This window comes from Acanthopagrus latus, chromosome 9 (genome assembly GCF_904848185.1).
Source record: "Acanthopagrus latus isolate v.2019 chromosome 9, fAcaLat1.1, whole genome shotgun sequence".
Classification (NCBI taxonomy): domain Eukaryota; kingdom Metazoa; phylum Chordata; class Actinopteri; order Spariformes; family Sparidae; genus Acanthopagrus; species Acanthopagrus latus.
Genome location: NC_051047.1, coordinates 20,899,506 through 21,043,684, shown reverse-complemented (window position 1 = coordinate 21,043,684; position 144,179 = coordinate 20,899,506). Strand labels below are relative to the sequence as shown.

Sequence of the window (144,179 nt, the reverse complement as noted above, 5' to 3'; positions counted from 1 at the left end):
ATCTATCTATTTATCTGTAGGAAATGTAGTGCTCTAGTCTCCAATCAGCTGTCCCCAAAAACTCCTCTGCTGTCCACCTCTCAGCGTGGACGACGGTTACAAAGTGCAGGACATTACAGAGTTCAGCTTACTAGTTCGGTGGAGGCGGCGTCCGTCCAGGGATCATCACTCATTAAAACCAAATTGTTTTCTTATGCCGTTTTGTTTGGGATCACTTCACCCGTACTGAGATAAAATAATTAAAAAATAAAATAAAATAAAAAAAAACATACCATGACTTCCCAGATATCTACCATCATTTGATGTGGTGGCTGTGAATGAAATTTCACGTGCGATGAAAAACTACATTTAAAGATTCACCAGCGAATCCTCTTTCCAGAAACGGTGTCCCACTTCCTGTGGATCACTCGCAGCACTCACAGTCAACAATTGTCACAGGAATTACTCCTTCAGCACAAACTGTTCTGTGAATAATCCAGAGCAAAAATGTTAGAAAGTGTGTTAATTTATTAATGACAAATGGGTTTCTTTTTGTTGTCGTTGCTTCTTTGTTTTTCTCTCCATTCTTGTGCCTTGGTGTTGAAGACACAACGCGAACCGGCAGGGAGCAATTTGCCTTTTTTGTCTGTAAAGAAGTGTTACGGGAGCTCCACCTCGAAAAATCACGGCGCTGCGGATGAATCATCTGCTGAGGTAGCTCCAAAAATAAACTTGTCTGCATAATTTAGAGCAGAGTTCATTTTAGTTTAAAATTCTTGTACCCGCAGGCGAATTGATTCAAACAATGAGCACCTTTGTATTATTTAGAGGCCCGGTCCTCCACCTTCTATGATGCACTGGACACAACAGACTTGCACGCAGCACATGAATAATTCTGAGGCTCTTCGTGTCGGCTGCTCTCACTTTGACACGTTCCAACATTTCTCAGATGGAACAGAATAACTGTCATTACGTCAAACTGGTGTTTTGTACATAACAAAGTGCATTTACTCAAGTACTTTCCAGGTACTTTTTACATGAGTATTTCCATTTTCCACATCATGAAGGCAAATATTGTACTTTCTAACAGTGGTCGACCGATATGGCTTTTTCAGGGCCGATACTGATACTGATGATCGGAAATCACAGAGACTGAAAACAGATATTTGGGAACAATATTCGCTGGCAGTACAACACTGATCTTTTTTTGCTTGGCTCAAATCCAATTTTAAGGGACTTTACTTGAGTATTACCATTTTCTGCTACTTTACACTTCCTCTCCACTACATTCATTTGATGACTTTGGTTACAAGTTACTTTGCAGATTGCACACACCTAAGAATAAGCATTTATTTTATCTGCGATCGAATAAAAAAAACAATGACCCCGATAATCTGGGAAAATGCAGAATATCAGGTCCAATCATTGGTCGAAACCATAGCACACAGTATATACCTACATATAAATATATATCAAATTGTCTTATTGTTTACTTAGTACGTATAATATCAGATACTTTAAGATTTCCCCTCAAGTTCTTTTTGTGTGGGTGACAGACTTTAACACAATAACCTCTAATTTTACTCCCGTGTGACTTTTCTGTACTTTTACAAAACACTGCAAACTGATTCACCCGAGGACACAGCCTCCGCTCACTTAAACAACCTCTTTCAAAATGATGTGGTAGTCATTTTGAGCAGCCTCTCTGTTTATCAGGTGGGTTTACCTAACGGGGGGGCCCAGTTTCTTGAAAAAATTCACAGCTTCTCTTTTGTTTCCTCTCAATTTGGCATCGCGGCCGGGAGGAGAGCGCCCAATCAAACTCTCCTTTATTTTTCCGGCAAATCATTTAAAAGCATTATTCCGTTTGAATGGGTGCGCAAATTAACAATGATTGAGGGTAATCTTAAAAAAAAAACAACAACAAACGACTGCGGCCCGTCCACGTGGAACCGTGTTTTAAAAGTTAAATGAGTGAATGTGTGATCCGTGGCAGAATCCATCTGTGTAATGGCGCGCATGTTTCCACTAGATGGCCCTTGCACCCAGCTGTGCCGCCTCTTCAGGAGTCATGTTTCATTAGCACTTGATCTGATTGCTGCTTAATTCTGGCCTCACAAAAAGGGAAAACAAAAAAAAACCAATTGACAGTAACATGCAACATTTACATTCAGTGACCCAGAGAGAGATATTGTAACTTTGGGAGCAGAGTCTCATTAACAAACACAGTAATTACAGGCTCCAGCCTTTAATGACGAAAGCATGAACAGCTTCATTCTGTTGTGTCATTTCTCCTCATTATGATGCATTATGTGCATTTTTTTTTTGTCCCGCTTCACGCTCGAAAGAACAACAACCTACGTAGTAAGTCAGAAATAGCCTCCTTCATTGAAAAACAAACAACAGTGTGATGCACTGTACAATATGTTCTCCCCGTTTGAGGAAGTGGTTTGCTCACCAGACCGTGTCACATGCAATCCCCATTTGACGCCTCGCACTGAAATCATTTCACTTAGCAACTTGTAATCATCCGCTCGCCAGGCAAAATAACCAACTGCGATTTGTCCGCCCGCACGCACGAACAATGGCCCGCGCCGCGGCTGATAAATCCAGTGAACTAAAGCCAAGAAAGTCTCTTTGTGGGACGGGAGATGTCAGTCACTATCTCGTGTCGGACATAAATTGCTCTCACCACAATGATGGATTTCCCTCCCAAGGCCTCTCATAAACATCTCAGAGCTCAACGGCTTTTTTTTTTTTTTTTCCCCCCCGCTTCTCACCCCACAAGTCAGCAGCCTGTGGGCTCTGACTTGCAATATTACAAGGTTTCTTTTGTTTCTTCTGGCAGCGTGGCACCCTGGGATCCATCCACACAGGCCCACACGGGGATACTAGGTGTCAGAGGACCTGCTCAACCTTGACATGGCTGGGAGGCACGCTCAGCTGAGCTGTACTGGTAGAGCTGGTACCATTCCTCTTGATGATTTATGGGCCGGAGACGGTGATAAAATAACGTGGAGATCCTTCTAAAAGAAACAGTAGACAGCTCGGTGAGTGAGAGAGGGAGGATAGCTAGGCAGGGGTGGGGGGGGTTGTCCAAAGAAGAGAAGTCATCAGCCAGAGGGCAGGGTGTGAATGGGAGTGTGTGCAGGTGGTGCATGTGGGCTGTCCGGCCTTCAGCCCGGCCGGGTCAGCTTACCTCTCGGTCCCTCACACACTGACCCTCTAAGGCGGGATATACCTCCTCTCCTTTCACCCCTGGCTTTTATGGCCCCATGTAAATCTCTCTCCGGTAACACAAGCTTGTCAGCCCTCCTCGAGCTCCTTTCTTTTCAACACATTTATCCTCGTGGAGGGATTCAAAGGAGGCGCTGCGGCAGGGAGGTGGTACGAGGGGGGCGGGGGGGGGGGACCCTACTCGACTTGAAATAGATTGAAAAAGGCTGAGGGATGATCAAAAAGGAGAAAGTCCAGAGCGAAACCTTAGACATGGGAACGGCTGGACACTCGAGCGGGCAAGAGAAAGCCCCCTCGCAGATGAAAGGCAGTCGTCCATCAATAAGTCATTAAAGCACACAGAAATGTAGAGCAAGAAACAAGACCGCTGACAATCTCCGCTCCGAGTGCGAGCCGGCGCGGAGTCGCGGACGAAGGGTTTTGCAAGGTGAGACCCGGCGCACGCAACGAAATTAATAAAACACTCTAATGAAAAACTGAGAAATGAGGAAGTGATGAGCACCACCTGGTGGATTTTGGTTTATATGGCCTTAGCCGACTTTTATTCACTCTGCGCGTGATGATGAGGAGGGAAGAAAAAACAAAAAAAAACGAAGCCCCTGCGAGCTCCCGGGGCCTTCCTGTTTGTAATCAGGCTGGAGTGCAGTGGAACAGTGGAAGGAGGTCACTAACCCCTCAGACAGGATTCCCCCCTTTTTTTTTTTTTTACAACACGATGCGCTGCAATAAAAATACCACCCAGCGGAGTCAGTCAGCTGTACATCTCCAGGGCTGTTTGTGCTCTATTTATAGAAAGAGAGAAATAAACGGATGGGTAAACAAACAAAAACACACCGCTCGCGACAGGCGCGTTCTCCAGCTGGTGAAGGTGCACGCTGTTTTGTTGATGTTCGGACCCCCCCGCGAAGGAGGCAGCAGCTTTTAAAGGCCTATAATTTTATCACGGGCGAACCGTCTCTGACCCTGATCCGTCTTAGTTAACCAATAAGAGACGTAACAGTCTGACAGGGGGTCACAGCGCCACTTATTCACGTTGCTAATGTCACATGTTAAAAACCAGGAAGCTTCTGGAGGGAAAGCGTATAACAAAATTTACTGGGCAGTAAATCCAGCCGCTGTAGCCGAGTGCGGTGACAGCACAATGTTGGGTTGTTCTTTTTTTTTTTACGCTGCGAGGTCCGCGAGAGAGGAACTGCAGCAGAGGTGCAGCCGCTACGGCCAGACAAACGTATTTCATGATGTTTCACACTGGATGTGATTGCTTTTTTAGCAGCTATTTCGGTAACAATCTTTTACATCCACCTCAGGAAGCCTTAATGATCCAAATAGCGTCTGTATCTGCCGAGCGTCGTTCACATGGCCTCTCCCCCAGTTGCTTTGCACTTCCCTCAGCGTGCCGTGTTATGCATGACTTCAAAATTACACAGCAAAACCTGCACTCAATGGGAGCGTGCGAGGAACCCTAATCACCTGACAGACTTCAGCTCTAAGCTAAGTAACGATTCGAAAAAGCTTTGTCTCACTGATTGGTGTAAAAGACTCAGCGGCTCCGAACAGAGTCATTGTACAAATGCCCCCCCACCTCCCCTTTTACAGCCATTAGTTGTGGGTCACTTTAACTACTTACTATCAGGCCTTTCATGGCTCTGTGCTTGTTAGGTTAGGGTTTTTAATGACTTGAAATTCCCTGAACAAACACGGAGTCAAGCAAGGAGGTCACACGGCTCTCCTTTCACTCCTTTCACTCTGGGGTCGGTTTTGTTTGTTTGTTTGGAGGGTTCTTAACATTTGGACGCTGACACAGTGGCCTAAACCAGGATTAGGGGCCTCAATTAACCCAACAGGTCTCCCGAAAAATGCAACACTTCAAATCTCACATCGAACTTCACATTTCTAGGGAAGAGGTGGAAAAGTTGAGTGACAGGAAGCAATCGTATAGCGCTGGACGAACCGCACGATGCAGATATCCCAACACAGAAATATGTGTCGCAGTGAGCTCGTTTCAGGTCGTTCCCCTGACGAGGTGCAGGCTAAGATCGCCAGATGAACCCTAAATAAAGCATTTTAACTTTAAATGCCCGGGTCGCTGACCTTTCACCTGCACTTCAGGACGATCAGAATAGGTCGCTGTGCCATTTTGTTGAGAGAAAACACCTCTTTGTTCTCATTTGTGTTGCCAGTCCTGAGGTTTTTGGTTTTTTTTCAGTGTCGATGGCAAGCCCTTGTTTTCTGGCAACCGTTGGTCCAGAACGACTGCCAGGGGGGTGGAAGGTGCGAGCGATTTTCTCAACCTTCAGACGCAACTGTTTTTCTGGCTGCGTCTCTTATGTTGACGATGTGATCTCAGGCATCTTGATCAAGATCGTGGTTTGCCTGTGCGAACTTTATCTGGCACATTCTGTTCTTAACACCCGTCTGCCGTGATCTTTCTATTTGTGTAATTCATTCTTCAGTGCAGAAAAAAAAAAAACAGACCTCAGTCTAACTGAGACTTCATGAATAAATAAAGCCGAACTAAACAACCAACAGTGGGTCTTGTGGTGGAAATGTCTGCTTTTTTTTTCTTTTCTTTCTTCAGGTGGCTGGTGAAAGAATCACACCCTGCGGTTTTCTCCATTTTAACGACGATGGCCGACTTTCAGTGGACGGAAGACATTCGACGCGGGCACGGCTCTTTCATCCGTAGATATTTGCCGGACGTGGGCCGAGTGTGTTAAGCGATGCATCATGAATGACTGGCGGTAGGACAGCGCTGTAGCTGCTCTTTTCCTGCCTGGCGAGCAGCTAATGGTGCAGAGAGCACATCCCGGCGGGGGAGGCAAACACTGTGGCCCCGCTATGATGCCAGATGTGCTGTCAACTCTGTATTGTCAGCAGCAACAAAGCACACACACAAGGCCCCAGCGCTCGTAGGGCATTCACATTCAGAAATGAGACACCCTGCCATTAACGTCCTCTGCCCGCCCGCCTACTCCGAGGCACTGCGAAACTCGCCATCTACTCTGAAATTCAGCATTTGGAGCTTGTTTTTCTCAAAACAAGGGGAGTCATTGGAGTGACATCATTTCACATCTTCCTGCTGCAGTTTTGCCTCATTTCAGAAATTTACAACAAGTGAGGGAAACAGTCTTGACAGAAAAAAAAATGACAGATGGGAGCTTTGGTATCAAGAAAATGACAACTAATTTGAGAAATTTCTCACAAAAAAAAGTTGATTTGTGGCGAACTTTTCTAGTTTTTTTTTTTTTTTCTCCCACCTGACTCAACAAGAAAATGGCATGTTGGGTGTCGACAATAGAACAAATGACTCCCAAAAGAAATCCATTGAGACACTCCAAGCAAAACACGCAAGCGCAAACACACCCGAGAACACACACGCAGATACAGACGCACAAAACAGAAACATAAATACACACACACGCACACACACACACACCCTCCCCCAGTGCTGAGGCTGAGGGAGGGGCGGCCATCTGCCCCTCAGCGGCAGCAACACAATGACCAGATCAGAGGAATCCACTAATGAGCACGAGTCGTCTGCTGTGAAAAATTCATTTGCAGCCTCTTGCTGTCAAACAGCCCTCTGCGGCCACGTTGCCCTGCACGCTCATCTCAGAAGGCCGCTCTGTTTGTCTCCTAGATGCGGTGGCTCAACCGCTCAAGTGCTGATGACTTAATCACCTGTGGCTTTTTTTTTTTTTTCCTCCTTTATCTTTCCTTTTATTTTTTTCCAGCAGCACATCACAAAAGGTCAACTCCGAGCTACGACTTGAAACTTGATTGCGTAAGACGTCATGACTAAATGCCCTGCTGTTTTGACACAGTCTGACGCCAGCACGGCAGCATGGGGAGACAAAAACAAGGCTCGGTGCGGCAGCCGATAGTTCATCTCTGTTCAAACCTCCACACGCAATGCGAGATGAGGGAAGTGCGACTCGGGGCAAACAGCGGCTGCTTTCTCGTGATCCGTGGCAGTCAGAGTTGGGAGGGGTGGTGGGTTATTGATCTGACTGTGGACATCTGTAGCGTCTATCAGGAGGGCTGTCACTCAACAGTGAAAAGGAAGTGAGGCGTTTATGTGCGTACGTGTGATGCAGTGGGCAGACAACAGTGGCAGCAAGAGAAACAGGTTCACTAAAAGTTCATTCACCCTGTTTTTCTACCAGCCTGACAACTTGTTTTCGTGTCTCTCTTCCCATTTTCATTCCTCTTCCCCCCACTGCCCGCGCTGAACACGTAACGCGCGTGTGAGAAAGTTTCAGTTGTGCGCAAGGAGTTCACAAGATGCGCCGGAGCTGTTGGAGGAGTGTGAGAGATAAGAAGTGTATCTGCAGCTTTCGTTTAATTACCTAGGCGGGGGGGAAGAAAAAAAAAAGGGCTTGCTTGGGCCAAAAATCATAGATGGTGCCAACAAAATGTAACGCGGGGTTGATTCTTCACATTCTTTAGGAGTGCAGCCAAGCTGCTGGCTCTGCACCACATTTATTTGTGAAAGACTTTGGCCAGACGTCTGCCTTGAAGTTTAAGAGCTTATCTGGTTATCTGAGAGGGAAAACATCGCCGCGTCAGCAAACAGCGGCGCTGACACTCTCACAAGATATAGATTCAATGATTCTCCTCTCTGCTGTGCACAAGTTCGGGTTAGGTTCTGGAGACGGTGCGAGAGTTTTGGAATGAAAACTCCGCGTATGAAAGCACATCTCATTATTAAAGAAGGAAAACAGAGACAGCGCGGAGATAGATCGAGGCACTTCTCGCAGATATGCATGGTAAAAACTTGATTTATGACATCTGGCTGCCTCAGTGCTACAAAGCCGGTGCGCTATCATTATCTATATAGGCGAAATAGAAGAGCCTGCAGACGATTTAGAAACTTGATGATGGAAGAAACTATCTCTCTCAACCTATTATGATGGCAGCCAGCCGCTGGGCATTCAAGCACAGTAAATCTAAGTGAATCATGGGGAATGAGAAAAGCACGGTCTGTAAGGAAAAGCAGCTCGCTGTGTGTGATGCCGGGAAAAGGGGAAAAGGTAAAGCGCAGTGGGTGTTGGGTGAGTCACCATTACCGGCGCCCTGTCAGAGACTACATTCAAGGTTAGGTGAGTAAGACTAATAATAGGGCTGAAAAACAGATAGGCGAGTGAGATCAGGTTACAGGTGCAGGAGAAAGTCGGTTGCTTTATGTTTACCTTGACAATTCATCACCGTCGGCGCCCGCGGGTACATGCGTGGATCCTGTTTACACTGAGCTGTTCACGTGGCGAAGCCTGATTAAATTTCCATGTTCACATTAATCAAAGCAGCTAATATTTCCTCTCTGCCGGCCCAGACCTGCCAAAGTAACCAGAACCTTGTCTCTGGTGATGATAATTAAGTCACCAGAAAAACCAGGACTCAGAGGAACAGTTCAACATTTCAGACTAAAAGCAACAGCGGCACCAGCGGTGTTGTGTATGGCGCTAAGACTGGGAGTTGGGGGGGAAGAGCTAGCGTGGTCATATCACCTTTCAAATCACCAGTTAAACACATATCAAGTCTGTTTAATTCAAACTGAGCTGATGCCTACTGTAGCTATCATTAGATAATTAGCTCAGTTAGCTGCGCATATCACACTTGCAGGGAGTGTGAGTGTTAATATGATGTACATGATGGCACACAACACAGGCTGGGGCTAGCTGGTTAGCATGCTAACCTCAGATAGACATTATAATATCAAAACTGTCATTTTTTTCACATACAGTTCATAGTTTTCATTATTCTTTTTGTGTTTTCAACTAAACTCCTTCAAACAGCAAACCTTCATGGGGTTCATGTGCTGTAGCTAATTGCTGATAAAACACTTCCTGTAGTCTTTGCCAGTTTCCTGGCAAGCTAGCTGTTTCCCCCTTGCTTACATTCTTGATGCTAATCCAACACATCCCCAGATGTCAAATACCAAATCCTCTGCGTCTCGAAAATGCTCATGATACCTTATCGTGCCTGTATGTCCCAGGAAGCCTCAACACATGGTTAAAGTTGTGAAATGGTTACAGGTTGGTTGGGTAGTGGCACAAAAAGTGTTGGGGTTTGGTTTAAGGAAAAGATTGATTGATTAGGTTTATAAAAAGATCTCCTGGGTGACAGTTGTTGTCTGAGCCCTTCTTGGGACCACATGTATACTACATCTTGCGTACCACTTTAACACCGCAATTAGCATGTGTGCACAGGTCATTTCAACACAGGTAAACCCACTAAAAATTGGTGATTGACTCCTTTGGCATCACCAGAAGAGTTTGTCCTGTTTCGACTTCCCTCTCTCATGTTTGTCCACATGTCCTTGCTAAGGAGTTTGACATCATGCATTTCTGTCCAGTGTGAAAGTGTTAATAAAGACACTTAAGAATAGTGTGTCTATCTGTATGAGATGAGGAGGGATGTGACAAAAGACATTGTTTGGCGACCCGGGGATAAGATCAGGCTGGCAAACCTGAGCCAGCTGTTTCCTCGTCGTAGCTCAATATTTATCCGATATTCGCATCTAAACTTTTGGCAACTAAAATGTTTTCTGAACACTGTTCCTTCAGGGATTATAACTTTAAACCTGCTACAACAGATTCTGTTTACAGAAACATCAGTTATGGAGCAAAATTAGCCTCTATTTGGAGTCTTGTTTGTGGCCACCTGGCAATGTACTTCCAAACTGCTGCCAACTCCCGAGAGAAACGTCTGCCTCTTTCGCCGGTAAATGATACGTTCACCAGCTAGTCGATGACTGTGCTGCTGTTTCATAGCCATTTCGTACATTTCAAATGTCGAGGCTATTACAGCTGCTGTGAGTATCTAAATAGAGATGCACAAACACATACGGGGAAGTGCTGATTGAATTTTTCCCATCTGAGTGAGTTGTCATGAAAAGAGCTGAACAAATCCAGAAACGCCAAAAAGGAGCTCCAGGGCTTCTTCGCGAGCCAGGCACACATAAAACCCCTTCTTTATGACAGGGAAAGGAGAATTTGCCAAAATTCTACCCTTCAGCTTCAGAAAGCCCCATAAAGTAGGTAATATCGGACTTGCAGTGCTCATGGTTTTAGTTTTTTCTTCCAATTTTCCTCGGAAATACCTGTTTATGAATTTATTTCGGCTGTGTTTGATAAGTGTGTGATGGAGCTGTCGCTCCGTTGATGCCTCTGACCGACGTCACATGGCATCTTATCTGATGATGTTTTCTATTGTGGACACGGAAAGTGGTCACGAAAGGAAACAGGAACTGATGTTTTTGTTGATTCTGACCACATGTTTCAGAGTTGGGTGTGACCGAAGTGCCATGTCTACAGTTTTTTTCTTGTTTGTTTTCTCAAGAATAGAAGTGACAAACAGCAGCAGAGAAGTCCAGGAGTCACAAGACTTGAGGGTTTTTCCAAAAAAGTGCACCGTCACTTCTAAAGTTCCATGTAAAAGTTACTTTTTCCAGTGCCGACATTTACCTAGAAATGTATCTCCGCAGCATCCTGTTTCAACATCTGCTAATATATACGTCAAATCATCTAATTCTGTCAGATAACGTATAAAAGCAGATGGAAAGCTCCCGAGGGGGGGCACAGGGGGCCCTCTTTAATTCTATTACCCTTTGTGCATACACTCACGCACACAAACACACACATCAGTCCAAGACATAAGCAGCTAGTGGAGACCACAGAGAGTAGTTTCTTACAGATTCAAAGCTGCCCTGAAGGCAAGAGGCCCATGATGGATCAGACATTGATTTGATTTGAAGTGAGTGTGAAAGCTGCCGTCTGTGCCCTCTGCCAGAGAGGTGAACCATGATTGAGCAATGGCTGTCTGGAGGGTTCACTCAGGAAACTGTAAGTGGACAGGCCGGACCTGCTGCTAACAATCACCTTTTGTACAAATCGGCTGGAAATGAATTGTTGATTCACAGAGTGGAGACAAAAAGCGAGTCCCAGCTGGCAGCTATTCCAGCACACCAGCTCCGAGCCGTTGCTTCAAGGACACACAGACGGACACACGGAATGTGTGCTGTTCAGCTATATTAACACATCTTCACTATGTTTCCGTGGAAGTCAATAAAAGCCATAACAAACAAGTTTATTTTTTCATCCGAATGCGACATGTTTTTTTTTTGTTTTTTTTTACGGTCAGTTCTCTTAAGGGGAGAGTGAGTCGTACCTGAGATTCTCTGTTTACTCAAAATAAAATCCCGGTGTCGGCTAGGTTACTTGTCTGAAAAAATTCTCCACCTACACAAAGTGATGAATCACGGCTTCGGAGTAGATTCCAAATCTGCCAACTGAGCAACAGTGAGCAGTCAAAAACAAAACAACTTGTTAGAGTTAGAGCCGTTCTCTCCTCTGTACCTTTCCTGTCTTATCACATGAAGCATCACAGATTACATTCACCTGATTACAATTCCGAGGTGCTTGAACTTTCCTTGGGTATTTCAATTTTCTGTTACTTTATACTTTTATTTCACTATATTTCAGAGGCAAATGTTGTACCTTCGACTGCACTACATTTATTTTCACACTTTAGTCGCTAGTGACTTTGCAGAAATGCAATAAATAACTTGCGATATATTAATCAAGATGGAACTGTGGTGTTTAAAATGAGTCCACTTCCACCAGATGAGGACAGGCTGCAGGAGGTGCAGCCTCATCAGAAAAGCAACCGACTCTGAAGGCAGCTTATCACGACTAATTTCTGGGTCTGGGTTTAGGCTGTATGTGTTCAGGGTTAGGGTCACGCCATGTATATTAGAAAATAAAATACCAGGCTGCAGGTGAGTACACAGGGTTTATCAGGGAAATGTCTCAAAAGATCAAAAGTTAACGCACTCATAATGCCAAATTAGCCCCTGTCATATTCAATTATTGAATCATATTAATACTGATACATGGACAGCAGGACATTAATGTTTAAGTGGGTGTTAGTGGGGGTTTGCTTATGGTGTTGGGTTATTTAACCTTAACAAATGCTCCATATTTTATAAGACAATCAGATGCTTTGTATGTACATTTTTTCAGTTTTTTTCTAGCTGGTACATAAATAAAGAGTATAAAAGACAACATTTGTCTCTGGTATTCAGTGCCGTAGCAAGTAGCAGTCGAATCAAACACTCCAGAACCTGAAAATCCTACCAAAGTACAGCAGTTAAGTTCTTGTACTTGGCTACATGCAACCCCTGCAGCTGCACTCTTCGGTTCATTGATTATCTGACGTCTTCGTTAACCCTCGGATGAAATCCCTCGCTCCTTTATGTACTCTGCGTTTTTTCGCTTTCTCATTTCTCTCTCTTGCCACAACAGTGATTCAGACTACAACCAGCTCACAAACACATTCGCAGTTTATGGTTAGAATCGCAGGGGTTTTTCCTGAGATAATTCACAGGAAGTGATGTGTGTTCTGCACCTGCAATGTTTTTTTTTTTGTCTGAAATAAACAGAGGAGAACAGAAACTAAAACTGAACCTCCGTCAACAGAAAAATCCCGGTACTGCCCGCGCGGTTTGATTGACAGTTGATCTCTGGGAACGCGGCGGACGCACAGCGCTGAAGAGCACTTAGCAACAGGGATGGAGAACAAAACTAACAACAACCAAAATAAAACAAGGTTTCAGGAACTAGCACGTGGAGGAAGCAGGGCGTGAAGGTTACCAGCCGGTGTGCAATAAACACTCGAAAATACGCAAGTTTATCTGGGTACAAGACTAAAGTAAACAGCAGGGCAGGGAGCTGACTGAAGCACAAACACTGTCCTCGCTGTCATACAGATGTTATTGACGATAACCCAGAAGCTTTGTTGACACTCCTGATAATGACACATTCTGCCAGGCCGCCTCAGGGGCCTCTCCTTTCTGGCCACCACAGCTCAAAGCAAATATCCAAGTGTCTCGCCGCTTGACAGATAATGATCAGCCGAAACGATATGAGTTCACAGGAGCGCTCTCCCACCTGAGGCCCTGAAACTCTTCTGTCTGTCCCAGAGAAAAGGCAGCGCTTTATCACATCCTGCTCGTCAAGCTCGCAGCGCTGATAAGTCGCCCGCTAATTCATTCAATTCATTAATGGATGTTTCCCGTCTTCACTGTTTTTCGGGGTGGGGGGGTGTTTTGATTGTCCTGCTGAGGCTGATGGCAGATACAGTTTCCAGGAGGCTAATGAGAGCATAACAGCGAAAATAAAACTCAAAACAAACAGTGAAACAGACTGGACCCGTCATACAGATCAATAACCCCTTCCCCTGTGGGAGTATAGTGCTATTGGTATGCGGACAGAGTGACCAGCAGCCGTCCTATTTCCTGCCATAAACAACAAAAAAAACAACTCTAAAACACCGGGCCTGCTAAGTAATCAAAAAGTCAGAAGGCCGGATGTGGCAAAAAAAAAATCCAGATGTATTATTTACTCCACATCTTTGTTTACACAAAAACACAATAATCCTCCCAGATTTGAGGCAGTGGGGGGTTGGGAGAGGCAGCACTCTGTATCAGCGGAGGGATCTACAGTCTTTAGAAAAAGAAAAGAATTCAATTGTGCCAAGAAAATAAACCCGAAGGCAGCCGCGTACAAAGGGCTTCGGGGCCCGGGCGAGCGCCTCCAGGAGTCGGCCGGAGAGTTGTCTCGAGGAGGAAACTCTATCACAGGGCCGAGGGAGCACAGAGGCTTTGGTCTGTTTAGCAATATATCTGGTGTTTTTAACTCACGAGGGGCACTCCCTGTCTGCCTCGATACCAACGCGGGGAGAAACAATCTGACGCTCCTTTCATTGGCATATGATGTTGTTTCTCCTTTTATTGTGAAATGATACACATTTGAGACTTCCTTTGTTTCCAGGTACACTGTGTTAGCTGGAAAGCCCTAACATCACTGCCTACGGAGAAAAACCAGTCAGCAAAACAATGAGTGTGCCTGCGTTCACCCCAGGTAAAACAGAAAGTTGGCACGTCGTTTGGATTGCTTCAAGCGAGGCTCCAGCCTGATGAGCAGACGGTGATTAACTCGTGTGACTCATCAACAGAGAGCGAGAAAAAAAACATTCTGTTTTATTATTTTTTCGTGGGTGTTAAAGGACGGCGATGGGCTTCGCGGCCTGCTGCTCTCTCCTGTAGGAAGAGGGAGATAAAACAACTATTTGCTTTCTGTTAGCTTCGGGCGGTCAGTGCAGACGGTGTCATCTTTCAGACAAGGAGGCTCCACAGGGGCGGTAAAGCGTCCCCCTGGCCGCGGCTGATAGATGCTCCTCCGCTGGTGCTTTGTTCTTGTCCGGCGCTGGACACTCGCTCCAGACCGGAGCCTCGCCTCACTCGTCAAACGGAGCGCTGTCAAGAAAACTTGACTGAACATTATCAACCCTCATGCAAATAATTACATTTAAATGATCTTTAGCGTGACAGACAAACCTCTGTGTGACAGCAGACCGTTTTACGCTGGTATTTCAATACCGTTGCAGGGCAAAACCGCAGACATGGAGCCTTATGCTCTGTCCATTGACGAGGATCCTCATATACGCAAATCCCACTCGTCGCTCTCCCGTCCTAGTGTCTGAATAATGAATGAAGCCCGTCCTCTTTGGTTGAGTGGAGCTATAAATCAGCACTAAAAGGAAAACTGCTAAAGGCAATGGGTTTTACGCACGGAGCCTCCCTGGAAAGGTTAAAAATGTTTGGCTTTGTTGGATAATGTGATACTGGGAGGTGATAATTAGGTGTTGTGTTTATTTAACAGAATAATATGAGATTCTTCACCTGCGCCTGCTCCTGAAATGGTCTCTGATATCATGGCATGATTTCACAAAAAATATAGTCCACATAATTCAGCCACATGTTCTTCCCAGTCGCCAGGATAAAATGTTATGTTAAATTGGTACCTTTCATATGTATCATGTCAATATTTCTCCAGTACCTTTCATATAAACTTCAGATTACATGTGCATGTTTACATGTTTTTTCCTAACCCTTACCAGAAGTTTTTGTGCCTCAAGCTAACCAGACCACCAGCTCTGTGTTGACACTGCAAGAGAAATAAACATGAAGAAATGTAAAGTTGCAGTGTAAAGAAACCAAAAGTTTCAAGGTAACCATGGTTTGCAGGAATGTACATTACCAACACATATTCTGGCAGACGTGTTCGTCTGCTTGATTTCAAATATGATGATCAGTACAACTGTAAATAAAGCACCAGCACCAGTGTTTATTGGAAAAACTGCGCTGAAATGTAATTCAAAAAGACAGAGGACTTCAAGACTCCTGACGGTGGAAGTACTGAGGCAGTCTGGCTCGGCAGCAGGTTTATTCTCTTCGTCCCTCCCCTGGTCACTCGACTCTGGAAAGCTTATCTGCTGTCATCTGGCCCATTGTCCCCCCGTTATCTGGGGTGATCAGGGCTGAGCTGAGCCTCTGTTCGCATTCAAGTCCCCTCCACTGTGCACATGGGACAGATGGAGGACCTCCACCTGCAGAGAGCCTGAAAGAACGCTCTCTGTGATGTGTCGTATACGAATGCAGCGGAGTGTTCTCCCAGTCTCTCCAGGAAAGAGTGAGAGGACCTCTCTCAGAAGGGGGCTGAAATGCTACGACAGATCTCTGATCTACTGAGGCGCTGACAGAAAGCTTGAATAGAGCCGGTTCCCGACTGAACATTATCAAACCCTAATGCACATAAATACTTTCAAATAATCTTTAGCAGAGACTTTGCAGCGATTGCGTTTTAAACTACGGCCGCGACAGATAAACTCCTATGTTATGGCAGACCGTTTTATGCCAGTGTTTCAGCGCTGTTGCAAGGCAAAACCACAGTGGAGACGTTGAAAAAGGAAAGGGAACCCCGGTTGCATTTATCATGGACTCATAGCAAACACCCTTCCTACGCAACAGCAGGCCACATTTCTCAACCGGCCTGGTGGCTGGCTTTGGATCGGTGCCACATGTGGATATATATATTTCTCCCCTAACTGCTCCAGGGCAGTGTCACCCATTTCAGCTTTTATTGGTTCATGCCCGCTCGTATAATTCTGCAGAAGCCTCCATGTCAGGACAGGCAGCAGCAGGATTCAGGCTAATCAGCGTGAAAATGTGCTGCAGTATAAAAAAAAAAAAAAAGAAATCAACTCCTTCCACTCTGTGCCCACCAACGTTGTCAAGCGGATGGCTGAGGAGTCAGCCTGCTGGTGTGTCAGTGAGAGGAAAAATAAAAATAAATCACTTAGGTAGCGCTGTCCTGCTGTGATCCTGAAATAAACTTTAACACTGCAGTATGCCAGAATGATGAATATTGGACCCTCAGAAACTAAATACTTACTCTGTAATCTTTATTTGATTGAGTCGCAAGTGTTCAAACGAGTAGTCTGTGTTTTAAAAGTCATACTTGAGTAAAAGTAAAGATAGTGCATTAAAATATTACTCTGCTAAAAGTGGAAGTCAAACACACACAAGTAGTGCCTGAGTAAAAGTCTTAAAGTATCTGATTATTAAATGTGCTGAAGCATTAAAAGTATAAGTAAAAGTAAATGATATGTACAGTAAATTTACATGTCTGTTTATGCAGTATAATTCGGGTCGACTGCCTCTTGGCTCAGATGTTCAGCCCTTTCTGATCACCTGCTTTGGCTCTGAGTTATCGGATACGTTTAGTAAAAAGTGCTATATTTTCCCTGTGTGCCTCTAAATTAACATTATAGCAGTTAATAAAATGCATTGCCACTTTCCATCACTGAGTTCAGATGTCATTCTGGAGATCCCCTTGGGTCTCTGAGGGGCTTTCAGTGGTCCCTCACAAAAAGGGGAAATATTAATTTTCTCTATAATTCCAATTATCCCAGAATAGACTATATTAACAGATTCAGGACTTTTCTCTCTGTGTGTCTCTCTCTCTTTAGCATTGTGAGATAGGCTGTTTGCCAAACATTTTATTGATTTCTCAAGGAATAAATGAATATTGTTGGCAAAAATCAGGCGTTTTAAGTGGGCTAGTATACAGACTGGAGGTCTGAACTCTACTGAGTGTCATTCTAGTTCTAGTAATGTTCCATACACTTTTAGTAATAAAACATCTTCAAGCAACCCCTTTTCTTGACATGGAAAAGTTAAGCGAGCCACTGCTGTAGTGCACATATCAGTTTGTATGACCCTTTGTTTTGTTTTTTGTGGCAGGTTGGGACTTTTCAAAAACAAAATCATAAGTCAAATCCTCTTCATTGAATTAAACTCATGCCTCCATCCAATTTCCAGATAAAGCCATGAACCTGTTTTGAAAACCTTGAGGATTGTTGCTTCAGGCTTTACTGAAAGAAAAGTAAGAAAGGAGTCGGGTCATTTTTTGCATTCCATATTGGATTCCCTGGGGTGGTGTGACCTTGATCTAGGTCAGGGTAAAAAGAGTTTTTAAAAATGGCCAACAACACATGCAGCAGCACGGCCAAGTAGGAAGTTTAAGAGGGTGCCGTCCAAAGATAAGGGTGCAGGCTTTGTCTTTAAAGTGGCTCTATTGTTCGAATCCAAGCTCCTTCTCCAAACACAAACATTTAAGCAAGCAGGCGGATGCTTTTGCAAATATAATCATTAATGTGTGTCTGCACCAACAAAAGTTTTCCACTCGCACCAACAGACAGACCCTACGTGAGATTGTTGGCCGCTTCTCCGCAACCCTCCACATTTAAGTCTGAGTGTCGCGTTTCACTCACTGAGGGCTCGGCGCATCTCACCTTGATGGAAGACAAAACCCAAACAAAGGAATCGGAGAGAACGAAGGATGAATCTCGGCTGAGGACCGCCGCCGAGCCCCCCCCACCACCACCACTACCACCAACAGCAGCAGACTTCACACTCCAACACACATGCAGAGACGGAGAAAACACGAGCACCCTGATGGAGCCTTGACTGATAGATAGATAAAGAAGTTATGCGTTCCAGTGTGAATAATGAACGTAGCCCGACGCGCAAAGCAAGCAGGGACATTCAGATCATCTGAAGTCATTTCGAAAACAACACAAATCAACACTTCAGACCCCCTCTTCGCACATTCCACGGATTGCCATAGCTTGTCGTTAAGATGCAAAAACGCACTTTATGCGCCACAAAATTAAATTCAGTACTCACTACGGATTGTTTTATTGTGACTCTCACAGTGTGTGAATAATGGCGTGTGGGCTGCAATGTGAGACCGAACAGCACTTTAATAAGGAGAGGATGTTTTTGGTGCACTAAATCAGACTGCCAGTGAAGAGGGAGCGCTACGAGTATCGCAACCACGCACACACAAAAAGAAACAGCTCTCGTCTCCCACAAATATGTGAGTCTGCATGCGCCGGCAAGCATGTGCACACTTCTCGGACACGTGCACGTGCGGAGCTGAAATACCCGAGCCACTTTTCAGGGCTCAGACGAGAGATTAAAGGTATTTGAGTTACCCAAAAACCCTCGGTGCGTTTATGGGCGACACCCAGAGCCAGCCGTCGACAACAAAGGCTGGATGTTGTTTTCAATGTGGTGATTTAAGAAGGGGGAAAAAAAGAGAGAGAGAGAGAGAAGGTGATATTTGAACACAGGTATCATTATGAAAAATGATCCCGTGTCGACTTGCTGAAAGGTTGGTGGGGGGAGAGCCGGGATGAGTTGGAACTGGAGGGCTGGTGTTGACTGAACAGCGCTGCTCATTCTTCTCTTTATCTCACTGGCATTCTTCGGCCTCATTTCAATAGGCATTCTTCACTGAAGAGCCCCCTTCGCTGCCGTTCACACTTCTTGTGATTTGTATTCTAAGTAGCTCACAGATCTTTTGTATTCCGGGCCGATAGCGATCTGAATCCTCACGCTGACAGTGGAGGCTGCAGATATCCCGCTGAAGCTCCCCACCACCACCACCACCTAAAAAAAAATGTTGTATTTATTATGAGGGGTGAAATCTCTTTTGTTGGAATGCAGCGAAATGATAAGCTGCGTGTACACACAGACTCCGCAGACGGTGAAAGGTAAATCGCTAAAGGAGATTGATTGCCGCGCACTGATTATGCCTGAAAAGCTACGAGACGAGGCCACCAGTGTTGCGCTGGTCTGTTGAAAACGATGTTCTCCTTTTCCCTTCTTTTCTATTGAAATGAATTAAAATGTGAAAGATTGTCCGGTTCAATGGCAAGAAAAGGAGAGAAATCCATAACTTTTCGCAATAGTCATCACAATGCCTGAGCCAAAAGTTACAGTAGTTCACAGAATCTTGAAATTCCACCTGGACGCCCCATTTTACTTCATCATGTCAGCGTTTTCTTAACGTTTCCAAACATTCGCTGAGGATCGCTCCATGCACTCGTGGGACCTTCTTCTTTGTGGGACTGTGTAGGCTTTGGAGAACAATGTTAATCAGAAGAGAAAGATCGCCATCTAAACAAATGTAATAAATAAACTCTCTTCCATTACACGACTCAGTAAACTGAATAAACAAACTGACCTTAACAGACAAAACAATTTCATACTGTTTTACTTACTGTGTTTATCTGTGGCGGACCCTGCCACCTTTCTAGCCGCAAGCAGTGTTCTGGGGGCCTTTTTTTCCACTGAGAACATCTTGTTCATGGAAAAGATAAGAGTTGGTATTTTAATCTCATTAATATTGTAGAAATCAAAACTGTAAGCTTGAATTTCTTCTCCAAAACTACGTGCTGTCCCTTTAATAACTGGAATAACCGCTCCATTGTTGCTGGGGATAAACGTTTGACTGAATTCTGTTGAAATTTCATGAAACATTTTGCACACAGATGTATCTTTCATGTGAAAGGACGGGCAAAGTGATCCAATACCACGCAACTGGATCTCTTCAAAAGACCTCCACAATTCAAAAACAGAGAACGTTACATTTATTTAAAAAAAAAAAAAAAAAGAAAGAAAAAAAAAACCTGCCGTGGGGGAAATTTAAGCAAAATGTTGCTGCTATTAAAAACACATATGAGCAGCACTTCAGAAGAAAAAAACTTTAAAACATCAAACTAAGTATGGTGGAACTCCCTGCTGGAGTGAAAGTGAATTTGGGGCACGTTGGAAAAAAAAAAAAAATGAAATACTCGATGTTATGCACCACGCAGATGAAATCCTTGAGTTCCTGCTGCAGACAGATAAAAGAGCAACTGTCTGCGTCTGAATGACTTTGATAAGGGCGTCATACCAATACAGTGGCCTCTCTCCGAGCGGCAGATTCCCCCCCTGTTCCTCTCCTCAGGAGCCCCAACTTGCGGGATTAGACTACAGCCACTTTGATAAGCCCCCAACATTTGCTTATTCTTTTTCATTCAAATCCAGGGACTTGTTATTATTTTGTGTGTGTGTGTGTGTGGAGGCGGAATTTATTGCTGATCTGGTATCATATTAAAGCGACAGACGCTAAGCTACCATAAGCTACCTGTTTGTTTTTCGGTCCGTTGTTTGTCTCACAGAATGTCTCGCCGAGCATTTCTTTACAGATGACTTGCAAATCAAACTGTCTTTTTAGTTGTTTCATGCAGATGCTTTTATTTGCTTACTATTCTTATTTCAAAAGAAATTGGGGGGAGAAAAAGAAGTACAAGATACCAGGAATCCTTCATGAAGTGTCTGCAGTCTTACACTCATGACTCTGAAAGACACTGGAGGTTACACGCGATCGTGTGGCACAGACACAACACAAACGCCAGTTGTCTCGAACGCATCTTTTAATAGAAGCAGGCTTTTTATGCTTCGGCTGTGACGGCAATCTTCTACGTAACTTCCTCATTTATATACGCACGCGATTGTATTAATTTATCCCTGTTGAGCTTGACTGTTGCGAGTTTTGGGGGGGGTTTTCAGGCCGAGGTTTTGAAACCAGCTCAACCTCCAACAGAACGGTTTTAGTTGCTAAACCTCACCCTTACCTTTACTAACCCGCTGCTGTCTCTCGAAATCATGACAGTTTTTGTTTCCCTGAAAATGTGCGTGATAATGCTTTCCAAATGTTATGTTGTCATGGAGCTCTAAAAAGAAAAAAATCTCTCCCTAACTCAAGGGGGCGGACGGGGGGGGGAGACATCAATCGAATCAATGATGCAGACTGACTCACTGAATCGATCACTGCTCTCAAATATCAAAGACATGAAGCAGTATTTGCATGCCACATGGAGGATATTCGGTTTCAGACAGCCCAACGGCCCCGTCTGAGAAGAGGGGCGGGGAGTTTCGCGTGGCATGGACCATGTCGTCACCGAAATCAGAGAGGTTTGAGAGACGCAGTGTTCGAAAACACTGAAGGGCTCGAGCGCCGTTTGATAGAAATCCCACATTACAGGACGTGTGGTTCTTTTTTTTTTTTTTTCTTTGAGCTGCTGGGGGGGTCATTTAGCAGCAGCGCAGACATAACAGCAGTTGAGGATGTGACAGGGTGTGTAAAGGTGAGGACAGATTCAGAACTCGCCTGATGAAAACTGTCATCAGAGGCAGTTATAAAGTGATTTGCGGGGTGAAATACGAGGTTGGGAGAAGACGCCGAACGGCCAATTTAAATGTCAGAACTCTGCCGCTTCATGCAAAGTGAGGAGGGGAAGTGCAAGTGCACTGATGGCGTGTCGGCAGAGAAGCTTGTGTAATCCAAAGGAAAAGCCCTAATTTTCCAATAACTTTCCTTGACAGACACCTGCCAGGACTCAGTTGCTTCAGGGAACTTGTTGAATTTGCAGAAACATTGCGACTATATTCCTGTAGGAGTCTTCAGAGCACTTCATAATAGATTCACAATCACACATTACATCCATAAGAATTCTATTTATTATGATACTCAAGTAAAATCCCATTTAAATCTTCTCTTTTTTAGGTTTTTAACCTAAAACACTGTAGAATTCATTCAGGGTGTTTAAAGGTGCAAAATGGAGGAGTTTGCATTGAAAACACTTATCTATCTATCTATCTATCTATCTATCTATCTATCTATCTATCTATCTATCTATCTATCTATCTGTCTATCTATCTATCTGTATGTTTGACAAGAGGCAAATTCTTACACTAATTGCGCCTTTTAATTCTTCATTGTAATGAAATAAGCTCCTGTTTAAATGTTCTTATATCAGGGTCTACTGTCATTTGAAACACTATAGAATTAATTAAGAATGTTTATCACATCTTTGATTCTGAGATGGTGTTTTTAAGCCCAATAGTTAAATATATATAAAATAGATAATCGTGGTCTTTGTTTATCAGTATTATGACAGTTAAGACTCACTTTAAATCGTTATAATGAATGAAGACAAAAGATAAGCCTTATGTAACTAAGTTATTGTCAAAGTGCTCAAATGAAGATGATACACTTTCTCCCTAAAGACTTGTGTTTTGTTTGTTCAGTCCTACCTCTTGTAAAAGACGCGGGGGTTTTTTTTTGTGTGTTTTTTTGTGTATTTTTGGGACACAACTGTTGAGCTCGTGCCGCCCTCACCACAGGCTCAGCGGTTCGTTGGTCTTATATAGAGGCCGTTTTTGGAGCCGGGCCCATGCTGCTGCTCCTCCGCCCCCCCGGGGGGAGGGGTCAGGAGCGCCGCCGTACTTAATGACTTGTCTCTCGGTGACTCGCGCAGAGGGGGAAGCGTCTGTGGTCGCACCGGTCCACACTCAAGCGCACACTGAACACACCGCGTCCTGACGTTACATAACCAACGAGCGTTCATCACTGATGTGAGTTTGTTACTATTTTTTTTTCTTAACTCCTGTGTGACACTTTGCTGTGTTTTTTGTTTGTTTGTTTGGTTTTTTTTTTGCCTGAGGCTGCTAAAGGGAAATTACTGGAGAGTTGTTCAACTGGCTGCAGTCTTACTTGTGTTTTTTTCTACAGTACATCCCACTGTAAACATGAGCAACTCGGGAGAAAAGTGGCATTTTGAAACTTTCAACATTAGAGTCCAGGCAGTAATAGAATTTGCAGAAATTGTGATTGTTACTTCATAGAGATCAACTTTTTTTTTCTAACTTTTCGTCACTCTTTTCTGTCAGTTTTCCATGGACATGACGTATGACGTCAACGGCACTGAGAACTTCTCAGAGGAGTCCGGGGACTTCGAGATGGACATGGAGGAGCCATGTGGCAGCGCGCTCAGCAACGACTTCAACAAGATCTTCCTCCCGACCGTTTACGGAATAATATTTGTCCTGGGGATCATTGGCAATGGATTAGTCATCGCTGTCATGGGCTACCAGAAGAAAGTCAAAACCATGACGGACAAGTACCGGCTCCATCTCTCGGTGGCCGACCTCCTGTTCGTCCTCACGCTGCCCTTCTGGGCCGTGGATGCGGCCAGCAGCTGGTACGTTGGAGGTTTCCTCTGTGTGTCTGTGCACATGATCTACACCCTCAACCTTTACAGCAGCGTGCTGATCCTCGCCTTCATCAGCCTGGACAGGTACTTTGCAGTCGTGCGTGCCACCAACAGCCAGGCCACGAGGAAGCTCCTTGCGAGCAGGGTGATCTATCTGGGCGTGTGGCTGCCTGCTGCTGTGCTGACCGTACCGGACTTGGTGTTTGCCAGGGTGCACAGCACGGAGTCATCGAACTTCAACCTCTTCACAGACGAATCCACGGAGATCGCAGACCCCAAGACCATCTGCCAGCGCATCTACCCGCAGGAAACCAGTCTCATATGGACAGTCGTCTTCCGCTTCCAGCACATCCTGGTGGGCTTCATCCTGCCAGGTTTGGTGATCCTCATCTGCTACTGCATCATCATCGCAAAGCTGTCGCAGGGCTCCAAGGGCCAGTCGCTGAAGAAGAAAGCTCTGAAGACCACGGTCATCCTCATCCTCTGTTTTTTCTCCTGCTGGCTGCCTTACTGCATCGGCATCTTTCTGGACACCCTCATGATGCTGAACGTGGTCCCGTCCTCTTGCAAACTGCAGCAGGCGGTGGAAAAGTGGATTTCGGTCACAGAGGCTCTGGCTTATTTCCACTGCTGCCTGAACCCCATCCTCTACGCCTTCCTGGGAGTTAAGTTCAAGAAGTCAGCCAGGAGTGCACTGACAGTCACCAGCAGGTCGAGTCAGAAGTCGTCCCTCATGGCGAAAAAGCGAGGGCCGATTTCATCCGTGTCTACCGAGTCCGAGTCCTCAAGCGTTTTGTCAAGTTAACGAACATTCGAACTCACCATGAGTCCGTGACTTGACACTCTCAGGACAGAAGACTAAGCTTTAATTCCGAAAGAACTACATTTTGTACAAATGTAAAAAAAAAAAAGAAAAGAAAAAACAAAGAGAAAGAGTGTTTGTACAGTTTCATTTGTTGGCCTTGTTTACTGCAATTGTGTGTCTTGTAAGGGATTTTTATTGCGATTTTTCTATGCAAGTTTTATGTTCCTCAAAGCGGATCGTGTCCTCAGGCAGTGCCTCATTTCCATTCATTCAGCTGTGCAAACAAAATCCCTTCTTCCCTGTTTTCATCTTTACAATTTGCGATGCTGTATCAAAGCTCAGGCGAACAATGCCCCTCTTTATTCTTTGTCTTTCTATTATCAGGGACGGTAGCTGCTCTTGGAAACCTGTACATAGTTCGTAGCATTTTTTTTGTGTGTGTCTGTGTGTGTTTCGCACTTAAGTCGTGTGATTATCTGAAAGCTGTTATTTATTGTTGTCACTCACACTGGAAGTTTTGTATAAAAAAAAAGAAAGAAACTGCATGCTGCTTTTTTACCTTCTTTTTTAAACGTGTGTGTGTGTTTTTTTTAAATGTAAAAATAAAAAGAAACTTCATTGCCTCTCATGACGACTGTGTGGTGTGCATTTTCACCCAACAACCAGCTCCTCCTTGCCTCAGGGGGTGGGGGATGAGGTGTGTGTGTGTGTGTGTGTGTGTGTGTGTGTGTGTGTGTGCGCGTGTGTGTGTTGGGGGTGGGGGGGAGTCCAAACACAAATGTCTTCACCTGATCTGGCTCAAAAGCAGAAGGGGGACGAGCAGGCCGGCCCTGTAATTGCAAGAACATCTGTGCAGTTTTTTTACATCTTGAGTAGCCATGACACAAAAGCTCCCATCTTTGGTTTATAATTAGTGCCCATATGGCTCCTTAACAAAGAAAATAGCATGTTAACCTCTCCTTTGACTTTTCTTCTCTTTTATTTTCAGCTTTGTAAGATATACTGCCTCCATTGTGCTCGGCTTGTAAACAAGTGTTAACTTGGTTCTTTTAAACAAAGGCGGTCACTGGGTCAGCTCTGCTATCGCCCGACTCGCAGAATAATACAAAAAGTAATAATAATGGCATTCAGAACGCAGGTTATATATTCCCAAGATGCAAATAGGGAGTCTTTGTTGAGCACTCATGCAATACATCACCGGCAATATATCTCCCGGAAATATGTGACGGGATGAGACATAAAAATGACAATTGAACACACATACGCATCAATCTTTTTCAGGATGGGGGGCTCTTACATACGAGAGAGCTAATCTGGGTGGATTGGTGACAGAGTGATGTTCAAGTTGGAGACTAAAGGAAGCCGGCGAACAATAGACGTCAAGAAGAATGAGGTCGTCAGATGGCCCCTGTGCGATGCAGCGCCGGCATCCATTCAAGGCTCCAGTGGGACAGCATTTCCATTTCTTTACATGTAAAAAAGAAAAAGGTGTGAAGTGCCCTCACCAAGGCACAGGGTTAATGGAGATTTTTTTTTGGGGGGGGGGGGGGGGGGGGGGGGGTCTCTCACAGTGAAACAGGATAAAACAAAAGGTGTTTTTTTTCAGTTGGAAATGCTCCCAGATGATTCGGGATTTGCATACGAGCTCCGGTGCGACAGCCCGCGCAGGGATCCATCCGCGATTAACACTTCAATGTGCTCTGATAAATCTGCTCCACCTGCTTCTTACACCATCGGGAAGTTTTTGGTATTGTTGTTTTTGTCCTATCAACCACCACGTGTACAGGGTTGACCTTGGATAATATTGACCAAATCATATGTCAGTTATCCTCAGTGTAACTTTTATATTAAGAGTGTTCATGCTTAAACACTTCAACAAAGGCTGTGAGAGCAAACTGGCTCATTACACAACGTGATGAACATGCTCGTTCTCCCACATGACAGCTCCTGAGATTTCATCACACTTTAATGTCATTTCTTTCATCGATTTACTGATTATGTTTTTCCCGTGGGTGCCCTTTATATTATTGTATAAATATTTGATCACCATAAGAAACATTAATGGACAGCGCATTTGTGCAGATTTCCCACTCGAGTGCACAAAAAGTTCTCACGGCCCCTTTGAGAATTAAGCCTTGGGTGCAAGCAGGAGCCTCACCATTAATAATTAAAGCTTCTTGCTCTCTTTGTGTTCTGAGAAAATATTCACAGCTCAACAAAAACACTTCACACACGGCCCGTTCTGTAACATCAACGTCAGGAAATGCTTATTTTGAAAAGATTTCACCTCCCAAATATGATAATAATCTCGTGATAGTGAAGCCATCATCACTTGCAAAACATCCATATCATCTTTCCTGTGCAGAGTTGCAAAAGTCCAACCTTTTCTGACATCTAATATATTAGTGAAAACAAACTCATGCGTGCACTAGTGGAGCGACGCATGTTTGTGTGATGGGTTAAAGGCCAAAGCTGTTGAAACGGACAGGAAATAGTCTCTACTGGTGATTCATTACCAGCGAGCATCCAAGTTTCAAACCGCAACACGACAGCATTGTAGGTGCTCGTTTAAGGTTCACTGCTGAGATGCATTAAACTTATAAATGCCAGTATGAGTGCAGAGACTGTTTTAAAAGTCTATTGCAAAGTGAGGATGAAAGGAGCACAAATACCACAGGTTCCTTTTTGGGCAGTGACCTGCTCCACTAATGGCTGCATTGTTTTGGTTGGAAAGTGAGCAGCAGGAAGGCTGTTTCCTGCTCCAGGAGCTCCTGTGGCCAACAGCCTGAGAAAAGCTTTGATGACCCCCCACTGTATTCAGACTACCATTACTCACTGTGCATGGCCATTCCTGCAAAGGTCACCGAATACCTGGCTGCACTAAGTGCACTCGACCACAGGCGTGAAAGCAATTTCATGGACAGTCACTTTAAGTGTTCATGCGGATGCGTTAAAGAAAGGCCCACACATGGTGGTCATGTTGTTGTACCGGCGTTATAACCATGTGTTTGTGTGCACTGTGTGAGATAGTTTAAGTAATAAATCTTGTATAAACTCAGTCACGGTATATTTTCAGGTGTACCGCACAGAGCTTTAGGGTTATTCAGCATTTAGACTTACAGCTACACAACATGGTTGCGTACAAATGATTCTCCGTAAAGTTTTTGCTATGCATCTCTGTGTTTTGTTGTCAGAGAAACGGAAACACCCACACAACTCTGTACTCTATTACTATCATTACTGTGTTCAACTGTTATTAAATCCACATGCAGTCTGCAGGCAAATGATTTGGATTTTCTGGAAGCTAAGCACATTTTTTTCATGTTGTTAGAACTTCTCTTGTCAAAGTCATCTTCTTAATCCCAGAGTTTATGTCAAAATCATTTTCTAGCAGTCAAGTGTTGCAACTGGGTAGGTACATTTACTCAAATACTGGACCTCCAGTCACAGTTTTCACGTACTTGTACATTGTCATTCTATAACTTTAGTTATCAGTTACTTTGCAGATGTCATGCCTTATCACAAACAAATCAATATATATTTTAATGTTATTTATTTTATCAGCAATCAGATACAAACAATAACAACAAAAACATAACATGATAAAATGGCGAATATCAGATCCGATAAGTGGCTAGACCTATAATCACTCAACCCATAGTATACAGTAACCTATAAACAGTGTTGGAGTGTAACTACATACATTTATTCAAGTAATTAAAAAATGATGTTAAAAAATGATTCAGATAATCAGAAAAATGCTGACTATTGAATCTGATAATCAGCCAGTCCAGTATGCATGTAAAATATGCATATTTACTTTTCCTTGTACTTTTATTGCCTATGATATACTTTTGAGACTTAAGTACATTTAATATCAGATACTTTAAGACTCTTACTCACATAGCCGACTATTTGTATGGCTGAATTTCACTTAGCAAAGTCATATTTTGCTTTTATTTTTAAGTACTTTTGGGTACTTTACACAATGCTACTCATATACAGTACATACATGTAGGCCTAAGTATGTGTAGTTTACTTTTAATTGTACTTCTGATTCTGAGGCACATAAGAACACTCAATGTTTAACTTTTACTCAAGTGATATAAGTATGGGCGACTTTCATTTTTACAATAGTCACAGACTATTTTAACAACATATCTTTGCATTACTGTATTTTACTCTATGACTTTTGGATACCTCTTACCGAGTTCTAGTTCGTTTACATGCAACTTATTCATACACATGATCAAGTCAATCCTGAAAGGGATTTCCCACGTTGTGTTGACATTATTTTGTCTACCCTGTGTACAATCCTGGACTAAACAAGTCCGTCGGAACTGCGTTTCATCCACTCGTTTCTAGCCGGAACCCCAAAGCATCCGGTATTGTGTGTTCCGTCAAAACAGGTCCTTCCTTCCCGTGCACGTCCATGCAGTGAACAGCTGATGTGGTGTTTCTCTCTGACAGACAGCCCGTGAAACGTTTTTTTTTCACTCCTCGTTCTACCAAGAATATAGCTCGACATGACTAAAGAGGAAGTCCAGGGGTAAGAGCGCCGTGAATGTCGTGCGGGTCGTAAACTCTCGTCTCCCTGCAGCACTTTCAACTAGCTATGTGTGCTAGCAGCCAGAGCGGCTAGCAGCCAGCTAGCATTACCTGAACATGCAGCAGATTGCATCAGCTGACAGTTCAAGTAGAGACATCATAAAGTTGTGCCCATATGAAGAAAAGTGTGGAATATTAGCACTCATGCTAGCTGCCTTGTGTGCAGGCGAGATTTTGGTGTTCTTTCAAGACCAGACCACGTTAAAGAATTGCTCAATTTATGATGGCCTTGCATAAGTTAACAAGAGATGTGCAGAGATGTAAATACGAGACAAGATGTCAAGCTTTGTAGGTATTTGGTAAACACAACTTGGTTACTATGAAAACATGTCCGCCTCTGTGCTGATTAGTTCTGTGTGGCAGACTCAAATCTGGCATGTGAATGAAATGATGCCAAAGTGTGTTTTGCGTGCGTTCAGAATGGAAGTCTGGCCCCCCCTTATGAGTCAGACCACATCTTGTATTATATCCTCTACATATGTTCTGGTTTTACTACGTTTAAATCCACCCATAATCTTCAGTTTTATGTTTTGCAAACCCCCGACCTGTCAGGTCACGCTCCTGCACATTCCTCTTCCTCTTGACTCCTGTCAGTTGTGCCTCTGGGCCAAAAGGTGTTCACCTGCATTTCAGGGTTGGAGTTTTAAACAGGAAGAACTGCTCAGGGGTCAAACGAGTTAGTCAAAGTGCTTCAGCTCACTGTGCAAATATACACTGCCAAGTAAACAGAAACAGTGTATGATGTAATGCAATGAGGGATGCACGATCTGTATTGGACCGATTACTGTTCAGATATTGGGATTTTTATATATTAGGGTATTTAATGGTATCTGTGAAATTCTAGTCTGTGATATGAAGCCAAATTGCGTTCATCAACTTAATAAGCTCAGCATTCAAATCCTCTGATACAGTAGGTGTCTGTTTGCGATTTACAAATAAACTCAAGTCAGCCATCTTGTCTTAGTACGCTGTAGCCATTCTCACCCTTGAGTGTTCGTAAACTCCATGTTAGAAAGTTCTTTTGAAAATATGAATATGAGGAGTTGTTGGTTATCTTATTCTCATCGGCCTAAGAAGTAGGTGACTATCAGTTGTTGTATGGGCTGATAAATCCTTAAGTTGTTTGGGTGCTCGCTCAGTATTGTGGTACTAAACTACGGTATAATAAAATGCTTTAAAACACAAATTGGGAGGAAGAAAATTATTGGAAACTACTTAAGAATATAATGCAAACTAATGCAACAGCAACACCACAAAAAGTAGCATAACCCATTGCCAGTGAATTGAATCAAACCCTGTCAACGCCAGTTAAAACTTCTTTGTTCCCCTAATTTAACATCTTACTGTGACATCATATTGAATTGTAATTTTATGAGCCTTCAATTCTGCCGTTGTACTTCGAACGACTCACACAGGAAGGGCTGATAACGTTTTTTTTATGTGAAACTGCTTTTTTCATTTATTGCCTTTTTATGAATACGCCTGTCGGACGTGATTCATCAGGACATCTGTTGTTCAGCGAAATTGGTTTACTGATAAGCTGTTCGTGTTTAACTAGGCAAATAATAATCATTTGTCAGCGATTAATAACATTTGCAGTGTAACGGAAGAACAACCGCAAAGTTTGTTTGTACAGTAATTTGACGGCAGATTGTCGATGTTTTTGGACAGCTGCTCCAGACAGTCGAAGTGATCTCACCTCCCTGAGGGTAAAACACATGGCTGATCCAGTTCAACAAGTAGTACATCTTTATTAATCTACTTCACACTCTGATACAGAGGAATTCAGGCTCATAACAAGGCTGTAAGACAAGTCGTAGTTTTTGTTTTCAGGTGTTTGCTTTTTCCAGAGATGCTATGGGAAGATATTTTATCTGCAGGTTGTCGGAACAATGTTAGCCTTATATTTGGCTGTACAGGAAGTATAAAAGCCTGGTCTGAAGTCTTCCCTGGGAAGAAATGACATTATCTGTTCTGAGTTTAGTTTCTTGTTTAGGCTTTATTGCTATTTAAAGTCGGCCTTTGGTCCTTGTTATTTCCTGTGACTGAACAGAAGCAGCTCCCTTGTTGCTCATGGGCTTCCTTTTGGGTCTAGACACCTGGTCAGCGGTCAAACCAAACAGCACTCACTCCTTCACCTGCAATCTTGGCACACTTTTATAACAGTGGCCGGAAGTCTGATTTGGAGAAGTGCAAAGTTCAGACTGTTTGTTGTATGAAGCCCGTGACCAGGCACTTTATTGCGGCGTTATCTTTTACAGCCGTTTGTCTTTGACCTAGAATATTGGTATGTCTCTTTCTCAGTAAGCCTCAGGTGCTGCCCTGATTTTGCAATTATTGCTCTGGCTGTGATGTTTTATTTTGTTTCGGTTTAACAATGTATTGTGTTGTTTTTTTAGGATATATTTGATACTAAACATTAAACCTATAAAACCCTATGTGTGCTGCTTCGGAGCCTCTCAAGATGTATCCCTGAGACAAGCCTCCCAACTCATCTAGAAGAACAAGGAGTGCTGCGCTGGTAGCCTCTCATTCCTTTAGATTTATTCTCTTTGCCACAAACATACCAAACATGAGAAAGCTGTCTGAACATTCTTAAAAAAATGTAATTCATTTATTCTTTTTATGAAAGTTTGCAATAGTTTTTACCCTGCTTCATTCCTCGTCATCGCCTCTGTCCTGTATATTGCGATGGGACCTAATTATTTCATCTAGATAAGAGCGTCCTGTTGTGTTTAGTCTGCTGTTGCAGCTCCAAACAAACTTGACTTTAAAGGGCCAAATGTCACATTCTTATCAGCTCAGTCATTGTGTTGGGCTGTGTAGTTTGGCCGTAACATTTAGCAAATAAAGACACCTTTACTTTCAGATAAGGTTAAATGTTATCATAATCGGATAATCTATATTCTTCACGAATTCTATAATGGATTAGGAAACACTGCTGAGACTACTGTCTTCTTTCTTTAAAGCCATTGTGTTTATCAAGCCAATCTTACTCTCTGACATCTCTGCTCTCCAAACTCCCATCTCTCCGTTTAAGCAGACTGCCGCTGTTTTGTCTGAAATAACAATGGGGATTAAATGTAGCGAGGACTTAAAAAGCTGGAGGTGGCGATGGCTCAGAATTAATTTTCCCAGGCGGTCAACAACTTCCTCGCGGGATGAAGGAGAAATAGAAGGTGGAAGTGGACTTAAATGTTTATGTTGTGTGCCTCTTCCTGTTTCAGGGCGACGGAGGAGGGGCAGCAGGGTCCGTCAAAGAAAGGCCTGAAGAAACAGCAGAAGGAAGCGGAGAAAGCTGCAAAGAAGGCTGAGAAACAGGCCAAGCTGGTCAGTGGTGTTTTTTTTTTTTTTTTTCTGTTTTGTTGTTTGACATCCGTCGCCCCCTCTTACAGCTGTTAAGGCCGTGACGTGCGGTTGTGCTGGGCATTGAGGCGTCCAGGAGGGTTGGTTAGCCACAGGGGGGTCAGGAGTGTCCATTGTTTAAGTATTCCTGTCATTTTGGTTTTGTTTATGTCCACCTAAACAAAGTGCTATTTTCTTCTACACTGACTGCACGACATGGTGTGCAGTTGCGGGAGCTGTATGTTAATAGAAACATTCAACATTACACAGTGAGGCTCAGACTCACTACAAAGTTTTGTGGGCAGTTGTGTCTGACACTTCAAATTTTTGACAGATTTCACACATTAAAGGTCCTTAAAAAATTCCTCTATGACCTCATCTCAGCAGACTTAACAAAGCCACCAACCACTATGAGTGTTTGCAAACTGAGGACAATATGCGTCTTCATATCCAACAAAGCATGTGGATCAGTGCCAAAAACTGCCACAGTACAAAAGGAGTGCCACATTTTTAAGTGACGGCAGAGCTGGCATCTGCGTTTAACTGCCACAGATGCCACTGGTTTAGGATGTTTTTTAGCTTTTTATACATTTTTGGAAGAACATCTGACTACTTCTTTCCTGACCACTGATGCCAAAGCCCAAACTTTGGGTATCTTGTGTTACCAAGCCTCAAACTGATACCGGTGGGCTGTTTCTCTAGAATAAGTGCAACTTTTTTTCCCTTGGCACGAAAAATCTTTGGCATCATTCTCATGGGAGTTATCACGAGGCTGTCGCTGTGAAACAAAACATCTGAACGTCCATTGTGCTTGTGCATATAGATATTGTTCTGGATATCAAGTCCCAACAATGATTTTTTATACAATTATTCTTTGTGCTGTGGTATAACCGGTAGACTGACTTTCTATGGTAAACTGTTATCAGATCAGCTGCTGTATTTGCTAAATACCTAAGGGGAGAAGGTTTCATCCTAAAGGGAGAATTTGCTACATTTTATGTGACCGTCCAATCGTTGTTGATGGCAAATGTCGTCAATTAAAGCAAGAAAGCTTATCTCTCCTGCTACATCATTTGAAGTGTATGGTGACATAGTTGGTGTTAACAAAGAACTACAGTCTAATTTCACTAGGAAGTCAAGTCTCAGCTTCTGTGTGAACAGGGGGCTTGCTGAAGCTCAAAAAGAAAACTTGTTCTCTTAGTTTATAAACTAGCTCTGTTTCCAATACCAAATTGTCATTCCAAAATATGAGTGCAGAGAATTTCTTTACGTTGCAGTGTTGTGCAAGTTAGTCAGTCAGATGCTTCCGTGTAATGTCGCCAGCAAACAAGACGACTTGGCTTTCTGGGTCCATATAGCTGCAATTAAGAATGTGTTGCGTCAGTTGACTACATTTACCTTTAACACTGATTGGACATCCACATAAAATTTGTCAACTTCGCTTTTAGTACACATTTCTACAGCTCATCTGACCTCTTTTCTTCCTTTTCCCTCACCAACCACCAGCAACCTGCTAGCACAATGTTAATCAGCCTCCCCATTTAACTTCTGCCCTATATTTATCATGTGAAAATAAAATTTCCTTTATGTTCTTGATAAAGTATTTCAAAGAAACATAAACAACAACAAACAAACACTTCCTGACAAATAGGATGGAAATTGTCGGCTTACTGCGATGACGTAGTCAGCACATCCGGTTCCACAGTAATGGCGAACGCTAATGGGGAATTGCTAAGGTTTCCATTATGCTCAGTTAGCTTAACATTGTCAGTGCTGGAATTGGTATCTGAGCATTCATATATTCTTCTCAGGCTGTCAACTCGTGAAATATCTGCAGGATAAGAGTTTGGAAATGTGTCTCTGTTGTTTGATTCATAGTCATTTAGCCCTGCACTGGCTTATCCAAGACAAAAAGGCACCAGGTGCTTCAGTGTACCGTGATTCATGTGGCTTTCATAGGTGAGGGCAGCAAGGTTCTTCCTCCAGTCAGCATTTTTCATGGAAGAAGCAGATGTGTCAGTGTTTAATACGCCGGCTATTGCTGCCGATATCCGGATGATGTAGAAAGCATTGCCTCGGGGAAGACCTGAAAGCTGAGTTGAATGTTTATTGAGCATGTGTTAGCCGTGTTGTTTGCCGTTGTGCACTTTTTGTGCTGACACTTGTCACTTTAGTGGCTCCGGTGTGGCCCGTCGGCTTCATGGCTATAGAAGGTCTATATTCAGTTGATCATGAAGTGCAATATCATCCATCATGTGACTGGATTATCATATCGCGGATGGGCGATCCCAATTCACTCTGCCGCCACCAGCCATTTCCACACACCAATATCAATTTGCATAGAAAATGGAATTGTGACTTTGCCAAGACTCGATCTCATCGCACTCTGGGAGTCATTTGCCTGGAAGTCAGTGCAGAGATAAAGAATCTGTCCACTTACGCCGTTTCTATTACAAAGCAATATCTCCTGCTGCCATTACTCATTGTCTATGATGTGTTTGAGCAATGTGTAGAAGAGCTCTGCATTCCAGGGATCTGAGGCTCGTCTCCAGGACTGAGATATGATTTATTAATTTTATTCAAATCCCTGATAGCACAAGATGAAAACACAATTTACATGACTGCTGTAGCAAAACGTTTTAAGTTGCCCCATTTGAAGTTGAATGGTTCTGATTTTTTTTGTGTGTGTGTGTGTGTTTGAATTTAATAGACAGTCCTGTTGTTGTTATTGTGTTATTTCCTGGGAATTTGCAATGGCCTTTAAACCCTCGTCGCCTCTGTGTGTTTCAGGCTGCCGAACAACAAAGCACGGAGGAAGATGTAAGTATCCCCTCCAGATCACAGCACTCATCTTCCAGTACCCCTGCCTTCCTGTCTTGACTTTGATTCTACCTCAGTTTTCACACCTTTGCAACAGTTTGTATGCAAATACCTGCAAGTCGAACTCTGTTTCATGTTCAGCAGTTTCCGTCTAAGATGGTGATAAGCATCATTATCTGTTCTGTCTGTCTGTTATCTCGGACGTAGTAGACAGACTGACGCTTATGAAGTCAAAATGGTAGAGTTGAGAACAATGGAGACTGAATGTACGTACTACTAAAAGCATTGTGTTGTTTCATTTGGCCGTTTGATGAAATGACTAAGATTCCATGTTTTTGTTCTTCCAGGACTTTGCCAAGGACCGATATGGTGTGCCGGCTATGGTCCAGTCCCAACAAAAACTGGGTGTGTATGAAAGCTGCTTCCCTTCCTCATTAGTCAACCAAACAGCTGCTTTTGCTAAAAAATACGGAAAATGGTAGATAATTGTGATTAAAGATTTGCAGTGGACCAAATTACAAAGTGACAAAGCCTTTAACGTGCCTTTGCTTTGACGTGACTATAGGTGAACATAAAGAGCCACTTCACTGTCACACGAGGAGATATTTGGTATTTTAAAGGTAATTAGATATAGTTTGATTGGGTAGAAATAAACATTAGACTGATAAATCCCCCAGAGTTGTTGTTTTTTTTTTTAAAGCATATATCATTATGTGCCAGTGTCAGCGTAGTGAAAGAATGATATGCACTTCAGAAGTATTTCTGTCTTTTGCAAAGTGTGAAAGTGTTATAAAAAAAAAAAAAAAATCACGCTATGAGATGATGCAGTATATGCTCAAAAGACTTCCTTTGGTTTAAAGCAAACACCTTGTTTTGATCTCATTTCCAGGTACCAGTGTCGAGTTCTTTCCCTTCCTTTTCTCTTTAAATCTGTGCACTGTGTTATTCACAATTTCCTGTCAGTCACTTACAGATTACCCAAAGTGGTATTTGCCCCCTAGAAAACAATGTCTTTCGTTTCTATGTTTTTGACTTTCTTTTCTCTGATTTCTCTGATTGTAGTCGGTTTTACAGTCAAGATCAGGGTCAGCTGACCTGCACTCCCTCTTCTTTTAGTTTAAGATAAGCGCTTTTTATACAGAGATTCTACAAAACTACCGCAACAAATACTCGATTTTACACTGGCTTTGCTTTTTTTAACACCAAACCAAACAAGCGCAGCATAAGATATAGATAGAGGCATTATGGGTAACACAACAGTGCCTCTAACAGAGTTTGTCCTGTCTCGCCTTCTTACTCTTTTGACACAGACATCAATTTAGCTCTGTCGCTACCGCCACTTTGGGCTTAATGGCGGAACAATGTACTATGAAAGCATCAAAATGCAAATGAGCACAGGACTTCTCAGGTAACCTTTAGTCTGGCTGTCAAACCTTACAGGCGACGAGACTTGGAAATGATAAACATCACGAAGAAATTGTTTTCTTTTTGCTCTCCTCTGTCGTCACGATCTCAGCAGCGATAATTGCTGTAACTAATAGTGTGTGATAACTCCCGGATGAACAAGACAGCAGGCGGACCTGTCGAGGTCGTCCATCTGTCTGGATGCTCTTTCAGCTCCAGTGGCAGCAAACAAAGTGGGGCCTCCCTTACCTGCATGCCAAGCCCAGCCACTGGGACGAGAGTGGGGGGGGGTTGGAAGGTTGGAGGGCTGGAGGGTTAGGGCTTTCATGTGGGTTTGACGCAAAGCTCTGAGCCAAAAGGGCGGCTCTGTTTTCCCTGGCGTAGCCTGGATGTCTCCTCCGTGTGCTCGCTGATAATAAGGCGAAAGCATGCCTCTGAGTGACACAGGTGAAACTAGAGTCAATTTGTCATATAGCCCACAGAGAATGGCTGAGTTAGACAGCTTTTCAGCAGGCCTCCTAGTGTGTCTTATTTATTAGGCATGTCTGTAATTTGAGCATTTTATTGTGTGTACGTCTTTACACGCACATGCATGCTTATTCACATTTCTTTCTGCCCTTGGGAGTGTGCAGGGGGGAGACGTGAGGAAAGAGAGGCATTAAAATCCTTTTGAAGTAATATTTTTTTGTGTGTGCGTGTGTGTGTGTGTGTGTGTGTGTGTGTGTGTGTGAGCCAGACAGGGTGTTGGTTCGGGTCCAAGACCTCACTCCTGACAAAGCTGACCAGCTGATCTGGCTGCGCGCCCGAGTCCACACCAGCAGAGCAAAAGGTGAGATCACCCCACGCCCACCGTCTTTGTTCACCTTTTTCTGCTTCTTTTGTGCGAAAGACACAATCGGCCGAGATAAGATGACCTCGGTGCTAATCCCTGGTGTGCTATGGTGAAATGTCGAAAAAACGTCTGCCCTTGGGCCAGTTCTCCCCGTCACTCCTTCCTCTTCAAGTCCAAATCAAAGCAACACCAGTTCTTTTTGACTTTCTTTTAGATTTCCCATGACCTAAGTGTCTGACATCTGATCAATACTGAAAAGCTTAAACTACAAAAAGAAAACGGGCAGCTTTTATTGTGAAAATACACACCAAACTGTACCCTTGTATAAACTGACTACAGTATACTCCTCTGTGGGATTGCAAAGCAGTTTTTTTCCCCTCCATTCCTTCCATGTTAAGCAGAGTTTGACAACCTGAGGGTGTTTTTTGATATCATTGTCAGACGAGCATGTCACTGCCAAGTGGAAGCTCAGATAACCTGTGTTTGTTGGGTTCGAGCTACTGGCAGCAGTGCAGTCCCTCTGTTTGAACACAATGAACCCACTCAGCTCTGCCAGGTTATTACAGCTCAGCGTGAAACATCAAAACTTTTTTGCTAGTTTGTGCTTACAATTCAGATGAGGCCTGGATGATTTTTTATTTTTTTTTGTTTTTGCCGTTTCCCTTCGAGATGACTTCCGGTGTCAAGGGTTGCTTCCCCTCCGCTCTTGTCTTCATTCCCTCCGTTCACTGTAAGGATGTCCGTGTGAGCAGAATAACATCCTGATTTGCTCTGGGATGAGGTGCATCTGTTGGTGGGATTTTGGCATTGCTGTTATCTCCAACACCCGCCCCCCCTCCTTCTCACAGGCAACAAACATCAAAGTACCTGGGTGGTCCGACTGTCTACTGCCCTGGGTATTTTTTGTTGGCTAACATGTTTACACTCTTCCTAGGTGTGTGTTTGTTAGGAAGGTAGCAATCAGCCTTTCTCCACACAGTGCTCTTCAAAGAGAAGGCTGTGTTCACAAATGTTTGACACTTTACCTGTAGATGACGAGAGTCACACACACTGAACGTACACCGCCTCAGAAAGAGTGTCTGAGCCTTTCATATGTCATGCGTGTGAAGCTTAGATAAACAAGCTGTTAACCGCCCCGGCGTGATGCATTGTTGTTGTTTTGTTTTCAGGGAAGCAATGCTTCTTGGTCCTGCGTCAACAGCAGTTCAACGTGCAGGCTCTAGTCGCAGTGGGAGATCGTGCCAGCAAGCAGATGGTCAAGTTTGCCGCAAAGTGAGTACCAAGACTGCTCTTCCTGTCAGAGAGGGCGCAAAACAATGGTGGGAAAATCCTGGGCCCTAATAGTCCGCCGATCCATTTTCACACATTCTGAGTGAGGTGGAGCGGCGGGGGAATCAATCATTTTTCACTCGACAACAAAAGCTGGCTGTTAACGGGGTGGAATACAGCGGTGTTTTAATGGAGCAGTTCCTGTCGAGATGGCAGATACAGCAGCCTGGATCAGAGGAGGAAGAAATACTTAAGTGCCAAGCATCATTAGTCATGTTAGCAGCCAAGTTTTAGCTCACTTCTGGTCGTCTATGAATGAACACGACTACTGGCGGATGTGCACCTTATTAAAAGGCTAACCGGGGGGAATGATAATACTTCCACTTTTGATGTTAACGAGGGGGCTCGTACGTGTTCTAAATTTGGACATCAAAAACATTTCTGACATATATCATCATGTAATTAACTGAAACATACAGATGTGATGACACAGATGATTGGAAGCATCTTTTTTTCAAGCGCTGCACTTGTTTGATGAATTAAACATATTTGTAAATGTGGAAGAACTTAATTACTACGTGTTACTTAATGGGCACCTCCTTAGATGTTGCTAAATTAGCAAAGCGTAACACCCACAGCTGTAACCTGCCAGACTGAAATGGCGGATGTGACATTGTATAATAAATTTACTAAGAACCTTTAGCAATGCGGAGATTGCAGCTGAGTCTAAAACGAGCCTCCCATTAAATTGCAGCTATCACATCATCGCCTCATGGAAAGTGACACAACATGTGGAGACTGTTTCGTACTCCCAGAGCATCTTACAAAAAAAAAAAACAAAAAGAAAGAATTCAGTTGGGTTAAAACTGTTAACGAAACAGCACATCTCTGAAATAACGGTGTCAGAAGTCATTGGGATGTTTGTTAATGACAGTGACTTCATACCTACCATTGTGGCCACTGTGGGTTGACAATTAAGGCCCTGACACACTTGCAGCAAAGGCGGACAGTTGTATCACCTCATGGCCTCTGTCTCTCGGCCTGAAAACTGCACTTAAACACACCGCAAAGACTGCAGCAGATGGCCAACTAGCTCATGCATTCTGCACCTGCGTGAAAGGGGATATAAAAACTGTAAAGATTAAGCGGCATTTTATGACGCCACAGTTACTAATTTAGACACTTATAAACGACAATATTTCTGATAAATAGTCGCAAAATTCTCTGGGGATTAAGGATAAACCACGCGAAATGAGTGAAATTATAGATATGACAGCAGTGGGCTCAAGGGGCTTTCCCTGTCTTCATCTCACGCACTGACTGACTCACTGACTGACTCACTGACGACCCTGATAATATACAACAGCCTACTGACGGCCCGATGTGTTGGGCCTTCAGCTTGGTTCATACAAATGTGCTGGATTGGCTTGACTACGCAAATCAGCATAACCGCTGCTCATTTGCTGTAGCACTGTTTACCATTGCTCTGTGCAGCGGTTGTTGGTAACCAACCACATATCATCATGGCTGTTGTCACAATTATGCTTGGCAACAACCACTTAATGCTTAACATGGATCTAGAAGAGACGGAAGAAGCTACTATTTGTATGTTTAATAATGATGAAACCTTTCTGACATCACCACAACTCCAGATACAGTCAATCTCCAATGTGACAAAAAAATAGGTCTTACTTGGTACAACCAAGGAGCCAATGGAAAAGCCATTCTTCTCTTCTCATTTGCCCCGATCAGTTAAGATTCAACAGCAAAGCAGTCTTTTTCCAGGATTTAAAAAAAAAAAAAGAATATGTCAGATGGCATCTACAGCAAATGACACAATAAACAATCCTATAATTCATGCCTGCATACAAACAGCACATCCAGACTTAATGAACGTAAATAATGAATGATGGAGTGTATGTACACACCTGCCTGAGTTATATGTAAACAAGTCGGAGCTGCTAAATGTTTGATGAACGCCCAAGTGTGCATAAATTACCATTTTACACACATTCATTATACTCATGTTTCATAAATGAGACCCAAGTGGGCTGTTGCAGTATGCTGTGTTGTTTACGGGAAACTAAATCCAGACTAACAACTATATTTTCTAATGAGGGCGAGGTCACCGCTGCTCAGACCCGAATTTTGACCTCCTCTGAACACACTGACCCCGACTTTGTTAGCGGTGTCAGGATGCTCTGACCGGGCCCTAGTTCCTCCAAGTCACTCAGCTGAGCTGCTCCCAGTCATCATTGAGATTCAGCTACAGTATCTGATCCCCTGCAGTGCTTTGTAGCTGCAGAAAGGGCACTAAACAACAGGGATAGAGAGAATCAGTGATGTCAAACTGCATGTTGTCTAATATCGAAGAAAGGTTTGCTGTGTGCCACAGGATATTGTGTTTAGGACATCGCTCACATTTCATTATATTTTTGTAACTGTTGGATGGTGCTGCAATGCTGTGGTTGGGCAGTTGGATCGTTTTGCAATACCATGCAACCTGACAGCAGAGCAAGTGAAAGTAATGACACGGTTGCTAAGGAAACATCGTCTTTACATCAAAACAAAAGAAGGAAAGTCTTGCAGTAGTGGAACATATAAGTTAATTTCTGTGCATTTCCTCCTCAGATCAGAATGTGTTTTTTACATTTATATTTTGAGGAACAGGTGGCACTATCACTTCCTGTGATTTTTCTAGCCCACGTCTAGTTTCACACTCTTTGCTGTGATGATTGACAAGCCGAGTAAGACCCTGGATTACAACTAAATCCCCTCATAATCATGCCGAGGGCAGTGATGACATTGCCGGGGAAGTCTCCTTTCACACATTGTATGTCCAAGTCATCCTCCTCTCACTCACACAATTTAATTAAGTGATATTCAGGCTCTACAGCTCAAGCACTCCACGAGTACCAAGTGGAAAGTGGAATGGAAGTCTGAACTCGGCTGATGTAATGACTTGGTACTGGAAAGACAATGTTGGATCAATGTGTGCTGTGAAGTTCATAGGTTTAATTCGAGACTCTATCAACTTATTCGGTCAGGGCCTTTTAAAGAATTGCTGATCTGGATGACACAATTTGGAAATAATAACAGCATGGCCTTAACTGTGTTTGAGCATATGTCTTTTCAGTAAGTGCGGCCGCTCTGCCACAGCATAAAAGACGAGCTGTAAGCAGTTTAACAGGTTTACTGACCCATATTTCTCTCTTTCCTCTACTGTAATGTCACTGAGATATCTGGCTCCGCTCAGACACAGTGGAGGTGAAGGATTGTTTGACACTGTCTAGATTTTTGGGGCCGATGAAAATTCCAATATAAGGAAATAAGAATTCAAATATCGATACATCGATGTGCAGAGAGACACATTTTTTGCAATGATCCCTCAAATTGTGTTATCAAACACTTGTGACAAGGACATGTGGGAGGCAAGAGGAGGATGTAGAAGTCTAACAATAAAATGTATTGTCTAAAGTGATATCAGTGCTCCAGAACAGTAAGCCTAACTAGGAATTTAATGATCATCATCCTTTCCAGTGGTGCAATATTGGTCGGCCAACATAAACACTGGCACCAGTATGTCTGAAAAGTCAGTGTCATCATATATTGGTCGAGCTCTATTTGACAGGATTGGTAAAAACTTCCTCCGTGCGAAGGATCTTTAACTGTTTGAATTTGGAAAACCTTATCTGGTTAGCTCTGCTTGCCTGTTGCATTATTTAATGACGCATTCACAGCTGATGTAATGGCCATATGTGTATTTCATGGCCAGAGTATGAGCTCAGAATTGTTTCCGTTTCAGTTCAGATAACAGAAGTTGGTCTAGTATCTCTAGAAATAGTGCTACTGGCTAGTCCCAGTGGTATTTAACCCAGGTTAAACCCAATTTGTGATAAGTGCCACGGCTGGTCAGCGTGTTGACCCATAAATTCCAGGGCCAAACTTTGCTTTCACGCAGAACCAGCCCAGTAACACAGGCTCTCTTATTTTTTCGTTCTAAGTCATATTTTTCATCTCTACGTGATATTGTCAACTCTCAGTCTGGAGTTAATCAATCTGTTTCCCTCAGTGTGCGCTGTCTGCGCTGCCGCAAGCCTCCGGGCCATGAAGCGGAGGTTATTAATGCAGGGATTTATTTATCCAACTGATCTCCGACTAGAAGGAAAGGACTATGGCGGCAGCTGTCATGGGGCTGAAGGGACAGCAGTACCCCAGTGTTCAGACCCTCATTACTGCTTTTTAATGAGGAGGAGTGAAGGATTGCAGCAGGTTTCCCATCTGGCCACACGCTGCACGACAGTCGGTGTTGTTCCTCGTATCTCTGATGATACTGTGGGTTTCAGTGGAAGATGGTGCATTGTTTTAAAAACCTGTGGTGACACAATTAAAAATGGGTTCCCCTCGCATACCATAGTTTACTTTCGGTTGAGTGCAGAATAGGGGAATTTCTTGCCCCCGCTCTCAATGTCACAGTTTTTGTTGTATAAGTGGGTACTTCCCAGAGCTCATAAAATGATGCAAGCTGGAGCCCCGTTTTCTCAAGACTCTACAACAACAATGAAGACTCTTTAACTCACTGGCTTCTTTTTATTTACTTCTCCTCCTTTGTGACTGTTTTTTAATGGGAATTCAAACTATGTGATGATGCACATTGACCTGCCTTGAGGTCAGTCAACCAGTAGGATCAAGTTAAGCCTTCATATCTCTGTAACAGTTTAAAGTCATCAGACACAAATCCTTTTTAGCTTCTTTTGAAAGATAATGTGATGACTGGAATCATTTTAGGGTCTCAAGCAATGAACATATAAAAGATGTAGACGTTGCTTCACAAACTGAAAAGTGAAGTCAGTGCAAAAGTACCTTAATCCTGCATTCTTTCTTATGTCCAGTAGGTGGCCTATCCATTGGTTTCACAGTGTCCAACTTCATAGAAGTCTATGAGAAAATGTTACCAGTTCTCACTTGGTTTCTTGCCAGTTTCGTCAGTCTCAGTTTTTATTAGAGTCTTCTTCAACACAGCATGATTGGCACAATATCATACTGCATGCCTAGTGGGTCATGATGCTGACGACATTAACTCTTTTTAAAGAGTTAAAATTTGATATTGAGTGATGAGACATTTTTCATTACTCAGCAGCACAGAGGCGCTTTGGTCCGTGCCATAACATTGAAGTGTGATGCCCAGCCCTACAATTGGGACATACTACTTCTTCGTAACATTGTGTCTTGAACTTTGACCCTGTACATTTGTCACATTCTGTTTCACGAAATGGGAAGTAAAAAGAAAATTTATGCAGCCAATGCACTGTCATCTGTCTGTGCTCTCACGGCAGCTTAGTCAGCGTGATGTATCTTCTGCTTCTCAGAGGATTGTGGGTCAGAACAGGCAGATAAGTAGGTATAAAGCACAACCACATGGCATACAATGATACAATACGTATTGGGTCATACTAAACACTTACCTTGCATTCACAATGATATGCTAGCTTTGGTCTTGGGAAGTAGCCTTGGTCACCTCTGGCCCCAAACAAAACAAGATGGTGATGAGACTTCAAAATAGTTTTGCCACAAACCAATAGGTTAACTCACAGTGGCGACATCTGCTCCTTATATAGTCTGAGATCTCAAGTGAGTAAAATTGTGGTTTGATGGTGCATTCTTTTGTGCTATTACATACCAGACCACCAAATTTGTTAAAAGTGAGCTGTCTGGAAACCTTTTCTACCCTGCTGCATCATGTTAATCTGAGCGTAGTGAAAGTTGACGTGTGTTAAACCGAGAAATGGTTTTGTTAGGGATGCCACAAGCCTGTGTGGTCTCTCTACTTGGCCTCTCCCCCTGCCCCCCAGTAAGTAAAAGTAGTTGCAGCAGCCATATTTTTAGGATGTGATGCAATACGAAGAAGTAAGAAACTTCTTGCTGTCACCCCAACACGCTAACCCCAAATCACCTACCTATATCCCACACTCCCCCCCCGCTCCACTTCACACCATGAAAAATGAAAGCGCTCGCCTGTGAGCATCAGTCACAGTTTAATGGAAATATTGTTCTCACGCAGCAGGCCGCCCACACAGAGGAGTTTGTTTTCTAAGTGTGATGTGTTTACGCTCCACCCTCCCAACTGTCCCCCCCAGCATCACCAAGGAGAGCATCGTAGACGTGGAGGCGTCGGTGAGGAAAGTGGAGCAAAAGATCGAGAGCTGTTCCCAGCAGGACGTGGAGCTGCACATCGAGAGGGTGTGTATACTTTCACTGCAGTCATCAAACAGGCACACACACACACACACACACACACACACTCGGGAATGAAAACACACATGCCCATACCAAGATAAAACACACAAATATGTACATTTTGCCTTCAAACACACACATATGCGCTCAGATGAGGGATAATCCACAATTCACGTCATTTAAGCAGGTGAGAACACATCCTCTCATCTAGCAACTACACAGGTGTCATGAAAGTATGTAAACACCCACGCACAGTAAAGCGCACTCAGCATTTATCTCTTCACTCAACACAGTACATAATCATTCGTTACCCCAAAACATCCTGGTCCTGGTCTTGTTTCTGCCCGGCATTATCGGCTCCTAGGTGATCTGATCACAAGTCTAAGTATGTCAGTTCACATTGGAATGCGTCTCCACATGGGTCTCTAGTGACAACTTGTCAACAGATGTCACTTCTCCGCAACATATGCAAATAAACATGTTCAATATTTCTGTTTTCTACTGATAGCTTTACTTGATACTTAAAGGTGTACATTTTAAGAGGGGTATTATTGATTCTTATTCCAAACTAGTCAGACATGGACACTTTGGGATTGTAGGTCGGCCGCCGTCATCACCCTAAAAGCATCACTATTGGGAATGAGACTCAAAAAAACGCCTTAAGTAATCGCTTCCTTCTGCTAACTGTAGCTGCCGTAAATTTGTTAGCTCAGTTAGCCATGCAGCTGGCTCTCCTCTTAGCTTTGAGCTTGAATAAATTACGTATGACAAACACCCACTCTTTGTTCATAGAAAGAAGACTGATAAACTGAAAAACTGAAGAAGAGCCAGAGGACGAGTTACATGCATACTCATCCATGAGAATCTTCTTGTTGTTTCACACTTGCATATGTCGCGGTCGGCATGTAAATGAGTACGCACATCAAATTATGCACAACCCCTCAGATGCTCTCTCTTAAAAAGAAGAACACAAAAAAACAACATGTAGGTGATTGTTTGTAGCACAACAGCCCACTCGTTTTAGCCTGTTAGCAGCAGCAGTTAGTCATTCACTGTCTTTCACTTTGACTTCTTCATTTTGTGTGTGGCCTTTTGGTACTTTCCATTGTCTGAACATCTGATGGAAACGTTGGTGGCTTGTCACCCTCTGAATTTTAATGCTCTCTGTTTCTTCCCCCTCTCAGATTTTTGTCATCAGCCAGGCAGAGCCTCGTCTTCCCCTGCAGCTGGAGGATGCCGTCAGGCCTGATGGTGAAGGGGAAGAGGTGAGGAATGGACAGATGTAGGTGTGGATGAGAGGGCATGGACAGTGGATCCTCTGCTATGCCATTTCCTCCTGCTAATGTGAAGTGCTGGCTGACACCCAGAGGCTGATCTTATCCCGTTTTTTCAATCAAACAGTGAACTGCAGTTCACACCCATTGTAGGGGCATTTAGCGCCATTAGGTGTGTGATTAAGTCCCTATTAAGGATCTATTATGTGTTGTGTTTTGACTGAAAGAGAAAATCAAAGCACCAACAATCTGAGGAACTTGGAATAGGATGAAGCTCTGTGGTGATACATTCTTAAGGTGAAACCTTTTACTGTCTGGTGAAAAGAGCTGGCGTGTAATATCTATCACATCTCTCTGTCTCAGCCAGATAAAAAAAATGACTCTAGACTTTGCTTTGATTGAAAAGTTCTGGCTGCAACTTTGACGTGTGAGAAACAGGAACTGACTCTCAGTGTGTGGGAGAGAAAAACTCCACTGTTAAAGACTCATGGGCAGCTTTGGTCTATACGATATACAATGACAATGACATGATAAACACTTAAGCCTTAATTTATCCGTAAAGTTTGTATTAAAAGCATATCCCTGCATGAACTCACTCTGTCTTTCATGGAGTGAAAATGTCATTAGGGAGAAAAGAGATTTGTGTTTTTTGGCAGACTTGAGGATTGGGTAATTAAACCAGGTTGAATTAAACAAGTTCAAGAGCAGAATGGCTCCCACTGATTAACATCACATTCACTGAATAACATCACTGCATCTGCCTCGGCCCTCTCGGTGCAATCTGTGATTTCATCACACACCGTTTATAAGAGCCGGCAGCTGGGGTTTAGGGAGCCTCCTGAATTCCAATTAAGGAGATTTGTGCATCGATGCTGAATCATTTGAGAGAATCGTGATTCATTTAAGAAGTCATTATTTTTCCCACCCACAGTTTAGGTGGTTATTAATGGTTATTAAACTTTGAGCCTTCTGTTTTTGGGTGTGAATTGCTGGCTGAGCAGCAAGTCGGTTTGATACACGAGTGATTCAGTTCACAACAGAATAGTGTTTTTGGGGTTTGAAATTCACCTTCGTAAATTTGGAAACAGTGTGTAGTATCGAAACTTGTACAATCATTCAAGATCCGGTGTTATGGTGGCATGCAGAGGCGAGGCTGCAGAGGGAAAACAATTAAACACTTGTTTTGTGTGTGTGTTTTCTTGGCTATTATAGAAACATGGCGGCGCAACGCGGTGGAAGAGGACTTGCTCCACCTATAGATATAACAGATAATAATTTATTAGGTAACACCAATACAACCATTTTTTGTTTCAAGTGAAAACATAATTATGAACATCATATTCAATTTAAATCCCCCTGAATCCCTTATGATGAGCTCTATGATAGATTACATCGAACATCAATTTTTGCTGACAATTTTTGCTTGTTTGGGAAATGCTGAAATCAGTACTTTAAGATTATGGTATTTTGTTCTCGAGGGGAAAAAAACCTGATGACAGAGTTATTGAGGTGTATTCTTTTAAAGAATCTCCATTTGCTGAATTCAACACTTTTGAAACCTTTTTATCAACAGATTTAAGCCGCTGAGTCAACGTAAAGAGTAATGGGTGGTAGGGAATGAGTTGTCACACCTCAACAACTGTGGATATCCATATCAAAAGCCACACTAACATCTCTTTCTACATGTGTTATAAGAAAATCAATATCTGGGTCCCACCATACCAGAGACAGCTGACAGCTCATCCGTGTTTATCCAGTAAGCCAATCTCTGCAGCTGCAGCAGCAGCAGCTTCCCAGGTGTTTTCTGTTGGGATTTAACATGTCAGTCACACACTTGTCGCAGCACCTGCTCTCCCGGGAGACACAGGCCTTAACAGTCCCGTCTATCTGACTGTCTGCCCGTCTAACCTTTTGTCCCTCTGCATGGGGCTATTTGGAGCAGGATGTAGCTTCGCAGGCTATTAGCTCAAACCCCAGTGGATCCTGTGAGGAAGCCTAACATCCACGACCCTGGAAGCAGTGGTTCCTTTTTGCGCTGAAACATTTATTCTCTCATTTTCTTTTTGAATTTTCTCTGTTACCTCACATTGCAGATGTGTATTGTTGCCGTTGACCCTGCAATAATTGCACCAAGGAACAAAGCATCTGTCCTTTTTTTTAATGTGCTGCTGTTACAGCTGTTACACAAAATGGTTCTAAAAAAGCATTTACACATCACTGACTTCAGAAACACACCATGAAAAGAACAGAACGGGACACATTGTAGATTTCATAGTTGGAGGGTTTGTGTGATGTGATCATGTTTTTTTTGTTTGCCCTCAGGAAGGCAGAGCCACAGTCAACCAGGACACCAAGCTGGACAACAGGGTGATTGATCTCAGGGTAAGTCGCTACCAGAAGATGGAGCTTTGTTTGTGTGTGTGAATTAGTCTCAGTGCATCTATTCTTGCAAGTGTTCATATTTGAGTCTTGTGCAGTTTTCTGGCACCATGAAAGAAGCTGGTACCGTAGTTGATATATTTCAGGCCGCTCCTGTTTAAATTTGCCTTTTGTGGGCTAGTAATCCAGCATTAATATCAAAATTGTTAGATTCATCACCCTTTTTGTTAGACTAATCTCTTTTTCTCACATTTTATCTCGGAATACAGAAACTGAAAACCGTTAGAGGAGAAATGTAAGCCAGTTCCGTCCATTAAAGAAAAAAGCGGACAACCTTTAAGCCACGGTGATTATTTTGAAGTGCAACACCAACCGCTGCACCCCTAAAATGAAAAAGACACTGTCTGTGATTTAGCGGGCTGATTCTATATGTCTTTTGTGGTGTGGGAGATGTGCTAAACCTATGCGAGCAGCAGTGGAGGCCGAGCCACAAAGCGTCTCATTGTTTTGATCTGCGTCTCCCACGTGTATGATGCGGCAGGCAGGAAGGCACTCGCACCGCAGCACAGAGCCATGTAGCTCACATGCCTCACAACAACACCTGTTTCTGTAACACTGTGCTTTTTGGGCTCATGGTCGAGGGTCTGTCATCAGCTTTGCACTTAAGAGCCCGGTGAAGCTATAAAGTGGTTCCCACACTGACAGACAGACACTCCAAAAGGGAACCATAAACCACCTCCAATAATAAGTTGGTTCCTAAGGAAGTCCCTTTGTAACATGAGGTGCTCCACATTGAACACAAAGTGGAAAAGGTTACTTGTATTCATTTTAATTTAGATCGCCTTGAGCCAGATGTTCAGTCAGACATGACTAGTCAGTTAGTTGGTGTCAAGTCGAGACAAAGCGTGTTTCCCGACAGCTATTTTATCCTGACATTTAAACTTAAAGGGCCACTCCACCAACTTTACATGTGATGGTGTCTTTAGGGTCTTTAGTGGCCCCAAAGGAGGCGGCTTGTAATCTGATACATGTAGGCGCCAGGTTTTGAAAAGCAGGCCACTGGTCTATCATTGCACCTCCTCTTTAACACCGGCTCACTCATGATAGACAAACAACTGATAGAAATCAACAAAGCAGAACCAGAGATATCAACTTTTCACCAGCTTCCTCTGGAGCCACAAAGGCTCGGTACTTCTTCTCCACATATGCAGTAATCCTCCCCAAGACCTGTGAATTCACTTTAATGTGTAAAGCTGGTGGAGTTACCCTTTAAATTTAAACTTGGTCTAAATGAATGATCTACAAGTGAGAAGACACGAAGAGTCAGGATTAAACACAATTTAATCTATGAGGTTAAACATTTTCCCAAAAAAACACAGTTTAAGCAACAACACAGAGAAAACTACATTTCAGTGTAAATTATGACAACATATGTCATTTAAGTGTGTACATGAGTAAAATAAAAACTAGAATGGCACGCAGTTAAGCGCATACCTCCGCCAAGGCCCAACAGTCCCCTTTAATTCAATCCAGCATAATCCAATATCAAATAAAACATGTTTAAACCTGCTAGATCCAGATGGTCATCAACATCCTCGCATTATTCCCTGAGAAGTCGATGAAAACATTGAAAGAAAGTTGTAGAAAGTGAGAAAAATATTCTGGATCTGTTCCTTCATCTGGATCAGCTCCAAAATTGATGGGGTCTATTCTGGGCTTTTTTTTTTTTTTTTTTTGTAATCCTGCTGACGAAACAACCAACAAATGGACACGGGAGAAACATAACCTCCTTGGCACCTCAGTTTTGTAGACTTATATATACTGCTCATAACAGCCAGCCGACGCTCAAGTGTACCACATGTTTTGCTCTTTGAGTAGGCATTTTTTCCACCAAATCTGTTATTTTTTTGACTATTTTGTATGCCTAAAAGTAGTGTAAGTACGGCTACAAATTTGTTTGCATAAAAACGTTCAGGCAAGAAAAAGAATAATATAAGAACATATCAGATAAATTATTCAGTGTGTTCAAACTCTTACATGCTTTCAAACGAGCCCCAAACCAAGCCTGTACTCGACATGGTTGAACAACAGCTTTAAGGTGACTTTGGGCTGGACTGCATTAGGAATAAGAAGGGGTTAAGCTCACATGAGATTAAAAGGGCAATAAATCATCACCTTTAAGGATTTGGAGCAAGTTCTCCCATAACACCGCTAATTACCTGTTTTACTGATGTTTAGTAATTCAGACAAAGGCGGAGGGGCTTGACACGCAACACTCAAATAACAGTGTGCACCATGTCTACAACAGAGAATCCACTTGTTCATGTTTCTGAAGAGATATCAACTGTGACTGATTTACTAGTAAGACTAATGAAGGAGTGAACTTTTTGGCTTCGAAATTTGCCTGCGGTGGATCAGCACCACAGGCGGTTTTCCTGCCATGTCTCTGCGCCACTGAGAGGCTTAAAGTTCAGTTGTATATCATATTGGCTCCACCAAAGGAAGTGCCAGTTTGAGAATCAACGAAATGCCACCCACCCACCCACTTTGACACCTACTCACTGGAGAAGTGCTGCACACAGGAGAAGGAGGGGCTTTTAAATTTTTGAATGCGGTCTTGCAGGTTTTAGGTTGGTTTCCCAGCTTTACTGTGGGGCACAGCCCAACCTGTGACACGCGACACAAATGAGTCAGTTTTACGGTTGGCTTGGTTCATTTGGTTCACTGGTTTTATAAAGATATTTTTGTTTCAAAGCAGGAAAATTAGACATTTTTTCTACACTTCCTCTTTTTTGCAAACTATTCAGATTGGAGCTGACGGAGAAAAAAAAAAAAAAAGGTTCAGCCAGACAGCCCTGAAGCATTGTCTGCTAGATTAATGAGCCTGACAGTGTTCAAACATTATCACATTCCCATTGTGCCAACTATTAGTCAGAGGAGGGCCCCGTCAGGACCGGGCAGGCACTAGAGAGGGGGGAAAAAAGGGCGAAATGAACCTTTTAATTAACCTGTGCATTGAAAGGACCAGAGCCTGTCGTCATGAAAATGTATAATAACTGGAGCTGAAAGCCAGTAAAGCTCAATTGATGAAATCTCGTGGTCATCTGAGATGAGTCAGGCGACAGAGCATGTGAAAGCCTCAGAGAACACTCCCTAAAAATCGGCCAACTGTTGCAGTTTTGGGGGTTTCACAGTAATCTCCTGATTTAGTTAGAGTAGTTTTCCTCCCCGCCTTAGTTTCAGTATTTACATTGATAATGATAGGTTTACAGCTCCTGGGGCTGTTTGCGGGGTTTGAATGCTCGTCTTTCCCCTGCCAGCAAATAAATGTTTCACTCTTCGTGTCAGGAGTGGCATGAACAGAAATTGGCAGTCTTGCTTTCACACATCTGTTCTGATTGTGTAACAAATTAAATGAATCACGCTAAGTGTGGTAATGCCTCTCTGTGTGGTTTTGTGTGTGTGTGTTTGTTTGTGTGTGTGCATGTGTGTCCCCGCTCACAGACGACCACCAGCCAGGCCATCTTTCGCCTGCAGTCGGGAGTGTGCCAGCTCTTCAGGGACACCCTCACCAAAAAGGGCTTTGTGGAGATCCAGACCCCGAAAATCATATCAGGTACAAACACACTCGGCGTGAGATCTCAAGTGGGGCAGAATCGACGTGACACAAACACACAGTTTAGTCACTTTTGATTAGACATTTCAGTAGCTTGTTTCCATGTCACCGCCCACAGGTGTCCTGTGAGTCATCATGCGACAGTTTGTAGGGTTGACTTCCTGTATGTGCTGTCTATGTCCAGGCTCAGTTGTTTCTCACACAAACAGTTTCACAGAGTAACTGAGAGTTTCTGAACCCAGACACAGTCCAGCACGTCTGACAAGAAGATGTTGAAAATAGTTTTATTGTTTTTCAACCCATCAGGATTTTAATACGGCCCGCTGGGAATTCCGAGGCATTTGCCGACTCCCACGTCAGCTCCTCTGCTCTCACATTTTCACACATCGCCTTTTTCTAATTTGACAGGGGAGAACTCCCTTAAGCTCCCACCCTGAAGACCTTATCCCACTTCACCGAAAGAAGGGAAAACACGAACAGAAATCTTCTCACCGAAATTCAGAGGACACCATTGTTTTGAGCGCGTGTCTCTTATCCTGGAAATTAATTCTCAGCATCAGGCGAGAGAGATTATTTGGTGTTCCACATGTACACAGTTTACCTTGTGAAAGCCTCTCTCGCTCTTTAGCTCTTAAAGCCTTGAAAGAAATGCTTGGTAAACTATACAGCAAGTGGTGGGAACATGACTTAATCTGATACCATCCAACTACGATTGTTTTGAATCAGAATAGATGAGTGGAGATTCTTTGTTTTTCTCACGACACAGTCTTATACGCATATGTCCACAGCCTCCCACGTGCCTCTCAGGTTTGCACTGTGGCGTAAGCTGTAACACTCTCGCTTCCTCTTTTCTTCAAGAGCCAATGATATCCACTCAGCCTGGCATGATCTAAATTCAAAACTGCCGCTCTTTTTTATTTTGGCGGCACCTGCAAATGAACACTGCTCTTTTTTTGCAGAAACCACATCTTCCTGTCTGCCAACACCCATGTAGCACGTTCAGTGCACAGAACATACCGTGTGAACACCCACCCTACTTTTGACGGCATGAGAATATCAGATAAATACCCTCTGACGTCTGTGTCGAATAGGGAACCGCAGATGAGTTATGTAACGCTGACCTATCTTATATAATTCTGTTTTTGTTTTGTTTTGGAAAAACATGCCAGGCAACTATGTGTACTGTTTTTTTTATTGGAGAACTGTTTCAAATCAATTACTTTTATTGACTGCTATTGACTTTTGTCAGCAGTCTAAAAGTCTGTGGGACACTTCGGCTGGCCCGACGCTATCAAAGAAATATTCGTCTTCTCTTTAAGGATTAGGGAGCACATACTTACCTTTAACTAGCTGCTGATAAGAATGTATATAAGTTGTATGTTGGCTCTTTATCAGTCATCATTAAAACACACACAACCCTGTTGTCCATGGCCATATTCTATTGCGCACTTGGCCATTAGCTGAGAGATCTGACTCAATAAACTCCTACTTACTGCCTTTTGATGGTAAATAAGGAAGTTGTTGTACATGACTTACAATATCCTGTGTTTATAGTGTCCTTATAGCTCTACATTTCGTGTCACCAGTAATTTGACTCTTATTAACCCACACACTCGTGAATTAGTCATGAAAAAGACCTCACTTTAGAATGGAGGACACATTCTGTGTCTAGAGTCAACACAACAGTGTTGTGTTACTTAAAGTGGCAATAGTTTAGTTTTTCTGCTTCAGCAAATCACAAAGTAAATGATGTTGGCACAGTGTAGTAGATATAGAATAATGAAACCATCAACATGTGGATTTGTTCCATATAAACCCCCATCATTATGCAATTTAATCTCCCGGGAAAAATGAATGTTTACTGGCGATCAAGTCAGGTTGGCAGCCCGGCAACAGTTCTATTATAGGCTAGATGATTGAAATAACCAAGTTTTGTCCTGTGTTATGGTTTCATGACTGAGGAAAAGAGATACAATCCAGTTGCCTTTGCTAGAGCGGGGCGAACAATAATACCACTTGGAAACGCTAGCGGGGGGGAGGGGGGGGGAGTTGTCCGTTGCCACTTAAGAGCAGATCATATTTATGAAGTGTTATTAAAGAAGAATAACTATTCCTCTGAAACTAACACTTTATGAGGGCTGTCCAGAGCCAAGCATATTAAGATTGTAATTCATGCTCAGAAACATCTGTACTTACTATCACTAAAATTGGGAAGTATTCAAAGGAAAAATCTTAGTTAATGACCTAGAATCCATTCATGCAGAATAAGGCATTAAATAATTGAAGCCAGTATGCTACAGTTAGAGGCTTTGTGTAAAGATTTGTAGCAATTTACGTGTTTTAATCACTTTTTACTGGCCATATGAGTGGATTGTGACATGACATGAAAGAATGAGACCTTCTGCGTCTCTCATGACTTAGTCTTTTTACTTTAAGTGTGTGCTACAGCTGCCCTTACAAAGTAAATACAGTAATTTGCAGCATGCATACAATTGGGACATAATATCTCATCATGACAGTGTGCCTTGAACTTCGACCCTCTTGCTCCTATATCCGTCTCAGCCTTAGCACCAAATTTTGTCATATAAAGAACATAGTACTTACATTTAAAATGTGCTTTCATCTGTCAATGCCGTGTCCGTCATTCTGTCAAGTGTTTACGCTCCCACGGCTGCGGTTTATAGTTGCGTGGATTAATATTTCTTCCCGCATCCTTTTTTTTAAAACCTCACTTCCACATGGGCTAAGATATTGGTTACGAAACAAATGCGTGATCATATGTCATTACACTTTCACACACTTGAAAGCACTACTTCACAGGGAACCTAACTCCCGCAGAGTCACGGAACACGTAGCGCCACTTACAAACCCTACTTCGCTGTTTTCTTCTCTGCAATTAATAAACGTGTATCAGCCAGCTTCCCAGGCTCTGCACAGCAACACGACTGATTCCCACTGTGCTTGTATTGCTTTCTGAACATAATATAACAGTGTTTCTTTCAGAGGCATCTTGGTTATGCAGACAATTCATGGTTTTGTTCAATGATTAAACTTATCCTGTCCATATTCTTATTGTCAGACAGAAAACTGTTAGTGTAAACTGGCCATTTGAAGTTCTAGTTGAAACGTCTACCAAGGTTGTAAGTATCATTATCAGGTCAGGGCGAGGAGTCCTCCATACAAAGTGGACTCAGGTGTATCTGTCAAAACCTTATCAGCCCCAGCAGTGAATGGTCATTTTGTTCCACGGGGCAGTAAGCACCTCATTTTGTGTCTAAATGTTGTCCCTATTCACTTCCAGCTGCCAGTGAGGGTGGAGCGAACGTCTTCACGGTGTCCTACTTCAAAACCAGTGCCTACCTGGCCCAGTCCCCGCAGCTCTACAAGCAGATGTGCATCTGTGCTGACTTTGACAAAGTCTTCTGTGTGGGTCCAGGTAAGCCTGCCTCCCATCTGTCCCCTTGCACATTTCATTCACTTATGGGAAATGGCAAAACGAGCGACAAGAGTCTCGTGGAAACTCTGGACCCCAAAATGGCGCCAAGTGCATTTAGACTGTTAAAATTTCACAGACCTCCCTCTGTTGCTTTCACCGTGGTCAGAGCAGCTGTGCAGATTAGCGTGTTAGTGACACAAAGGGGCTTGTAAAGGACTTTATGGTGCTGTGCTCGGTTTACGAGAACCTGCAGCTCCTTCGGTAAGCAAACACTGCCACCATCTGATTTGAAGATACAGTATATAGTATGACACAAAACAACATGCGAAAATACAAAACTTTCTTTTCAATTTGCTGCTTGTATCTGATTTAAGGTGAAACACGATCTTTCACAGAGATAGAAATAAAACATCTGGGAGAAGAAAGCACATTCGGTATTCCACTGACCAGGCCGAGGTCTTTGTTTGCTTCACTGTAGCTCCACCGGAGAAATCAAAGGGCTTAAGGTCATCACTGCTTCTAAAGCAACAATGTATTCACCGCCGTTGCCTTAGTTACGGTCGTGCCCATTCAGCAAGTGAGGAGAATAACCTCTCCTCGAAATTTCAGGGGGCCAGAAGCACTGTGTTAAAATGCTGCCTCCACAGCTATGGTGCCATCGTCTAAAATCAGCTTAAGAGGTCTGCTAGGGAACAACCAGGTGCAAACACAAGGCTGGTGTTAGACACAGAGGAGCAGATGCTGTGTTCCTTATGTTTGGAGTTGTTTTCTCTTTTTTTTTTTTTCCTGTGGTTGTTTCTCTAACTGTATGCACAGGGTCAGATGTATAAAACCATGTAGGCTCCAGTCTAAACTTCTGTGTGCATACAAAAAAAAAAGCACAAATATGCGTGTCTGGATTCATAAACCCGAACATGTGCATGGTTGCGTTATACAAATCTCAGTCATTGTGAAATTGAGTGCATGTCCACGTGCCTGATTTCCATTCCATTGAGCCGTATTTGAATGTAGACACACCTTAAATCAGCTGTTTGCATGCATGTGGAAAGACCGCTCCACCAGTCTGAAGACCTGTAGATTTAAAAAAAAAAAAAAAAAAAAAAAAAACAAAGAAAGAAAGAAGACGCCCAATTTTTCACATTAGCAAGGCCAAGAGCAGTCACTCATATATGCAACCACAATGCACACCTTAGGATAATTATATGTTGATTACCTTTGCCAAGAAGGTTATGTATTTAACCCCTGTGTCCATCAGTTGGTTTGTCAGCATGATTACAAAAAAGTACTAAAACTCCACCTTGTAAGCATTTCCTGGCCATTAAATACTTTATCGTGAAGCACAAAGCGGCCAATTAACAAATATCTTTAAGGAAACGGTATACTCTGAATAAAATTGCAATGATATACTAGGAAATTATTAACTAAAGTTATGTGATGTCCTCTCATCCAACGTTTTGAAAAGACAACCAACACAGGCTGTTACTCACAAATGCTTTGTTATAATTGTTCATGTAGATTTAATGACTGAGAGGTTAAAGTCAAAGAATTATAACGAGTATAACAGTCTGGTGAGTTTAAAAAATGATATCACTTTACTGTAATGTAGCTTTTAAAACCAGGAAATACAACACAAGACGATAAACAGTCTCATATCATGGTAACGATGTGATATCGATATTTCACCCAACCCTGAATAACTGATTGAAAGGCCACTTTTCCTCTACATCCATTTTCTTTATTAAGACTTCGATATCAAATCTGCATCATTTCAGTTTTCAGGGCCGAGGACTCCAACACCCACCGTCACTTGACCGAGTTTGTCGGTCTGGATATTGAGATGGCCTTCAGCTACCATTACCACGAGGTGATCGAGTCCATCACCGACACCATGGTGCAGATCTTCAAGGGCCTGAGAGACAAGTGAGATTAACATTCATCCAGTCGAGCTTTTCTGGGACTTTGACAGTTCACTTGATATTTGTTATGCTCAAACTTTCTGTGAGTTAAAGGTGACCAAAAGTTGACTCATGCCACAGAGGCTCAAGTTCTGTTTTCCTGCATATCTCAAGCAGTGAATTTTGACAGGATCAATTTTAGGGTAGGAAATTCAGCGCAGGGCAGAAAGTTAAGATATTGTATTTACAAGCAAAGCCATTTCTGCTGTTTTCAGCTGTGAATATTAAACACTGTCAGCTGCTGCTGTGGGCGCTGTTTAAAGTCAGTGACTTTCACTCACTCTGCCTGCAAGAAGATGTTATGATGTGGCTTTATTGCCTCTTAGTGGTGTGAATCAGCACTGCAGGTGAAAAGAGCTGTTGCTGCAGAATGATTGGATTGAAGTCGGCGGTGGTTAACGCTCTTTACAAGCAACTTTTCTGGCTACAGCAGTAGTTTTTGGCATTAACGGCTTGATATAGATGTAGATTTTCTCACCAGTGTGAGCTGCTGAAGAAATGAGTAAGAAGAGCCTCCTCAGCTCTCACACAGGCCGGATAAGGGATAGATCTTAAAACTAGTAATCGTCCTCAGCTTGTTTGCTGACCTCAAGCAGCTGCTTGCAAAACAGTCTAAGGTTGTAAAAGCCCTAATTTCATCATTAATTCTGATTATTATGACACAGAAATCTACTTCCCATTATACTAGGCGCCAAACTACTTACGTAAACCCAAGAGAATTGACAAAGACGAGCTTCTGTGCTCTAATGAAACTAATTCTTTTCTTTTTTTTAAAGCAGTTGTTGTGATGAAGAAGGGAAATTTAGGGAGACTTGGGTGATGAGGTGATGAGCATTTATTAAGAAGGGTAGAAGGGGCTTTTTATGGGACAGACCATGTCATGTAAAAAACCCAAGACAAGACAATAAACTAAATGTCTAGGAGATGCACTGTTCCAAAGAAGGGTCATGTTAGTTTCACACCAGATTAGATGCTGTTGACTGAGTTTTACACTTTTACTGTAAAGGTCAGTAGTCACAAGTTGAAAACAAACAACGGGCATCAAGTTCCTCTTTCTCACCACGGTCTGACTGATGGGCTTTTGTTCTCATGACTCTCCAGACTGTCCTCCCATGACGTCAATCATTTTGCATGTGCGTTTGAGTTCACTTCAGGCAAAGATGACTTTGCTTTTAGTAGACATATGTTTGTTCTCTCTTGTTGCCTCTAAGTTACATATTGTTGGAGGTCTTTCCCAGTATCACCTTCTTTGTGGTGTTGTTTCTGATTGTGAAATAGTAAGCATTTTCCCTGTTTATAATGATTCAAATAAACTTTATCTACTTTAGTTCTGACTTCCTTCGCAATAAAAAAGCACATTTAGAGGAAAAGCTACATGTTGTTTCCAAAGATTTCGATCTGAATAGCAGATCACCACATGTTCAACAATTTATCTTTCTTCTTTGCACACAGCTGTTTTCAGGAGATGTGTGAAATAACATATCTGTGGTTAAGTAAGATTGATAACTGTAATGTGACGATGGTGAAAGAGAAAACTTTGTTTTTTTCGTGCCATTTTAGCCTCCAGCTAACATATTTGCATGTGTGAAGTTAGTAATTTTGTTGAGAAAGCTGAAGTTTCAGCATGCCCTATTATCTTATGATATCATTGGGCATTAAGTTAAATTGCATGGAAATAGCCAATCTTCTGATGGGCTTGGCTGCTTGTGTAGGTCAAATAGAGTCATCAATATTAAAGTGGACTGTTTCATAAACAGCTAGTAGGTCCTTGTAGTACAGTATCAGGTTTTATCTTTTCACAGTTATCAATAAATTCTTCCATTAGGTGTTTTTCACCACGTCTACTAGCTCTGCTTCGTTCTGTTTATAATAACAGAGCATGAGAGCCAGAAGAGATGATGCCTGAAATTCAAATATGGTGCAAAACTGTAAGAAACTGTTTCAATACTAAAATGTTCTCCTGCAGTTTACTGACCAGTGTGTGGCTTTGACCCCGGTCAGGTTGACTACCAAAGGCACAATAATCTGGCACTTGACTCGGTGTGGGTAGGAATCCTGAACCCTGCCTAGTTGGTTTTAATGAGTGTGTGTTTGTGTGTTTGTGTGTGTGTTTCTCTGCATCAGCTTCCAGACAGAGATCCAGACGGTGAACAAGCAGTTCCCCAGCGAGCCTTTCAAATTCCTGGAGCCCACTCTGAGGCTGGAGTACACCGAGGGCGTGGCCATGCTGCGCGAGGCCGGGGTGGAGATGGGTGACGAGGACGACCTCAGGTCAGAGCACACCGCACGCACTGCCTCTCACATCCCACTCACTCTGTCAGCATTTATTTCTCCTTTTATCAAACTAAATCATCTGATGCAAGTTCAGAGAGAGGAAGTGAAACATCAGCAGACTTTTGATGGTCACATAATACTTTTGTTTGTACTGTTCCTTTTAACTATATACAGCACAGTTTGGAAATGCAAAGAAGTAGTTTTTGGTCCGGCTGTTTGTGTAATTGTGTAAAACCACTGGAAGAGAATTAAATATATAATATAATAATATAAACAAACACTGTGACAGTAATATAAAGTTGTAAGTCTTTAAGGGAATACCTTCTTGTTTTTTCTGTAGCACCCCCAATGAAAAACTGCTTGGCCGTCTTGTCAAGGAGAAGGTACGTTCAACTGTGTTTCATTAATTAAAAGCTCCTGTGTGGAGGGTTTAGGGGACTCTATCAACAGAACTGAAGTCAGGGTTTCCTAAAGGTGCTGGAAATCCTTGATAAGGCTTGAATATAAGTGTGTGTGTGTGTGTGTGTGTGTGTGTGTGTGTGTGTTTTTGTTAGGCGACGAAAAGGGTTTGGATTTTAAAATTCTAACGGCATTACTTTCATTGTAAACTGCTATCTGACGAAAAAGTTTGCTTTTGTACAAAGGATTTGAATCATTGAGTTTGTCAGACACGTGTTTATAACGCAGGATATTGCAAGACTTCTTGCATGCTAAGGACCTGGAAAACTTCAAAATGTGCATAAATTGCTGGTGGTGGGACAAGTGTGAGAACCTCGTGAAATAAAATAAAGATAATAAGGATTTCATCAGTTTATTATCACCTTGAACTAAGAATCTGTGACAACAGTGCCTAAGAATGAGCCTTTTTAGGTGACTGTTAAAAATTGTCACATGCAAATTTTAAAGTAATTAAACAGCCGTTGCATGATGGGCTGCAGCATTTAAATCAGCACTTATCAGCGATCAGCCTTCATCAGAGTGCTCCAAAAATTCAAAGTCTTCAAATTGTTAAATGATAACACCTGAGCCACAGTGAGCAACTTCAGATTTTGACACTTGGAGCGTTTCTAGGTGTAGTTAAAATGCTAAAGGCGACAGTTCATTTACAACTTCTCAGAGCCTTCATTATCACTGCATATAATAAAAAAAAACAACTTCTGAGCAGTGTTGCCGAAGATAGAAACATCATTAGTCTCTTTTTTAAAAAAGACAATTGACTGATCTGCATCTACTTTTGTTGTCTTCCTCAGTATGATACTGACTTCTATGTGCTGGATAAGTACCCACTGGCTGTTAGACCCTTCTACACCATGCCGGATCCAAACGACCTCGTAAGTCTCTCTCGTTAACTCATACACACACGCTACATAGTAATAAATGCGCTGTAACAAATGTTATGTAAATGTTTGCAAATGAGTTCTGTGGTTGACCTCGGGTTAAACCTGCGCTGAGGCCAGAGAGCAGCTGTCCGTGAGCCAAAAACTCTTCAGCCTTCTGTCCTTTGCTGGATTGACTGGCTGATAAACGCCACGAAGGATTTTGTTAATTTAGGAAGTATTAACACCATCTTTATAGCATCATCAGCAGGGTCGCAGGAAAGCCACCATGCTGCTAATTTGTGAGGAGGGGTTGAGAATCTTGTCTGCATGACAAACTCATTATTTGGCTGCTTTTACCAAATGAGGACACATTCAGCTCAGCTGTTTAATACTTTTGCCACGCCATACCATGTTTTGGGCTGTATCTTGAGTTTTTGCAGTCCCGTGTTGATCCAGAATGTTGTACTGTCAACTTGTTGTCCTTCTTTTAACTTTTATAACTTTATCCTTTTGCCTTTAGGTGTTGTCGGCAGGATTCTTGACCTCACAAGTGAATTCTTTTTTTTTCTTTTTTTTCCTATCGTCTAGAAATACTCCAACTCATATGACATGTTCATGAGGGGTGAGGAGATCCTGTCTGGTGCTCAGAGAATCCACGACGCTCAGCTGCTGACCGACCGGGCCACCCATCACCAGATCGGTAAGAGTATAGAGTGAACACACAGTAAGCTATGTTAAATTGGTATTGGTATCATGCATTTAATGATATCTTGCTCCCTCTGTTGGTGACTATTTGGAATTACGACACCAGGAAATGTGTTCAGTCGGTGGTTTGTGTATGTTGCTGAAAGGAAGCATAAAGGCACAAGTTTTTCGCAGCTGAACATATTTGTTTTTTATTCTTCAGACCTGGAGAAGATCAAGTCGTACATCGACTCCTTCCGGTATGGAGCTCCCCCACATGCCGGTGGAGGCATTGGTAAGAAGCCTACAGCAGACTTGTTTTGTTTTAATGACCAGAGTAAACTGTTTTAAAAGGGGAACATCCCATAATAATGTATGTGAAAGGGTAAGTACAAGGGCTGGAAATCCTCAATTAGTTTAATCTGGTATTTTCAAGGTGCTTGGATTTTGGATAAACTAAATAAATTCTAACTGCATTTCTTTCATATATGTTTTATTTTGACTCTATTAACAGACATATGACACATTTTGTAAAACAAAAGTTTTTTGTTTCTTTCACCCATCTGTTGAATGTCGGGATGTTAATGATTAATCAGGAATCGAGTAATCGATTAATGTTAAGAGTGTAACTGAGAGTCAGAGATGGGCAGAAATAACAAAAAACAATCTTGTTAGAAATTACAAATACTTACTTGTCATATATATCGAAATACTGGTCTTAGAACACATATTTATTTAAAATACAAGTAGTTTACCATTTTAAAAAATACAAAAAGACTTTTCCCCTAACCCTAAAAGCCATTTAATAGGCTAAACATTGGTTGGATTTGTCAGGTTTTGTTTTATAATGACAGACAGAAACTCCGCACTTAGTCATTATTTTGCTTTATTCAGTTGATCGTTCAAGGAACTTGGTCTTTACTTTATGAGTTTATTTTACTCACAATGTCGCTAAAAAATCTTTATCATCATAGTAATAATATTTTTTTATATTGTATCATTTTCCTCTCCTACTATTTTACAGTGTATGTATCTGTTTATTCATATAACAAGCTCAGACCAATAATAAAATATATCACAATTATATTGTTACTACTGACTAATGACTCCTGCTGCAGCCTGCTCTGACTTTGCATCGAACACAGATCATGTCTGTGGTTTCAACAGTTTCCTAATGAAAAACTAACTAACCCTAATTATTAACCAATAATAGTATGTTAAGGCAGCCAACTAAAAAATATGCATGAAGTTGAATCCCTAGTAAAATGCTATCACATGATATGGGGTGTTTAAAGCACAGTAACAATTGATTTAATGTGATGAAGTGAACTCGTCATTTTGATCATTTACCACAGGTGTAAGTAGCTGGTAAAGCTTTAAATATGCCTGGTGTGAATATGTTTCCAGATGTTTTATAGGTTTTTAATTGCAAACATAAAGATCTGTTGATTGACTTTGATTTATCGTCCCTCACAGGCCTGGAGAGAGTCTGCATGCTGTACCTGGGCCTCCATAACGTGCGTCAGACCTCCATGTTCCCACGTGACCCCAAGCGCCTGACACCTTGAACCCTCAGCCTACACGGACAAACCCAGTCATCACTGGATTAACACACAGATTTTGGTGATGGGGAATAATACTAATCCACAATCCAGAGGAAGGGAGAAGGGTAGAGGAACTAGTGCCACCCTGTGACTCTTAACGTGCCACTTTGATTAACCAATAAGACAAGCGAATGCAAGGTAGTAGGGTGTACTTTATTGATTGGTGTACGTAGTTGTCTTACAGCAACAAATAAGAAACACATGAAAGAGAAAGAGGAGTTGGCCAGCGGTGTGAGGAAGTTGCTGTAAAACTGCAGAGACTTAATCCATCATTTAATTGACAAGTCAGTGTTTGTCTAAGTTCTTTTCTATGGAGATGTTATAAAACTACCTTAATACAGTTCTGAGTCGCTCCTTATACCAGCACTGACTAAGGACTAATGGTTGCTGTCTATAACTGTAACTCCAGGTGTTTTGTATGTCATTAGGGGACTAAAGACAAATAATTAAAAAAAAAAAAAAAAATCCAAAACAGTATACTTGGTCTCCATGTTTGAATGAATTGTGTGTCTGTTACTGATAACATTTGATAGAAGTAATCATTCACAGCGTTCTAACCCTCTAATGGATACATAAAGCACGCATGAGTTACTAAAATATTACTTGCTGAAACAAAAAAACAAAATATTACATAACTTTACAAAGGGCAACGCTTTAGTTTCTGTCATCATTCACAGTTGTTCTAACTTTATTCACTGCCCTGCCTCAATCTAGTGCAAGAATAAATCAAAGTGCTCAAGTGTTACTGATGTAAAAAATAAACTTATATATGGTTAAATGAACCATCGAGTTGTTCCACCACCAGCTAGCAATGTTGGAATTGACACACGTGTGCATGTAGCATTATCTTTCATGTAACAAAAAAAAAAACAACAACATGAAAGTACAAACTCGTAGCTGTGTGTTAACCAGGGGGCTTATTCATTAGCAGCTCCACTGATTTGAAGGATGAAGAGGAAGATGTGAACAATGTCTATGTAGAGGGAGAGTGCTCCGTAGACGTACTCCTCCGGGCTGATGGCCAACTCCCGATTGCCAATAAGAAGCTGGGTGTTGTATACTAAAAACTAAAGCACAGAGCAAAGTGAGGTTGTCAGAAACAGAAGGAACATGGTCTGCTTTAATTGGCTTTTGTGTGAAGATGATCATCATCAACATCTAGACCAAATAAAATGCCTATCAGCATTAAAGGAACAGTTCACCGTGAAATTAAAATTGACAAGTAATTTGGTCCCCAAAATGTGTGGATGGAAAGTCAGGTGAAGTTTCATATCCCATAAAACATGCAATGTCTCATTCTCCTAAACAACTGAGGTAGATGGGGACTTCTTTTAAAGGTGCTCTAAGTAGTTTGGGAAAGAAGAGTAAAATAAAACTTTCTTCCTTCTGTGAAATGTTTTGTGGACTATAAAACTTCACCTGATTTTCCAGCCTGCATGAGGTTGAGTAAATAATGATGAAACTTTAATGTTTTGGTGAACTTATCCTTAAGTTTTTACATATTTTACTGGATAAGTCACAATAGTGGCCTTCTAGCATTACTAGTCTGAGGATCACCAAAAGTTAGTCAAGATGCATCGCCTGGAAACAATGGGTATCTACAAAATGTCACAGCAGTCAAACAGTTCATTAAGTAATTGGTCCAAATATTCGGACCATCCATAGAGCTGTGCACAAATATCATAATTTAATAGTAAATTATACATAGTGAAATGTACAATTTGTGTTCAGTATCCCCAGAGAAGGAACCCTCTCCATGCCGAACACTCTGGATACATTTATTGATAGATTACTGGTTTGCACCAACATCAAGGCAAACCTGATGGATTTTGACGCTTCAGAATTGGCTAATTGTGTTATTAGGTCTTGTGAACAAATGTTGTGTATTTTGGGAAGTAAGGATCATTATGCCCATGATTATTTGACAACAACCTTGGAATACCAAGCTCACGCACTCCTCTTATCCCAGGTTAGTAGACTCACCAGAGTGTAAACGATGGCTCCAATTGCAGCGTAGAGCATATGCAGCCAGGGGACCTGTAGATTGACAAAAGAGAGGCCTCTGAGTGTGAACTCAGTCGAACAGATATACCCTACTGAGCTGCTACTCCTCGCACAGAGAAACGCCAGCAGAGAGCATAAATTAAAGAATTTGAGTGATCTGTCCTCACATATTGGAAGGAGAGCACGATGGCCGTTACAATCCCAACGATCATGAGTAAAACAGCAGCAATACAGAGAAATCCCCCGCAGGAGGTGAAGTCCACCTGTGATGAGAAACAAGTCATTAACAGGATGAAAGTGAAGTCGGTATGCTATAAGCCACATGAAAGCAGTGGAGATCATTTTAAAGTGGATCAGAATTAGGTTAAAATAAAAAAAAAAATTAAATTGAGGATGGATGTGACCAAAAAAAATGTAACCAGTTCATCTCCAGTTGCGTCAGACACGTTGGATTCACATCTTCTCTCAAAATGTCATAAATATTTAAAAGAACTCAGTGCCCCATTGTAATGTGAGACAAAGGCGTTCTTTTACACACTGACAACAAAGACATCCTCTGACAAGCCACGGGCTGCTGAGCTACAGAGAGACGCACTCCACGTCTCCATCCATCTACCTTGGTTTGGAAGCAGAAGACTGTGACAGCTACACACACTACCCCAGTTATTCCCATGGCGATGAAGATTGCTTTTGTTTCATAATAGCTGTAAAAGAGACAGACATGGTGATTAAGATGACAAAAAACACATAAATTACCACAGGGTGTAATACACCATTAGCAAAATGTGCTGTGTGTTTGTGTGGCGTCGGGGCCGTCACAATATCAAATCTTCACTATGCAACTGCCATGGCCTCAAGACTTCAAGACAATGACATTATCATGAAATAAGACAATTTAATGCAATCAGTCAAAATTATCTTTAAAGGGGCATTATGTCGTTTTAGAGAAGAAACATTAACTTAGAAATGTAATATCTACAATATCAATGAGGTAATAATACAAACTCATAAATATGTATTTTTTCCATAACTGAATAAACCAAAAGAAGTAAGGTCCCCAGAACACTGTTGGAAGCTAGAAAGGTGGCAGGGTCCGCCACATTTGAACAAAGTAACACAGAAAGAAATTATGTTGTCCTTTAAGGTCAGTTTGTTTATTTAGTTTATTGAGGCATGAAAACAAAGAGAGTTTGTTTATTTATTGGAGTAAAAAACAGTAATGTTGAGCTACTTTATCTACTTTTGGATCGTTTAATCTATAAGATCAGCACATGATTACATTTCCTCTGAGAACAGCTAGTTTATTCAGTTATGAATGAGTTTGTATTATTACCTCATCCAAGATTATGACTACATAGTGATCCTTTAACAGGATGTCAATATTTTATTTTTAAATGTCACGATAATATTTTGCATGTCGCGACGCTCCTTGTATTTGTGGTGTGTTGCCAAACCCTGAGCCAAAAAACACAAACCTCGAAATTGTTCCACACATGTAAGACAAGGCGAGAGTCTGCAAGATAGCAAAAAACACTGTGTCATAAATAAGCGTATTTGGACTCATGTTCTTAATTCTGCCATATGGATCTGGTGCTCCATTACCCACATTGGCTTCACGCCCAGCAATAACAATACTTACAAATACTCCCAGCAGCACGAGATTCCATGGGAAGCGCCTCCTGAACACAAATTGTGATGAATATTTAAAATGTAAACAAACAGCTTATGAATATTTAAATGACACATAACATTAAATGTGGTGAAACTACTCTCTAACTTGGTCGCAGGGGCCGAGGGGCCACCCTCACCTCGGCTCTTTGCAGCAGACGAGAATGCAGTAAACCACAAAATAAACCGCGCTATGGAGAGATAAGTCACGAATAATCGTTAATGTATATAACAAAGCTATCATTCTTATAGTTGATTATGCTGATTTGCTCTTTATATGTTCTATTTATTAATCTAATTGCACTACAAATATGCTATTGTTTCTAGAGTGTGACTCACAAAGATGCCCAGTAGATGCCAGGGTATCTGATGACAAACAGCCTCACTGGGTCACTATGAAAGCACAGACACAAGGGATCACTTCAGGAGCGGACGCTTTCTCGCCCTCGATCGGGTACATGAAGCAGAGGGATGAAATATTAGACTGGAATGATGAACTTACACAAATGTAAAGACGGCAACAACTGAAAAGGTGACGGCAAGCTGCATGGCTAAAATTAAGTAAACCTGCCCACAAACACAAAAGCGAGAAAAAAGAAAAAAAGATTTCAGTGGCTTTAGATGGTATTCACAGTCATTAGCACTCTGAACAGGAAAAAAAGAAAAACACACAATCGGAAGCCTAACCTTTCTAATGAAGGCATGCCGGATGGATGTGCTCTCCCACTGGGTGCTTAGAAAATCCTCCATCTCTCCTGCAGAAACAAGAAGAGCAAAGTGGTCGTTTTACTCTTACCTAACCGGAATATAATTCAGGATATGGTGAAATGAATCCCTGTCTCCTCAGAACCTGGGTTGTTTGCAGGCACTCCGGCAGACAGAGTTGGTATTGTGGTCGGCAGCCCTGTCGGAGAGAAGCCAGGGGCTGCCCACATCCCAGCACGCGGGTAGACACCCTCCTGGCCCCAGTAGCCAGGTGGGCCGGGGCACATGCCAGGACTCGGGGTGTAAGATGGAGGTGGCGGAAGAGGGGAGCCATGTTGTGGCTGGTGGGGATAGTTTCCATACTTGGGATGGTGCAGAGCTTCCTCATACGGTGGGGGATTATCAATTTTAGACGTCATGCTCTTGGCGGACCACCTTGAAGAGAAGATACGTGGTGAGCAGCTACGTTAGACACTTTGTGCTCACTACATATATAAAAGTAGTGCATTTTTTAATTGTATTTTTATTTCTTTATTTCGACAATCGAAAATACTTAAAATCAGATACTTTTGCTCAAGGACTATTTGTATGGGTGACTTTCACTTTTATCGAGGTAGCCTAATATTTTAACATGATATCTTTATTTTAACAGAATTATTAATTTTAGGTCAAGCCAAAAAGAGACAGGACTGAGAAGCAGAAACAAGAAGACCAAAAAAATGCAAGACACAAAATGTCACCATGAATCAATACAAAAATGAAATTAAAAGTAAATTACAAAAGGCTACATGACATAAAAGCAGCTAAATACAAATGTAAAATAGCACTAGAAAGAAGACATCACATAAGAGGAATTACATACAGATAAAATGGAATGATAGAAAGAATAAAAGTGTAGAAAGGCTAAAAAGTGTGAACACTTATTACATAACCACCAATTATGTCTGCTTAGTATGTTACAAATGGTTATCTGAGTCATTATTATGTGTCTTACATACCTTATGCATCTTTCCATTGCCTCAATATGAATAAATAAAATGTTTTTATATTTTGGAACAAAAACTATAACAATTAAAAGCCACCATGTAACAATGGCAACGATATCAAGTTCTGTCTTCACTGTCTGCTGCAAGTAATTATGTCCATGTACTTGTTGCAAATAGGACACCGTATAAAATAACCTCATCGTACTAGAAACTTCTATGAGAATAATGGCACAAATGAGACCCTAGACGCTCATTATAGTCTACACAAGCAAACATGATCAAGAAAACAAAAGAAGAAATGTCACATACCTGGTGGCTTCAGCCTAAGATAGCCCTGTGTCCTTCAGTCCTCTCTCTCCTTGGGGGTTTGCGGACTTGCACCAGGGGAGGATGTCATCTCTGTAACAGGATATGTTCAGTGAAACTCACACTGGCACTGTCTTAGAGAGCATGGAGACTCCACTTCTTTAAGCTCATATTTAAAATTATATAAATAAGATTTCAAAAAACAAAACAAAAAAAAACAGGCTTGTGTGAACCTTTGTCCTACAAACATTAATTAGATAGTAGGTTAACACTGCTTCCAAGATGAGTTATTTTCTTTTTTTGAGCAGCTATCTGACAATATGTTTTGTTTTTTGTTTTTTCAAAGGCCTGTAATATGTTTCCTTTAAGCTGACCCACAGCCCTCTGTGTGTTCTCTCATTTTGAGCCTCAGTCTAATATTATTCAATGTCCCACCAGGAACGCTGGGCGTCGCTAAATTATTCACAAGTCGACCGAACACAGGCCCGAATCCAATACTGACGCCATATACAAATAATTAATTGAGGCCTGATTCATTTGTAAGGATGGAGTGGATATTATTGGACTAGATCCTCAAAAATATAACTTTTAAATACGACTGATTTTTTGCAGCCTTGAAATTAACTTTGAATGAGAATAAATTCGATCTTAAGATAATGTCTCAAACCGCACGAAATTACAATAGGCACCTGAAAAACGTCCATTTTTCCCCCGTTAAAGTTTCTGGTCATTAGGTACAGGTGGACTTGTTTTTAACACATAAGAGTTACGTTTCTTTAAGCACAATCTCAGTGTTCACAAAAAAAATCTCAACAACCACACTTTAAATAATTGATTATAACCATATAATTATTCTATGACATACGTGATAAAAACAAAATTAGCACTCATTTGTCATTTTAATATCCCTCCTCTCTTCCGGGTTTGACGTAACATGTAATACGTCATTACGTTCTGCTCAGAGAGGCTATGGCGCTTCCTGACTGGATGTTAACGCTAGGTGCCACCGCATCCTTTTTGTCTTTCGTATATTTATGTGTTCGCTACAGACGGACAGGACAAGCGTTTGGGGGCAGATTTCTGAGTAAGATAATGGCCCGCACGGAGAAGCCGTTGTTCCGAATCGCGTGAGTATAAAATGGCCTGCCGTGATTAAAAATGATGTTGTGGTCAGCGCGGCGATTCTTGTTAGCGTAGCTTAGCAACAGCTAGCCAGTGCGGCCGTCCTCACCAAACTGCAGTCAAATATGTCATAAATTGCAGTTGTTTTGCTAGTCTCCAAACGTACTGCCCCCGAAGCTGTAGTCATGAGCTTTCCCCTAACTCCTAAAAGCCACTGCTCTATTCGGCGTACACGCAAACTAGAAATGTCAGCTCATTTGTTTATTTTTGGAGTGTATGTTGTTGTGACATGTAAAGCAACTAATTGTAGATGTTGAAACTGTTTGGTAGTTAGTTCAGCACGGTGAAACATTTTTGCATAATCTAAAAATGGCTCCACACGCTCTGCTCTTTGGCGGTATTTTAACTAATGTTGCCACTAAGTATTTTTTATATTTCACTTGAGTAGGCGTGACCCGCCAGTCTTTTGAAAGATGGTGACTATAGTGTGGGGTTAGCACTATCAGACCAGTGTGTCCGAGCCTTTTGAACTATTCCCCAGGTACACTCTGTACACAAGGACCAGGCTCGGCTACATGTACTACAAGAGGCAGATGAGGAAAGCCCGGGAACATTACCCTGCTGGCCACTCCACAGCTCAGCCCATGGAGATCAATGGTACGTCTGGATTTTTACATTTGACTGTCTGCAAACAGTGGTGCAACATGTAATTTGGTTATTGTGGTAAATACTGAGTGCCATCCACAAAAACAAAAAGGCCCTGTTGGTTGGGCTGATCAGTGCATGCTGTTGCATGTTCTGCAGGATGTGTAAATGCTATAATTTTAAGACATCAGGTTCAGGTTACTGTAATTGAAGCCATGGGTGGTTTGCATTTGAAGATGAGACATCCATGTCGACGCTGCCAATAGAAAAACATGATAAAAGTACCCCTGGCTCCATCAATCAAGACCTAACAAAGAAAACACAATTTTAAAAAACAAAGAATTAAAATGAACAGCCACAAGAGTACAAAAAGATTGCTTTTTGGTTGCTGTCAGACAGCCTTTGAAGATGTGTTGATCATAATCCACTGACAGCAGTCTTTGTCTAAATCAAAGTGTCTGATCTCGTGCTAACCATATTCCCTTCTTGCGCTCAGACTGATATTATTAGATTGGAAGCAAACACCAGCTCCAACTTTTTCTGCCCTCGTGAAAAACGTTAGGCACCACCAGCATTTGGGGAAAAAATGTAATCCTGATTGTGAAAGTGTGAAGACACATTTTGTCAGCTCTAGTAACTCTTGTCTCAGTACCACTTAAGTGTTGTCTGTATTGGGTCTGAGTTTACAATAATTAATTGTATTACGTAATAGTTGACAATGTACGATGAACATACCTGTAAAAGGATTTCTGAAATCAATTAAATAATACATTGTTTTATTTATTTTGTAATATATATTTTTATTTATTTAACTTTTGGCATTTTCAATTTGTATACTATTTTCAGATCAAAGGTGCACTATGTAGGTTTGGGGAAGACATTTTAGTCAAAAGAGAAAGCCTGACATTTTCATGACTCAATAAACAAAGCCACCTTAAAGGACAACACAGTTTCATACCTTTTCTTATGTTGATTATATATGGCGGACCCTGCCACCTCTCTTGCTTCAAAAAGTGTCTCTGAGAATAGCTTGTTTATTCAGTATTCAGTTGTTCAGAATCTGTTTTGTCTCCTCAATAGTATTGTAAATATTAAAAGAGTTTTGATTTCTTATCCAAATCTACATAGACACCTTTCAAGGACAAGTACTAAACCCCACTAAAAGGAGTTTCAGGAAAAAAAAAAAAGATGAAATGAGGTGAAATTCTATTTTTAAACCAAACAAATGCGTTTAAAAAAGTGTTTCCTCTAATGCATCTTTGCAAATGTTACAATGACTCATTCATCTGAGTTAGCTGCAGGAACAAAGATCTTTTTATACCCCTTTGTTCAACACCTTGGGTCTGTAAACATCATTATTATTTGTATATCTCAATACTGCATGTCTTCTTGTACTACTCTAAATGAAAAGGTTAAAAAATCAGTTACTTATTCATGACTCTTTCTCTGCCCACAGGTATCAAAATAATTCCCATCTCAGTTCTGTCTGACAACTACAGCTATCTTGTAATAGACACAGCCTCCAGTGTTGCAGTTGTTGTAGACCCTGCAGACCCGCAAACAGTTCAGGTAAATGCCTCCTCTGTCAGTTGTGTGTATAATATCTAGAAATCACTGAAAGGCCTTCTTTTTGTTCTGTTCACTACAGCTTAAGCTATTGATTTTCAATAGCTGTGATTGTAGTGAATGAGCTTGTTTTTGTAAATGCATTCTCAGCAGCATCCATTACAAGCACACAAGTAAAATGACTAATGCAGCTCAATGGGTTGTTGAAGAAAATGCTGCTGTGTGTTGTTTTAAATGGTGATGGAGTGTTTTAACAGCACTTGTAATATTTCAGGCAGTCCTTGAGCAAGAAGGAGTGGCGTTAGAGGCAATTCTGTGTACACATAAGCATTGGTGAGTGATTTAGTTTTATTTATTCATATTGTTTCAATGCTTGGTTGTTTTTTTATGCATAAAATTCACCATCCAGGCTTAAATTTGAAAGGGGAATTTGTTATTTAAAAAATGCTTAGTCTAGTTTGAAGGCCAAAACAAATACACAATTTTCTAACGTGTCTTCAGTACTGACCGGCCTCTGCTTTCTGTTCCATTGACAGGGATCACAGTGGGGGCAACAAAGGGTTGAAAAGGCTTCACAGCTCATGCAGAGTTTATGGAAATGCAGCTGATAACATTCCTGGCCTCACACAGTAAGTCCCGGCTCGTACAGTATAGCACACCGCTTCCCACAGAGTCAGTCCGACTGTACTGAGTTCTGTGTTGATCCCTCTGTCAGCACTCGTAGCAGCTGACTTCACAGTAAATTATCATGGTGTATATAACTGCTCCGTTATGACTGGAGGGCTTGTGGCCCAGGAATCGAGGTCATCCCAAGCTAGACCACATCCAAACTGCAGGACTGGATTGTGTTTTTCAAGATGAAGAAAACGTGTTGTTTACGATTTCTTTAGGTCGGCAGGTACATTTTAATATCAAATTTAATTTTAAGCTCTAAGTTTAGCACTTGTGAATGTCCCTCTCCCCTTATTAACTGGCTGTTCTGGAGTTACTCTTTCTGGTAGGACGGTTATATCACAGCTGATACATTGGCTACAAGTATTCAAGTTTACTTTGTTTTGATTATGTAACACACATCACACACACACACACACACACAGACACACAAACATCAAAAACTGTAAATCGCACATTCTCCTTATGGTACTTCCTTTTCTTTTCTTTGTACCCAGCCCTCTTTCCCACAAGGACTCTGTAAAGGTTGGTCGTATGCACTTTAAGGCCCTCTTCACACCCGGACACACAGTGGGCCACATGATCTACCTCCTGGATGGCCGGGCGGTCGACACCCCCTCCAGCCTCTTCTCTGGTGACCTGGTGTTCCTCTCAGGATGTGGTGAGTTATAAGAGAGTGGTATCCAGGGAAATAATCTCATAAAAATTATGGCTTGGTCTGAAAGCAAAATTTGCTTTTATGAAAAAACATGTAAAATACAGAACAACATAGATTTCAGCTTCATTTGGAGATAATGAAATAGCTTTTTGCTAATGCTAAGCTAAATAGGCATCATCATGCCCTCAGTATAGACAGTGAAAAGAAATGCCTTAACATTATGCGGAGATTAACTGCAAGGAATTTATTGACATGAAGTCTGCAAGTCTCTAATCTGTCTTAAAAACTAAAATTAAATCGTTTTTTCAAATTAAAATTCATTCAAAAATGTCTTTAATATGAATACTGGAGTTGTTATTGTTTTGTTCATTATGCAATGCCAGCATGTTTTGTGGTCTTTGTTGTACTGCAGAACAGTTAGTTGCACAATAGCATACAGTGAGCTTCACTAACCACAGCTTCCACGTGATTTAATGTTTGTAAACACCTTCATGCTACACAAACATAGAACATACATACACAGTGATTTATATACGTATGTACCAAACACATAGTGCATTTTTTTTAAATTTGAAAATCTGCGTCTGGGAAACACTAAACAGCAGCAACAAGGTGGTGATGATGATATGGTCGGCATCTTCACATTAATAGTTCAACATCTGGGAAACCCTGTACATCCACTTTGACTGTGTCTGTGTCTGGCCCTCGAAAGGCAGAATCAACAACTTCTAAAACTTGATATGCTATTTTAAAGTAAGAATTCTATGAGTTGAGCAAAACAGGTTCTTGCTATTTTTTCAGGGAGGATGTTTGAAGGCAACGCCACAACGATGCTGTCATCTCTGGATACAGTCGCCTCCTTAAGTGATGATACTCTGTTATGGCCTGGTAAGAAAGATCTTTGTAGTTGTCAGAGACAAGTACGTTAGTGTTGGTGTAATGTGGTTTCGAGTCGGCACTTTAACACACAAACTGCAGCACAAATGCACTTTTTATTTATTTATTTTTACAAACTTTTATAAAGTGTTGTAGGGGGACTGCTAGAGTGTGTTGATGTATGTGTGGGCCTGATTTTTAATTTCGTGTCCGCTGGCTATCCCTCAGGTCATGAGTATGCAGAGGACAACCTGCTGTTTGCTGCTGAGGTTGAGCCACGCAACACTGCCAGGGAAAACAAATATCAGTGGGTGCTGCAGCAGCGAGGCCAGAAGCTGTGCACGGTGAGAATGATACATCCCCATTGTTATGCCTCTGTAGCACACCATCCCAGAAAGGATTCATGTTGTCCAGCATCCAGGAAGAAAGGCTTATCACCCTCCTCCAGTGTATGTGTCGCCACTGCTCGCTCTCCTCTCGCAGCCTCGCAAGTCGAGTCACATCCCTAATACAGTTTGCAGAGGAGCAAAGGTTCACTGTTGAGAGAAGTGGCTATCCAGAATTTAGATGAGTTTTTATCTGCCATCTGTACAGCACGGCACTTTCCTACCCAAAACTCATTAAATGATCAGCTGCATTATTTTGTCTGCGTACGGCTGGTCTGATTCGTGAACATGAACACTCATTTTGGGATAAACTTTTAAGCTGATGTCTTACACATGATTAAATCCTAAGCACCTGACTTAAAATCAAGTCATTTCAGATATGACTGACTTGTTGTAGTTCTAGTCTTAAGCTTTACTTGCTGATATTTGATGGCACATCTGTGCACTGTGACTGCTTGGTGACAGGCCTTTTATATAAAAGACATTTTGACTTGTATGAAAAGCACATATGTTGATAATAACATAAACAGTGGCTCTGTTCTGTTCAATCCCCCCAGTAAGCCATGAGAGTGATTCAGCATGTTCAGTTCCAGGACTCAGAAACGGAAGCAGCTAAATGGAAGTCAGCCATCATTCATTTTATTATTTACACATGTGTCTGCTGTCAAGCAGGCTAGGATCTGGAAAACTCTTCAGTTATATTCAACTATAGTGGTTCATCTGGCCTGCTGTGATACTACCTCAGCCTTGGCTTTTTTGACAGTTCTACCATTGCCAGATATCCATTAACTACATTTGATTTTGCCTTGTGGGTTGCTCAAAGAGCTGAAATTCCTTCTAACTCTTAAAGGCATTGTTCTAGCTGCTTTTCACCTCTTCAATCCAGGGTTTGTCATCTGTACTGGAAGTAACTGTGGATAATGTTCAACTAAATGCATAATGGGAAGGTTTTGCAACAGTTTGTTTGGGGTCAGAGATGCAGAAAAACAAAGCTGTGCTGGGTTAAGATTTCAGGGACTCTCTTGTACCCACAACTCTGTTCAGCAAATAAAAGAATGCCATATGAGTCATTGTGGCCGCTAGAGAGAGACTCTTGCGCATCAATTTTGAGGAGGGCTGCTTTTTGAAATGCTTTTTTTTTCTTTTCAGAGTCCTTCCACTATTGGGGAAGAGAGGCAGTACAATCCTTTCCTGCGCAGCAACACTCCAGAGCTCCATCTGGCCCTGGGCCTCCAGCAGTTCCAGGATGAAGACTGGACTCAGTTCAGGGCTCGGGTACTGGAGGAGCTGCGAAAACGCAAAGACCTCTACAACAGGAGATAGTCCTGTTAGCTCATGAACAGTGGTTCAGCAGCAGTGATCTGCAGCAGTGGTACTGTATCAAAGGCGAAATCTTTTCATAGAGACCAGTGTTGTCAGTTTAAAGGGGCATTAAGTAATTTTTGACCTTTTATCTACCACTAGAAACATAGTCACAATGTCATTATTACACGATGCTAATTGATAAGCCTATTACCTCTCCACATACATTTGTTATTCTAATGTTGTGTTCATAGACAGGACCATGCTCATTTTCTTTTCTCTCTAACATGGAGACTTAAACAGTAACATAGGTTTGCATGAGTAGCATTCTGTTTTTATACTACAGGTAGGTAGAAGCAGATTTTGGACTGTCGTGTGTGTGTGTGTGTGTGTGTGAGAGAGAGAGACACAGGGTGGTTACAGGTTTGCACACGACATGGATAATTTAGCGTGTTAGGTACTGTGTTTTGGACTGCATAGCCTGGTGTGTTTTTCAGGCAACACATTATTTTGATAGCCTATGAGACTGGCTGTATTTGGTATGCTGGTTCCACTTTTACAGTGCTGCTGAAGAGTAATTAGCTTCTCTATGGAAGATGTGATTTTTGGAGTATTTGATATTGTTTGATGTTGTGATATTATTTTCAGCAATAAGGGTACGGTTAATTTAACAAATCACAAACACTATTTGCTGTAGGTACTCTCCTTTTAATTACAGCACAATGTATGAAAAGAAAAACGAGTTTACATGAGACTTCCATGTGAATTTTTGCTGAATCTTGGAGCCAATTTAGTTTTGATTTAAAAGAGACCAATGTGACCAGGCTACTAGCCTGTTTTGTTTTCTAGGGCTGCACGATTGATCGAAATACAGTCAAAATCGCAATATGGCTAAGTGCAATATCTGAAATGCAAGAAGCTGCAATTTCTTTCGATAAAGGTAAGATGTATGACAACACAGCTTTATAACCAAGTACTGTAGTGCTGCAAATCCCCAGATGCAAGAAAGCTTGTTCGTTCTCTACAGATCCCGACACATCATGATTTTACTTGTTTTTTGTGTGAAAATTAAAATTATGATGCAAAAAATTATCATTCCAACTAATCATGTATCATATCGCCATAATCACGATATGATTTTGTTTTTTGGATCAAGTCATGCAGCCTTGATTAGCAACAAGAATTGACTTGAATCCGACAGCCCTTCTTTGTGCCTCTCAGCAAATGATTTTGCTGAGCTTATTGCCCATGTATCGTGTTGTATTGTGTTGCACTTTGTGAACATCAGCATTTGTGAAGGATTTATTGCATTGTGATGTATGAAACATGACTGAGTGGCTGTTGAAGGGACGTTTTCTTTTGTTTTAGCCTGTAGAAATATTCATGACTGCCAACAGCTATAATGAAGATAATACAATGTGCAGGGTACTGTTGAATGGAGTAAACTGTAGCCATACACTATGAGTTCTGACTTTTGTCTGAAACATGTGATATTTAAGATGAGTGGAGAATAAATTGAAAATTTCTTTCTAATACGAGAACGCAGTGTGACCTTGACTGTTGTTCACGCTTTAAATTTTCAGAGGGAATGTTTTTATAGCCAAATTTGAAATCTATGGAAAGCAAAATTGTGCATATTTTTAATATATTAGAGGATTTGTTATACTGTGACAATACAATGGATGAGAATGATTTCAGTATAATAAACTGTCTTCTTCCCATGTGCATTTGTATATTTCAGTTGTTTTCTTTTGTATGTGTTTTGATAAAGGGCGCGTAATGCAGCCTCTGTTTAGGTGGAGATGGGCGAGAATGCAAAGAACGAAACCTTTTTAAACTTTTGAGGCGATGTGAACGCTCCTCAGATTCCTCCGCAGCTCCTACAGAGGGGCTCGTACCAAAGCACCTTGTCCCCTGGTGATTGTTGACTAAAATGTTATTCTGTTTGTTTGATGCAGATTTTTCGCATCTCATTTGCATATGTTTGAGTTATGAATACCTCCACATGGGAGACTGTTTTACTTCAGGTTACGTTTTAATGAGGAAAATATGAAAGTAAACTGCTTCATTAGAGCTGTGTATGTGTTATTTGTTGTCTTTATGAGCGTTCAAAACTGACAGCTGAGTTATTTTTCCCCACTGCTTTAAGTTGCCTCAGCTCAAATAAGAGCATAACCTACTTTATTCACATGTAGAAGATTCAGTATGAAAGGAAAAGGGTGAGCTGCACTTTCTGTCGACAAAACAGCAACAAGCCGTAGGATTGCAAATTATAGGATGGGGACGATACACTATAGGTCTGTTTTCTATAAATCACAAGAACACTAGTGGAAGTAGAGTCAGTAGTTTATTTGATATAATACAAAATAACCTTTGATGCACTTCATAAAGTCAGAAGCATTCTAACATTAGCTCAAAGGCTAACTCACAGGCTCACAATTTCTCCAATCAAATAAAAAAAACAACCAGAAACTCAATCCAAGTACACTTTGTAGTCCGCCAGTCCCTGGGTATCATTTTTCCCATTTTGTTTTATTACCATAAAAAAAAACAACAACAACAAAAAAACCTTCAGGCCTCTCCACCGAAGACATTTTGTGCATGTCACATTAGTAAAAGCACAGCTGTAAGTCATAAATCTAATTATGGCATGGCTGAGGTACATTACACTGCTTTGGGTCGGACACCTGTGTTCTCCCCCACCAAGTGAAAATGTTTACCCATTACGCCTACAGTTGCATATTTTATAAATTCAGTAATAAAGAATAAATATACGTTGGATGAAACAGCTTTATCACTTGAAGATTGAAAATAAAAGTATTACATTCAGTGCACAACTTATTGTATTAAAAAGGCATAACAACAATGCTGAAGATTGTGTTGATACAGTCAGTACACGACCTGAGTTCTGATTAAAGTATGTATTTTCCTTATAATACATTTGTCTGATATCATGGTGCCTTGTTGAACCATTAAGAGAAGAGCCATACACTTTTTGCACGTTATGCTGTCATGATGCCTATGTCCTTTGTTTCCATATTGTGACACTGTCATTGATGAAGGATAAATAAAGTTTTGAAAAAAAGGTTAATGTGAATGTTTTAAATGGTAACCGCCAATCTTACGCATCAAAGTGTGTTTACAGAGTAACTACTGCATGTGTTTAAAAAAAGTAGTGTGAAGCCTTTTGTTGCTCGAGACCAACCTGCATGTAATCTGATAAACTGCCTCCACTGAGGTCACTCAGTGGCTATTGTTGCATTGTGGGTAATGAAGGCGCTAGATTCTGAAAAGGAAGAAGAATGTGTGGCATCTAAAAGGGGATACCTCTGGTTCTGCTGTGTCGATTTTAATTATATGTTTTTAAACTGTCCACAATGAGTCCAACAGGAGAGCAATGCTAAACTTTTTTTTTTGTTGTTAATCTGGTGAATACATTACCCACAATGCCACTTGTAGACTGAGTGGCAATTTATCAGATTACATGCAGCTTCCTCTGGAGCCAAAATATAATACTTGTACTACTTTTTCACATACTCAGTAGTACCCCCTTTAAGACCTTTAACCACAGTTTACACAAGGTATCGGGATCATGCTATTTTCCATAGAGGCAATTTCTACACAGCAGGTCATTTTGAAGCTGGTATATAAAAAAAAAAAAGATAAATAATTTGCTAAATCTAAAAATGCCAGCATAATGATATGGTAAAATTAGGCTACTGTTTTCTGACTGTTCTGTATAAAGGTTAAATAGGTAGCAGTTCATTAGTAGGTTTCAAAAACAGAGAGAACCATAATTTTGATTGTTAGATTATTGCATTCATTAAACTTTTTTGTGTTAAATTTTCATCAATACTTATATTTAGCTTTCGCTCCTTATTCAAGATTCAAGACGTTCATTGTTACTCCAGTAGTACAGGGACACTTGTGTGTGAATATTTTGCTTTGAGACTCCACGACTGAAATGGTAAATAGTAATCAGTGAATAAAATGTCCATCCACACATCCACCCGCTTATTCAGGGACGGGTTGGAGTGGCAGCAGACTTAGATAGATGAGGTGTGTGTGTGTGTGTGTGTGTGTGTGTGTGTGTGTGTGTGTGTGTGTGTGTGTGTCTAATTGTCTCCCATGAGCCAAAAGACATGTCAGAGAGGTTTGCCAGGTCTTTATGATCTCCTCCACTCTGCACTGCGCTCCGCCCCGTGTTTTGGTTCTGATCCCATGACGTCACGATCAGGAAGTGGATGCGGAAGTGTCAGGCGAACAGCTGACAGCTGCACGTAGCTCTCTGACAGGACTCACAAATCACAGCTCATCGATATAAAATGTTGAAGGCGGTTATTTTAATCGGAGGCCCCCAGAAAGGTGACAACGTGTTTAATCTTTGTCTTGTTTTTAATGTTGGCTCCGGTTCTTTAAAGCGAAGCTAGGCTGCTATCGCTAACAAAACCTGCTGGGCTTGTTTATTTCACTGACGTGGCATAATGTCAACGACCCACTCGTAAACAAAGGACAAACAAGAACATTAACTTCATAGCCTGATATTTTTAATGACTAAAACAGCGAATGAAAACGTGTAACTAATAACACTGTCAGCGCTGATATCGCTAACAGCTCTCCCTACCTTGGCTTCTAATCAATTGCCTGTCAGACCAATTATTTCTCGGACCGAGTGAACGAACTCCACTTGAGAAATGAGTTATTTAAGGATTACTGCTCACTTACTGTAGGAGTAAGTTATTTAGTACGATCAATCGTGACATGTGGACTCACTCTTCATTTCGGCATTGATTCATTCCACGGTGCAGTTCAAAAACATTGAGAATAGTAAAACCAAAAGGAGATTTTACAGGGATTATCTGCTGCATGGTGATTACTTAGTGCTTAGTTTACCACCAGCCCCCTTAATGCTTTACTGAACACTTGCCTGCTCATCCATGAAGGCAAAGGAAGGGAAGGCAGCTTGCTTCTCAACATCATAGCACATGCTGCCTTTTCTACACTACTCAGATTGAGTTAAGGACATTGGGAAGTGGGTGCATATATGCATGTGCATGGGAATGTAATCAAAGTATTTTAGTTTGTATTGTAGTTTACTTATTTCAGGTGCTTTATCGGCAAAGTATTAATGGTTTAGATTTTAAATAAAACATTTCAGAAGCTTTTTTTATGTAAGAGAGGACAGGATGCACATCACATATAATAAGAGTGTTTTTCTTTTATATAGTTTTGGTGTGTACAAAGTGATTTTAGTATTTTAATCTGTATCGTAAGTAATCAATTGGTTGTTTTGTTAGGCACGAGGTTCAGGCCGCTGTCATTTGAAGTCCCCAAACCCTTGTTTCCAGTGGCTGGTGTGCCCATTCTGCAGCATCACATTGAAGCATGTGCCAAGGTGAGCATCTCTGCAATACCATATATTGTACAGTCGAGCTTTCTATGTACTATTTGTGGGTGTTATTAGTGTCCAATTTAATTTAAATTTGGTGTTGGAGGTTTTTCTGTAGAAGCCGAACAGCTTGTTCCCGTAGTAAAAAACTCTTCGTCCTAGTTGCTGGTTGGCATCAGTAATTTCATTCCCTCTGCCTTGTGTTGCACAGAATAGCCTTTAATGAATTCGGCCCAATAATTAATATTTTTTGTGTTACAAGGTGCCGAATATGAAGGAGATTTTGCTCATCGGTTTTTATCAGCCCAACGAAGAACTGACCAGATTCATGTGTAACGCTCAGCAGGAGTTAAAAATTTCCATCAGGTAAAGAACGGAGCGCTTAGCGACACAAGTGCAAACATACCCAGTTACTTGCAGACTAAACAATGACTTGTGCATTTCTTGTACTGCAAAAGTGTCATAAATATATATTTTTACAGCACAATAACTTATTTATTTCCTTTATGAAACACACCAATCAGTAAACAATATGCACCAGGTGCACAAAATGTACACCTGGTGCTCTGAAGGCATTTCTCTTCTCTTCTGAAGAAGTTGATGTTCTTTGTAGCAGTGATGGTACTTTTCCTGCTGGTGCACTACTGCTGCTGAATAACTGTGGCTATGCTGTTCTCCTTGTTCTTCTTAACTCTGCACCGCAGGTATCTGCAGGAGTATTCAGCCCTGGGCACGGGAGGGGGCATCTATCACTTCCGAGATCAGATTGTCTCCGGCAGTCCAGAGGCTTTCTTTGTTCTGAATGCTGATGTCTGCTCAGCGTTTCCTCTCACAGAGATGCTCAGCTTCCAGAAGGAACACGGAGAGCCAAACAGCTTTGTCATCCTTGGGACAACAGTGAGATTGAATTATTTAGAGTTGTTGCTGTCTAATAGAACTTGAAAAATCGAGCAAAGCATTAGGTGAAGTAAAACTCAAAAGCTTTTGTTGTGTTTTATTGTTGTTGGTTAGGCCTGAACAGATAATTACTTTATGGACAAAAAAAAAAAACATGTAAAAAGTTATTATGACAGACGTGATCCTGGTTTCTTTATGAAAAAAACTGATTTATCCTAAATTGCCTTTTTTGTTGTATTAGGCAAACAGAACACAGTCCCTGAATTACGGGTGCATTGTTGAAAACGAGGAAACGCGTGAGGTATAAAACCCTTCCTGTCATATGTTCTGAATCAGTCCCTCATCACTATTTCACCTTGAGGTCATGACTGCTCCTCTTCTTCGCTCAGGTCTTGCACTACGTGGAAAAGCCGAGCACGTTCGTGAGCGACATCATAAACTGCGGCGTATACCTCTTTACCCCAGATATCTTCCAGCACATCGGCACCGTCTTCCAGAAGAATCAGCAGGACATGTTGTTGTGAGTTGAAGCTCTCTCTCTCTCTCTCTCTCTCTCTCTCTCTCTCTCTCTCTCTCTCTCTCTCCCTCCCTCCCCCTGGGAGGGGGGTTCTCTGTGTGGGAATGCATGTGAATACCAATTATTCCGTTTCTCCTTCGGTTCTCTTCATTTGTCTTGTTTGTTTTTTTTTATCCCTTCCCTTATCCTCCCTGCCATCATTTCTGTTTCCTCACACAATCATCAGATATCCATATGATGGGTAAGTTTGTCTTTGAGGGCTGCACGTTGTAGTTATAGAGCACTTCCTGTATGGTGTTACCAGTAGAAAGAAAGCCAGTGTTGAGGCTGAGGGCGCTTTGTGAATGTTGCCTGTGTCCTGTTTTGCCCAAAATATACACCTCCCAATTTGCAAGCAGCTTCATTTTATTTGATTGATTGATTGATTGATTGACTGATTGATTGTTGTGTTCTTACCAAATTGTGTCCTTGAAACAGGAACTATTTGCTTGCCGGTAATTAAAGGAAAAGTTCAACATTTTAGGAAATATGCCAATTCACTTCCTGTCCGGATGTTGATGCCACTCTTGTTAGGACTCGGCATTAATGGCCTTAGAATAATATCCCAACATTTTGGAGCCATATTTGGGATACACAGCTTATATGTGTGACTTATGCAATCTTCCCAATCACAGTTCATATATGCTGGGAATTGGCAACAAAATCAACATTTTGTGTCAGTATTGCTACAGTCCTGCAGGGATGACTGTTGTTGGTACATCATTTTAACACAATAAGATCTTTGATAAATAATCATGAGTAATGTAGATGTAATGACCAAGTGAGTAAAGCAACTAATGGAACAAGTAGGTAACTTCAGTTAAGTTTACTGTAATGCAGCTTTCAAATTTAGGAGACACGACAATAAAAGCATATCACAATATATGATTTTAAAAAATCTAGGATGTTCAGTATCATATCACAATAACAATATAATATCAATATATTTCCTAGCCCTAATTCTCGTGCCTGTTTGGTAAGTGAGAGGCAACAGCTAGGAGGCAGATCTATTAGTTTAGCCTAGCTTAGCACAAAGACTGTAAACAGGGGGAAAATGTCTGGCCTGCCTCGGTCCAAAGGAAACAAGAGCCATCTACCAGGATTTCAAAACCTCATCAGTTAACACTTATTAAGCTGTTTCCACCTGTTTCCAGTCATTGTGCCAAGTCAAGCTAACTTTCAGCTGGCTGCAGGGCGAGAGTGGTATCAATCGTCTCTCTTTGCCAAAAAGGAATTTCCCAAAATGTCAAACTTTTAAGTCCCAGAGCAAAGACAAAATTTACAAAAAAAAAACATATACACAGTTTATATTGATTGTCTAGTCTTAGATTGTCCTGTTATAGCTTGCTTTCCTTAGTGCATCACTGCATCCTGAGTTTGGTAATGAGGAGCAAGCAGAACTTCACCAACTTCCTCATCTCTGTTTTTGATTTCCTTTTATGTTGACCCTGTTTCTTCTTTAGGTTAGTTAGCCAAGACCAATTAGATAGATCGCAGCTGGTGGAACGCTGTATTACACAGTTTGCAGAGACACTTGCATAACGGCTGAGGATCGTATGAGTTTTTGCTCCGTTTGTTCGCTGCTGCACCCCCAGCTGTGCTTTTTCCTGTGAACATTAGAAAGAAAAAAAAAAGCATCTGTCTGCACTCTGGTCACTCACAGAAGCCTTGAATAACACACGGGATCAATATTCGGATAATTTATATTTTTTTTTAATATTTCTGGAGATTTGTCCTCTTTTTAACCCCCGACTTTGTTTGTTTTTTAGATGTTCACTTTGGTGCATTAGAGCTAACATTTGGCACCACAAGGACACTGGAAATACATCAAAAAAGGTCAAACCACGCTGTGAATAATTCACCTGCTAGCATCGATAGCACTTAAATCAAGCAGTGCCCCCGAATCAGCAAAATTGTTGAACACATCAGAGATACTTGATAGAAGAGAGAAGAGTTATATACTGCAAACTCTCTTGGGGAGTACTTTGCCTCTAACCACATCCCCTCCTTTTTGGTAAAACTTCGATTATGGGTGCTATCCTTTAAAATATTCTTTTCATCAATATTTAACGCTCCGTTTCATCTTGGGGGCTCTCACAATACACCATGCCAGAGATCCTGATTAATATGGAACACGTAGACTCTTCTACTTAAGTTTTTGGATCACTACTAGGTAATCAGCGCCGGGTTTCAACCCAGTGCTGACACCATCAAAGTTAGCATCAGTGATGAATTTTAACTCGCTGCTCTCATTTCGTTTAAGAGGCCGGATTTTAAGGGCGATAAATTCATGTTTTTCTCCGGCTTTCAGAAATGCTTTTTTGAGGTAATGGTGCCACTGGGTTTTTTTTTCTCTTTTGCACATAACTGGTTATTTAGAACTGTCTGACTTTTAAAAGTACAAGTGGGGTAAAGAGGGGGCGACAAGAACGCATCCTCAACTGTTTTCTGGCCCAACTCCTATAAGAAAATAATAATACAACACATTCTGCATGTTTAGTTTGTTCATTAGGTAGTCGGGGAGAGCGGTGAGGTTGGCCACGGAAGACTTTAGAATGAGTGTGTTTGAGTTCGGCACTAATACCAGCCTGCAGATGCTGTCAGTATTCACGGCTGTAGAGGGAGCAACCTTGTCAGCAGTGTCTCATCATCAGCTTAATATTAAGGCTGTAATATAGAACATCCACTTTAAGGCCACGGCTTTTGGGAAATCAACCTCATTTTTAAAAAGGCTTAACTCAAATTTTCAAATAATGCAAAGGGGAGAAAACATCGACAGTCATACCTTTCTCATTTTACGGCCCGATTTTCTGTTTACATCCCAACTTTGCCCTGTTGTTTTTTTCCTCTAACTGCACGCACAAGATTGTATTTTAAATAAATGACTCCCTGGTTTGTAAACTCGGCGCCATAAAATGATGATCTGTCTCCTGCAGAGAGGAGCCAACCAACGGCTGGCACCGAGCAGAGGCCATCAGGCTGGAGCAGGACATATTCACTGCCCTGGCAGGACAGGGAAAACTCTACGTATATAAAACCCTCAGCTTCTGGAGCCAGATTAAATCTGCAGGGTGAGTGCCCATTTCATAAATACTGTCACATTAGACAGGGCATAAATTTGTCTTCGCAAACGTGGACAACCCTGTAGCCAGGAAAAAAAATGTTCGAGGAGAGAGACATTGGACTGTTGTGTTGTGCTTATAGACGGTAATATCACTATTTACATTGCGGGACCTGTTAAAAACACCATGTGGTTTATGTTTTTAAGCAAACATCAATTAACGTTTGAGCATTTAAAACGCCATTCTGCCAAAAACCTTACAGTCTTGCCCCAATCCAAAAAAGAACTTGATGCTAATATTTTGATATTAATACTTTTGCTGGTATTTCGTTGTTTTTTTTTTCCAGGTCTGCAATTTATGCCAGTCGGCTGTACCTCAACCAGTACCACACGACTCATCCCGAGAGGCTGGCCTCAAATAAAGAGGGAGGGCCGAAAATAAGCGGTGAGATTGATTTATAATCCGTGGCTTTGCTTCCTCTCTCATATCGGAGATGAATATATTCACACTTCATTTCCGTTCCACAGGTAATGTCTACATTCATCCTACAGCCAACATTGACCCCACAGCTACAGTAAGCATCTTCCCCATCCGTCCTCTTGTGCTGCACCACCAATACACACAAATGCACATGGTATGCACTAACAGGGGAAAAGTAACACATGTATATTTTTTCCTGTCTCAATCCAGTTGGGTCCCAACGTCTCTATTGGCACCGGAGTGACTATCGGTGCTGGAGTCCGAGTTCGAGAGTCCATCATCCTCCATGGAGCAACTCTGCAGGTGAGCCCCTGCACAAACAGATTCCTGACTTCCAATATGTATCATAAAAATGTATCAAGACATACCTAAAAACAATTCTCTCAAGTCTTTGTGACGTGTTTTTTGAACAAAAAGTATAATTATGACACTGACGTCCTTAAAATGGCATATATTCCTTCGCCCCATGTTAGAAAATTCTGAACACACAAATGTGCAGTTATTTTACTGTCGGACACAAAATGTCTGAAGTTGCTGCATCACACTTGTGTACCGTGACAACTGGACCAGGATTTGGCTCCACCAATCAGTGGCTCATTTGTGAAATCATGCTCGGAGGCCCATCTCTTCAAAAATCTGATTTTAATGAGCGCAGAGAAAATGTACACTTTCAGCAACAAATTTTAAAAACAGCCTTCTAGTCTGAACCTCTGCGCAGACATCGCTCTGCACAGTGAGGCTCAAACATTCAGCTGGAGGAAAACACAAATAATTACAGTTTTGACTTGAGGGGGACGTGAACTTTAAGGAAAGTTTAAGGCGGCCCTTTTTTTGCTTCCAAGTATCGACTTCACTCGCAGCAGTATAACCATCAAGTTCGGAATTAAACTGGATCCAGCCCTCAGTGAGTTGAAGGGAAATTTATCTGCCCGTTTACTGCTGGTGACATCTTAACATTTTATTATAAACATTATCCACTCTTCAACAGGCGTCTCTGGAATTTATCTTTAAGCTCCTCTGTCACTGCAGAAATAAAGTTGCCTTTGCCTCCCACAAAGATGTCATTTTTAACGATTTGGAGGCTGACATAATTTAATCCCACGTCTCCGGTGATGACTGGATGCCTCCAAAATGAATCAAGACTGCGGGTGACTTATTGATTTTCATTGCATTATTGCCGACAAGGACAATTTGTTTGTTGAGCTATAATTCAAAAGGAGGCACATTTTTAAGAGTGAAGTTGTAAGTAATCGGAGGAGCGGTACCTCACAGTATACAGCACCTCTGAAGACCCCTTTGATTTTCAGTATTGTCATGTCTTTTTTTCTTTTTTTTTCCCTGTAGGATCACTGCTGTGTCCTGAACAGCGTCGTGGGATGGGACAGCACCATTGGCAAGTGGGCGAGAGTCGAGGGGACCCCGAGTGACCCGAACCCCAACGACCCCTACGCAAAGATCGACAGCGAGACCCTCTTCAGAGATGGAAAACTCACGCCCTCAATTACAATTCTCGGTGAGTGTGCTCTGACCTTGTATTCTTCAGAGGAACTGTTAAATATTCATTACATCCGGCATCAAAATACGTATATTTCTCTTCTGCAGCATTTTCCATCTAGAACTTGTTCTCAGAAATGAAAAGTTAGTGGGTAAAATGGGGCTGAGGCTTCAGATTTTCCAAAAGTGGGTTGCTTGAAGAGAGTTTCTCCAAGAAAAGGCCCATTCTGTTATTAGTTACTGCAATTGTCTACAGCTTATACTTGTAAGGGATGAACAATTGATAAAGGACCGTTTATATTCTAGCCAATAAAAGAGCCGATAATATGAAGTGCAGCCCTTTATGCTCATGGTGTCAGACTGCTGCTCGTGGGTAGACTGGCCTCACAGTGCAGACTAGAGAAGCAACATCTGCTGTTGCCAGTTGGGATGTTGTTTTTTTTTTTTACACTTTCAGAGGAAGAAGACACAATTGTAAGACAGGTTCAGAATGAGGGAAAAGGCTATAGGTATTGACACAATACATTTTAGCCTCAGGTGTGCTGCAACTACAGGTGAGGAACTTCTTTTTAACACAAAAATGTGAGTTTATAGGTTATCTTATCAGTATCGGCCTTGGCTGAAGAAATCCATATCATGTAACCTTAATATTTGGATAGTTATGTGATATATTCATGTGAAGTCATCGTAAGTCACCAACATGTCTCAATGAATCTATGAGAAGCATTATTAAATCATACATCTGTCATTATCACCAACTTTGGGGCTATATAGAGCTGCAATGTTTAATCGATTAATTGATTAGTCGATTGAAAGACAGTTAGTTGACAACTGTTTGGATAATCGATTTTCAAGCTAAAATGTCACATATTTGCTTGTTTGTGCTTCTTAAATGTGAGAATTTTCTGATTTTTATCCATCATTTATGATCTTAAATGAAGAATGTTCTGGTTTTTGGGCTGCCGATGAATCGAGTAATCATGAGAATAATCTACATATTTACTGGTAATGAATATATCCTTAGTTGAAGCTGAATTTACAAGAATGGCCAAATGATTAATAATTCATCACACAAAGAGTTTCAAAAAGTTTATAAACTTTCTCCTAATTCAGAACATCTCAAAATGGAGCGATTTTATAAGGGAGTCTGGGGACATTTTCTACGTCTTAAGCTCCTGACTTTTGTCGACTGGATTCTGTGTGGCTGCTTTGACCTGTAGTATGTTGGATATAAATTGGTTATTTATATTGATACAAAAACATTACCATTGCACACCACTTACAAATATGTCATTGTACAGACTGACTCCTCAGCACCCCAACTGTGACTGACTCCCAAAATCCCTGCGTCCAAAACCAAATCTCTGTTATTTGATTTTCTGTGAGTTGTATTCGGCGACGCTCTTCTCCGCCCGTTCAGCCATGCAAGAAATTGCCGTTACTTGTACCAGAAATGTGCAACCCATCACCTTCCACATGCCAGCGGTGTGAGAAATACAATGCTGTATGTCTTGTATACCCTCCTCCACTGCGCAGAACTGAACACGGCTTCGCTTTCTCTCCTCCTCAGGTTGTAACGTGACTATCCCCTCCGAAGTGATTATACTCAACTCGATTGTCCTCCCGCACAAAGACCTCAACCGTGGCTTCAAAAACCAAATTATTCTCTAGTTAATCTTCCTCACGCTTCTGTCCACTTACTGTCACCGCTGAAGGATGCAGCTGGACGCCCGCCGGCACTGCCTCTGAGTTACTGTATATAAGATGTCAAGAGTGAAGATATGGGACATTCATTAAATAGTTTTGAAAGATAGATTTTTATATATTTGTCCTCCAGCCTCTATGCATCATTGGGCGTCAGCAACATTAGGGAGAGGCTAATCACGCATGTTGATTCACCTTGAGAAGTGCTGTCATGCCAGGGGTTTATATTGGGTTTTTTTTTATTAACTTTACCGAACTGTAAAATTAGTGCAGACAGCAGGGTAATATATTTGGTTGAATGTAATACGTTTTTTTTTTTTTTTTTTAAGTTCATGGACGACCTGTTTCTCAAGGGCATGTTTGACAAACAAAGACTCGTTACTTCAGCGTGAGGAGAAAAATACAAGAAAATAAAAAATCACTCGCTTTACTGACTGGTTCCATTCTTTGGGGGGGGGGCATTTGTGTGAAGCTCTGATTAAAACTGTTTAGCATCTTCCTCGCTGGGTCTCGACAATTGACTACCACCAAAATAAATCAGCGGGCTTCGAGATTTACATCGCAATCAAGCAATGTTGCCTTTTTTTCTTTTTTTTTTTTTAAATGTGAACTTAGCAGGGGGCCTGGAGACTAAAGGCAACAAGCACACACTTTAATAGTGCATTCGCAATCACTGGAGGCACCGTTCCAATTTATGGATGCAGCACATTAACATTTACTTATTAGGCCCTCGAGCACTCATGATCACTTTAGCATTTTTGTTCCAATTATTGCAAAGAGTGTCTATTAAGGGGTGATGTAAATTGTGATAGTGGAGCTGCAGCATAATACATTTTAATCAAGTCTTCACCGTCTACTTTCCAGTGAAAGGGGGTGAAAAAAAAAATAGTTAATGTAAATCTTAATTCGTGGCGAGGTTTAAGTTGTAGGCGCCTGTGGTTTTTATATTGTTGATTCAGGTGCCTTGCTGCTCAAGAAAACTGGCCTCATTATAGTGTTTTTACCCGTCTTGATTGGACGTTCATCACTTGCTCCTCACATGAAAGGCAACCCTTAAAATTCATAAGATCAAATAGGTTTTCCACTCCCATATCAGCCAAAAACTTGTGTTTTGTGCATGCAAAGATGGGCTCACAGTGGGGCAGCAGAGCTCGTACATCGAAATTCTAATATTATTTTTTCCATGTTGGAACTGTGTGTTTTTTCTGTCTCCTGCCTCTCAGCTGGAAGCACAGTCTTTTTTTTTCTTTTTTTGCCCTGTGCATGTTTGCAGAATAGGAACAGGAAGTGGTGTAAAATATAGAGGACGGGATACAAGGACAGCAAAGGTGACATTTGACGAAGGCTGGATTCAGATCCCTCCCCTTTCTGTCTACATGAAGAGCGTTTTAGCTTGGCGAGTCGGGAGACGTGTCGCCCGCAGGAAAGTGTGTATAAATCTTTTTCAGTCAGCATGGATTTTTTTGTGAAAGCAGAGATTTTACAGTAGCTCCTCTGTGCCCTTTAGTTTTTATGATGCCTTGTCTTTGTGTATTTTAGAAAGGTGACATTTAGGGCCTCACTGATAATATTAGTGGTTGATACTATAATTTGAAACTTTAAAAAAATGCACGATTATATTTATGAAACATTTGAAAGTGACAAGGGTGTATGAGAGGGAATGAATATGTCCATGTTCTGGGTTTCCTTTATAACTCCTTGTGAGCCCCAACACAGCACAGTCATCCAGCACACCAACGCCCTGCTTCCTGCTCTTTCTTCTCTTCTTTCCTCTTTTCTGAACCCCCTGAGTCACAAGCTGTCAGTGCCAACTCACTGAAATACCAGATACCTGAATATCAATTTATCGTCACTCTAAACAATAAATGTGTGTAAACAAGATACAAGTAAGGTGATAACCCTAACCAACCAACCAACTACTGAAACAACATACCAACCAGTCTGTCAACATACAAACCAACCAATCAGCCAATATACCAAACAACATACCAACCACCAAGATAACAAACCAACCACCTAACCAACCAACCAACATACCAAATAAACCAATATACCAACCATCATACGACCAAAACAACATACCAGCCAACCAACCTCAGTGGACCACAGTATAAAAGTTAAAAACTCCATTTCTGCTTGACAACATGTCAAACTGAGACACAGCTTGGACAGAAAAATGCCTCTGAGACACTGCAGTTCTGTAACATTTAAAAACAAAACAGTCAAAAGCAAAGGCAAATTGAAGTCCCCCATTTGATACAAGTACAACAAAACAGACTCAATCATCCTTCTCTGATTTACAAACCCGGGTTACTTGCACTCGTACTCTCAGGGGTGAAATTGGAGAGACCTCAAGCTGCCCCATGTGGAACTAAAGTGGGGAAACAAATGATGAATCATTCTGGTCTGTTTGACACTGGAGTATCCTCATGACCACAAGATTACACACACACACACATACACACACACACACACTTTTGTACAAAGTGCCTCAACAAAAAGTGTTTGTTGACTGAATTACTTTGTGGATGTTGTATTCCCATGATATATTAGCTCCTCATTTCAAGCGTTTACACCAACAGCATCCACAATTGGACAAGCCTTTGTTGTGCCGGGAGTTGTGTTTAACACCGAGCAGACAACACAAAATAAAAGGTTGTTTTGGAAATGAAGCAGGATGGGAAGCCAAAGTGTCTCTATTAGCCTTTGGAAAGTCTCCAGTGGCAGGATGCATTCCATTTCTAACAGGAATCTCTGGTGAGGACACGTGCTAGCGTTATGAGTTGATCGGGGAAATTGGATGTGACAGAACAGGTAACGAGAGGGGCGAGCGAGAGCACAAAACTAGCCAAGATTTTCACATCAGTGCAAATTTAGTAAACAAGAGCGGCTGGCGGCGTCTGGGTTTAGACATACACATCTGCATGGGATAGGTCAAAGCATGCACACATACCAGGTCACTGCAGGAACATGCTATATTTCCTGTCATTATCATCTATATAGGACAAGTGATGGGAAGGAAAAATCACTTACTCTTTGACTGATGATTGATCTCTCACAGACATTTTGAAAAATGGAACTCATTTGCACTGAGAGGATGACCTAAAGTAAATCAATTACCTTCAACTGGGCATTTATGCTACCGTTTCAAAGCAAACATCTAAATATGCTCTTTAAAAAAAAAAAAATCAATTTTTTGCAGCTGATGCTTTCCAAGTGTTTGAAGGTCTCCCTGTGCTCTATGGATTTTCCTGTCAGAGGCCAGGTCAGAGGAAGTCTTTGTCTCCTGGTCCAGATCCTTTTTGCAGCCGCTGACCTGCTGTCTGCTGACATCCTCGCGTCGGGCCCTCGCATCCAGGTGCTTTGCAGCCATCGGCAAGTTTTGGCGGTCCTCGACAGTACACAAAAGCCGCTACCAAATTGTTTTTTGAAAGAGCTAAAAATTGCCCAGAACATCAATGAAGCACTACGTGTTGGTTTAACATCTCCAAATAAAGGGGCCCTCTGCTGTCTGTTTACAGCTGCTGCACTGATTTAAAAAAAAAAAAAAATTCAAATATAAAATTTCTGGCGATGTAGACGACAAATAGACACTATCACAAGCGTACTCATTTTTTCCTGCCGTGGTAGCTTGAATGCAGAACCATCGATAATGATTTATTTATCTACATTTTTTTTACTTTGGACATGTGATCATGACCACAGAGATTATGAAGTTTGTCTCGAAAAAGCAAACCAACTGAGAAGATAAAGAACAACAGAGGACAATCCAAACATCTTCTCATGTTAAAAAATAACAGCTTCAATGGTCATTGTTCCTCCCACCTACTGTGTGTTGTGTGTGTGTGTGTGTGTGTGTGTGCGCGCGTATGAAGGAATTTTTTGTGTATGTGTGTGGTTCTGGCAGTGCAGACCGGGCCGACTATGGGCGAAGGTCCAGTGATGCTTCCACCTGAGAGGACAGTTGGAGGGTTTGCGTGTCAGCACACTGAAAGGATGATGCCTACGAGAAGCCTTGAGGACTGACAAATGAACTGTCAAATGGAAGCTGACATCTCACACTGTTCAAACTCATACCGTAAAGAAAAATAGCGTTTGGCTGTCATGCATCACCGGTGAATACTAATGTTTTGCTAAACTGAGCTTTAAAACATCAAAGCATGCCAGCTCCCACCGGTTCCCCCGGAGAGGTGAGAGGCTGCCGTTTTTTTTTTTTTGTTCCTCGCTCAGCAGATGTGCTGCGTTCTAGAAATGAACAGTCAGACTTTTTTGACTCCCGACTTTGATAAATGTGCTGTAATGCCCCCCCGAAACAGAAATGCCAACAAGACATCAAACCTGTCTCAACCCCGAGGATTTTTTCAGCTGCGCGGCGTCACAGACATGACAGCGCGTTCTGTCAACGCCGTGCAGAAAATATGTTGTTTACCATCCTTGAAACACAACCTCCACAAATCGAATGATCGTGACATAAACAAACCCGCGTTTCTATATCGTTGACCTGTCATATGATCGCTATTACTTTAGAGGGGTAACTTGCAAATTGCCTTTATAAATACATCATAAATGTGTAGCTCAAAGCTCAAGGATGTGTCACAGCCTGAGGAAAGAAGTTCAGGGTGAACAGACTGTGGCCGGGGAGGGCGTTGTGTTTTAGTATCCTCGCTGCGAGGGTGTCACCGGTGCTCTGTGGATGGATAGCGATGATGTTCTGGTTGGTTTTAAGCACCCACTGCAAAGCCTTCCGGTCCTGGGCTGCACACCAACCACGTCAGTTTGTGTTGTTTCCAGTTCGAACGCTTTCTCGTAAGTTGTTGAAGCTGTTGCCTCCTCTCGATTGTCAAAATCCATCAAATGGCCATCCTCCTCATCCTCGCGCCAAGTCTGACTCACATTTCCACCATCGCCTTCCAGAAACGACTCACCTCTTGTAAGCTTTTAAGGGCGCGACTTCTCTTGAGCGAGACTCGTGTTTCTGGTCAAGAAAAGGATCTAATTATTTCACAAACACCTCTATTTTTGTAGGTTTTTTTCTTTTTTCTGTAAGGGTCCGTAATATTCTCAGAATAACAACCTCAGCCTGTCAGTGGCAGAATGAAACATGGCCGATCCTCCCTCAGATATCATGTTGTACAAGTATGGAGTACTGAAAGACAGGTTGTTAGGAGGTTGTTATCTTCAGAATAAAAAAAAAACAAAACAAATAAAACTGTCACCACATTTAAGTCATTAAGTGTAATTTTCCTTCCTGCATATCGTCTTTCTTTTTCCTTGTGTTCATTCTCTATGTAGTTCTGTGTTTTTATTGAATCATTGTCTCGCGATTGTTTAGTTGTTCTGTTTTTTGTGTATTTTTCAAAATTAAGATATAATCTTTTTTTCTTTTCTGTGAAAGAGGGGAGCCGGGTGTCCTCTTGACCTCTCCTGACACATCTCTTATCTTATTATTGCCTGATTTGATGTAACCATATGTGTGTGCAAATTGAATGAATACATTTTCTTTAAAAAAAGCACTTTTAGTCGACATAACTTTGACCCAAAGGATTACTTTGCAGTCACTGCAGCCATGTCCTACTAGCTGAGGCGATGTACGGGACCACTTTCAAAACTTTTGGTAAGTATGAATCATCTACTCACCAACCTTGTTAAACCATTTAACAAGGAGCAGCACAATAAAAACATTGAATATATTTGAAATTGTGAAGCCATTATCTCATATCGTTTCAGACGGAAGATGCATCTTATAAAAACATCTTCAACATCTAAACAACATCTGCTCATTTCAGTCGCTGCAGAGCAAACTGAGTCAAGGTTTAACAGGATAAATTGAGAACTCACAATCTGTTCTCAAATATTGACAGTCTGACTAATAATGCCATGATTCATACCTTCATAACACTAAATACTGGCTTCTCTATGTGTGGTTGTCGTGATTCTACTCCACCCGCTGACTTCCATCTGACTTTGAATGCAGCATTAGTAACAGCTCTTGAAACCTAAAGTCGCGAAGTGGCCATGCAGTTTGATTAAAAAAAAAAAAACCCTCAGCGTTCATGTTTTGTACCTCCGTTTGTGTTTGTGCGCCTTCCACTGTATGCTTTGGCAAGTTTAATAGCGAGGGGGCCTAAGCCAAGTCAGAATCCCCACGTTGGAAACAGTCTTAGTTCCACTTCTCAGCAGACTGAACTTTCATAAACTCAGCTGCTCTCTCTGTGGTCAAATACCTCTTAGCACGGGATTTAACACAAACAATGTCTGAAACCAAGAGAATTCATTAAATGTGGAGCTTTGGGACTGCATGGACATGAAATTGTGTAAACTTTTTTTTTTTTTTAATTCTAATACTTTGATGAACTTGTATTGTGAGGCATTGTGGTTTTGTCGGCTCTGCTCCTTCTCACGCTGCTGTTGAGGGCTCCTAGAAATCCGGTGGAAGGGGTTTGATGCTCTCCTCAGCCAAAAGTCTGTACCACAAATCAGATTATACTAATTACTTTAAACCAGCGGTGGAAGAAGCTTTCAGATCCTTTTATTTAAATAAAAGTTCCAAACCTTTACTTGAGTAAAAGTTTGAGCAGATTTTACCCAAAAGTACAAAAAGTAAAAACAACTGAACTAAAAAATGATCCTCGTTCATGTTTCACTTTTACGTTTAATATCTCCGCTGCATTAATGTGTATGTTAATGTTACTGCTGTACAAAGAAGATAAAGAATGAGCTCATTTAAACTACTTACATTTTTTATATTAAACTCTATACTTTATATTCCATGAGATCTTCAGATTTTGTGGCATCACCGTCCTGCGAGAACTGATATCTGTAAAAAAGTCTACTTTCAAAAGATTAGGAAACAGCTGTGCTTTGGCAAAAGGAAAGGATTAAAAATGTCCAGATTTGGAGATAGAAGTGGGTTTTTTTTCCACTGGACAGAAAGGGTAAGAAAAACTGTCAACTTAAAAGTACCTCAGATGGTTTGTGAAGAGATAGTTATTTGTATAAAGCTGGGTAAGATGACAACACTTCACACATCAACACTGTCAGTGGTCTAGGTCCTGCCTAAGCTGGTGATGTAACATACTTGAATTGTACCTGTGATTATGATCGTATCGTATGGAATCAACTCTCATTAACTATATATTATAAGTATACTATTTTATTTATTTTGATTGGATTGGTTTAACATAAGCTTTGTCTCCATCGAGGGAGTCTTACTTGGTGTCAAGGTGTGTTAGACCATGGATTAAACTTAAACCAGAATATTTGTCCATAATGTGGCACATTCTGAACTCCTGATGTAATGTTAAGCTGACAACAGATACAATACAGCTGTCCAACTCTGCCAGCTTCAATTCTGGCATTAAAAGTAAATCGATGCTGGAATTCAACACACGAGCAGAGTGAGAGTCTAGTTTTCAAACAGCGATGAATAAAAGTAAACCAGCGGCTGACAGAGATAGTCAAACATGTATGAGTTCACGGAGGGACAACCAGACACTTTCCCCAGGAGTTTGTGGATCAAAGAGCCAAAACCGCACTTATACTAATGTTTGACAGGTAGCTGGAGAGGCCACTCAAACGGGATGTCTGTGCCATTTTGCTTCTGTGAGTCATGGGGCCTAATTAAGTCCAAAAGCACTTCAGAAGTCAGTATTCTGTACAAGCTGTTGCTGTCCATTTGATATCAAGTCTCTCTGCCCCATGTTGGTCAAACAGCAACTCTGAAGACGGCGTTGTTATTATGTAGTTATTCCTCATCAATCTGAAAGGTGCATCCCGTGGATTGCTGATTTTTTACAACTTAATGCAGACCTTTGTTCTCCATTGCCCCCTGATTGGATATTATTCCTTGGCCTTCACAGACATCGTACGTGACATTGTAGCCTGGATCAAGGCCTCCTGAATCATTTCCATCTGACATCAGTTATTCATACTGCATATATGCCTATTATATATAACATATCCTGCAGCATAATAATGAAGTGAAGTGAAATGGTAATCCAGTCTGATTACCAGGCTTGCGACGCTGAGCTATACAAACAAACCTGACTCCACATGACTGACAATCAGATGGGATTCCCGTCCCGTAGGACCATTACAACTGTCAATAGAAAAGATCCAGTTACTGAATCTCTTCATCTCGTTGGAACAGCACTTCAGTGTGCCGGCAATGTAATGAGGCTAATGTTGAGTATTACAGTTTGAGCACAGGCTCAAATAAAAAGAGAAATGTCATCTTATTCTGGGCTTGTTAAACACCTAAACTACAGTATGTGTAGCATAATGTGGCTTGTGTTCTATTCCCAGACTTAGATGTGAGAGATTTACACAAACATAAGTTGGGACGCTGTGTTTTTTTTCTTTGTTTGCATGTTGCACGAAGCAAATTCATGTTGAGAGTTATATCAGAGTGTTAAATATGTTTTTTTTTGTATTCAATGGATGAGGGATCGAATCACTGCATTAAGCTTTTACTTACGCTTTACACAACATCCAACCCAAATGCCACAATGAATGTTAGTCAAGCACGTTTCTGCAAAACCCCAAGTAAGTCACAACTGGAAGTTTCTTTATATCGCAACTTAACCTTTGTTTGGATTGATTTTGTTTTTTATTTCTGTGAAAAAATGTCGCTTTTGGTTGCCACAAAAACAGCTGGGAATATCTATCCTTGCACATATCTGAGGTTTGCAGAAACCTGCTTTCCTACAAGATACTAGATTCCTTTTGCAGACATCTAAATTATAATGACTTAGTTGTCAGTTTGACCATTAGACATACATTTTCCATTGATAATAGCTTAAAATGTTATCTGCAAATCACTTGTTTCTTTTTAATATTAATTTATATTTTACACAACGTCCCACAAATCTTTTGGAACGGGGGGTTAAACCTTCCTTGAGCGAGAAGCTTCATCTTGATGTCTACTGTCATCTGACTGTCTTACCATGGCATGTCTCGATGCAGCAATCTAAGCATCTTTTTTCAAGAATAAAAGCATAGGTGTCTTTTGCTCTATTGTATCTGACGTGTAAAAAAAGAACACATCATTGACTGACAACCTGTGGAAAAACTAACATTTCATTAATTAATCGCAAAGGAATCTTAATTTTGTTTTTTTGTTTTTTTGTATCTCTTACAGTTTGCTGCTCCCATGCAGAGTGACATCAGCTCCCCTGTGGTCCAAATTAGCCAATGGGGATTTCCACCCGTCACTCAGACTTGCAGTGTACTTGCAGTCATGGACCAGAAGCCACACATCAGCTGCATCTGCATCTGCTGGAAAAAACCAATAGGGTGCTAAAGTCTAAGCCTGCCCTCAGGTTAGAAATACTTAAATCGCCCACTTGAACTTGAGCGATGCGAGTGTTCAGCTGTGGAGTGGCAGATATCAAGCAGCGATGCACTTCATAAATGATAAAATGACACAACACTCCAGAAGATGACAGTTGAGTATGCAGCTTAGCCCGGAGAAATAAAGGGCAACTCTTCCCATATTTATGATTGTTACTTATCGTCTTTTAAAAATCAAATCAAATATTCAGGCCCTGCAGAAATGTAACTGAAGAGGAAAGGGAAAAGTCAGCTTTGCGATCTGACATTCTTAACCTGATACTCTGGCTGCTCAGTTTTAAAATGCAGCTTAGTATCTACACCTGGTTGTGGGCAGGCTTCAGTTTCATCTGTGCAGAGCAGCTCTGGCATGGAGTGACTCATCAGCAGCTCTTTGTATTTCCTGAGCTCCAGCTCTGCATGAACCCTTTAAGTGGCCTAAAAGTTTAAAAACCACTTTGACTCACCCTGAGATACCCAACAAAGTGAAAAGTAAAAATCCATTAGCCATGAGAGTAGTTAAAGTTGTAAAGTATTTAATATTAAATGTACTTAAGGATCTTAAAACTTAATAAAGGTACATTTTCTGGCGATAAATTATTCTTTAGTATCAAAATAAAGGTAAATTATACTATACTATACTTATATAATTATACACTAATGACTGATTATTGGCCTGCCTGATTATCAGATTCGATAGTCAGCATTTTTCTGTTGTCTACAGAACAATTTAATCTGATTGCCATTAAAATAAATTAATTAAATTTGTGAAACTTTGGCTCTGAATCAGCATGCAATCAGCAAAGTAACTTAACTTAATTATCAAATAAATATAGTGCAGTAAAATGTACATTGTTTCCTTCCAAAATGTAGTGGAGAGGAAGTATAACGTAGCAGAAAATGGAAATACAGTACTCAGTACCTCCCATTCAATCCCTGTGTTCACGTGATGTTTACCACAAAATCATCATATACTGAATATGATATGATATGTCATCATAATTCTTCATAATTTTTGTACTGTAGATTTGTTACTATTCTGTTCTTAACAAAAATGTTTGATAATAAAGTATTTTCTATTTTATACATACATATATCCATATATATATATATATATATATATATATATATATATATATATATATATATATATATATATATATATATTTCTCCACCAAAACATTAGCACATGCTGCCACAAGTGTAAGAGGGATGTGTAGCAGGCAAGTAGGCATTGACAGACGGAGCTCATTAGCATTTAAAGTTGCAGGCACAGAAACAGCCTGCTCTCCGTAGAGCTCACTTGAATGACAGACAGTTGAGATTCACCATAGATGGGTTTGGGGCAATGCATATCAAATACAATGCTTTTGGACTTCTGACAGCTGTGTGAAATTGATGAAAAAAAGTATAATATGGGACCTTTAACTTCAAGAATAAATGTTTTGTTGTTAGCCTACAGTAATGCAGGTTTGTTAAAGATCCATTGACCCAACCTGGGCCAGTCAGGTCCTATGTTTTTTTTCTTTTTTCTTTTCTTTTCCTTTCTTTTTTTCTTCTCCAAATTCCCTCCAATCGGCTGACCAATTGGCTACAGAGGGCTAGCAGTGTGTTATGAGCAAGGCCACATATAATTGGTCTATTGTTTGTCATTGTCAATCAATCATGGGCTGACAGGCTCAGAGAGCCCTGACAGTGCTGTCAATCACTACACCAACCAGGGTGGGGCCGGGGCGGGACCTCGATGGGCGGGCGGGGCGGGACCTCGATGGGCGGGCGGGACCTCGATGGGCGGGCGGGACCTCGATGGGCGGGCGGGCGGGACCTCGATGGGCGGGCGGGACGGGCAGCTACTGAGCCAGTAGTAACGTTAGTGAGTACCAGTTGTGAGCGTTTTTGAAACTGTCGTGTCCGCAACTTGAAAGTGGATAAGAGGAAGAAACGCCCCGGTGGTGCTGAGAAACGAAAAAAGTTGAAGTCTCTGGAGATGGAGGCTTCTAAATATCCGAAGTTGACGGACCTTTTTGGTGCCGGGACCAGCAACCCGCCAGCAGCCACAGGTGCTGCTGCACCGGGAGACGAGGGAGGAGGGCCTCATGGTGACGAGCGAGGGGAGGCAGACATGGTAAGTAACGTTAGCCTGGGGCTGGCTAGGCTACATTTTTGAGACATGTCCAGAACTAAGTAAAAAACGTTTTTACATTGAATGTGATGTGACCTAAAAAATTGCATACTTATGAATGCAGCTGCCGCTAATGCTAACGCAGTGTAGCTCCTCGGGGATTGAAGCCGTAAACTTTTCTAATTTTGACAGTCTAACATGTGACAGCTTATTAGCCCAGTGTTGAAGGGCTGTGACTGTTGGTAGTTGTGGTTGATTTTGTTCAAATATGCCGAATTGTGATATTATGGGTTTGTATTGATCAGATGATTCAGCTAAGCTAGCTAACAGATGCTAATGTCAGCGGTCTCTTGTTGCCATTGCAACAGTAACGTTAAACATTCACAGGACTCATGAGCTGTAAATGGAGATGCAGAATAAAGCTGAGATACTTTGAATTTTAGCACAAAATACAAGTAAACCTATAAGAAATAATAAGTTTAATTTCCAATATTCACCATTGAATTTATTGAAATCTTTCAATTCATTTATTATTTACTGATGTGATAACTATTTAATAGGTGTAATTTGTGTAAATGTGTTACTTTTACTGTAGTTTTAAAGTGGCTGTATATAGTTTTGTCTTGAGCATTTTCAGATCACAAAGATCTGGCTTTTCTGCATTGGAAAACACTAGTAAAGTGTCCTAATGAAAACACGACAAAGCCATTTGACTATCTTGGTCATAAATGATGCTGTCAGTTCTTTTTTTTAAAAAATCTTCTTCTATCTTTTTTTATGACACATATACTTCCATTGATATGAATACATGGTTTTGAGGAATGACCTCTATTTTGAGCATGTGACATGCTTTTGCTTTTCTTGATTGCTGTAGCTGTCATTTTTAGTCCTTGTCCTTTATTTGTTAACTGCTATCAAGGAACATGACTCTCGTTTGTAGTATGCGTGAGAGAAGACGCCGCGAGATTTGTGGACTTTTACGTGGTGTCTGCTGATAATGTAGTGGGCTGGTCTGGACAGAAAATGCCAGGGCTGAAGTTTCGTCCCAGTCCGCCCCTGGTTAGGCCTAAAAGCAAAAGTGCAGTTAATATAATGGCTAGTTGTCTCACTTCCTGGATGGGAACCATGATAAATAATTCTTACACCCATCATGAAAAAGTCCTATAAAACACAGGCAAATCATTTTTATATATGTATACTGTGCACAGCCAACCTGTGGACTGCATACATGTGTCATGTTAAAGATTTTGAGAAGCGCTTTGTATTATGATTAAGAAAAAGCATTTGGGGGAAAAAAAAAGTTTATTTATGAATTGAAGTGAAATATCGTATAGAACATGGTTACATATGAATAGCAGTATCTAAGCTGTAATTTGTATTCTTGAGCTTACATTAATAAAAAAAAAAAATGCTGTGTGCATTGTCACAGTCTAACAGATGTACCTGCAGGTCAGCTTCAAAGTCACATCACCCCTGTTCCCTCAACAAAAGGCTTATGGGATTTTGACATTATAGTTTTGGATTATTGCAGAGAAAGAAACCCTGAGGCAAACGCAAGTTTATGATACTTAAATGTGTGTCCAGCAACATAACGCGAGATGACTTTATCGTCTGTTTACACTGAAATTCATTTTTTTATCCTCAGGCGTCTCCGCTCAGGAAGTTTCCACACAAATGAGACATACAGTTACACCACAGTTATGATTTATGAAGCATATATGTGAAAAAGCCAGCATTAGGAATTAAATGAGAAATGAACCACATCACGGTTTGTGTGACTTCAGCATCACCACCACCAAGCTTCCTACTACACTGTGCCATACACATGCTACTAGAAACTAACTTATCTATGAGTTGGAAAAGTTAAGAATAAGAATAGTTTGCAACTAGAGTCTGCCTGTACAGCCTGTACAGGAGTAGTGAGTGGATGAGATTCCATGTTTGGAGTTTGGCTCTTAGAAATCCCCTCTGTAGTATAATTTTGCCATCTCTTAGCAACCACAAACCTTATTTTAGGTATCACCTAACTGGAAAAACCCATTGACAAGTGAGCCATAAGTTAAAAAAAAATGTTTTCGCACTCATTCCTGAAGCACACCATACACACCGGTCTATAGATAACTCTTATGTACTTGATTTAAGCACATAAAAAATAAATAAACGGACACATTTTACTGTAGGTAGCACAGTTAGACCTCGATCCATAGAGAGAGTAGACAAACATGGAGGTATAGTCACACAGTCGCCTCTGAGTAACCACCGACAGTTGCTGGAGAGCAGAAGGGCAAAGCAGCCATGCAGCCAAGTGAAGCCTTGATAATGTGGGGCTGGAAAGCTTCTTGATTTATGCAGTGGGATAGATGGTCCAAATGTATCCTCCTGTATTATTTATTAGACATGCACACCATCGCTCTGCATTCTGAATGCAATTGTGGTGGGTGGACAGAACACTATGCATTGCATTGCATAATGCGGGGCTGTCACACACACACATAATGGAGGCTGGCAGTGTGATTATTTGCATCATTTCCATAAGATCATAATTTTGCACTTTCTGTACATCTAAGATTAAAGCATCTGAGGAACGCCCTGCACCGATGGGGGCTGTGTGTGTGTGTGTGTGTGTGTGTGTGTGTGTGTGTGTGTGTGTGTGTGTGTGTGTGTGTGTGTGTGTGTGTGTGCGTGCACACTGGGGGGGGGGGGGTGTTTGCTTCTGCTGTGCTGGCAGCAGCTGTCAGACAGCTCCTGCATTAAAATAGACTTATGTATATTGATGTCTTGTCAAAGTATAGTTATGTTCACTAACACATAAGCTTCCCTTTCCTCTGAGTGAGCTGGTTACTTAACTAGAACAGGGACCACACATTGCGCAGTCAGAATGCGTCCTGTGCTGCCTAGTCGCAGCGGGTGTTATGTTCAAAACAACCAAAAAAAAGAAAACCTTAAACACCAGTGCTTTTAACTGCTCACCACGGCTGTTGCTGAACTGCAAAATCATCCTGCCCAGTAATGAACAATTCTTTTGATTATTAAAGTGTTACAACAGACTCTTGGAATAGAAAGGAAACTCCAGCTGAGAGTCGGTTTGCAACAAACTCGCAGAACAGGCGGGAGGTAAGCACGCCGACATTTAACTCAGGCCTGAGTTCATTTCTCACCATCGCCCGCTGTAGCTGACTTGCTCAAATGAACATTAACTAGTGATAGGGGTCCTGCAGGTAGCTGTGTGTATAGTAGTTCTGGTTCAGTGGTGCATTATCAAACTGAGCTTAGCTGATACCACAACAATAACAGAAGAATATTTCCTGCTGATAGTTTAGTCTCTCTCTCTCTCTCTCTCTCTCTCTCTCTCTCTCTCTATATATATATATATATATATATATATATATATATATATATATATATATATATATATATATATATATATATATATATAATATAAATATATATATATAATATAAATATATATATATAATATAAATATATATATATAATATAAATATAAATATATATATATATATATATATATATATATATATATATATATATATATATATATATATATATAAAATTATTATAATATAAATATAAATATAAATATAAATATATATATATATATATATATATATATATATATATATATATGATAACTTATATTGCTCTGTTGTTTATGTGTTGATCTCCAGAAATTCAACCATCCTGTCAGGTTCTACACCAGTGTCTCAAAGCAGGTCGCGGTCACAGGGCGATGCAATTACAGGCAAGGACAAAATGTCATTTTTTATTGATGCAAACACCTGTACTCTGAGCCAGCACTCCTGTTCACAATTTACTCGTGTGAAAGAAGAACTTCCTCTCTTTGTCTCCAGTAGAGGGCACTGTGGGTGTTCATGAAGGCCAGATAAGTCTTGTGTGTCTGTGTGTGACCCCCCACCCCGACCCCCCAACCCCCCTAGTGATTACAGGGTTTTAGCAAAGCTGTTGTATTTGGTTGACTTTGTGGCACTCAGTAAATAAGCTACAGGGTAGCATTACCCCCCCCCCCCCTTTTTTTTTTATACCTCCTCCCCCCTGTCCTTTCTTCTAGTGTTCCCTCTGCTCCTGCACGGACAGCAAACTCCCCAAAAAATTAAAAAACATGACATTTGTTATTGATCTAACAAACCTCTCCTGCAGATTAGCAGGTAGCGATCCCGCTGCTGGATGCAGATGCATGCTCCAAGCCTTAAGCCCTCAAAAAAGCAGGTGTTTGTTTAGTCTTTTTGATATATTCATGAGGGCAGTGAGACCTGTCGCTGGGGATGTTGATTCAGACATGCAAACTTAAATACATCATGACTCATGCCACTGCGTGTTCCTGAGGATGTGTGAGTGTGTGGCATGTGAGCAACAAACATTAATATATAGAGCAGATGTGCAAGAGAAATTGTTGGAACATTTTTTTTTATATATATATGTATAAGCTTTTTTAATAGAATAACAGAACTCTCCCCACTGTGATGCAAATGAGAATTGATACATCAGAGAAGAAGTATTATTTGAAATCTTGCAGGTGAGTCTCCACTCCACTACCACTTTCATCATCCTGTCTTTATAATGCTGTCGGTCTGAATGAGAAACGGCCAGAGTTCTATTAATGGATCCTTTGGATCCTTTGTGTAGAGTAATTTCTGATTTATCTCTCTGCTGTACCTACCTTTTTTTTTTTTTTTTTACCCCCCCCTTTTTTTCTCCCCATACCTCACTCTTCTGCGACTGCACATGAATACACAGACACTTATTTTGTATTATTGGTGTCTTCCAACAGTCTCCTCATCTGTCTCTTCCTATGCATATAACCCCACCTGATTATAGGAGTAGTTTTGCTCTGTAATTAAATGCTCTTGCTGAGGCTCGTTGATAAAAAAAAAAAATGTCATTCTGATGAGGACTGTTGTACAGAATCTGGTACGTACAAAACATTGTTTATAAACACACTCAAAATTATCGGCGAGGCGGTAATAAGGCGTCGTATTCACTCGGCACATTCCTTTAAATGAAATGGAGTTTATCTTTGTGAGACGTTAATTGTCCTCGTTACTGCCGTTAAGTCTTGAGAGAACAATACTTGCCTCGGTTTGCTCTGCATCTACATGAGACAGGACGGAAGCTGGATGTCAGATAATTGACAGGAAGAGGAAACATGGCGGCTGTGTCATCTTGCCTCATATTGCTAAGATAACATTTACCTTTGCTTGTTTCTTTTTTCCATCACTCACAGGCTTCCTTAATTTCCCTGCAGTAATTTCTTATTTAAGGTTTGTTTTGCAGAAAGTGTTTTTACATAAAGTTAATTGTGTGGACTCGCGGGGTTTCACACACTTCTCTTTATTTTTCTCACCGATTCAATCCACAATTCATTCAATCATTTGAGTTTCTCAACTGCGAGGGAACTTTTTGAATCAAAGATGAAATCATTATTCGGGAGCAAAATTATTTGCGAGGGGTACAGATTACTCTGGTGGCACAGCGTTGTGATGGTGATGTGACATTGAAGAGATTTGTCTTCACTTTTGTCAGCCTTATTACGCTCTCTGAGGGGAATCACAATGGCAAATTTGGGAGAGAACAACACCTCTGCGAGATGCGTGCACGCTGATGGCTGTGTTGTTGACGCTCCGCGGTACAAAGCAAGGCTCTGTGACAAGCGGCCCTTTGCTGTGCAAGATTCTCCCTCAAAAGAAGATTTCTTCAATTATCTTGTTTAAAGCTAATTGCTTCGACTGACTGGCCTGTTTATTTATTTATTTATTTATGTATTGCACTTTATCTTAAAATTGGCATCTTCCTTTTCCTTTCTCTTAGCTGATTCGCTGAGAGGGTTTTTACACCCAATCAGACGCACATCGGAACACAATGAACAAAGACGGGACGTGTCAACGTTCAAACGCCGTGAGATGTCATGAAAAACTGATTGTAACTGCAGTGACTGTGACACGGTGACTTGTTCTTTTCACCTGCTAGTTTCACAAGTCTGTCTGCCTCTTCAAGAATTAATTAATTTATCCAGCTGCATCTATGGATGAGACCAAAACTGATGTAACTGTGTGTGCAAGCCATGTCATTTTTAAATATTTCAGCTGTAGCTCTTCTCACATACCGTCTAGCCACAACAAACGAGGAGAGCTGGGAACAAAACAACCGATCACCTGCTGCGAATCTGCTGTTTAAGTGGTAGAATGACTGCAGGCAAATGGGGATGAATTAAGAAATATTATGCAGAGATTTCCTTTTCCGTGGTGCTGAGAAAACGGCTGTGGTGGTTTGACAAAAACTGAGTGAATGTTGGAAAGAAACAGTATTTGAGGGGCCAGGCTTGTGGCTTGTCTGCTGTTGTCATTTCTAGAACCTGCATCGGAAAAGGGATTTTTCTTGCCTTGAATGGCTTATTTCGTGTTGGAAATCTTGATGTACAAGCAACATTGCAACTGCAAAAAGCACAACAAACCACTAGCATTGAAACAACTTCTAACCTCGATTTTAAACCTCACCAATCTGCCCCTAAAACACCGCCTTGGATGAGCTCCTACATATGTTTGTTTGCTATAAGGTTTGTCTGTGGTTGGCCTGCAAATTTCTTGGTAAACTGACCATTTCAAATCATACATTTGTTCCTCCTCTCTCATCCCGAAGCTTAATGTTGCCAAAATTACTACACGTTTCAGCTGGTCAGTGTTAACTTCAGTCGGCGGGGCTCATTTTCACCATTAAGGATCACACTTCAAGTGCCCTATTGGCTCAGAGCAAAAACGCACTCATCCACCACAGTGAAATCTAGTTCAATCTCGGGCTGCAGTGCTGCTAACTTCGGCGGACACCTCTTCAAACGCAGCGCTCCCGCTGTTGTTTAAACAAAAAAAAGAGGCAGAGACAAGTGAAGTATCTAAAAACATTGTTGCACCCGCTGGACGATGATAGCTGGATAACATTCAAAGCTTGTGTGTTCCTTGGTAAAAAAACAAAACAAACATTTCTCTTCTTGTTTTTAAAGTATTACTGTGAAAACTAAAACAACATCTCTCATGGGTACCTCAGGGGCTTAAAGATATATTCATAAATCTTCTGCATTGATATCCTTGATTTTACTCAAGGTAAAGGTGACTTTCATGTGGTTATCTGCTGCTATAATGTCCAGGAGTGTCAGACAATGAGAACAGGAAGTGGGCGAAGTAAGCATAAGAATAACTTTACAGCATTACCTTGTACTCTTGTCTGAGTCATGCATAGATCAACAGCAAAGGTGATTATTTAATAATCAATACTCCAAAGTTCTTAAGCTACTGACGTCTACTGACAAGTAGAGGTTACATACTGTGCCTTTTAAAAGACATTTCTGCACCTTTCATTTTGAAATATTTAGTCACTGTGTCCTTTCTCCTGCTACATGATTTTAGTTTTGGTTGTGAAAACACTTCATCTCCATGGAGATCATTAAATATGATCTAATCTTATTCTAGGCTATCCACCACAGGTTGTGTCTCTTGTAGACCAAATCCTGTCTGACCGATGAGGTTTTTCCGCCGGCACTTTTGGCCGCGCCGAGTCAAACAGAGCAGGGCCGATGTGCTTTTCCATTACCAGTTGTTCCGCGGCGAGTGGAGCCGAGCTCCGCCACGTGCGCCCACCCTGCCTCCAGGCGGGCTGTGGTGACATCTTGCAACTGCTGACAAACCTCATCTTCCCCTCAAACAAGCCTGTGTTGGGATACTCAACTCATGTGTGTGTAGGAAACCTGAGAGAAAGACATAGAAGTCTCTGTGTGTCCAGCTCCCGGTATATTTGCATTGTGTGCAATGTTCAGTCTCTCTCTGCTTGAGAAAACCCAACACTTCCTGATTTTGCTGCTTCATAATAAAAGTTTTTACTCAGTGAAATAAAGGTTGACTTTTATTGTGAAGGATTCACAGGAATTGACAGGTTTTAATCACCTAATTAGACAAGCTTTGTTTGTGGTTATTACTGGATAGTATTATGGGGTGGAAGAGTTTTGACAGCCGCTACACAAGCGCGTCATCGGTTATTGAAACACCTTCAGGCAGGTAGCCTGCTTGTAATGGAAATGCAAATCCCCGCAACTCTGGGCCTTCACAAATATGTCACTGTGTTCAGTATCAGCCACCATTCTCTCATTCTATTGGACTTAATAGTTAAAATGATGCAGTTAACTTCACACTTCACCTGAAAGAATAGAGAGAGAGAGAGAGAAGCTCTGACAAGATTCCCAGCATCCTTAGCTAGAACCGGTTCTGCAGTAGCATGGTGAGCCACAAGCAGCGGCTCTTTTGAGGCAACCATATTGTTCAACAGTACATTGTTGTATGTATGACGTCTGTGAAACGTGTTGTTGTTCTGTCGAAACCGAAGAAACACTGGCAAAAACCCTGCACTTTTCAAAGAACAGAAATTCACTTAGTAGGGTACTTTGCTAAACGCTGCAAGCCCTTGAAACATTGATTTGTGTATGTGTGCGTGTGTGTGCGTGCGTGTGCATGCGTGTGCAATTTGTTTGCAGCGCCATTACTAAGGCAGTGTGTTATAAGCCGAGGAGGTGAAAGCGTGGCACTCCCTGGGTCCTCTGGGAGCCATTACTGGCATCGCTGATGCAGGAAATAGATTCAGTGTAGAAAATAATACCCTTGAATAATTAATTAGATGAGTTTTAAATCAACAGCAAACACACTGACTGCACAAAGCGAACAGGTGAAATTCAGAGAGTTCTTTAAGCATGCTGTTAGACGCTCGGGAAACTTAACGATAATCGATAATGAGCCGAGGATGTGTGGTTAAACTTAATGATACACTTTTAAATTCTGTAATTCGTGTTCCTGCTGCTTTTGCGTCGCAGCAAAGGCCACAGTCATTTACAAAAAAATCAGCTCCATGTACATTTAGAGGCTCAGCAAAGTTTGGAGTTAGCAGGTTTATGCGCTGATTAAAATAATATTTTTGCAAGCACATATATTAGTTTTTCTGACAGAATGAAAGGTTCAATATTCCATTTTATAGCAATAACGACATTGTTACGGTGACCGTGATAACCAGCGCTGAGGTTATTTTCCGGAGAACTGTGATTAGAATATAGTTAAACGTGCATTACGAAAGAAATTCAGTTTGGCAGGGAATGAAATACCGTTGTGTAAACACGGCCTGTCTTTATTTTTCCTCTCAAACCTTTATTAAACATCTTCACATAACAGACACTAACACTGTGAAACACACCTCAAAGTCATTTCAAACAGCATACTTGAACAAGGAGAAAATAAAAACAACCACAACAAAAGCAAAAAACTATAACATGAGTCAAAAGTAAATGAACTTTGATGGGGTTTTAGTCAATATATTAGAGCCTGACCAATATTATTTCTACAAATGTTGATCTGTCACAGATACATGGGTAGAGGCACACATGTTGAGGCCACTAAATGCAGATATTAAAACCTTCTTTTTCTATATAATGCAAAAATGAGAAGTAATTATCCAATTTACTGTTAGCTGTACTGTTTCAGCGCACACATTTTAGAGAACACAGTTTGTTGTTGATTGGTTAAATATCCTGCCTCCGTTACATATCTGAATCTGAATTTCTTACACCAGACGTTATTTGGACTCTACAATATATAACTCAAGTAATTCAGAGAGTCTCAAGGCACTTTTATTTTGCCTTGCCCCTGAAAAAAAGACTGAAAAAAATAAAAAGATTTTCAAGGTATTTTTTTAAAGCCACAACATTTGGGGCAAACAGAAACAAAGAAAGCAATAAAAATAAATAAATGAATAAATAAAAAACTCTGTATCTTTTTTTGGGGGGGCATAAAAGCACAAAACTTTACAAAAACTCTGATATTACATTCTTTGTAACCTCTCCTGCATTCTATTCTCACAAAGCTCAACAGCAGCAACAGTTGTAGAGTGTAAAATCAATATGCATATGACAAAATGTACATTTATCATGATCTCAATCAAACCTCACTCTTGAGAATTCACTGCATTGACGAATCTCTCTCATTTCTTCCCCCTACCACCCTTTACGTTTTCCATTCACTGAAACAATTTAGGTTTAGTTATTATTAATCATTTAATTATCTTTGACATGAAATATAGTTCATGTTCAAGTCAGACGCCACTTTCATCACCATTAATTACCCTCCTGCCCCAACATCCTAGATAACAATGCTGTGATTAGCTGTCAATCTCAGTCCCAAGTTTTTCGATTCAGGTGTGAGTGAAATCACCTTTTAAAAGCCAAGTGTTTCAATGAATAGTCCACTTCAAGATCAGTATCAGGTGGACAGAATAGAGGAGTGCATTTAGGAAAGATGAAACTATCGATTTAAAAAGGCAAAAAAGAATTGGTTCAGCGACGTAAAAAATAAGCACAATCTCGAAAATGTTGTTTCTGGTTAGAGTTGTAACGTAATGGCTGTAGAATCACCGTTAACACACTGCACTTTAGTGTTTGAGTCAAAGTTCTGAGGTACACCTTGACTTAATGTCAGAACGGACCTTTTTTCACAGCAGACATTTTGACTTGCCATGGAATAAAAAAAAAAAAAGCGCGCGTTGCTAATAACATTAACAATGGCTCTGTTCTGCTCAAGTGTCCCAGTAAGTCATTACGGTGTGACAGTGAAACAGCGTGAACAATGCCATGGCCCTGCAACCGAAGCAGCCATCATTCAGCCATCACTAATTGTGTTATTCACACCTGCACTTTTCTCACTGTGACATGTCAAAATGTCTTCTGTATTACATAAACAATGTCAAATTAAGGTTTTACTACGGTGGTCAAGAGGGCTCAACACGCTGCGACATCAGACACATGAGCAAATGGAGAACAGGTTCCGGAGTTTGACGGCACATCCATAAGAACCACTGCAGAAAACAAAGAAACGCTGCCTAACACGTGGACAAGAAAACTCATGGCCATTTCTGCCTCACCTTAAGAAAAGCAATAAGAAACTGTAAACATATTATAAATTATCTAAAGCAAATTAATTTGAAAAGTTTTTTAAAAAAGTTATATTTATTCAAATATATATGACAAATTTCAGCTTTCAAACAGTCAACACCAGTCAGCATTTACTTTGTATTTATTAATTTGATGTCTAATAGTAATATGTTATTACTTAAAAGTCATACTGACAACCTCATTATGAAGACACATTTTTTAAAAAAAGAGATAATGCATTTACAGAGTTTGTAGAAGCGGGCAAAATGAAAGTATTTTCCTTAAATGTCATTATGATTGTGAATCAATAACTTTATAAGTTTTGTTCGGTCTGAAATTATTGTTTTGTTTATGCCTGTGTAAGAATTCAGACAATTGGTTCCAGCTTTTAACAAGGTTTGTGAGCCAATAGTATAACACTGTTGACACTACGTGGTGTTCATGTTTTGTCAGGTAGTTGCTAGTTTGTGGCAAAAAAAATAGAAATGAAGTGTTTCTACAGGATGCTCCTGACATAATGCACCGTTAGCTAGCTGGCATAAGCAATATTAACACTAGTGTTAGCACCGTTAGTGTTTGCTAACTAGTGTTGGCAACATTAGCTAGTGTAACAAATTGGCAACCACTTGAAATTAAGTGGCTGAAAGTTGTCAATAACATCTCTAAGGTATTTCTACTTATATAAATAATGTATTGTCACACTGTAGGTTTTAAAATGAACTAAATCCAGTCATTCATGGCATGGTTCATAAAATATGAGGCCTAAATATTCAAAACCATCATTTTTTTGTTGTATGTTTCACATTTCAACATCATATACATGTCTAGCTGGTCTGTCCAAAAGTGTATATCGGATATACTGCATATTTAATGTATTTTTCTCGCTCACTGAAGTAGTTGTAGCAGTAGTTGTCAAGAAAACACTCAGCATTCAATATTTCAGGGTCAGCGACTAGATACCTTCAACTCATTTTGATGTGACAAAATATCTCAAATGTATTTCGACATACTGTGTGATTAGCCGATGATGTCTGAACACGGAAAGACATTAAGACTGTCATTAACCACAAGGTCAAGCTGAATCATGCAGCACTCTTTGGAGCTTTTGATACTTTATTACTTCCCAGCGTTCATCTGAGTTGTTTCTTCTGAGAATAACATTTTTCTCTTTCTCAAAAAAAAGAAAGGAAAAAAAAAAGAAGAAGTAATCTTGCAAAAACCAAGTCCCAGCGATTGGGGACAGGAAGGTCCGTTGGGGTTGGGGATTGAATGTTGAAAACAAGTGGACTGAATGACTGATTCTTTTCTTACCGGCAGAAACAGTTGTAATCTTTGTGCGATGTCTTTGTTGAATATTGAATAGTGGGGAGGCGACGGTGTGTATCTTGATGAGGCATGAGAATATCCTCTGAGGCAGTCACATCTACGACCACATCGTTTGATTGGTGTTTTTATTCAGCGTGAATGTGATTAATCCATCCACGCAAATACATTCCTTTAGTGTAGTTAGAAAATCATAATATGGCGATATTGAATGGATACTGCCTTCTGACATCTTCTTGGGCATCTCGGGAAATTAGTGTGCCAAAGGTCCAAAAAGGGCATAAATTGTCAATCGTCCATATATTTCTTACACCATAAGACACTTCAAAAGAAGATGCAGTTCAAGAGTAGAGGATCCAAGCGAATGGCACTTTCATCATGACCTGTGCCACAGTTGTAGCCCTCCTCAGACACTTTTCTCCCTCCTGACTTTGGTGGTGATGGTCGCTGCTCTCTCTCCCACAGCAATCACAGCATTTATTCTAGCTAGACAAGCCCAGTTTTCATACCAGTTTCCAAAAAGATCTCTCCTTTGTTTTGTAATGTGTTGCGTTTATCTGGTAGGGTTTGTGTTGCCAAGCATCTGCAGACTGGGCACAATCTGTATGTGTGTGGATCCATCGTCGAAACGTAAGTAGTTAATGAGATTTACATATTTCCATTTGGGATGAAAATTAAGAATCAGTACTGTGGGACTTGGAGATTTTCACATGCCCTACGTGCACATTTTACCCAAAGGTAAGATCAAAATTATAGCCCAACGATGCTAGCGGTTTGGGGCCGATACTATAAAAACTGAGAGGGAGAGAGCACCGCTTGCTTTGATTGCACAAATGAAATAAAATCAGACCTTTTTCTTGTGATAAAATTGCCCCATTAGGTTTGATGGATCTTCATCCATGGATCTATAGATCATGGCTTTCAACCCTCATACCTAATTTAGTATGATAAGTACAGGAACTCTTCTACATTATTCCTCAACATAGCACTTGTTTCTATAAAATCTAGACTGGCCAGTGCCGGGTACCAAAGGAAATTCAAGTTTAATGTGAGGTTAACCCAAAAATTTAAATTCTGGCATCGTCCTCCCACCCTGATTTCAAATTGCTAACAACAGCTTAGGGTTTTTAGTGCACAGGATGTCTGAAGTGAGTGCACGAGTTGGACCTTGCCTCGAGGATGTAAATGTAGTTTAATGAAATCAATTGGAAATTCTGGGCAGTGGCATTTTGCTGTAAAGCAAAAATGTACTTTACTATTAAAGCTGTAACTTCTAGAATATGAGCTGCCCTGTTACCTTTGGTCATGTCATCCATTTTTTTTGCCATAGAGAGGTTTCAGTGGCAACGCTCTTGTTAATACGGGAAATGATTTACTGCTCCGATGTTATAGCAGACCCTGATCTACCAGACACTAAAGGCAGTTGTGTATCTGATTACATGCTTGTAAGGCAATTTGTGGTGGCGTTGGACAAAAAATGAGATTGAAATGTTAGATTTAAATATCAAGTCAGTGATGCAGCATAGAGACGGTGGTGAAGTGTAACGAGTGAGGTAACTCATACCCTGCATAAATGAGCACAAGAAATAACTAAGAAAATTAATTGAAAAAAAAATGCATACAATCAAGAGGTAACTTGAAAAAAGGAGAAACAAGGAAGTGAATTTCTACTGTAATTTTGTACACATGAAGTACATCAATACCAGTTTCACCGCAGTTTTGTTACCTCAGATAAACCGTAGATGTGGACAGGGGTATAATAGGTATTTCCTGACCCGTCACTAAGGCGGTTTGACAAAGGGTATGTTTCGTCTTTGCATCACGTTCGTTTGTAGGTTTCTGTCGTCTTTCTCCCAGGAAAATCCACGGAAAGCAAATTCACAACCATACTGTCAGTGTGCTGCAATTTGAGCTGAGTCTTGCCGGGTGGGGGGCAACACAATTCATCAAATCCATCATTTTCTTACTGTGGACAGATGAAAATATTAATTAGCTGGGTGTTTTTAATTTTGTGAAACTAATTATGTAGAAAGCGCATAGTTTTTCCGTCTATTTGGGATGATAAGAGGTAAAACCCTGTCTGCTTCTGCTCAGCTAGTTCAGGGTAATTTCGGAGCATTATGGGAGAAACTCAAATCGCGTGAGATTAAAAAATCATTATCACTGTTTAATGAACATCCATTGTCGTCCCGTGATTTTAATATTTATACAATGTAGCAGTAATAAACAAACACTAAGAAGATTAGAGATTATTATTTTCCCCTCAAATTTTCTGCCTTGTCTAACAGACCATGTCATAGTGTATGCTCATGACTTTATTAATGTAAAAAAATAAAGCTGCACATCATGTCCATGCACGGATTCACTGTGTTTGTGCTTCCACCGGCAGAAAAAAAAATGAAGCGATAATCATGTTGGCGACTGAGCCGACACCAGGAATGGAATGGAAAATGACGCGACAGCCGAGCTACAAATAATATTAAGGAACGACGATGATTCAAAAGTTTGAAGTGAAAAGATTTATCTTAGACTTTTCACGTGTTGTAAATCTGCTCCCTGTTGGTCTGAGGGAACTTCTCTCGCTGAAACAGAATTGACATGTCATCTCGATTTTAGTGGACCACTCCGTTGGTGTTTGTAGACAAGAGAGTTAAGTCCCTAATCTGTGATGACACTGAGAGATAGCCCGGGGCTTTATCAGGAACAATTAGAGGGAGACTGATTTTTTTTCAACTCAATTATCAACTCCGAAATGAGTGGAAGCGGGAAGTGTATTTTTACGACACCAGTATTCACATACCAAAATGAATTGGCACTAACTGCATGTGAATTATAGATTTAAAGAGGAACTTTTTTTTGTTTTGACATTACTTCTTTTAAATAATTCTACAAAAAGGTCATTTTTGGGGGGCACTGGGTAAATAATTTGAACCAAACAACAAGCTTTGGATGTTGATTTAATGTTAATTATGCCCTGTGAAGTAGGCAGCATCTTTTTTTTTTTAACACTGTTCGGTTCACTTCATTCCCTATTGCAAAAGTTCAAGTTGGAATATATTCATATATGTTGGCAAAGCAATCTTTAGCCTGAAAAGAAGCTCTGTTATGATCGACTATTCCGTGGGCAGAGCGTCCCAGCGCGCAGACCGCGGTTTCTATTAAAATTAAAAATTAAAACATGTGTTGGCCTGTGCACCCAACTGCAAAGACGGAAGGCCCTGCCGAGAGACACAGATCTGGAAATGAAATTGTAGGCGTGAGTTAAACTTTGAAGTGTTAATTGAAGTCACTTGGGCCCATGCTCAGCAGGTCAGTGTACAAAACGTGAAGCTAATCAAATATGGGAAGATGACAAGAAGACGCTGTAGAAAATCGTATAGTAGTAGTTCTTGGTGGACCCTTTTGTGCTATTTCTGAATAAGTTTAATGGTGGATTCAGGCACACTTCAGGTATTTTTTTTCCAGCTAGGACGGTCACCGTGTTAGATTAGGTGATTAGAGATGCAAACCCTTGCCGTGTCATGGCTGAGAGACGAGAGTACAGAACACTGTCCCTGACCAGTCATAGCTTGCCATCTTTGAAACAAAGCAGCTGAAGCACGTTTTAGTTCCCAGAGCCCTACGCCTGCTGGTTTAGGCTATTATTGGGATGAAATTATTGAGTCTGAACCTGGCATAACTGATTGTATTTTATCGTTAAATCATGTTTGGAGTGTGTGTCATGTGGAGAAGACAGTTTTGTTGTGTGTGTTGTGTGTGTTGTCGTGGAGGTTTATTTTCTCTGTGCTTAGTTGAGTTTGAGAGCGATTACAGATTAAACATTCTTTGTCTGGTTGAAGAGTGGAATAATTCCAAACACTTAGCTGTGATTGACAACATACACACCCATGGACTCATCTTGTGTCTTCTTTGCATGCAACACAAGTTGGTTAGCGTTTCCACCAGAGCACTTACGTATCTCTCAGGACGATATGATCATGCAACGCCATCTAGATGCGCAAGGCTCCTCGCCCTCAGGGTTGCTTGTTCCCTTTAGTCAACACCTTTGACCAGAAACTAATAGCATGTTAATGAAGGGTGTTCAACACAACACCACCACTAATTGTGTCTGCTGCAGGAGTGCTGCCAGTGTCACTGCTTCCCTCTGTCGCCGCCAACTGAGTTGACAGTTTAACTTTTGTGACTTGCCTCTTAGTGTGGCCATAGCAACCACAGAACCCACACTGGGGAAAAGGACTACTTCTGTTACAGACTGCTGACACGTGAGTGCCTTTGCTTTATATGACACTTCTTCTCCTGTGCAGCCCAAAAACATCAGTGAAATGCATCAGCCTTAGCGAAAAGTCACTTTGAAAGTTTTTCCTGCGTTACCTTTTTTTAGGGCCCGAGCAGGGAACCTGCAAGGACCCTATTGTTTTTGAAAGGATTCTTTATTAGGGCCCGAGCAGGGAACCTGCAAGGACCCTTTTGTTTTTGAAAGGATTCTTTATTAGGGCCCGAGCAGGGAACCTGCAAGGACCCTATTGTTTTTGAAGTGATTCTTTATTAGGGCCCCGAGCAGGGAACCTGCAAGGACCCTATTGTTTTTGAAGTGATTCTTTATTAGGGCCCGAGCAGGGAACCTGCAAGGACCCTATTGTTTTTGAAGTGATTCTTTATTAGGGCCCGAGCAGGGAACCTGCAAGGTTATTAAGGAAAGCGCGTTTTGGCTAATAACTCCCATATACTTTGTCGCACATTCACATCCTTATATCCAGGTGTTCAGTGAATTGTGTTGAGTCTTGTGGTATAGGCCACGCCCATTTCCGCCTACCGCTTTTTTTCACTACGTCGCAAAATGTCCCTCCAAAACCCTCCAAAACTCATCAACTTTCAACCTCTTGTTGTGCTTCATGCTTTGAGCTACAGATACCATTCCACATTTTAAAGAGTCAGAAGACCTTGAACTGTTGGGTATGTATTCAGTTTCTAAAAATATTTCACAGTTTTCAAATTATCACAGTTTTGGTTTTAAGGATTTTTAGGCCGTCTCGTAGTTTTATAATGGGTGTGTATTGCGTGAACTAGAGTGCGTGACATCATCACTAGAGTGTAGAGCAGCTGGAAGAACTGGAGAAAAAAATCTCTTCAGAGGGCCCGTCCAACGCTGCTCGCAGCTTTTATTTATTTATTTTTTTGCACTGAAGACATTTTGACACATTGCAGTAGGGGTGACGCAGGTTTAAATGATGATGCTAATGATGGCAGATATCCATTTAGTCGCTTCACTTTCAGTGGCATGTTGCCTCGCTGTCACACTGTCATCGCTTTTAAGTTTTTAGAAGCAAACCTTGTTTGGTGCCGACACCCTGACAAATTTCACCTCTGATCCATCCCATTCACTTGGCATGCCTGCCTCTGATCTAACCCTAACCAAAGATACAAGCAAGTGTCAAAACAAATAGTTACCAATCAACACAAAATGGCCTGAATCATGCTCCTAAACACTTTCTGGCCGTTTCAGTACTGGCCTGAAACTTGGTCAAAGGTCAGAATAACATTGTTTATTCATTTTGGAGGTGATTTTGAAGTGAGATTTCGACACATTGCTGCGGTGAAATGTAACCAGATTTCACTTCCGATCCATCCCATTCACTTTGCCAGCTTGCCTCTGACCTAACACTAAGCAATAGGTACCAGTCAAATTGAAATGGCCCGAAACGTGCTCCTAAACACTTTCTGGAGGAACAATTATGGCCCTGACACTTGGTCAAAGGTCAGACTAATAGAGTTACTTCATTTTAGAGGTGATTTTGAGGTGAGATTCCTCCACATTGCTGCTGTGAAATGTAACCAAATTTAACCTCTGATCCATCCCATTCACTTTGTCAGCCCATCTCTGACCTAACCAGAGATCCAAAAATGTGTCAATACAAATAGGTACCAATCTACTGGAAATGGCTCGAAACATGTTCCCAAACACTTTCTGGAGGGAAATTTTGGCCACGACACTTAAAATGTCGAATTTCACCTCTGGTCCATTCCATTCACTTTGCATGCCTGCCTCTGGAATAACCCTAACCAAAGATCCAAAAAAGTGACAAAACAAATACGTACCAATCAACTCGAAATGGCCTGAAACATGCTCCAAGCCTGCCTCTGATTTAACTGTAACCTCGCCACAGGCACATTTGGCCAGATCCGCCTCAGCAGGAGTCATGAGGGTTGGGGTCTGAACAAGGGTCTCCTGCAGGGCAGCCTCTCTGCCCTACCACATCACCATTATATACTACTGCAAGTATTAACAGACGCCCCCTCAATGATTGTCACCATCTCTCTTTCCCCAGTCTTTAAAGGAAAGATGCAGTTAACCACCAGCCATTTCCCAATCACAGCTTCCACCATTTTGTCCCCATTCCCTCCACTTTGTCTCCGACCACCATTTTTACTCAAACAGAGGCTGTGGATTCGAACCCGGTTCTCCAGCATGGGTCCCTTCTGCGGAACCTACTCGGCCAGATCAGCACGTGTAAAGATCAAAAAAAGTGTCAATTAACTCAAGATGAAACATGCTCTTAAACACTTTCTGTCGCTTTCACTTCTCGACATTCTCCTCAGCCGCTTTTATGTTAATTCATTGATGACCTGGGTGACTTGGAGCAGGGCATAAAGTTTCAGATTGCAACAATGAATATAAATAACAATTTCCCAAGTCTGTAGCAGAGACTAGGGCTGAATAAAACACTAACTCTACGATTTTATTAAAAATGTCTGAACAAGCTGTAATAATTTATAGTTAAATTATAATTGATTATAAAACTTGTAAACTATACACTCACTGGCCCATGTTGTGTTTGGGAATCTGGCAGGGACTGAAGGAGCGTCTGCCTCTGTATGGGCCTTTTAGAACCAGAGGTTGGAAGTACATATACTGTGTTACCTTACTTAAGTTGATTTTTCAGGTATCTGTGCTTGAGCATTTCATTTTCTGACAATATTTTACTCTTCCACTCAACATTCTATCGCAAATACCTGTACATCCATCTCTCCACATTTTCAAAACAGGCTGTATTTGGGGGGAATTATCAATTATTTCTATTTTGCTTCATTGCACTGCGCCTTCGCAACATCACAAGACTGATTTCAAGTGCGTATCACGCAAGGCAGATGAGGCAAGACGAAGCGAAGTAACAAGACGGAAACAGACAGAGAGGAAGACTGGAATGGACCCTGCAGCTCCCTGCCTGCATTTTTTGTGTTTTCAGAGGGATACTTTTTAATTTAACACTTTGAGTACAGTATTGTGAGACAGTTGTACTCCGATTTGAGATCTTTTCACACACGCCAATGAAAATCTTGTAAACACTGTAGAAGGTTTAGTATCTGATGGAGCCGTATCTGTTCAGTTGTCTGTTAAAATGTAAAATGTTCTTGTGTAAATATTTTTTGTTACACAGAGACACAGATTATATGCTTCCCTGTACATTAGCTTTCCATTTCAGCATTACAGTTTGCCTCGAGTACACCTTGACTAAAAGGCTTCCTCTGATAAGTCATTTAACTGCATTGTACAATATACTGACCTAATTTGGGTGCTGGCGATGCTCTTATTACCCTGGAAGGTGCCATAACACACAGACCCGTATAAACACAAGGAGGCCAGGGCTTTTCGCTGATGCATTTTTAATTCTGTATGCTATTAAGCCAAAGTTATGCTGTCGTTGTTTTCCGAGGAAACAATTACAACACAAATTTGTTTTTGCTATAGTGCTTTCAGGCTAAAACTAGATTTTGAATCCTTTCAAATTTATTGCTGCTGTAGCAGAGAAATTAAACTTAATTGTCGATCAGCGAGCCTTTATCATGCCCCTTTATCAGGACCAGTGGGAACTAGTTTCATTAGAAATTTCCACTCTCTCGTAACAAAAGGACGCTTTAATGCAAGCTTTCATTAACTTCCATTTTCCATGAACTTTGCTTTTATTTTGTCGTAATGGGCTTCATAGATTTGAACTTGGCTTCCTGTTTGTGCGAGATGGATGGCTGATGAAAAATGATTTGTTACGGATAGAGATAATGCATTTCAATGGAAAAGCCCTCCTTCTTTGTTTCCTGCCTTGGCCAATGTGTCATATAAAAGCCCACAGATTCCATTTTAGTTGTGTTAGATGATTATGAGCTGCAAAACCACACATTCACTTTTCAGGGCCTGGCGTGAATCTGACCCAGTGTCACCCCCCCCTGCAGCAGCCTTTCCCACAGTAATCAAGAGGAAAGGAGTTTGCAGCAGTTTGCCAGAAGGACCTCTTTACATGGTTTGGTGCATGTCGTCGAAAAGGGATCCTCTGGAGTCCAGAACTGCCTCTGGACCTTTGCTTTCATTGAGTGTCTCAGCCTCTTCGTCTACCACAGCATTAGCGGGATCATGCACTACTTTGAGTTCCCTCATATCACCAAGCTCGAAGAAGAGGTGGCGTCAGAGAAAACCTTCCCTGCCTTTACATTTTGTAATGTAAATCCTCTTAGAAAGTCTGCATTCGCTGCCTTTGACATAGAGCATCTGAGGGAGATCCGGCGTATACCTGCAGAGCACACAGAGAGGATCACAAGTCCATAAACGAGGTGAATGAGGAAAGTTTCAAATGCCTCATTGGGACCAAAGCAGAGCTACCACGCTGCGGCCAGTTTGACTGGAAAAGGCTGTACGACCGTTCAGCTCACCGCCTGTGGGACATGGTGAAGTCTTGTCGCTTTAAGAAGGCCCACTGCATGGCTGAAGACTTTGAGTCTGTGAGTAATTTTCTCGCTTGCCTTTGAACTTAATCCTTTCAGCAGAGGTTTTGGCCTAAAGGCTCTTGCAGTTGTATGGGAGATATGAATAAACCAAGAAATATGCATATAAACCACAGTGTATTGAAGAATCAAAGACTTCCCCCTCCTGATTTTTTTTTTTTTTACCTGGTTTCGGAGTGTGATTGGTTTCATAGAAGTTGGACAATTGAGTTATATATCTAGTTCTTTTCTTCCGGTATAGAGGATGTGCACATTGCCTCATTTTGGACAAGATCACTGAGAACTATTTCATCTATGAAGACAGTTACTAGACTTCAAAGAGGGAACCTTTTTCTGTTTGATGTCCGTGTCTTACTGTAGTATTTCTGCATCAATTCGCTTTATTTCTGGCTGGTGGTCTCACATCTGACTGTGTGCCACATGCCTTTTTATGCATGATTCTAGTTTTTTTTCAGAGTGGTTCTCGTGTTCGGACTCAACTTTTTTGGGGGGAAATTGGTTTGAAAGACAAATTTACGGAGCCCTGTTTGTCATGCATGCTCTGCTGAGGGATGTGTGTGATGGTTATCCAATGGGCACACAAGCCTGGGAGTGCAGTTCACCTGTCATCTGTAGCACATCCTGCACGCAGCACCTGAAAAGTCTATCCATTATGCATTCGCATTTGTGTATGGTGGTGCATGTAGATATATAGGAAGTGTGATCCTATACTATGCTGGATACACTTACGTTCATGCACTCGGCTGGGGGCAGTTTAGCATGCAGAATTATCCATGTTTAAAATCTATTGCAAGTTTTGCTTTTATAATTCTAGGTGTACTTAAGGGGGGAGTTGACTGGAGGAGTTACTTTTATTCAGCCCTAGCAAAGTTGCGATCGCACCACTGAAGAAACATGCACGCGAGTTATAATCAACCCGCTAAAATAAAGTAAACGACAGTGTGATTGGCTGAGAGCTAGACGTTACTGCTTGTGTAAAAGTAGCAGAAGCTGGAAGGTCAGCTGGAGTGAGTTTAGAAAACAAGATATTCTTTGTCAGAGTCAACAGTCATTGCCGATAAACCGCTTGTGTGGCTGGTGAGTCACTGCATTACAAGTTTATTCATGAAGGCAGAGTTTTACACTGAGTTGCAACATGAGCGATTGATAATGCTGATAAACAGTTTGTGGATATAGTCTTGATATAAGGTGGGTTTCGATCCACATGTTTTAATGAGCATTTTTCATTTGTGCATATAAAAATCTGAGGAAATCCAGAATATCTGAAAAATAATAAAGTATATAGCAATGCAGCAGCATGACTGGCTGAGGTGGAAAAGTTATAGAATCTATCAAAGCAAACGTAGAAACAGACGTAACATTTTTCTTTATCTTAACCTTGTGTCTCTTATCTTGTGGCGGGGATCCACCACGCCGAGCCAGTATTAGAAACTATAGAATATCGTGATATTTGCCTTCATAAGTGACATTTTTCTGGCGAACAGCTGTGTGATTCATCAACTGAAAGAGAACTATATCTGAATTTATCACAAAATAGAATACGAATAAACTACAATACAATAATACAGTCACAAATGGGATACCGGATGCTCTATACCGTTTCTGTGTCTCTAACTTCCTGCTGGTGCAATCTGCTCTGTGCAGCTTGTTGCGGCTTCCGTAGACCAGGCAACCAGAACCCAACGCAGCTGTGGCCGGCTTGACTTCACTGTGCGGCAGAGCTGATCGCGGCTGCCTGTGATTTGTAACACACTATCTGCTACTAGGGGATGGAGAGTGATGGCAGGTTAACAAGGGGGATGCTTTTTGGTAATTTTGCTAATAAGGAGAACAGCATCCCTCCTTAAATCGCCTACTGCTTACACTATTAAACATTCATAACTTTACCCTAGTGGTCTCTTCCTAAATGACAATGCACCCATCCGTAGGAAACGAGGGGTCGTTAAATGGTTTGATGAGTATGAAAATTATGTCAATCATGAGCTATGGCTTTCGGAGTCAGCGAATACAACATCTGTGGGAGACTTTAAACTAACATAGAAGCTAGCAGTCTCCACAACCATCATAAAAACACAGAATGTGGGGATGATTTTTGGAAGAAGGGTCCAGTTTAGTCACAGAGACTTGTAGAATCAATGGCAAGGCGCACTGAAGCCGTCATGGTGGTACATGATGGCCCGACACATTCCCAAGACACTTCATGCTGTTCCTTTAACGTGTTACCTGTCTGTGACCTTCAGCAGAGTTTAGGAAATCCTTGGATGAGTTAAACAGCTTCCCTTTAGACCAGCTGAGGAGCTTGAAGACGCAGTGCCAAATGCTGCGCTTTTCTATCACGGCCCCGCTTTTTTGTCATTCTGACACTTCCTCTTCCTAGAGTGTGTGTGTGTGCGTGCGTGTTGTCTTTGTTAGATTGCTCTGTTTTCTCCTGAGTTCCCCCAAGTTTACAGCCCAGCATCCTACAGTGTTATATAGCATTTCTCTGTTTTTGACCTGGTTTTATGTTCCTTGTGTTTTCATTGATTTGTACTTTGCTTTTGCTTAAGCTCTTTTTTTGCTACTTTGTGTTTTCATCTTTTTGATTCATTTTTGGGTTTTTTTCTTCCTGGTTTCCTCTATCAGTCAGCTTTTGTATAATAAAGCTCGTCCTCAGTTGCTGAATCCTGTCTGCCCCATGAGTGTTTCTGCATTTGGGTCCTACTCTTTCTTTCATAATTGAACCATTTTTCATGTAAAAACTTTGGCCTTCGGTTGCCTTTGGCGATCAGGAAAAGAGTTCCCATGACTAGCTGGAAGCACCAGTCACAGACAAACGTAATTTTATAGTCCCCGTTTTGTTAGAAATGTGTCTCTGTGTAAACTCCGGAAATCATCCCCCCTTACCACAAGAGTTGGGTGGATTATTCTGTGGTATTTACAATCTCTTTCTATTTGATTAGAGATCTAAGAGCATCAAGGCAGATTAACTCTGCCCCCATGGTGTAAATAACCCCACCAATAGCTCCACGTCCACGGCAGCAACTCACAAGGCATTAAGTTGTGAAGACTTTATCGATAGCTGTTGTGTTTGGTGGTGGTGGTGTTTGGGGGGGGGGGGTTAATTAAAACCCAGCTCACTCGGAAGGCACTGTCACTGCACTGAGATATCTTCCACAGGAAAAAATAAAAAGACTGGGTTTTTATCATCGTGTTTGTCAGAACCTCGTGTTAATATCTGTTGAATTACAATGTCGGCAAATCATATTGATGACAGCCATATCTTAGAAATATTGCACCGAGAAAAAAATGTCACATGCAATACTCTGCAAGCGAGGAAAGTCTCACTAAAACCCTTTTCTTTCTTACGTTCCCAAGTCAAAAATGAAAATGAGGTTGAATCTTGTTTTTTCCAACACGTTTGAACAAGACAGTAACAGCAGCAGATGGTCAAGACTAGCTTTTTTACATTGATGTGCTTACGTATGTCCCTTTAGGCTGCCCAGATATAAGGTGGAAAACTTGAAATGATTGGTATGCTCTAGAATTCACACCTATCTGTCGCCCTGGGGCTAGAGAGAGCACGCTGCTTGACACTTCACATATTCCAATAGATGTGGGAGTTTTCTCTGACCTTGTGGTCCTCAGCGTGCTACCGACATCAGGTTTGGTAGTGTAAATTACCATTTATTTTTAAAGTTATTCATATAAGTAATGCATAAAAATATGGGCGTGTACCGTTTAAAATGGTGGTTGTGTTTGCATTTATACATGGCTTCAATTTGACATTCTGATTAGGTTTTAAATACAGTGGCTGACGACGGCAAACAAGGTGCAACCTTAAAAAACAAATGCAAATAGAGAAAACGCAAGCATATTCAGAACACTTCAGTTTGACATCACTTGCGCAGCATTTAGGAAACGCACTGCAAATACACAACCAAATACACGATCTTGGTGTGACAGCCTGAAACACTTTCGTTAGTAAAATATTACTATGATAAAATAGTAAACTGTTAAAATAGTAAAACGTGCTAATGCAGAAAAGATATAATACAGCAAAGTCAGAAACTCGCAAACCCTGGAAACACAAGATCCCTGAACTCTAAAAAAGCACTGCATATCCAGTAACCACAATGGAAGCGCTCCAGGCCTCCAGGCTAGGTGGGAACAGGTTGACTTTAACACAAGACAGAGACCAGACCATGGACCAGACCAGACTAAACATTTATTTACTGTACACTTATTGTGTTGTTACATTAAACAGCACTTTTCTTTTAAACGTAAAGCATAGCATCATAGTGTTTATGGGGGGTGACCCAGCAAGCATTGTCGGTCCTTTAAGCACCAGGTGTACTGCTTGTCAAGGTTTTGTAAATCACATAATGTTCCAAATACTCCAAAGCAATCAGTAAAGTCTGGGACTTTTCCACGGAAGCTGAACCATAGAAAATGTTGTGGAACAGTTTTGTCTCTGACCCCTCGGTCATATAATAAGTGGGCAGCAGTGGACTGAGACATGCACTTGTCTTGAAAAAAAAAAAAAAAAAAATTACCTCCTGTTTTTAGTTGGAGCTTCAAACAAGCAAGAAGAACGCAAGCACAATGTCAAAAACTGTTTCATCCATCAGTACTTTGGCTGTCTAAGGTTTTGGCTTTGTTGAAAAAAAACTAATTATCACCAGAAACCAAATGAACTTCAATGCAGGACATTGAACACCAGTTACAAGTTACCACACCAGGAAAGAAAAGTAAGGTTCCCTCACCCACTCTTATGTCTTTTATTCTTGTGTTATTCTTGGGGTGGCTGTAGCTCAGTTGGTAGCGCGGGTCGTCTAGTAATCGGAAGGTCCCAGCAGAATCCCGGCAGCTGCATGTTGAAGTGTCCTTGAGCAAGATACCGAACCCCAAATTGCTCCTGATGAGCAGTTGGCGCCTTGCATGGCAGTTTCCGCCATCAGTGTATGAATGTGTGAATGTAGCATGTATTGTCAAGCGCTTTGAGTGGTCAGTAGACTGGAAAAGCGCTATAAAAATGCAAGACCATTTACCATTTACCATTGCATCGGTCCACGCCAGCATTCCTCACAACGTTCTTGAAAACGTCCTCTTCCTGGTGGTTCAAAATGCTGTCAATGCTTGTGCTAGCAATGTAAATACCAACATTTCAGTCCAGTCCAGTGACAGCCAGCTAGCTAAGAGAGGAAACTGGCTAATGGCAGCAACAGTGCTGTTATTTTAAGGTAAAGTAATTACATAATGTTGTTGCAAAGTCAATTTGTTTAATATGGAAACGTAAAGATTAGGAATGTTTCCGCAGCACGTAGTCTGTTGCGAGTATAATGTCCTGCAATCCAACCGACTTCTCTTTGACTGAGGTAAAATCCATGTGTCTGACTTCACCCATAGGTAAACAGAGAATGGTAATGAATACATTTGAGATGTTGTCATGTAGGGTAAGCATCACCATTTCCTGCTCAGCAAGTATCCATGGCAACCCTAATTCTGCAGGTGGGGCCCAGATCACTGGAGGTAATTGCTTCAAACCGATGCATACTTTTACCAAATTGACCTTTATCAAAACCTTGAGCCATATTAATCATCAGTTTAGTCTCCATTTAGGCTGTGGGCTGACTTTGTCGAGTCATATTGATTTATAAAGCTGTCTGCAGGGAGGCACCAGACAACAGCTTTTCACATAGGGGCTGAATGGCGCCATTTCATCCTGTATGTCAGGCTGAATAGGTGGATAAATAAATTAATAGCATCATAACAGACTTCAGTACAAAGGCTCTGCAATGTCTCTGTAAGTTAGACAGGACCCAAGGACTTCAAATGGTTGCCATTTGAGCCCAATTTTCATATTCTTTTTTCTGAGACAGTGTCAGCTCAGACAAAGGTTGAGTCATCAGGGATTTTAGAACTGAAAGAGGAACACAAAGTACCAGACATGTTGTTTTAGACATCCACACTAATAACAAAAAAAAGTCAGAGCTGCTAACATTTTCATTTTCCACTTGATTATCTTTCCACTCAAACTTGCATGACCATGAAGTTCGTCATCCCCTTTCATTCATTTCAAAACAGCACGTTTATTTGTCTGGTGGTTCAGGACTTCACGTCCAAGAACAAGTTTACCTTCTCCAGGTCTCTGACTCACACTATTAACACTCTGAAAGTAGATGATGTAACAACTCTCCCCCCCCCCATCCCCCAATCTCATCCATGTATTCATCTGTATGCTCGTTAAACTCTTCAAATGATTCTGCATGTTACACTAACTTTGCAATTGGCCTGTAACAGTGTTGTTTAATTGCTCGACATGAATCACTGTGACTCGTGTCCCGCTGCTCACTGGACGCTCTAATTTAGTAATTTGGGTATTTCGGGAGACGCATGTGCTCAAAAGCTCGAAACAGACCATCTAACCATCCACTGCTCTTCTCTGTGTATAATTAGATCCTCAAATCCCGTTCTCTGATCGTTGACAACACATTATCCTCTGTGTCACTCCCACAAGCACCATTAGGGTGAGTGGCCCTGCTTCATTTGCCTGTCTTTTTTTTTTTTTCCTGCGTCTTTAGCTGTGACCCCAAAGCTGTTTGCTAAGCAGAGGAATCGAGAAAGGATTCACTTAGATGAAATGACAGGCTAATAGCGTTTAATGAGCTGTTTTGGCATGATGTCGTCCTCCTGAGCTTGTTTGCAGAGCAAGGCTATCTGACACTACCCATCTGTAACCCCCAACTGTGTGTATGCGTATATGCATCTGTGGCTTTGTGCGCGCCCGTGTGTGTTCGTGCGTGCATTTATCTGCGTTTTTGTGTATGTGTGTAGCTGTGATCACAGGAGGACAGGCTGACACAACTAATGGAGAGAGATGTACAGCACAGACCTGGCAGCACACAAGAGGCTTTCAGCTCCTTAGCCTTGATTCAGAGATTCAGGAAGAGTGATGGTCTGAGGAGACCCCCAGATACACTAAAATCACGGGCAGATAAGAGCTCTAGATGTGTTTCTAAGAGGACAGACATGATTTGAGTGAGATAAGTATTAACCAAGATGAGAGGCAGACCTCCTACACATGTCCCAGCGAAAAGCCTAGAGGCCTCTAAACTTGGACGTGCATACGTTTACTTCTGAAGGCGCCACTGCTGGGCTCAAAGGAGTGCATCTCAAACTTGTTTTTTTTGGCAAAGTTCACACCGTCACCCTGCAATTCATTCCTTTTTATCAATCATTAACACTGACAGCAGAAGTAACTGCAGCCCCAATTCCAAAACAGCTCTGTAAAACTTAAAGAAAACAGTATGTGATCATTTAGCTTATTCAAATCAACAGGAAAGGAATGACAGCTTCTTGGGGACGTAAGGAAACGGATCAGAGTTTAATTTTTTTATGAAATTGGTCCACGGCTCATTCGTTTATCATTTTACAACACCGGGGTTACAAAACCAAACTGAATTTGAGTCCCTTTATGCTATCTCAGTGTACAGTTGAGGAGTCTCACAGCCTTTGAAGCTTCACACCTATTAACATGTTCTTGTTCTAACCCTTGACTTCTAAGTAATCATTACTACGCAATTGCGTGACACCAACTCTGCCTTCATTCTGATCTCAACTTGACACCTTTTAAAATTTCATGAATGCATATTTCACAGTTGTGTTCCATCAACCTGACAAAGTCTGTCCCCAGAGTGAAATATAACACCTGGTGACTTGCTCTGATGTCTTAAAAATATCTACAAAGACGACTGTAATTTGAAGGGTTATGATAACAGGCTCGCTTACCCCGGTCCTATCCTGATAGGGCTTTCATAAAGCAAAACTACCAAAGGCACTGTGTAATAACTATTGATTATAGTGTTTTTCAGGAGAAATTTAGCTGGAGAACGGAGTCCAAGGGTAAAGACGGGCAGAATAAGACTCAGCATTTGACCTTGGAGGGTTATGCATGAGCATTGAAAAAGTTTAAGACCCCCCTCCACTGAAACACGTGTTTTTCCTGCGTCTACGCACCCTAAATTGTCCGACCTTGACCAAAACTGATTTGTATCTGTTCAGCGTTTGCAACTAAAGTGGTGCTCTCACATTCCTGAAGGGGATTATGTCTGTGCACTCCCCCTAAAATCTGAGATTAGAATGTACCCGGGGCACGAATTAAAAAAAAAAAAGAAAAGAAGAAAAAAAAACAGTCGCCGTCTCATACACAAAATACTGCCGTTGCCAAAAAGACGGTTCCCAGGCAAACCTGACTGACATATTACACATAATGTGACGATCACAGGCAGATGAAAATAGCTTTCTGCAAACCTTGATTAGACCTTTGGTAAATAATTACAACAATAACAATGTGACACTCTGACTACAGTAGTGGATATTATTGCATGTTCAACAACCAGTCTCTCCTCTACCATGTATTCAGTGTCAAGATGTGTCCAGAGGGCAACTTTAAACATTTGGATGGTGAGCCACTTTGAATAGGGCAGGAGTAGCTACGCACTGGTGAAAGTTTCAAATGAAAGAAAATGGTTTGTCACCATACAATTCAAATGATCTGGTAAGTTATCCCAATCCATCTGGCAGTGGGATTTAAATAAACATACGTGTTTTCTGCCCTGTGCAGCCCCCGAGAAACTGGTTCATTAACAGTTTTTTGCATACAGTTTTTTGCATTGCAGTCAGGTTAATTTGACGTTCGGTCCTGGACAAAGAGCGGAAATGGTTACAGTAAATAGTTGTGCACCTGAATACCAATGACTTTCTAATCTACAATAAACATTGAGCTTGAGGTGCTGTGAAACTCAACACTCAACAGCCACTCTGAGTGTTACAATAATGCAGTGTTGGTATTTTATATTAGCTTATCTGCCAGGGTAATTCTGTTTGTCATGCAATTAAAGAAGACTTGCGTACTTAAATGTTACAGAAAGGTATGCTCCCTGCTTGAAATTAATTTCAACAAACCACAGTGAACTTTGAATTTAATAAGCCATTATCACATAATCTGTATTATAGTTAAATGCAATAACCACTGCAGACGCACACTCACAAAAAGGAAAGCCTAATGAGGTTTGCACGACTTATTGTCTGTCTTGCAGTCAGCTTCATTTATGGCCATGCTAAATTGATTTGGAAAATATTATTAAACCTACTGAACCGTCCTTTCTCTAATTATTACAGAGCAACCTCAACATTTATATTACTATATACACACACACACACACACACACACACACACACACACACACACACACACACACACACAGGGAAGCTGTTTCATTCTGCAACCCAAACTAAACCTTTTGAGCCCCTCGCTCTCATCTCTGTGCCACTGCATGCCCAGAATGTTAAACTGCTAAAGAATACAGACTATTTCTAAGGCTTCCTCCCTCTTCCCTTGTGTTTAAACTGGAAAATCACCATATACCCACCTTTGGTTGATGTCTAAGTGCGTGTTGAGCAGCTAAAGGGATAAAGTCCGGACAGCCTAGGCATCCTGAGCCATTATGACATTTTTTTTAGGCCATTCCCCTGTTGCAGTATGACCCCCAAAAAAGAATTGTGACACAATTGTGATCCAGAGATTAGTCTTATTTATTTGCGGTGTGTTTTATTCTCGAAGTTCTGTCCCATAGCCTCTTGCAATTGATGTGTAATTTGTTGTAATTGTGAGCAAATGCAGTTTACATGCACGCAATATTCACCGTGTGGCCCAGCAAGAGATTCAAAATTGACCTGCTACATTTTTTCAAGGCAGTTTTATTTTTTGGGAGGTAAAAATGCTCTGTCAACATGTATGACATTGATTAAAGAGTATCAGATGTCATGAGATAACTTTACATATAAGACTGATTGGTTGGTCTGTTGATGTAAGATATCTAATTATTAGGTACAGATCAAATCATGTTCTGAAACCTACAAAAAACAAATTCCTAAATGCATCAGGCTAAGTTTCTTTATTTATTTGTTAATTTTCCAACAGACAGCACTGTGTTACACTTTATTCCACCTAATGTCCACCTGGTTCTATCTGGGGTACGTGCTACAGCCTGTCGTGCATCAGGCAGAGGCAGTAAACAGTGAACATTCACTCCTCTGCATAGGTTATAATTTTATGCAGAGCTGATAAAAAGAAACAAATGTAAACGTGACGTAAATGCCAATAGCTTCCATAATGTCTTTGGCCCTGTCTGCTCTCTCATCCACACGCTGCTTTAAAATAGCAGGGAGAAGTTGTTTGACTGTTATTTATTTATTTTTAAAGCCCCTCTCTCTCTGGTGAGGTGATAGATAGATGATGTGTGATGCCGTCTAATCTGCTTTAGCATGTTTGATCTGCTTCTGCTCACATAGAGCTGACAGCGCTGACGCACCATCCTCCCCTGAACCACCAATCGCCGATATTTTCCCACGCGGCTGCTTTAAAAGAGACGGGCGTTCTAGCCGGCGTGTCATTTGAACTTGCCGTTTCTGTACAGTCAGTCATGTTGTCGTTTTCTTTGGTGTCTTGTTTTATTGTGTCGTCTGTTTTTCTTGTTTAATGCTGTTCAAAAATGACCGTCAGTGCATTACAGCCACCTACCTATCGGGGGCTGTTGAATGGAACGTTATACGTGGCCACCTGTCCAATTCAGACTCAAAACAAACGGGGGGCAGCAACTGTAGCTGCTGTTAGCTATTTAGCTCGGTTAGCCTTGCAACTAGTGGTCCAGACTCGGAGCTCAGAGCACCACTGTGGACTGGGATGGGCCAGAGTTAGCTTCCTAATCTCAATTTTAAGTTACTGGATGGACATACAACACCTTTAATTATTTTTCAGAATATGAACACGGTGAGTAAAAATAAATTCAGCGTAGGTAGTCAGTCAATCAAGGGAATGTACTATTTTGCAAAAACAATACAGCAGGTGTTTGCTTTTGACTCGTGGTCCACAATTAAGATTCTCATTGTCTGAGGTGTGAGGTTTACAAGTTTGAATCCATCAGATGTTAGTACTTTGTAATTATGGCCTCAGCATTGATCCAGAAGCGGTGTGCTGCAATCCTGGAGAGGTTGGTAGCTTGTATCATATTTTGCTCCTGGTTGGATGTGTTCTGTATCCGGCTGTAGTCTCATGCTTTAGTTGAACCAGACCTTGCGTTCCTGGCGTGTTGATAATGGCAGATAAGGCACAGGTTGGCTCAGTAATTCAAGGGGATGGACGCTAATTTACGCCGAAAGACACTGGCTGTGATTTGTTCCTCTTATCTATATGGATGGCCGTCTGCATGGTGCACACTATAACTGGCTCTGCTGCCATCATTACCGCTGCTATGGAGACAGGAGGGCGGACAAGGTCTCATCCAAATCCATCAGCGAGTCTGAGTTATTCAGCCCTGCCCTGCTCTGGACAGGCTCATACGTAGAGTTCATACCAGGGGAGGGGCGAGGGGGCTGCTAAATCATTCTACATCAGACGGCAGCTTTAGAAAATCAATGCCTCTTCGTTTTATTTATTTTTTTTCCTGCGTCCAGACAGAAGTGCACAGGGTGAGGAGAGGTGGATGCAGAGCGGAGAAGGAATAGAGTCTGTCTTTGTGCAAAGGGTGGATATCATTTTAATGTTAATGAAGATGAAGGGGTCACAGAGGCAGCGGCGGTAAGCAGGAGCCTAGTGCAGATGGCCAGTGCCCTCATCGGCAGGGGCTACCATGTAGAAATGGTACATGTTGGCATCACAACGTGCCTCATGCTTCACGAAGCAGTGCAGTCACAGTTACATGAGTGGGGTCACGCTGAGGCAAGCCCGAACTATGACCTTGTAGCCAGAGGAAAAAAAAACGATACAGCCTGTTGTGAGGCTTAAAAACACCCACCTGTCCACATTCACTAACCAGCTAAAAGGATGAAACCGAGGCCCATGACACTGAAACCAATTCACGTATTTTGTCCTTATTTCCTCTCTTAAATGTGTCCGCAAACATAGCAGGAAAATAAGGGAGAACCGTGTACGAAGCATGAGCCGAGCACACTATAAGCTATATGTTTTGACCTTACATTAGATGTGCATTCCCCGGAAATGTGCTGCTGTAAATGTCAAATTAATCCTGCGTGAGGGCAGCTTTCACCAGTCTCTTGTGCGAGGTGAAAATGAAACATCCGTTCACGTGGGACCGAGCAAACACAATAAAGACACATTAACTGCGACAAATGTGCACACAAACAACGTTCTGGGCCAACATCACATCAGTCGACCGGCTCCAAAACGCTGTTTGTGGAAGTTTAAAAGTAGAAGCAGTTTGATTTGAAACTAGACCACCATAAAACATCTGTCACCTGTCAGGGAGCGAGGGGTCACCGGAGGGGACGGGCTGTTCCCAAACAAGAGAAATAAAGGAGTGCATCAGATCTGTAATTGGAGAGACTGGACTCGTGGTTGTGCAGTCTCAAGTGTGACAGGACAGTGAACTGTAAGCACAAGAAAAACATCACACTGAGGCCACAAATTCAGGCATCCACTGCTGTAGGGATCCATATCATTTCTTTTTACTTGATGTGAGGTATTTGCACATCAAGTAAGACACATGTAACTTGAAGTAGCCCAATATTTCTGCTCAGCTACATATAACAGGCTTAAAAATAATGAAAAGTTTTAAAAGCAGTCACACAATATTTTATTATCTTAACACAGTTGCCAGAATGAATGTTGCTGGCATTTTATTTTGTTTCTGCCTACCAAAGATACGTTAACTTTACATTTTTTACATTGCAACTTTAAGTTATGGACTAGTTAGGGTTTGGAAAAGATCATATTTTGGCCACAAACACTGCTGGGAAATGTCTCGACGTCTCGTTGATCTCCAACAGCGGCCTGATGCTCGACAGCCGCAGGATATCACTCCACTGTCAGGCCCTCTGCCTTCTGACATGAAATGTGATATAATACCTGTTGTAGAAATGTCAAAAAGGCACGTATGGCACAAAGTTGTATGTGTGTGGTTTGCAGAAATGTAAAAATGCCAACATGTTATTATGGGGATTATTTATATTTCCAAAACCTCCATTATACAGTCTTGACTGTCCCATGGCCAAGAACTCATCGTAACACTGAATTAAAAGATATTTCAGTTTAATAATAACCCAAATTCACACACTGAACATTTGTGACAAGAAAATAATCACTTTTTAAAAAAAAAGTCCTAGTATGTGGTTATGAGTGAAATAAAGCGTTTTAAGCATGATCCGTCGCAGAGCCGTTTCTTGCTATATGCGGACTATGCAGGTACATTGGGCCCCTGCACCACTAGGAGGCTCCCCTCAAGTTGCAAGTCCAGCCTCAATATCTGAGGAGTGACCCGATGGAAAACGTGTGAAAACTATCTGGCACTTTTTTTCGTAGCACCTCTGCCATGCTATGATGACCAGTACTGCTAAGCAAGGAGAGGTGAGGGGAGTTGCGCTGAGCCGCCACTACCAGTCATTCATGACATGGCATCAAAGTAAACCTATTCATCTGGTTCAAAAAAAGACAAAAGAAGAAACTAGATGAAGAAAAATTCTCACAGGATAAAAGTAAGGTTTTTTTTTTCATGATGTTGGGAGGAGGGGGAGCTTTAATGGCAACTTTTTTGCTAGCTTAAGCGTTTGCTTTAGGAAGGGGCTAATGAAATGTCCATGTCACATGTGTGCCATAAGACTGATTGACTGAAGTGAATTATAACAGGTCGAGTGCGTTGGCATTACATTTAGGAGGGAGGGTGTGTTGTTTGGCAGATGTCTGTCATGTCTGCTGTATCCTTGTCCAGTGGGAGCTGCTGTTCCGTATCCCTTCAGTATCACATAGTGCTCATCAGTCATTTATCTTTGTTTTCTAACTCTAACAAGTACAATGTGTCGAAAACTGCTTAAAAGTGACAACTTTGAAATTGGGTGCATGCTTTAAAGGGACACTGTACTGTATATTGCAGTGTTTAATGTAAAAAGAGATTATGAATTTCTGCATTAGTGTAACATAAACTCAGTTATGTTGTATGAATATTTGCTTAGGATCTATTTTTGCTTGGTAACCCGGAGAGTTTTGGCTTTGCAGGAGCAATTCTGAAATATTTTGGAGCCGCGGACCAGGAAGAACTGACCTATAGAGAATCCCCATTATCATTTTCTGTCAGTTCAGCTTGCAAGGGTGTCTAGTCCCTGCGAGTCGATTACTGGGTGCAGAGTTCCGCAGCTCGAGGATGAAAATGTATGATTATTACTCCATGGAAATGCAATCACAGTTCATATGTGTCTTGCCTACAAGTTTACAGCAGTTATTATTGAGAGTTGACAGGGAAAAGAACAGAATTGAGCATTTCTAACCGCACTCGGTAATCAACTCGCAGGGCTTCCCCACAACGAGCAAGCTGCTACAGGGGAGTGGTGAGTTGTGTTCACTTTATAATAGCAATCCGGCTAAGCGAGCAGAGGTTTGATGCCTCGAACTATGTGCTGGAACCCTATTTGAAGTTTGAAGTGAAGTTTAGTGCTGTTTTGATGGAAGTTTCATCTTGGAGGCATAGACTGCAGTGTTTTGTTATCTTGCGGTCATTTCTTAGGTTGCTAAAACTACGTAAGCTAGTGGTCTGCAAACTTAATATCTTGAGGGGGGGTCTTGCTCAGTGTCATGATGTGTTAGGCCATGGATTAAAGTTATGCGGGAATATCCCTTTAAGATGTTTTATTTTAATTTGAGAGAGGTTTTCGCAACTCTAGCCTGTTTTACTCTTAAAGTGTAATCGATTGTTGCATCTTTGGATCACCTAAAAGGGTTAAGAATCTTTCCATCATAGTTTGACAAAATAGGGGCCCTCATACAGCATCTTGCATAGGGCCCCCAAAAGACATAAACATCCCTGATCTGTCATAAGGGAAGCAAATGTGAGTTCAAACCAAGGATGTAAAATTGTTTAAAACACTATGTTATTATCTTTAAAAAAAAACAAACAAAAAAAACTATAGGAGTAATGTTATTGATGTGCCATATAGTCCACAGTGAACAGCAGAACTTTCTGGAACAGAGCAATTTGGTGTAAGGTTGATGTGTTCAAGGAAACGGGAGATAAGAGTGATGAAGCCCAACTGTTGGAGAAACTTTTCCACCATTACCTGTTCTCTCAGTCCTCCGTGTTATTAGTATCACATCGCTCACCTCGTCTGCCACAGCACAGCGGTAGATTTATATCCTCGGTTTGGTGCTCAGGCCTCCTCAGGTGACTGAAGGTATAGAGACTACAGTCTTAGCAGTGGAGGCAGTAAGCAAGAGAAATAATGGACTGGAAATGGTTTTCTGCATCAGATCGTGACTGATGGCACGTGTTCTCCTGAGAGACGGGCCTCAACAGTGGCTTTCATACTAATTGCCTTTGTTGTTTAGTTGAAATCTCGGATAGAAAAAAAAAAAATTGGATGGGAAAACCCGAAAGCCATCATTCTAAATGTTCTGTGTGATCTGAGGAGCGTCTCGTAGCGCGTACCACTTTATCTAATACAGAACATTTTGATGGAGAAGCTGCGGGGGGGATATATTCAACTGCCTCTTTTTAAGCGGCGGTCAGTTGACTGGAGAGTTTCACGCGGAGCTACAGTAATTAAACTTGCCGCATTTCTGTACATATGGAGGTGAACAGACATCTACGATGCCCGCCGCTCGCAGATTCCCATGGGAGCAATGTTCTCCTCACTTCAACAGACTAACCAGATGGACAAGCAGGGCTTTTTGAGCAAAGTCCTGGATCGAGTCACATTTGGATGACACCATAAACAGTGTCTGTCTGAGTATTTAAACCAACAAGCACAGTCAGTATCTATATCTGAGCTGCATTAATAGTTCTCTATCTTGTGACTTTTCCTCTTGAGCTTCACATTAAGAACACATTTCTGCAGTAATATGATATGAGAAGCTCATTTTAATGCCTCTGCTGTATACAATCTATTACTTAGAGTTTCTGTTATTAAAATGCAACATTTATTTTTAAAATATTGGAGTAGTGATGATATTCTTCCAAAACGGAAGGGAGCCAACAACTTTATCGCCCCCCCCCCCCCCCCCCACCTCTTTTTTTTTTATTATTATCCCAGTACATAAAATCAAGAGAAGCCATTTCACAGCCAATTTGCATTAGAAATAGCATGCTTGCAAAATGAGTCTTTATATCAGGGGCCTGCTGAACCCCTGAGGGCTTGCATTTACAGTGATCGCTTTATAGTAGACATGATAATGCGTGTTACAAAGCCCTTCTCTGGTGACCTTATCACCTCACTTAGATTTCTAAGCTTTTCTGAACACAGCCCATCTGAGGGAGAACTGTGTAATTATCTCAACAACTCACATCATCATCGGGTGTTTTATTCAGTGGCAGAATGGCTCCGAGGTAACGCACACTGGATCGGTTATAATTTTATTGATTTTTTTTTTTTTTTTCCCACAGAACGCAGTGTACAAAATGCTCTTATTCCTCGCAAGAAACATTCTTCTTTTTTTTACTTTCCCAATACTGCTATGTCGCAGAATAGCATGCATATATGTCAATATTTTCTCCCAGGTGTGTGGAAATGTTAGCACCTCGAGCTAATAAAGAATTGCTCTATGCTGTAATGCAGACATTAGGGATGGGGACGTAGCTGAAGCACACCTCAAACTTCCACTATCGGTAGCTGCTTCAGGTGGCTAACAAGCGTGTGGTTGCAGGTAATGGGGCCACCTGGTATGCAGGGTGGACAGAGTATCAGGAGGGGCTCGAGCACATCTGGACACACACTGAAAACTTTTTGCAGATTTTTAAATGTCATCCTTTCTTTACAAATCAGCTTTCTCATGGTGTTGAACGAGCGACCTTTTCAAATGGGACATGAATGGACCTCCCATATAGAATATACGTTATCACAGTTTGTTCACAATTATAAATGATGCTTGCTTGTTTGCATCGTGGGACACAATTATCGGCCTCACGACGCTTATCTTATAGTCGGTTAGTCAGCTCCTCTGTGTTGCTGAGGCTGAAGCTGCAGACTCTGTAGTACTGGCGTACTGACTAGTCTACCATCCATCAACCAATGAACAGGAAAGGGAGAAGGTAATTTGTCACTCATTAACTGTGATCAAAGTTAGCTAAAAGAAAAAAATAAATAAATAAAATAATGCAGTCAATGACGATCTGACAGCAGGGGAGGACTGGCCATCTGGAGCAGTCGGATTTCCTCTGTGGGCTGGTCGACCTGCGGGTCGACAGCGAATCTGGCGACAATGATCCAAACAGCGAACTGTCACGTCGTGGTTTATAGACCTGCGTCAGGCTGGTGGGTGGACTTCATATACTTATATCTTTCCTCCCCGGCATCTCTGCTTCTGATTCTATTTTTAAGATTAATATCAAAACGACAAGTTGTGTCTGCAGTAAAACGCGGCATGTCAGCAAAACAACAGCAGCATGTCTGCGGCATCATTCAGCCAGATTGCTGCCCTTGCCACTCAGAAGCAGCTCTGCAGACTACACAGGGGATGTATTACACTCATGTAGCTGGCCTCTTCTGTCATACCACAAAATCTACATGGTGTCTGTAGAGTGGGAGAAGAAGGGAAATGGGGAATGCTGCTCTTTTACCACTTGGGAGGTTTAATCTTTCCCTCCGAGGCCTCCAATATAAAAGAATAATGTCAGTAAAGCAAAACTGGTATGACACGGGCCATTAAATATGTCAAGAGCACTACATTTGTTTTTAACCAAACGGTTACAGTTTAACATCATAGTGAATGGCTGAATGCTGAAGAATATTCATGGTGAACAATAAATGAAAAGCGTACACATGGGACTGGAATGCGTGACAATATAAACAGAAAACCAAAGCTGCAGAAGAGAAAAAAAAAAGATGTGGGAGCTCACACACCTGAGTGAAATGAAATGATATCAGAGAGGGAACTTTATAAAACACCAGGCTCTCACATTAAACACCTGTGAAGAACGAGGGAGAAGGAGCCGCCTGACTGCGACAACAAAGAGTTGTTTTTGCCAAAAACACTTTTCGCGGGTAAATATCAGACTATATGTGATCCGTAATAAAAGAAAAAAAAAAAAACTGTTCAGCATTTTTCACAAGGTTTTTTAAAGCTCTGTTGACAAATGAACACACGTAGACTTGCTACCCCTCAGGAAAGCCTCAGACTGACAGAGGAGAAGAGCGCAAATCAATCATGTAATAACACTGTCAACAAGGTCAAGGGGTCATATAACATGAATAAAAAAGATACCAGTATATACTGTACTGTAGACAGCAATATGCATTTGAATAATAACAAAATATATGTAGTGGGTTAGGAAGCGGCAGCACAAGCTTCTGCAGCTGTGTAGATTAAAATGGAGCTGTGTTGGTATCAGATGGAGGATGAACAGCTGCAAACTGTTTTCATTTTATACATCCACGTTTCTGTTAGCTTGTTAGCGGGGCAGCTAGCCAGACTACCACGGGAGTGTTTTGCTTGTGAGTTTGCTAACTTTAGCTGGAATCTCTTCAGTGCAATGCACAGACATCAAAATAGCGGTGACATTCTGTAGAAAATGTTTGTTAGGTTTTGAACATTTTGAAACTTTGCGTTTTGTCCCTTTGCACTTGCTGTTATTAATTTTGTCATTATTAGAGGTTTAATCTCCAAAAATACAGAATAAGAATAACAGCAACCATTTTGACTCTCAAACACTCACAGCCTGTAGGGTTGCGAGGTGAATCTCTAATGCTCGTAGCCTCTTCTAACTTCTCGTAGTGTCTGACGCAAGGTGGCTGTAGTCAGAATCCCAGAACAGGGGAGCAGGCGCTGAGTGTGCTAATGCTCATGACTCACACAGCTACTCAGAAACTTGAAAAGGTTATGAGGAGTTTGAAATGGAAGCAGTGTATTTATCCCTACTTTGGCACAAATCTGACTGCTGGGACCATCATGGGGACATTGGGAAGTTGATGATGCTGCAGGAGAGCTTTTAAGAAATCTTAACTGGCACACTTTTCTTCTCAGTTAAAACTGGGTCACCATTGAAACTACGACTTGCGTACTCCATGAAGGGGCCAAGCAGCATCATGGATGGGTACTACAGTTGCAGCAAATTAAATTATTCAACTGATGTCAATAAATTTGAAGATGAGCGTCCGCATATGGTAGGATCACGTCTCTCTTCTCTTTCCCTCGCCGGCCAACTTCATATTCAGTCTCTCCAGAAGTCTCCAGAGCTGCGTGACTGACATAATCTGATCCAGCTTGGTTCCAATCCTTGACCTCTGACCTCTGTAAATCCTTCGACACATGTTTACATAAGTCAAACGTGTGGCAGTAAGGTGGACCAGAACCACCCCCACCCCTGTCAGCCACACACCTCCCATGATCACAGCCTTATTTACAGTCGTCTCCTATAGCCCTGATTGATGGCAGCCATCTCATTATCGCCACGCCAGTCCAAGGCCTCTGGACATGTCCAGTTGGCATATTCTCTCTCGCTCGGGCCATCGTGCTGCAATTAAAAGTCCACCGGAAAAACTCAATCGCGAGAAACAGAAAACGCCTCACACCATTTCAAAACAAAAAAAAGGCAGGAGAGAAAATGTAAAGAGGCAGGTGGGGAATAGGCCATCGGAGAGAGGTTGGAAGGAAGGGGGTGTTGTGGTATGATGTGAATGATTTATTAGTGTTGCTGGACACTTAATAATTACTTAACACACACACACATAGATCACCTTTACAGTATTTCTGTCAGGCAACGGCGCAAGAATGGAAATGATATGTGATTGATACCAGGAAGCATAGGCACAGCCCAGAGGGGGAAAAGCAGTGCAAGGTCTTACTTATAAAAACATCAATCAGGGAGCACGGTCTGTGAAGCCACGGGTTGTGAAACACCAGAGGTCCAACCCACCCCCCTACTCCTCACACAGAGAACAAGACTTTGCCTCGGAGGGAAGTGGGGTTCCTTTCGCTCGTTTAATGAAGACGCTGGCACACGGCTGCTACATGGAAGAGAAACACGTCTCACGGTGCCGTCATCGAGGAACAACATGGTGTCTGCCGCAAGAGAGCCGAGATCAACCACAAAAGAAAAAAGAAAACATAAAAGTGAACGTCCCCGCTAAAACAATAATGAAAATAAGTGATCGCCAGTTTGTAGATTAGTCTTCGTACTGTGGTAATGCTCTGCGCCGAGGTGCATTTTATCTCAGCTGTAGGAGGGGAGACAGTTCATTAGGGCTTTTTCAAATGAGATTGGATTACAATAAATAAACCTGCAAGGAACCTCGCCTCCACTGCAGTGCTAAAATTACATTTTATTCAGATAAGGCATGCATACATACATACGCACTGTATGGGAGGTAGGACAGAGAGCTTATTACTTCAGAAAACACAAGACACCCCCGCTGCACTGCTGGAGGGGGCATAATTCAGGCTCGGATGCTGACGACATTGTAAAGGTGAAAACAGACCAACATGACTGAGGAGAAGCGGCCTCGCCTGACAAAAACGAGAGAAACGAGAAACGTGTCATTGCTCTAAAAACTTAAGTCCCTCTGAGTTTTTCTGAGGGGAGCTGTGAGACGTGTTCTTGTCCTTTGAATTTTGACGGATGAAAGCAGAAGCCCGTGTTGCATCACCGTTACTGTTGCGTGAAGGCATCATACTGTGCAAAAACCGTTCTAGACAGGTGCGACTCTGTATGCTTCGCCGAATGAATGAAATATTACATTAACTCTGGAAGTCGTGCACACGCCGCGATGACAAAACAAACACAGGCCAGGAATTATGAATCGCTGTGAGCCCGTATCGTGGCTTGTCATTCGAGAGCGCTTGAACGCGGGCCTTGAGACATGGAACCTTTTGTGTTTTGTGTTTTCTCAATACAACTGTTTACCGGGGCACTATTCCCCCTCATTATTTTTTTTATTTTTACCCTCAGAAAGGTCATTTGTCAAGCCTCTTTTAATTGGGTTATTTTTCATTGGACAAACAGCCCTCTGGAGAGTATTTCATTTAAAATGTTGATAAGCACCTGATTGTTTATGCCTGTCATCTGCATGGTGTTGTAACATGGGGGGGAGGGGGGCAGTGGCGAACTAGAGGTTTGGAAAATATGCTAATTGGCATTCTTATGCTCCAACGCAGATGGAATTGAGGAGTTTCTTCAGCAGAGAAAAAGGCAAAAACTTGTGTCTCAGCCAAATTGTTGTCCACGTGTTGTTTTTTTTTGTTTTTGTTTTTTGTTATAAATACATGATAACAAGAATAATTCAAACTGGGGCTATTTTTGCCACCTGTTAGGACATTTGTGGAGTTTTATTGTTTGTTTTGTCTTTTGCTGGTGTGGCCATTACATCGGAGACTTTATTGAAGGAACTGTGAAAGCACTTTGTTTTTTTTTTCTTCCCCCCTTGCTACCTATTTGCATTGCATTACGGTGCAGGTGGGAAGGGGTCTGGAACCATGCTAATGAACAACCTTGTTTTAATTAACTTCAAGTTAAAATGCCGTGAAATTGAAAATGATTATTGCCAAAGTAAACATGCCTAATTAGGATATAAGGGGTGTAAGTAAATTATTTGATAACTATTGTTTATTTGGAGCTGTGTGCGTCACCTGGTTTTGAGTTAGGAATTAATCTCCGGGGCACAAATGGAGCGCAAACTGGCAGGGAATCTAATTTTCCATGAGTGGGAAAGAAATGATCGGTATGGCTGCTCAATTATGTCAAGCTCTTTTACAGTTTAGCTCACCAATATACATTTTGCTCTGAACGATTGTAGCAGGTTAGGACAAAAGCAGCAGGGCCACAC

The 144,179-nt window shown here is 41.5% G+C and overlaps 5 protein-coding genes and 1 long non-coding RNA gene across 10 annotated transcripts; 4 read left to right on the top strand and 2 right to left on the bottom strand.

Annotated features, from left to right (window-relative positions):
- Window positions 1-22,712: 22,712 nt before the first annotated feature.
- Window positions 22,713-24,872, top strand: cxcr4b (chemokine (C-X-C motif), receptor 4b). Its single transcript, XM_037110822.1, has 2 exons — window positions 22,713-22,870; window positions 23,186-24,872. The coding sequence occupies exon 2, from the start codon at window positions 23,192-23,194 to the stop codon at window positions 24,311-24,313; it is 1,122 nt and encodes a 373-aa protein (XP_036966717.1). The 5' UTR covers window positions 22,713-22,870; window positions 23,186-23,191; the 3' UTR covers window positions 24,314-24,872.
- Window positions 24,873-28,700: 3,828 nt separating this feature from the next.
- On the top strand, window positions 28,701-63,846 carry dars1 (aspartyl-tRNA synthetase 1). 2 transcript variants are annotated; one of them, XM_037109044.1, is made up of 18 exons: window positions 28,701-28,862; window positions 32,149-32,251; window positions 35,057-35,086; window positions 35,434-35,491; window positions 37,227-37,319; window positions 38,492-38,594; window positions 44,729-44,831; window positions 46,013-46,093; window positions 48,425-48,484; window positions 51,986-52,097; window positions 55,399-55,533; window positions 57,306-57,453; window positions 59,613-59,759; window positions 60,103-60,145; window positions 61,013-61,093; window positions 61,670-61,781; window positions 61,989-62,060; window positions 63,242-63,846. In XM_037109044.1, exons 1-18 carry the CDS (start codon window positions 28,840-28,842, stop codon window positions 63,331-63,333), a joined length of 1,596 nt encoding a protein of 531 aa, XP_036964939.1. In that variant the 5' UTR covers window positions 28,701-28,839; the 3' UTR covers window positions 63,334-63,846. The 2 variants fall into 2 exon arrangements, with proteins under 2 accessions (XP_036964939.1, XP_036964940.1); XM_037109045.1 differs by lacking the exons at window positions 28,701-28,862; window positions 32,149-32,251; window positions 35,057-35,086; ... (1 more) ...; window positions 37,227-37,319; window positions 38,492-38,594 and adding an exon at window positions 41,361-41,424 and having other exon boundaries at window positions 44,653-44,831.
- Window positions 38,601-41,118, bottom strand: LOC119025473. Of its 2 annotated transcripts, XR_005076829.1 has the most exons (6): window positions 41,013-41,118; window positions 40,520-40,904; window positions 40,284-40,366; window positions 39,541-39,700; window positions 39,289-39,411; window positions 38,601-38,817 (listed from the first exon to the last, which is right to left on the bottom strand). It is a non-coding gene; the product is annotated as an uncharacterized LOC119025473 (long non-coding RNA). The 2 variants fall into 2 exon arrangements; XR_005076828.1 differs by lacking the exon at window positions 39,289-39,411 and having other exon boundaries at window positions 38,731-38,817.
- LOC119025472 (protein lifeguard 3-like) lies at window positions 63,502-69,960 on the bottom strand. Of its 2 annotated transcripts, none has more exons than XM_037109048.1 (13): window positions 69,904-69,960; window positions 69,042-69,131; window positions 67,892-68,181; window positions 67,729-67,796; window positions 67,544-67,608; window positions 67,381-67,434; window positions 67,182-67,232; window positions 67,013-67,052; window positions 66,849-66,886; window positions 65,990-66,077; window positions 65,541-65,636; window positions 65,353-65,406; window positions 63,502-64,436 (listed from the first exon to the last, which is right to left on the bottom strand). In XM_037109048.1, the coding sequence occupies exons 3-13, from the start codon at window positions 68,163-68,165 to the stop codon at window positions 64,287-64,289; spliced, it is 978 nt and encodes a 325-aa protein (XP_036964943.1). In that variant the 5' UTR covers window positions 68,166-68,181; window positions 69,042-69,131; window positions 69,904-69,960; the 3' UTR covers window positions 63,502-64,286. The 2 variants fall into 2 exon arrangements, with proteins under 2 accessions (XP_036964943.1, XP_036964942.1); XM_037109047.1 differs by having other exon boundaries at window positions 69,728-69,951.
- Window positions 69,961-69,989: 29 nt separating this feature from the next.
- On the top strand, window positions 69,990-78,338 carry pnkd (PNKD metallo-beta-lactamase domain containing). Its single transcript, XM_037109046.1, has 9 exons — window positions 69,990-70,165; window positions 70,702-70,817; window positions 72,262-72,374; window positions 72,646-72,704; window positions 72,908-73,000; window positions 73,541-73,704; window positions 74,503-74,589; window positions 74,806-74,921; window positions 76,113-78,338. Exons 1-9 carry the CDS (start codon window positions 70,008-70,010, stop codon window positions 76,284-76,286), a joined length of 1,080 nt encoding a protein of 359 aa, XP_036964941.1. The 5' UTR covers window positions 69,990-70,007; the 3' UTR covers window positions 76,287-78,338.
- A 2,144-nt stretch (window positions 78,339-80,482) lies between these two features.
- Window positions 80,483-100,265, top strand: gmppaa (GDP-mannose pyrophosphorylase Aa). Of its 2 annotated transcripts, none has more exons than XM_037110695.1 (12): window positions 80,483-80,630; window positions 81,563-81,660; window positions 81,917-82,020; window positions 82,359-82,551; window positions 82,793-82,852; window positions 82,941-83,071; window positions 86,044-86,178; window positions 86,516-86,613; window positions 86,697-86,743; window positions 86,860-86,952; window positions 87,994-88,162; window positions 98,987-100,265. In XM_037110695.1, the coding sequence occupies exons 1-12, from the start codon at window positions 80,591-80,593 to the stop codon at window positions 99,007-99,009; spliced, it is 1,191 nt and encodes a 396-aa protein (XP_036966590.1). In that variant the 5' UTR covers window positions 80,483-80,590; the 3' UTR covers window positions 99,010-100,265. The 2 variants fall into 2 exon arrangements, with proteins under 2 accessions (XP_036966590.1, XP_036966589.1); XM_037110694.1 differs by lacking the exon at window positions 98,987-100,265 and adding an exon at window positions 89,714-90,277.
- Window positions 100,266-144,179: the final 43,914 nt, after the last annotated feature.

Bases quoted from the DNA above. Each gene is read 5' to 3' on its own strand.
- pnkd (XM_037109046.1), top strand. From the start codon at position 70,008: ATGGCGCTTCCTGACTGGATGTTAACGCTAGGTGCCACCGCATCCTTT. The intron at 72,705-72,907 runs GTGAGTGATTTA...TTCCATTGACAG, and splicing joins CTGTGTACACATAAGCATTG to GGATCACAGTGGGGGCAACA. The intron at 73,705-74,502 runs GTGAGTTATAAG...CTATTTTTTCAG, and splicing joins GGTGTTCCTCTCAGGATGTG to GGAGGATGTTTGAAGGCAAC.
- dars1 (XM_037109044.1), top strand. From the start codon at position 28,840: ATGACTAAAGAGGAAGTCCAGGG. The intron at 44,832-46,012 runs GTGTGTATACTT...TCCCCCTCTCAG, and splicing joins TGGAGCTGCACATCGAGAGG to ATTTTTGTCATCAGCCAGGC. The intron at 52,098-55,398 runs GTACAAACACAC...ATTCACTTCCAG, and splicing joins GACCCCGAAAATCATATCAG to CTGCCAGTGAGGGTGGAGCG.
- gmppaa (XM_037110694.1), top strand. From the start codon at position 80,591: ATGTTGAAGGCGGTTATTTTAATCGGAGGCCCCCAGAAAG. The intron at 81,661-81,916 runs GTGAGCATCTCT...TTGTGTTACAAG, and splicing joins ACATTGAAGCATGTGCCAAG to GTGCCGAATATGAAGGAGAT. The intron at 86,614-86,696 runs GTGAGATTGATT...TCCGTTCCACAG, and splicing joins GGGAGGGCCGAAAATAAGCG to GTAATGTCTACATTCATCCT.
- LOC119025472 (XM_037109048.1), bottom strand. From the start codon at position 68,165: ATGACGTCTAAAATTGATAATCCCCCACCGTATGAGGAAGCTCTGCAC. The intron at 67,609-67,728 runs GTTAGGCTTCCG...GTTTGTGGGCAG, and splicing joins GGCATGCCTTCATTAGAAAG to GTTTACTTAATTTTAGCCAT. The intron at 64,437-65,352 runs GTGAGTCTACTA...TCTGTGCTTTAG, and splicing joins GAGCCATCGTTTACACTCTG to TTTTTAGTATACAACACCCA.
- cxcr4b (XM_037110822.1), top strand. From the start codon at position 23,192: ATGGACATGACGTATGACGTCAACGGCACTGAGAACTTCTCAGAGGAG.